Here is a 143,096-nt window from a genome sequence, read left to right as displayed (position 1 = left end):
GCTGCTTCCATCTTCACAATGGCACGTGGAGACCTTTCACTTTTGGTGGCTACCTTTAGACCAGGGGTCCCCAAACTTTTTACACAGGGGGCCAGTTCACTGTTCCTCAGACCGTTGGAGGGCCGGACTATAAAAAAAACTATGAACAAATCCCTATGCACACTGCACATATCTTATTTTAAAGTAAAAAAACAAAACGGGAACAAATACAATATTTAAAATAAAGAACAAGTAAATTTAAATCAACAAACTGACCAGTATTTCAATGGGAACTATGGGTTTGCTTTTGGCTAATGAGATGGTCAATGTGCTCCTCTCAATGACCACCAATGAAAGAGGTGCTTCTTCCAGAAGTGCGGCGGGGGGCCGGATAAATGGCCTCAGGGGGCCGCATGCGGCCCAGAGGCCGTAGTTTGGGGACCCCTGCTTTAGACCTTGTGGTAATCCTGTGATTCTCATGCTGCTTAGGAGCAAGAGATAGCTGGGGTCCTTAACAGGTACAGCCTGGAGTCAGGCTCACCAGGGTTTATATCTTCATACTTCTGTCTCTCCCTAGCTCTGTGACTTTGGGCAGGTCATCTAACTTCTCTGAGCCTCATTTATCTGATCTGTAATAATACCTCAGAGTTTTATCCTGAGGATCAGGTGAGGCAATCTGTGTATACAAACAAGCCTTACAGTTGTATCTCAACAAATGTTAATTTTCTTTCTTTTACTCATTCCCTCTGATTGGCAGGATGTCTTTAATTAATAGACAGTGGAAAAACACATTTCTGTTCTGGGTTTAAACACTGAAAACGTGATAAGAAAAAAAAAACTTAAAACATGAAGGCCTTTAAAAAAGGGTGAGGGGGCTGAGCCAGGTAGCTCAACTGTTTAGAGCATCATCCCAATACGCCAAGGTTGCGGGTTCGATCTCTGGTCAGAGTACATGCAAGAATCAACCAATGAATGCATAAGTAAGTGGAATAACAAATCAATACTTCTCTCTCTCTCCGTCACTCTCAAATTAATAAATAAAAAATTTTAAATTTATTGATTTTAGAGAGACAGAAAGGGAAGGAAGGAAGGAAGGAGAGAGAGAGAGAGAGAGAAAGAGAGAGGAAAGGAAGAATTCATTTGTTGTTCCACTTAGTTGTGCATTCATTGATTGCTTCCCGTATGTGCCCTGACTGGGGATTGAACCCTCAACCTTGTCATTTTGGGATGACACTCTAACAGACTGAGCTAACAGGCCAGGGCCAATACACATTTTTTAAATGTTTAAATAAATAAATAAAAGATACTTGGTGAAGGTTGCCTTGTCAGTGTGTTCACTGAGCCAACCTTGGGCCTACCCAGCAACACAGAGATGAATAAGTCATGGGTGATCTTTTCCTTTGAGGAGGTCACATCAAAATGTGGAGACAAACATAAGCAGAATGAGTTACAAAATAATGTGGCAAAGACCTAAGGGAGATTTGAGAATATTAGATTTTTTTTTGAGGGGTGAAAGTCTTCGCAGAGGAGGTGATGATGGAGCTGAACCCTGAAGAATGAGTAAGAGTTCCCGAGACACGGAAGGGCATGCCAGGCAAAGGGAACACCACAGACATGGAAGTGTGATGGAGAATGGTGAGCACACAAGGAATTAGCAGCTTGGGCAGTCTGGGCATTTGCTCGCAGTTGCTGTCATCCTCAGACCGTCACTGTATTTCTCCTGGACTGTTGCAGCAATGCCCTACCTGGTGGCCACTGCTCCAATTCCAGCAACAGGCAAATATTTTTATTTTATTTTTTTTTAATTTATTATTCATTTTTAGAGAAGAGAGAGAGGGAGAGAGAGGAGAGAGAGAGAGACAGAGAGAGAGAAGGGGGAGGAGCTGGAAGCATCAACTCCCATATGTGCCTTGACCAGGCAAGCCCAGGGTTTTGAACCGGTGACCTCAGCATTTCCAGGTTGACGCTTTATCCACTGCGCCACCACAGGTCAGGCTCAGGCAAATATTTTTAAAAAACAAATCTGATCATTTAATCACCTTGCTTAAAGTTTACCTATTATATGTGTTCAATAAGTGTTTGATGAATGAGGGGGCTTTCTGTAATACCTCCTTCCTCTATGTCAGTGGTCCCCAACTCCCGGGCTGCAGACCGGTACTGGTCCGTGGGCCATTTGGTACCAGTCCGCAGAGAAAGAATAAATAACTTACATTATTTCCATTTTATTTATATTTAAGTCTGAATGATGTTTTATTTTTAAAAAATGACCAGATTCCCTTTGTTACATCTGTCTAAGACTCACTCTTGATGCTTGTCTTCGTCACGTGATACATTTATCTGTCCCACCCTAAAGGCTGGTCCATGAAAATATTTTCTGACATTAAACCGGTCTGTGGCCCAAATAAGGTTGGGGACCACTGCTCTATGTAGGCCATGCTTTGCCTAGTATCTGAATCTCCAGGATGGACCCTACAGACCAGGGCTAGGAGGACCACAGAACAGTCTCCCTGCCCTGCTATACATACAAATAATAAACTCCTTTTTACCTCCAGCCAGAAGTAAGGTTGAGATCTGGAATTCCTCCTCCTCCTCAGCTTGCAGCCTTGATCTCTCTTTTTTTTTTTCAGCGAGAGGAGGGAAGGCAGAGACAGACCCCTGCATGTACCTCAACCAGGATCCACCTGGCAAGCCCACTAGGAGACAATGCTCTGCCCATTGCTCAGAAACCGAGTTCTTAGCACCTAAGGCTGAGGCCATGGAGCCATCTTCACAACCCAGGGCTAATTGAGCCATGGCTGCAGGAGGATGGGGGGAGAGAGAGAGAAGAGAGAGAAGTGAGGGGAATGGGTATGCTGCGAATCAGCAGGGCTAGTAATTCCAGGTCCTGAGGGAGAATAATGCAGAAGTAAGAAGTAAAATTAAAGAAAAAAAGGATGGGATCGGGAGGCCTTTGCAAGATGATGGCAAGTCAGAGTGAGAGAGCCCCTGGTCTGCTTTATTATAGAGTGTAGAGAATTAAAGCCTTTAAGCCATATGCAAGTAAGGAAGTCTCTGATACAAAGTCACTCATCTGAGCATAAACGGGAATCCTCAAAAGAGTGCACCACCCCCCACCATGCAACAGTTAGGATGTGGGGAAAAGCTTAGTCTTAAAAAGGTTTTTGATGCCTGACCAGGCGGTGACGCAATGGATAGAGCGTCTGACTGGGATGCCGTGGACCCACATTCGAGACCCCGAGGTCGCCAGTTTGAGCGTGGGCTCATCTGGTTTGAGCAAAGCTCACCAGCTTGGACCCAAGGTCGCTGGCTTGAGCGAGGGGTTACTCTGCTGAAGGCCCACGGTCAAGGCACATATGAGAAAGCAATCAATGAACAACTAAGGTGTCAAAACGAAAAACTGATGATTGATGCTTCTCATCTCTCTCCGTTCCTGACTGTCCCTATCTATCCCTCTCTCTCTGTCTCTGAAAAAAAAAAAAAAAAAAAAAAGGGTGTGTGGAAGATCTTAGTATTAGAAGGGTGGGGAAGAGCTTAGTCTTAAACTAAGCCCTAGGTATAAGGACTTTGTCAGCTTACAGCCTGACAGATGGTCACTTCTCCTGTGTGCCCTGACTGGGAATTGAACCCGGGACATCCACATGCCGGGCCAACCGGCCAAGGCCCTGATACCTCCTTTTGCGGCTTGATACCTCCTTTTGCGGCTGCACCTAAGAGGAGCATCAAGGATCTGCTAGGCTCTGGGCTGAGTATGGAGTTCTAGACCATCCTAATTATGAGACTGAACTTGGGTTCTAGAGCTAGAATGGGTCTATGCTAGGTTGTAGGCTTTTGGCTAGATAGGTTCTAAACTGAACTCTGGGCTGCTCTGGGCTCTAGATTTTGGGTTTAGCTTTGGGCCTTCTGGCTTTGGATTCTAGCCTATGAGCTAGGAGATAGGCCCAGGGCTTGGCTCTAAGTTCTAAGCCCTGGTCTTTTGGCTCAGGCTAGTGTTTGGGCCTGGACTGGGTTGTACTCTAGGCTCTGCCATTTAGATTCTGGGTTCCTGGCTTTAGGTCTGGATTCTGAGCTGGACTTTGGACAAGAGCTGGGCTTGTTTGAACTCTAGGTTCTAGGCTATGGGCTGGACTCGAGTTGAGCTGGGCTGGGTTCTAAACCTTAGGCAGTAAGCTGTGGACTCCAGGCTCTGGAGTGGTTGGGTGGGAGTAGAGGGTCACAGGAGGGAGTGTAGCAAATTCTTGAGCCTCTCCTCTCATTCCAGACCTCTTCCTGACTCCCCGCTCATGGTGAAGAAAGCCAAGTTGAAAGAGGTAGTAGCTTTCCTTGAGCTTCTCAAGGACTTTCTTGACCACCAGGAAGAAATGACAGGTGAAGAGAAGGGCAGGTGGTATGTGGAGGTATCTTCAAGTGACCAGAACCCATCCTGCTTGTTATCCAGGACCTCCCCCCAGATCAGAGCTTGAGGACGCATGGGCACAGTCCACAGCCTGAGTCCCTGAGGGGAGAAAGGCATGGGAAGCAGCCTGCAACAGGGGCTGAGACTGAGACTGACGGGCTCCCTCCCCCACCTTTCCTACCTCATTCCCTGAGACTTCACATCCCACCCTCTGTTCCAGCCAGAAGTTGATCTTATTCTCTGTCCCCAGCAAAGGAAATTCCCAGGATTCCCCTAAGCCTTTGCTCAGATTCTGCCTTTTACCTTCACTGCCTTCTCCATACAATAGACTGCTGTGTATTTTCTTCCCTTTCAATGAAAGTTTTCTTTCTCCCTCATCTGCTCCAGAGCCTAATGCTCCAGCAGACTTCTCCCCAGCCCGGCTGCGAGACATGCGCATTCCACAGTGCTGCCACGAACACGAGACCCACGTACATGTGGCGACTTCACAAAAGGGGCAGGAATTCCTGTAGGGAGATACAACTAGAAGAAATAATTTAAAATTGTATATGTCATGTGACTGCTTAAGGGAAAAAGAACCAAAACCTATGAACAGGATATCCCCTCATGAGTACACTCAGTTCCAAACTTTATTCTCCTGTCTCAGGTCTTCCTTCCCTCACACCCATGGAAAAAGAACACCTTCTCAGTTCTGCACAAGCAAAATCTCCATCATACTCTGGGTAGGAAGCCCCCTAAACCACATGAACAGGATCAACAGGATAAGAAACACTTAGCAGAACACTTTCCAAAATTGGAGTTATTCAAGGCCCTGGCTGGTTGACTCAGTGGTAGAGCATCGGCCTGGTGTGCAGGAGTCCCGGGTTCGATTCCCGGCCAGGGCACACAGGAGAAGCGCCCATCTGCTTCTCCACCCCTCCCCCTCTCCTTCCTCTCTGTCTCTTCCCCTCTCGCAGCCAAGGCTCCACTGGAGCAAAGTTGGCCCGGGAGCTGAGGACGGCTCCATGGCCTCTGCCTCAGGCACTAGAATGGCTCTGGTTGCAACAGAGCAACGCCCCAGATGGGTGGAGCATCGCCCCCTGGTGGGCATGCTGGGTGGATCCCAGTCGGGCGCATGCGGAAGTCTGTCTGACTGCCTCCCGTTTCCAACCTCAGAAAAATACAAAAAAAAAAATAAATAAATAAAATAAAATAAAATTGGAGTTATTCAGTCTAGAAGAATGTCACAGCAGGAGGATGGAAGTGTACAAGAAGTGGGCTTTAGCCAAATAACCTAGCGTGGGCTTGGCAATTTTTACTCTCAGAGTCCTGTCCTTTTAAAGTCTCTTCACCAACGAGAAGTGAGGAGTTTTGCTTCTGCCGCGTTTTTTCAAACTTGGCTTTTTGGGGCAAGCGGGGATGAAAGGGACACGGTTAAATGTAGATCAATTACACATACACACACACACACACACACACACACCCCTACAAAAGACAAGTGTTTATTTTCAGGAAGACTGTTGTCTAAATCCATATTGAGAAAGGAAAACACTTTCCTAAGAGCCCCATAATTTGATCTCTGCTCAGAATGGGAATAAAGCCTGACCTGTGGTGGCGCAGTGGATAAAGCATCGACCTGGAAATGCTGAGGTCGCTGGTTCAAAACCCTGGGCTTGTCTGGTCAAGGCACATATGGGAGTTGATGCTTCCAGCTCCTCCCCACCTTCTCTCTCTGTCTCCTTCTCTCTCCTCTCTAAAATGAATAAATAAAATAAAATACAAAAAGTTTACTCAATAAAAAAAAAAAAAAAAAAAAAAAAGAATGGGAATAACTCAAATGATCTTTTCAGAGCATTGTTAGCTGCTCTGGGCACATCCTCTTGCTTCAAGTTATGTCCAGCCTATCATGCATGAAGAAAATGGGCCTGGCAAAGAGCATCACTCTATGATGATCCCTCTTGAATATATAATATCCTTGTAAGAGCTTTGAAAAGATTACCTCCTTCACTTTGGCCCAGATGAAAGGCCTACTACTTCCCACTCCTGAGTAGAGCAATCCAAAGTGTAGAGCATCAGGTTTTCCAAGTGCAAACTCATTCTTTTTTTTTATATATTTTATTTATTGATTTTTTTTAACTCCATTTCTCCTTTTTTTTAAAAAAAAAAATTTTTTTTAATTCATTTTAGAGAGGAGAGAGAGAGAGAGAGAGAGAGAGAGGAGAGACAGAGAGAGAGAAGGGGGGAGGAGCTGGAAGCATCAACTCCCATATGTGCCTTGACCAGGCAAGCCCAGGGTTTCTAACTGGCGACCTCAGCATTTCCAGGCCGACGCTTTATCCACTGCGCCACCACAGGTCAGGCTTTATTGATTTTTTAGAGAGAGAGGAGTGAGAGAGAGAGACAGAGAGAGAGAGAGAAGGGGGAGGAGCAGGAAGCATCAACTCCCATATGTGCCTTGACCAGGCAAGCCCAAGGTTTCGAACCGGCGACCTCAGTGTTCCAGGTCAACGCTTTATCCCACTGCGCCACCACAGGTCAGGCCTCATTCTTTTTTTTAAACTGATTTTAATTTATTGTGTTTACATAGATTCTAGTGTCCCCCCGAATGCACCCCCCCCCCCAAAAACTCATTTTTTATGTCTCCGCTCCAGTCCCTTGCTCTGACCATCGCATCCTCCCTTACTATTTGTCAGTCCTAGAAAAGCCTTAGTCTAAAACACACAGGGCTATGAACTTTCTGGTCATGTTTTATGTTTGTTCATTCTGTCTCCCCAGCCAAACTGGGAGCCCCAAAATACAGGAACTCATCCAGGATCCCTTCATTCAGATGAGCATTCTCTGAGCTCTGACACTGTGTCAGTCAGAGTCCTCAAGGAGTTCAGAGTCTAAAGCTAGAGACCAACAGGTAAACAAATCATTATAGTAAGTGCTTGATAAAAATTATGATAGACGGACACAGAAGAGAGATATGGCCAACCTTGCCACGTTGCAAAACTCTAAGAGGTCTATATGACTGCCCCCCACCCCCGCCGGAATTGTGCAATGAGATAGCCCTGATCATGTGCAAGGCCAGAAGAGGTATCTGACCCAGCCTGGAAAGTCTTGGCAGATCCTTTAAAAAAGTACTAGGTATTCTGAGGAGTGAAAGGCAATCCAGGCACAGCATACAGTGTGTGCGTGCAAAGCCATAGCAGGGTAAGGGAACATGTTAAATATTGGGAAGTATCAGGAAATACATTTTGGCAGAAGCACTGGGCACATGTGGGGGAATGCTTATAGTTTACTTGTTAAATGAATTAATGAGTGTAAGAAGGACTATACAGTTGACCCTTGAACAACACAGAGGTTAGGGGTGCCGATCCCCTCCCTGTGTAGTCAAAAATCTGCATTTAACTTTACAATCCCCCCAAACTACAGTTGTCCCTTATTCACAGCAAATTGGTTTCAGGACCCCCTGCAAATACCAAAAGTTTGTGGATTCTCAAGTTCCTTATATAAAATGGCATAGAACAGTGTATACAATCAGCCCTCTGCATCCAGGCGTCCCCAAACTGCGGCCCCCTGAGGCCATTTATCCAGCCCGCGCCGCTTCCGGAAGGGGCACCTCTTTCATTGGTGGTCAGTGAGAGGAGCACTGTATGTGGCGGCCCTCCAACAGTCTGAGGGACAGTGAACTGGCCCCCTGTGTAAAAGGTTTGGGGACCCCTGATATACATTCCCAACTGCCGATGGGAAACCCTGGGAGGGGCGGGGAATATAGAGGGCTGGCTATATATTTATTGAAAATAAAAATCCAAAAAAAGTGGACCTGTGCAGTTCAAATGTGTTGTTCAAGGGTCAACTGTTAATAACAAAAGTCATAATTGCCAACATTTATTAACCAGTAACTATACCAGGCATTGTGCTAAGCGGTTTACATGAATTTTCTCTTTTTTCTTTGAGTGGAGGGGAGATGGTGAGACAGACTCCTGCATGAGCCCTGACTGGGGTCCACCCTGTTTAGGGCTGATGCTCGAATCAAACGAGCTATTATTTTAATGCCTGAGGTTGACACACTCAACCAATGACCAAGGGAGCCATCCTCAGCCCCCAGGGCTGTGCTCAAACCAATCAAGCCAGCCACTGGCTGCGGGAGGGGAAGAGGGAGAAAAGGGTCAGAGGGCGGGTTGGGGAAGCACATGGTCACTTCTCATGTTTGCCCTGATAAGAAATTGAACCCAAGACATTCATATGCCCGGCGGATGCTATATTCACTGAGCCAACCAGCCAGGGCCAAATTTTCTCATTTTAACTTCACAATTCTGTGAGTTATTGGTAGGTTCTTATCCTCCCTTCTGCAGATAAGGAAACCAGCTCAGAGGAATTAGTCAACTTGCTCAGAATCACAGAGCTAGTGAATGACAGAGCCAGGATGAGAACCCAGATGAATCCTCAGACTTTGACCATCGCTTTCCTCAAAACTGGTGCCCTTAACTTTGGTCAGGGGTAGACTCAGTGCAGAATCAGGTGGACACCAGCAGTCACATCAGCCCCCTTTGAGCTTCACCAGTAGCAGTGACTTCATTGGGCTTCTCTTGAGCAGGAGATAGGGGAAACGGGGAGGAACCTCATGAACAAACTCTTGGTGTATATGAAAAGCCCCTGGGGGCCTAGGTTGGTTGGCTCAGCAGTTGAGTGTCATCCTGGCATGTGGATGTCCTGGGTTCGATTCCCAGTCAGGGCACACAGGAGAAGCGACCATCTGCTTCTCCACTCCTCCCTCTCTTTCTTCTGTCTCTCTATCTCTCTCTTCCCCTCCTACAGCCATGGTTCAGTTGGAGCAAGTTGGCCCCAGGTTCTGAGGATGGCTCCATGGCCTTACCTCAAGTGCTAAAGTAGCTAGGTTACTGAGCAACAGAGCAATGACCCCACATGGGCAGAGCATCACCCGGTAGGGGGCTTGCCAGGTAGATCCTGGTCAGGATGCATGTGGGAGTCTGTCTCTCTGCCTCCCCGCTTCTCACATAAGGAAATTAAAAAAAAGAAGAAGAAGAAAAAGAAAAAAAAGAAAGAAAAGCCCTCTGGTACTCCTAGAACTCTCCAGGAAGATTTTGAAGAAGGCTGAGGTCCTACAGGACCAGAAAAACTATTTGCTAACCTTGTTTTTACTCATGGCCTGGCCTGTTTATACTATGAAGAAAAGTAAAGAGCTCTTCAGCTCTCTCGTGTCTGCATGTCCACATCACCAGTTTTTCAACCCCACCAGGACCTCCCTCCCTCTACCCTTCCATCCTCACCCAGCCTAACAGCCCTTCCTAGTTTTACTTTGTCTTTCCTCCTTTAGGGCTGGCATTTCTTTTGCCAGCACTTTCCCCTGCCTTCATCCTGGGTCAGATCCAGCTGATTTCTTTCTCTGCTCCTATCTCAGGTTACTGGGAGCTGCTGGAGGAACCACACAATGACATGCCCTCTCTGAGTTCAGCTGCTCCAAAGCCCTTTGCCCAGTCCTTGCGAACTTACTGGCTTTTCTCAGCCTCATTCTAGGTCTTTTCCTCCTCACAGACAGACAGACAGACAGGAAGGGAGAGAGATGAGAAGCATCAATTCTTTGTGGTAACTTAGTTGTTCATTGATTGCTTTCTCATATATGCCTTGACCAGGGGGCTCCAGCTGAGCCAATGACCCCTTGCACAAGCCAGCGACCATTTGGGCTTAAGCCAGTGACCATGGGGTCCTGTCTATGACCCCACACTCAAGCCAGCAGCCTAGTGCTCAAGCTGGTGAGCCCACACTCAAGCCTGCAATCTCTGGCCTGCAATCTCTGGCTTTCGAACCTGGGTCTTCGGCATCCCAGGCTGACACTCTATCCACTATGCCACCACCTGGTCAGGCTCCTCACATTACTTTAAATGCTAGAGCTCTACAGACTTCTTTCTTTACCCCCCTTTCCTCTTTACCCCATTCTCTCCCACCCCTTTAGATCATAGTTCTACTTACAACTCCCCAATCTACAGCTCCACCCAAATCTGGATGCCTGGATGTGTATTTCACATAGCTGTGAATACAACTGACATTTTTTTTTAGTTTGTTAGACACAGTGCTTGGTGAATGAATCTGCTATCGTGAGCTCACAGTCTTGTCAGCGGATAAACTTAGGCGATTAGAATGGAATGTGTTGGTAGAGAGCTGAGGGGATAAGGGAAGAAACAGCTAATCCAATGAAAATATGTAATTTAGGCTTAGGTTGGTGGTAGGTAACAGAAAACCCCAAATCACTGTCATTACAACCAGTTAAAAGTCAGGAAATAACTATTCCAGAGCATATTCTAGGCCTCTGGCCATCAGAGCCCTGGTGTTATGTTGCTCTACCGCCATCTGCCATCACACGATGCTTCTACCTCATTTTCCAGTACTGCTGCTCAAGCTCTAGTCATTACATCTGAAGGAGGAAGGTGTGAAAACAGCACATTCTTTCTTTAAAAGTAGCTTCTAGGCCTTGGCCAGATAGCTCTGTTGGTTAGAGCATCATCCCAATATGCAGAGGTTGCTGGTTCAATCTCCAGTTAGGACACATACTGGAACAGATTGATGTTTCTGTCTGTCTGTCTGTCTCTCTCCCCCTCTCCCTTCCTCTTTCTAAAATCAACAAGTAAAGCCTGACCAGGCAGTGGTGCAGTAGATAGAGCGTTGGACTGGGATGTGGAGGACCCAGGTTTGAGAGCCCAAGGTCGCCAGCTTGAGTACGGGCACATCTGGTTTGAGCAAAAGCCCACCAGCTTGGACCCAAGGTCACTCGCCTGAGCAAGGGGTTACTCGGTCTGCTGAAGGCCCGCGGTCAAAGCACATATGAGAAAGCAATCAATGAACAACTAAGGTGTCGCAACACACAACAAAAAACTAATGATTGATGCTTTTCATCTCTCACCATTCCTATCTGTCTGTCCCTGTCTATCCCTCTCTCTGACTCTCTCTCTGTCTCAGAAAAAAAAAAATTTAAAAAATATTAAAATCAACAAGTAAAAATTAAAATAAATAAATAAATAAATAAATAAATAAATAAATAAATAAATAAAAGTTGTTTCTGGAAGTTAAACAAAACATTTCTGCTCACAACTTCTGTTGACCAATACTAGAGCCATGCCTAGCTGCAAGGAATCCTAGGAAATAGAGATTTTACTCTAGGCAACTTTGAAAACCCGCTAAAAAGCAGGGTTTTTTTTTTCTTTTTTTCTTTATTCATTTATAGAGAGGGGAGAGAGAGGGAGAGAGAGAGAGACAGAGAGAGAGAAGGGAGGAGGAGCTGGAAGCATCAACTCCCATATGTGCCTTGACCAGGCAAGCCCAGGGTTTCGAACCGGCAACTTCAGCATTTCCAGGTCCATGCTTTATCCACTGCGCCACCACAGGTCAGGCTAAAAGCAGGCTTTTATGACTAAGGACAAGCAGAATCACAGATGTTAGGAGACAACAAGTAGTTTCAGCCTCAGAAGGCATCTGCCAGTTAACCTGAATTTTGAGGGATGAATCAGAGCTAGCAGGGCAGAGTCGGCTGCAGAGTGCCTTCTTGAAAGGGTAAGTGCCCTGGCCGGTTGGCTCAGCGGTAGAGCGTCGGCCTGGCGTGCGGGGGACCCGGGTTCGATTCCCGGCCAGGGCACACAGGAGAAGCGCCCATTTGCTTCTCCACCCCTCCCCCTCTCCTTCCTCTCTGTCTCTCTCTTCCCCTCCCGCAGCCAAGGCTCCATTGGAGCAAAGATGGCCCGGGCGCTGGGGATGGCTCTGTGGCCTCTGCCTCAGGCGCTAGAGTGGCTCTGGTCGCAACATGGCGACGCCCAGGATGGGCAGAGCATCGCCCCCTGGTGGGCAGAGCGTCCGCCCCTGGTGGGCGTGCCGGGTGGATCCCGGTCGGGCGCATGCGGGAGTCTGTCTGACTGTCTCTCCCTGTTTCCAGCTTCAGAAAAATGCAAAAAAAAAAAAAAAGATTTCTCCAGCCTGACCTTGGTGGCGCAGTGAGATAAAGTATTGACCTGGAACACTGAGGTCACTGGTTCGAAACCCTGGGCTTGCCTGGTCAAGGCACATATGGGAGTTGATGCTTCCTGCTCCTCTCCCTCGTCTCTCTCCTCTCTGAAAATTGAACAAATAAAGTCTTTTAAAAAAGAAAATTAGATTCCTCCACAGATCAGCAGCCTGGGTGTGGCTTGGCCTTAAAAGTCCTTAAACTTTCCTTCTTGGGCCTGAGAGTATCTAGAGATACCAATCAGCAAGGACACTCGAAGCTCTGAAGCAGGGCTGTACTGAGGCAATCATAGGACCTATTAGTGGCAGCAAGGCCATTGGCCTCACTGGCCTCGACCGAGGGTCAAAGGCAGGGCATTGCCCACATGAACTACCAGCTGGAGCATTCTCCCAGACACATCATCAGAGGTTGACTTCCAAAGGTTGTATTTATTTCCCTGGGGCTTTTACAGACATCAGGGCAGTCAGCTTGATATGGAGGAGCTTGGCTCTTTAGAGGATAGACCCAACACCGTCACTCTGCCCCTACTACCCTTCTCTGCTCCTGTAACGAATGGCTAATGACCTGTCAGAGAGTTCAGCAGGAAATCCCAAACACATTAACGCCTTCCCACTGCCAAACACAGCTCTCCAGCTCACACTCTCCCCAGTCCTAGTTCATATGAGACACATATTACATACAGATACACCAACACGCATTGCTTATACCACATACCCAAGTCTACATCTGTCTCCACTTATACAATTATTAACACATAAAAGTCACATATACACATCACACCTATACCACATATAGGTACAGTCTGCCAACTACCCACATCACTTACAGACATACACATATAACATACAGATGTATACATACTACACATGATATTCTAACATGATTATACTTGCCATACACCATGCCACACATACATCTCCACCTACACATTCTCTCACCTCCACATCACTTCCAGACCCTCACTGTTGTTGATTCCTGTGTTTGGAAAGCAGGGTCCCCGGGTTTCCTTATCCATAGAAACCCTTGCCTTCTGAACTTTGATGAGACACAGATTCCGTGAGATAATCGGAGGTGAGAAGGAAGCACCTGTACTTCCCAAGTCCAAATACATGTACTTAACTAACAACAAGGGACACCCACAGAAGGAAGACTGGCATTTCCTCCAGTCACCTCTGGATCTTTGTTAGCTCCAGACTTTAGGGACATGAAGTTCTGGACAGGGAATCCAGTATGGAGCCTTGGCTTTGCTCCCACTGCCCAAGAGGCCCTAGGGATAACAGTCCAAGCTAGAAGCTTGGAAGCAAGGCTGTGCCAGGCCCACCAATGTCATAGTTATGCAATGGGCTCTGGAATGTGCAGAACTCCTACAGGAGCTGACCCAATGTACCCAGGGACGGGGTAAAGAGAAAAGGCCCTTACGGTTATTGACATCAACTCTGTGCTTGGCGTCATAGCCAGACCTCCATAGCATTGTCTCCTGTCATTTTTACATAATCTGTCATTCCATTTTATAGAGATGAGAATGGAGGCCCAAAGAGCTGCTTAAATCCTCACAGTCACCCTGGCCGGTTTGCTCAGTGGAGAGAGCATCAGCCCAGCATGTGGTAGTCCCAGGTTCGATCTCCGGTCAGGGCAGACATGAGAAGCGACCATCTGCTTCTCTTCGTCTCCCTCTCCTCCTTCTCTCTCTCTTCTCCTCTCACAACCACTGGCTTGACTGGTTCTAGTGTTGGCCCCAAAGCACTGAGGATAGCTCAGTTGTTTCAAGCATCAGCCAAATGGAGGTTGCCAGGTGAATCCCATTTGGGGTGTATGCAGGAGCCTGCCCCTCTATCTCCTCTCCTTTCACTTAAAAAAAAAAATTTCTCACAGCCAGTACATGGTCTCGCTTTGAACCTGGGACTATTTGTCCTCATAACACTGGCCAGGGCCCTGAGACTGGGGCCAGGATGCTGCAGCAAGGTGTGTCTAAGTTTGGGGTTATCCCAGAAGTGGGGAGGCTGCCTGGGGCCCTGTTCCTTCTCCCTGCTCTCCCTCCTAACCAGAGAGGAAGGAAACCTCAGTCCAGGAAAGTGGAGCTGGGGATCAGGACAGTGGGAAACAGTTAGATGGGTAGTAAGGTTAGACCCAATGTCATAGGCTAAACAATTATTAGTCTTGGATATTGAGCCAAAGCTGGTGTCAGGCCAGGAATTGGAGTTTGCAGTAAAGCTTGCAGTATATTGATCAGAACTGGAATCAGAGTTGGAGCTGAGCCAAGAGCCTGACCTGGAATGCTACCTCACTGGAGTGAATCCAGGCCAGGGCAAGGTGCTGAACTAGGAGCTAGAGGCCAGGATGGAGAGGATAGGAAATGGAGGCCAAGGTGTGTTCATCCCACAATTACAGAACCTCCCCAGTATCTCAGGTGCTATATTGGCCAGGGAGGGAGGGACACACAGGAACTCATGCTGCTCAGTAGGAAAGAAAGATAGGAACACAAAGAAATTTATTATTTTGGGGTTTCTTTTTCTATAGTTAAAAATTTTTTTTAATTTATTGATTCATTTTTATTTTTATTTATTGATTTTTAGAGAAAGAAACATTGATTTGTTGCTCCACTTATTTATGCATTCATTGCTTGATTCCTGTATGTGCCCTGACCAGGGATTGAACCAGCAACCTTGGAGTATTGGGACACACTCTAACCAACCTGAGCTGCCCGGCCAGGGCAATCTCAAAGAACTTAAATTCAAGGCCCACTCAACTCTGGCAAAAGGGCCCTCTACAAAGCTGGCCAGACTTCAGTTGGCAGAGATGAATGAGGGAGATTGTGGTAGGCAGAGTCGGCAGTGGAGCAAAGGTCTAGAGATGAGAAAGTCCAGTCCAGGGCTTGTTCAGAGGAGGGTGAGCTAGCATCATATCTTGCTGAAGCAGGCCAGGGGAGCAGTGAGCATGAGGCTTCTAAGGCTGGTGATCAGAGCCCACCTGCTCAGGAATTTGGATTTTATCAAAGGGCAATAGAACATCCATAGCAGGTGTTAAGGACAGTGACATGGTCAGACTTGTGTTTAGAAGAGCCCTCTGGTTGCTGATGTGGAAAAGGGACTGGGGTAGGGGTGGAAGGCAGGGAGCCAAGGAGGAAGCTGATGTAATAGCCAGAGCAGATAGATCACGAGGCCCAAACTGGGGCAGTGACTCCAGGAATGGACAGAAGGGGACAGATGAAAGATCTGTAGAGGGAATAGGATTTACAGGAGCTGGTGATCATCTGACTGAGGGTGAGGGAGAGAATGAAGGCTGGGAGGACACCCAGGGTAGAGCCTAAGTGTCTAGGTGGCTTAGAGGTGCTTGCAGAAGTGAGGCTACCTCGAGAGAAACCATAAGAACAGAGCCTGAGCTCCGGTCTTTCCTTCCAACTCTGCCTCTCACCAGCTGCATGTCCTTGAAATGTTACTTATTCACGCTGAGCCTCAGTTTCCTCCTCTGTAGAATGGAGGAAATTTTGTTTCCTTTTCTCATGAAGATTAGACAAAACCTGTGTTGTGTCTGGCACATGGAAAGAGTCAATGCATGTTTCAAAGCTCAGCCCTGTCCCAGCCCAAATCTCTGGCTCTCAAGCAAGATCACTGGCCTATATCAATGACAATCACAATACCTCCTGGTCACAAGGGGTGGGCTCCCTAGCCTGATCTGCAGGTATCCTACCCTGTGGCAGCTATAGGCACCCCAGCCGCCCAACTTCTCCGCAGCTGAGAAGACGGTCATCGATGCCCTGTTTGCTCTCTCTCCAGCCAGTGAGACCCAGCTGGGCCCTTCCACCAAGTTTCCCCTCCCAATAGCGTCCCAGAAGCCTACCAAGTTATTTGTGGGCCAGGAAGGAGCCTCAGAAGGGCACTGAGGTGTCCTGAACTTGATTGGGGTCTTGACCCACCTGCCGCTTCACTTGGGTTGCAGCAAGCTCTAGTCAGAATCCCTTCTGCCCACCTATTCCTCAGTCTGCCTCTGCAGTGAGGTACTGGGGAGTGCAGCCCTGCAGGATGAAGGTCTAGGCCATCTGGGGAGGCAGCTGGATAATGCAGAGACTTCTAAACTCCTCTCCCCCTCCTTTAATATCCTTGCAGTCCCTTAAAGCCCTTCTTTTAAATTTTTTTATTGATTGATTTTTCCTTTTTTTTTTTTTTTTTCTGAAGCTGGAAACGGGGAGAGACAGTCAGACAGACTCCCGCATGCGCCCGACCAGGATCCACCCGGCACGCCCACCAGGGGCAACGCTCTGCCCACCAGGGGGCGATGCTCTGCCTCGACCAGAGCCACTCTAGCGGCTGGGGCAGAGGCCAAGGAGCCATCCCCAGCGCCCGGGCCATCTTTGCTCCAATGGAGCCTTGGCTGCGGGAGGGGAAGAGAGAGACAGAGAGGAAGGAGGGGGGGGGGTGGAGAAGCAAATGGGCGCTTCTCCTATGTGCCCTGGCCGGGAATCAAACCCGGCTCCCCCGCACACCAGGCCGACGCTCTACTGCTGAGCCAACCGGCCAGGGCCTTATTGATTGATTTTAGTGAGAGAAGCCCAAACTGGGGCAGTAACTCCAGGAATGGACAGAAGGGAGAGAAAGACAGGAACATTGATCCTGACCAAGGATTGAACCAACAACCTCTTTGCCCTAGGGTATTTTACCCACTCTCCTGGCCTCCTGTTTCCCGAAGGAACATCTTAAACCAGTGGTTCTCAAACTTTTTGAAGTTGGGGCACATTTAAAATCCTACAAATAATTGTAGGTGCACCATATACAAATTTCTGAGAAATATGTTATAATAATTAAGTCAAATATTAAAGAAAAAATATATAAACTCCAAGCATGCTTTTATGGTAAGTAAACAAAATAAATACGACAAAATTAAATTTATTCTGACATTAAAATACATTTTTATGTTACATTTTTTAGTTATGTTTTTTATTTTACTTTATTTATTTATTTTTTTTTTTTACCGAGACAGAGAGACCATCAGAGAGAGGGATAGATAGGGGAAAGACAGACAGGAATGGAGAGAGAGATGAGAAGCATCAATCATCAGTTTTTTGTTGCGGCATCTTAGTTATTCATTGATTGCTTTCTCATATGTGCCTTGACCGTGGGACTTCAGCAGACTGAGTAACCCCTTGCTCGAGCCAGCGACCTTGGGTCCACGCTGGTGAGCTTTGCTCAAACCAGATGAGCCTGTGCCCAAGCTGGCGACCTCGGTGTCTCGAACGTGGGTCCTCTACATCCCAGTCCAATGCTCTATCCACTGCGCCACCGCCTAGTCAGACGAGTTATGCTTTTTAGAATTCGTAAAAAAGAGGGGTTAAAAAATTAAAAAACGACAAAAAGTTATCTTTTTATATATATAAATACATTCTTAGTAAGATTTAGTAAATTCAGTGGTCCCAGCGCAAATGTGTTAAGTTTTTCATTCTTGTGTTTATGAGAAATATGAGCCTGATGTGTCCTAGTGATTTCTTCAATGTTCCACCCCATTTCCTTGTCAATACATTGAAGAATTCCTCTCTTTTAACTCTTTTTTTTTTTTAATCTTTTTTTTTTGTTTTTGTTTTTAGATTTTATTTATTCATTATAGAGAAGAGAGAGAGAGAGAGAGAGAGAGAGAGAGAGAAGGGGGGAGGAGCAGGAAGCATCAACTCCCATATGTGCCTTGACCAGGCAAGCCCAGGGTTTTGAACCGACAACCTCAGTGTTTCCAGGTTGACGCTTTATCCACTGCGCCACCACAGGTCAGGCTCTTTTAACTCTTAATTGTGTTGAGGGTAGAAAATACTAATTCACATAAATAGGATGCTGAAAATTGTGGTAAAATGTTCAAAGCTTTTTTTAGATATTGCCACATATTCTTCTTTTATAGAAATCCAAAAGTCTTCAAGACAATTCCTTATGTTTGATCATCAATCCACGATCGGTGGATATAGCTGCCAGTTCTTCTTCTGTTAATGTTAAACCAAAATCACTTGAAGCTTCCATGAATGGGTTTCTAATCCAATTGTATTGTTCAGTGTTTAGTGATGGAAAATGCTATAAATTATTTTCTGCCCGTCAGCCTTCAAGTTTTATTTACACTTGACTATTGCTCACTTCTGGAATCAGATTCTTCAATATCATGTTTCCTTTTGAGAAATCTATCCATTTTATTTGGGTGTATTTATCTAAAAATAATATAATGATGTGTTAATAATAAATATAATAATGATGCATTAACAAAAAGAGCAGTATTTTCATAATAAAATGGTATAATAGAGTAACTATATTTATTTTTATATTTGGGCATATGCCATGAACCACAGCAGCTAGTAATTCCAGGTCCCAAGTGGGAACAGTGTGGAATTAAGAAAATATGAGGAGGCCCTGGCCGGTTGGCTCGGTGGTAGAGCGTTGGCCTGGCGTGCGGAAGTCCCGGGTTCGATTCCCGGCCAGGGCACACAGGAGAGGCGCCCATCTGCTTCTCCACCCCTCCCCCTCTCCTTCCTCTCTGTCTCTCTTTTCCCCTCCCGCAGCCGAGGCTCCATTGGAGCAAAAGATGGCCCTGGCGCTGGGGATGGCTCCTTGGCCTCTGCCCCAGGTGCTAGAATGGCTCTGGTCGCGACAGAGCAACGCCCCGGATGGGCAGAGCATCACCCCCTGGTGGGCGTGCTGGGTGGATCTCGGTAGGGCGCATGCGGGAGTCTGTCTGACTGCCTCCCTGTTTCCAGCTTCAGAAAAATACAAAAAAAAAAAAAAATGAGGAATTAAGAAAACATGGGGTCGGGAGGGCCCTGTAATTGCTGCCGGCAAGAACAAAGCACGCCCAAAAACCGCATCTTGCTTTACTTATAGGGCAAAGTGAGACCATTAGAAAATATTAACTTTACACCAAACAAAGGATAGAATAAACTTGCCTCCAGTCTTTCTGGGGAGCATGGGGGTAGTGTAAACAATCCAGCACACAGCTTAACAGCCTTTTGCAACCTAATCAGGCAAGTGAGGTGGGGGGGTTGGGCAGACTGTTGGCTTACAGCCAATTCCCCACACCTCTGTCCCCCAAAAATCTAAACTCCAAAAACACTTTTGGTTTTTTGGTCCCCAACCAGCACATATTTCTCTGGAATACCATAGGGCACACCTGGAAATCTAGGGCACACCAGTGTGCCCTGGAGCACACTTTGAGAACCACTGTCTTAAACCCAACTTTCTCCCCTAAGCACCAGACCCCTGACATCCCACTGATCTCCTCATGGCAGACCCAGGCCCTCAGAACCACCCACAGCTAAAAGCAAACTCATTCATTTCCTCTGGACCCTGAGGTCAGTGAATAGGTCTACCTCCCACCCACTGTTCCAGGCCAGAAACCTAAGAGTCAGCCTTGCCTCCTCTTATTCCCCGAGACCGCACACCCTGTCAATTCTATTAAGTACCTGTCACCTGTCTGTTCCTTCGCTCCAGCTCCATGCCACTTCCCAGTCAGGTCTCCATATCTTCCACCTAACTACTAACTTCTGGCTTCTGGCCTAGCTGTGAAAATTCAACAGCAGACAGATCTATTCTTTGATTCAGGGGATTCCAATGGCACAAACTGCCCCATTCTGACATATATGAGAAATCTTTTATTAGATGTCCCAGAAGGCAACATTTTAAAATCAAGCAATCAATAATCACAAGAATATTTGCCTTTCAAAATACACTTGCCTTGCAGACTCTTACAACAGCAGAATTGCCCAAGAGTTTTTTTCTGGTACAATTAACACCACTTTTCAAAAGGCATACAAAAACACACTGTAAAAAAAAAGAGACTGCCTCTAGCGTAATACCCAATTGCAGCTTATGAAACACAAGCTTCCCAGACCTTCGATCTTTTTTAACAGAAGCCAAAATCTCAGTTTTAGATGAAATTTCATAACTGTTAAATGCTGGCAGTTAGCTTTTAAAAATCTTTAAATCGACTGTTCAGATCTTCAGTATGCAACTTTAGGCCCCTCTAAGTGCATCTTCCATAGCACTCTTTTTATTGATTTATTTATGGATTTTAGAGAGAGAAGGGAGGGAGGGAGAGAGAGAGAAACATCCATCTGTTTCTGTATGTGCCCTGTGCTTTGACTGGGCTTCAAACTGGCAACCTTTGCATATTGGTAGGGCTCTCTAACCAGTTGAGCGGCTTCTATAGCATTCTTGTTTTTTTTTGTATTTTTCCGAAGTGAGAAGCGGGGAGGCAGAAAGACAGACTCCTGCATGTGCCCAACTAGGATCCACCCAACATGCCCACCAGTGGGCGATGCTCTGCTTATCTGGGGCATTGCTCTGCTGCAATCTGAGCCATTCTAGCGCCTGAGGTGGAGGCCATGGAGCCATCCTCAGCACCGCCAACTTTGCTCCAATAGAGCTTTGGCTGCGGGAGGGAAAGAGAGAGATAGAGAGAAAGGAGAGAGGGAAGGGTGGAGAAGCTGATGGGCGCTTCTCCTGTGTGCCCTAACTGGGAATCGAACCAGGGACTTCCACATGCCGGGTCAACGCTCTACCACTGAGCCAACCGGCCAGGCCCCCCATTTTTTTTTTTAAGTGAGAGGAAGGGAGATAGACAGACTCTGCATGAGTCCTGACCAGAATCCACCTGGCAACCCCCATCAGGGGCCGATGCTCAAACCAATCACGCCACTGGCTCTGAGAGAGGAAGAGAGAGAGGGGAAAAGAATAGATGGTGGCTTCTCATGTGTGCACTGAGTGGGCATCAAACCCAGGACATCTGCATGACCAGGTGGTGGCACAGTGAATAGAGCATTGGACTGGGACGCAGAAAACCCAGGTTCAAAACCCCGAGGTCACCGGCTTGATTACGGACTCATCCAGCTTGAGCATGGGCTCAATGGCTTGAGTGTGGGGTCACTGACTTGAATGAACTACTAAGGTGCTGCAACAAAGAATTGATGCTTCTTATCTCTCTCATTTCCTGTCAGTCTGCCCCTATCTGTCCCTCTTTCTGGCTCGCGCTAAAAAAAAAGAACTCAGAATGTTCACACATCATGGCAATGTTCTATTCACTGAGTTTGTCAAGGCTTCTATAGCACTCTTAAAATGGTCTTTTGCAATAATAAAAATTATTTTTTTCATTCTTTTTTTTCTTTTTCTTTTCTGAGAGGAGAGGAAATAGAAAAACAGACTCCCACATGTGCCCCCATCAGGATCCACCCGGCAACCCCCATCTGGGGCCAAGTCTCTGCCTATTTAGGGCCATGCTCCCAACCAAGCTATTTTTAGCACCCGAGGTGGAGTCTCCACAGAGTCATCCTCAGCGCCAGTAGCCCATGTGTGAACCAATTGAGCCATGGCTACTGGAGAAGAAGAGAGAAAAACAGAAAAGGGGTAGGGGAAGAGGTGGAGAAGCAGATGGTTACTTCTCCTGTGTGCCCTGACCAGGAATTGACCCAGGACATCCACACGCCAGGCAGACGCTCTACCACTGAGCCAACCAGCTGGGGTCAATAAAAATATATATATATATTTTTAAAGTCCTACACTTAATGCATGCTTAGTAGTTGCAGACATGGTTCCTAATGCTTCACTTGGAATTCATTTAATCCAACACTCCACCGGCTGAGGCCCCAGAAGGGTTAAGTAATTTGCCTAAATTACACAGCTAGTAAGTGGGGAAGCCTGAATTCCAACCCAGCCATCTGACCACGAACTGTGAAGGTCCTTACGATCATGGATTGCTTTGCTTACCAGCTCCTATAACAGCTGGATAACTGTTGGGTGTATGAATGAGTGAATGTAGGAATAAAGGGACAAAGTGAAGATGTAGTCAATCTTCTTTGCCCAGTTGCTACCTGCCTGAAAACCGTGGGACTTGCCGGAGCCAAGAACTCGCGCCAGAGGTCTGCGGCGACTCAGTGGGGAGCCGGGCTTGCACAATGCAGGTGCGGGCTGCTCCCTCCCATCCGCAGCTTTGATGCTCCTGGACAGCCCCAGCCCCGGCTTCCTGCGCACAGCTTCGGGCCTGCGACGTCCGGCTGCCCCCACTCCCAGCCCCAAAGCCGACCCGCCCGCGTCCCAGCCCTGGTGTTGAGGAGGAGGTTACCAAGAGGCCTGGCACTCAGCGTTTGCGAAGCCTGGCTAGAGGTCTGGTTCCCCGACCCAATTCTACTCCTTAGTTGTGTGTTTGGGAGAAGTCTGCCAGCGGTGCCACCACATATTTGTTGCCTCCTGGTCCTTCCCATCCTGCCCCCACCTCCTTGACACACAGTGTAAAGGGTGGTCAGGCACTCAGAGCCAATTTAAATTCAGCACCCAGCCCACCCTGCCACAAGTATGAAAACAAAAGTTTCTACATCTTGGAACACCTTCTAAGTGATGGAATGACCAGCTGAGAACTTTACATGAGTAATCTTATTTCATCTCCACAACAGCTATGCATGATGAGTCTTCTCATTCCTATCTGACAAGTTAGGAGACTGAAGACCAAATTAGTTTAAGCGCCTTTCTTGGATCATGCAGCTAGGAGTGGCGGAACCCAGATCTGTTTGACTCCAATGTCTTGCTTGTTCCTGATCAGTGTTCTGTGTAGCCACTCCAACATTGCCACCCCGGGGGACATGAGCCAGGCCTGGGGATACAGATCCAGGTGGGCACTTTCCTTCTCCTCAGGCAGCACCCCTTCTGATGAGGAAATGCCTTCTAATGCTGGATGATCTAGGAACTTGCCTCATTGCCTGGCGGACAGAATGGCATGCCTTAGCACAGTGGTCCCCAACCTTTTTTGGGCCATGGACCAGTTTAATGTCAGAAAATATTTTCATGGACCGGCCTTTAGGGTGGGATGAATAAATGTATCACGTGACTGAGACAAAGTGTCAAGAGTGAGTCTTAGATGGGTGTAACAGAGGGAATCTGGTCATTTTTAAAAAATAAAACATCGCTCAGACTTAAATATAAATGAAACAGAAATAATGTAAGTTATTTATTCTTTCTCTGCGGACTGGTACCAAATGGCCCACGGACCGGTACCGGTCCGCGGCCCTGGGGTTGGGGACCACTGCCTTAGCACTTAAGCACAGAGAGATTTCAGGTAGAGGAGCAGCTTGCACAAAGCCTGAGACTGGGTGAGGACCTCTGGATCAAGCTCCTGCAACAATACAACAATGCTCCCCCCACTGTACCTGCCTACAGCCTCTGCCTTCTGAATTGAGTGTTCTATCCATGGGGACATCTTTAAGTGTGTCTGTGTTGGCAAGACCTCTGGAAAACTTATCTCCTCCCACAAGACCTAATGTGGGAAAGGCCTCGGTAGTGATCTAACAGCTTTCACAGGATGAGGGGAAACCCTGATATGTAGCATTTGTGGTTTCCATGAAATATATGTTCCACCAGGGCCAATTTCAAGCTATCAAAGTTAGACAGTAGCACATCATTATATAGTACTTCTACTGTAGCTGATACAATAGATAATAGTAAGATATACATAGTAAAATAAGTAAGTAGTGATGAGTTTAGAGACTTTACTATCTTGGTTTTTAAAATATTTTTAAATGGTTAAAAAAATTTTTTATTGATTGATTTTAGTAAGAGAGAAAGAGAGAGAGAGAGACAGGAACATAGATCTGTCCCTGTATGTGCCCTGACCAGGGATCGAACTGGCAACCTCTGCACTTCAGGGTGACACTCTAACCAACCAAGCTATCCAGCCAAGGCATAATTTAATTTTTCATTAATTTTTTCCCCTTTTCTTCTTTTTCCAAGTGAGAGGAGAAGAGATAGAGAGACAGATTCTTGCATGCGCCCTGACTGGCATCTACCTGGCAACCCCAATCTGGGGCCAATGCTTTGCCTATCTGGGGCCATACTTGCAACCAACTGAGCTGTTTTTAGCGCCTAAGGTGGAGGCTCCATGGAGCCACCCTCAGCACCCAGGACCAATGTGCTCTAACCAATCGAGCCATGGCTGCGGGAGAGGAAGATAAAGAGAAAAAGAGAGAAGGGGAGGGGGATGGGTGGAGAAGAAGATGATTGCTTCTCCTGTGTGCCCTGACCAGGAACCAAACCCAGGACATCCACATGCCAGGCCGACGCTCTACCACTGAGCCCACCAACCAGGGCCTTTTGTTTTTTAAAGAGAGATGAAGGGAGAGAAATATCTATTTGTTGTTCCATTTATTTATGCATTCATTAGTTGATTCTTTTTTTTAATTGACTTTAGAGAGAGTGGAAGAGAGAGAGAGAGACATTGAATCATTGTTCCACTTATTCATGCATTCATTGGGGTTGATTCTTGTATGTGCCCTGAGCGACGATCCAACCTACACACTTGGTATACCAGGACAACACTCTAACCAACTGAGCTATCGGGCCAGAGATATATAATTGAATTTTTAATAACTGTGTTTAATAACCAGCTCCCATAATTCCTGAAGATACAACAATCAGCTCTCACCAAGCTAGTACAAGTACTGAGCCTAAGTCACTCAGGTCCAAGGGCTGACAGCTCCTCTGCTTCCTCTAGCCTCTGGGCTCTAACATGGGATTCACCATCTCTTTAGCCTGGGTTTCCCTCTAGTGGACAGAAGACCTAATCCAAGGTGATTCTCTCACTGCACCAGAGCTCAGAACCCAAAGTAGGTTGTGGATGAGGTTTGTCATACTCATGAGAAAATTTTCTTAAGGGGGATCCATATGGTTTCACAATTGTCCTAAAGCACTAGACACTTGGTATTCCCCTTCCCTGAGACAGCAGTGCCTGAAGGGCCCCCTTGCCCTCAGCCATTATAACAATTTCCAGAGTTTCTCTAATATCCCATCTCATTCCCCAGGCTGGCTACATCCGACCTTCAAATAAGGAAATCTCTTTCCATTAGATCTATCTCTAAGATGTCAAACTCAAAGACACTGTCTGTGTTAAGGATTAAGTGTTTACATTAACTCTTAGCCCACTGAGGAAACACTGATGAGGACCATTTATATGTGTTGGGCACATATAAGAAAATGGAATTTAAAAAAATGGAATCAATTAGATGCAGAGTTGGGGCTCAGGACTCTCCCTTCTGTATTATGCTTGGACTCTTCCAGAAGTGATCTTTCCGAAGCACAGATATACCTGTGTCACTCCTCTACCCACAAACGTCCTATAATTCTCCATTGCTTTCAGCATCACTCTTTAGCCAGGTATTCAAGGCCCTGGTTGAGACTGCACTCATACTGTTTACCCTAAATCTCCAAAAAAAGAAAGAGAAGAAAACTGAGGTTTTGAAATTCTTTTCTGGGCTGGGCTCTGTACTAAATACTTTGCAAAAGTATCTTATTCTCCAATAATGCTGCTAGGATAAACATTTTACAGATGCAAAAACTGCGTCAGTATAAGCTAGCTAAGGGACACACAATTTGTAAACAGATGAGTTTATTGGGTTTTAAAAAGATTTTATTTATTGATTTTAAAGAGAGGAGAGAGAGAAAGGAGGGGGAGGAGCGAGAAGCATCAGCTCACAGCAGTCGCTTCGCACATGCTTTGACCGGGCAAGCCCAGGGTCCAGTACCAGTAATCTCAGCATTCCAGGTTGACACCCCATTCACTGCACCATCACAGGTCAGACTACAAACAGACGTGTCTCCAGAACTCCTTCCTCACAGAGCTCAAGGCAAGGGCACATTCCTTAGGGTTCTAAGGGAAGGAGTGCTTTTCAGTGAAACTCAAGCAGAGGTAACAGAGCCACAGACATTGGATAAGAAAGCAACTTTAATCTGATTAAATTCTTCTGGTGCTGTTGCCAAAGACCTTTCTCTCCCTTCTTTCCCCCTTTCGCCTCCCTAACTCTCTCTTCTCATCTTCTCCCACCTTCATCTCCTTAACTTCCACTGGAATCCTAGGCACCTTTAAGGCTCAGATCAAATTTCCCTCCTCCAGAAAGCCCTCTCAGACAACCTGGCACAGGAATCTGCCTAATGAAAGTGCGAATTGTTGTAGTTTGAAAGGAAGAGCAGTTTCTGGCTAAATGTGAGGATTGATCACATGTGTTTATCTCCACTCACTCCTGAAATTCCATTAAAATGACAGTAAATGGATTAAGAAAAAATAACTCACAAGGGAAGGGAATGAATGCTTAATGGATATGGGGTATCTTTTTTTTTTTTTTTTTTTTTTTTTTAGCAAGAGACAGACAGGAAGAGAGAGATGAGAAGCATCAACTCATAGTTGCAGCACTTTAGTTGTTCACTGATTGCTTCTTATATGTCCCTTGATCAGGGGACTCAAGATGAGCCAATTACTCCTTGCTCAAGCTAGCAACCTAGGGCTCAAACCAATGACCTTGGGCCTCAAGCCAGCAGCCTTGGGCTTAAGCCAATGACCTTGAGCCTCAAGCCACTGACCTTTGGGTTCAAGCCAGTGACCATGAGATCATGTTGACCATCCCATGCTCAAGCCTGTGACTCTGTCCTCAAGCTGGTGAGCCAGTGCTCAAGCTGGTGACCTCAGGATTTCAAACCTGGGACTTCAGTGTCCCAGTTAGACGTTCTATACACTTCATCACCACTGGTCAAGCTGGATATGGGATTTCTTTTTAGGGTGATAAAATGTTCTGGAATTAGTGGTGAAGGCTGCAAAAGATTGTGTGTGTGTGTGTGTGTGTGTGTGTAATTTTTTTTTTTTTTTAGAGAGAAAGGAAAGAGAGAAGAGAGGTGGGAAGGATCAAGAAGCATTAACTCATAGTAGTTGCTTCTCATATGTGCCTTGACCAGGCAAACCCAGTGTTTTGAACTGGTGACCTCAGTATTCCAGGTCAACACTTTATCCAATGCACCACCAAAGGTCAGGTCCCATATATATATATTTTAAAAAAAGAAATGGAGGCCCTGGCCGGTTGGCTCAGCAGTGGAGCGTCGGCCTGGTGTGCGGGAGTCCCGGGTTCGATTCCCGGCCAGGGCACACAGGAGAGGCGCCCATTTGCTTCTCTGCCCCTCCCCCTCTCCTTCCTCTCTGTCTCTCTCTTCCCCTCCCGCAGCGCGAGGCTCCATTGGAGCCGGGATGGCCCGGGTGCTGGGGATGGCTCTGTGGCCTCTGCCTCGGGCGCTAGAGTGGCTCTGGACGTGGCAGAGCGATGTCCCGGAGGGGCGGGGCGTCGCCCCTGGTGGGCGTGCCGGTGGATCCTGGTGGGGCACATGCTGGAGTCTGTCTGGCTGCCTCCCCGTTTCCAGCTTCGGAAAAAAGAAAAAAAAAAAAAAAAAAAAGAAAGAAATGGAAGAACTTAGACCCCTAGGAGCACATAGTTGTGTAATAATACACATACAGTATTGTTAACCAAGAAAGCTTATCTGAGCTTCAGTGTCCAGGGTTTATTGGGGTTTCATTATGTAGGCATGATTGATTGAATCATTGTCTACTCAATCTCCAGCCCCTTTCCCTTTCCAAGAAGTCAGGCTGATATCACATGGCTCAAAACCTTAACCCTGTAGCCTGACCAGGCGGTGGCGCAGTGGACAGAGCGTTGGACTGGGATGCGGAGGACCCAGGTTTGAGACCTTGAGGTAGCCAGCTTGGGCGCAGGCTCATCTGGTTTGAGCAAAGCTCACCAGCTTGGACCCAAGGTCACTGGCTCTAGCAAGGGGTTACTCGGTCTGCTGAAAGCCCGTGGTCAAGGCACATATGAGAAAGCAATCAATGAACAACTAAGGTGTCACAATGAAAAACTGATGACTGATGCTTCTCATCTCTCTCCATTCCTGTCTGTCTGTCCCTATCTATCCCTCTCTCTGACTCTCTCTCTGTCTCTGAAGAAAAAAAACCCAAAAAACCTTAACCCTGTAATCACATAATTGGCCTTTATGGTTTGGCCAACACTTATCCTAAATCATCTTAAAATAATACCTAGGCACCCACCATGAGAACCTTCTTTCGCATAAACTATTAGGGCCAACCATGAATAACAAAGACTGTCTTATTACTCAGGAAAGTCTAAGGATTTGAGGCTACCTTTTAGGGAAGGGGGTGGCGAGGCATGGAAACACATATAAGGGCCAGTCAAATTCTTCATTATACAACAGATCCACACCAAGCCATATCACTGAAAAAGTTCAGAATGCCAAGACAAAGAGCACATCCTAAAAGCTTCTAGAGACAGCCTGACCAGGCAGTGGCGCAGTGGATAGACCGTCGGACTGGGATCAGAGGACCCAGGTTAGAGACCCCATGGTCACCAGCTTGAGCACAGGCTCATCTGGTTTGAGCAAGGCTCACCAGCTTAGACCCAGGGTCGCTGGCTCGAGCAAGGGGTTACTCGGTCTGCTGTAGCCCCACAGTCAAGGCATATATGAGAAAGCAATCAATGAACAACTAAGGTGTCGCAATGAAAAACTAATGATTCTCATCTCTCTCCGTTCCTGTCTGTCTGTCCCTATCTATCCCTCTCTCTGACTCTCTCTCTCTGTCTCTGAAAAAAAAAAAAAAAAGCTTCTAGAGACAAACAGGTCACATACAAATGTTTAGAAATTAAATGACATATCACCTGAACTGTGGTGGTGCAGTGGATAGAGGGTCAACCCAGAATACTGAGGTCCCTGGTTCAAAACCCTGAGGTCACCAGCTTGAGTGTGGGCTTGTTGGCTTGAGCGCAGGATCGCCAACTTGAGCATGAGATCATCAACATGATCTCAAGGTCACTGGCTTGAGTAAGGGGTCACTGGTTCATCTTGAGCCTCTCCCCCATCAAGGCACACATGAAAAACAATCAGTGAACAACTAAAGTGAAACAACTATGAGTTGATGCTTCTCATCTCTCTCCTCCCTCTCTCTCTCCTTTCCTGTCTCTCTCTTTTTTTTTTTTTTTTTTTTTTTTTTTTTTATTTATTCATTTCTTTTTAGAGAGGAGAGAGAGCGGGAGAGAGAGAAACAGAGAGAGAGAAGAGGGGAGAGCTGGAAGCATGAACTTCCATATGTGCCTTGACCAGGCAAGCCCAGGGTTTCGAACCGGCGACCTCAGCATTTCCAGGTCGACGCTTTATCCACTGCGCCACCACAGGTCAGGCTCCTGTCTCTCTCTTAATAAAAAAAGAAATTAAATTATATTAATCTTCTCAATAGCAACACTGGTTACTAAGAAACAGGAAGCCCTGTCTGGTTGGCTCAGCAGTAGAGCATCGGACTAGCGTGTAAAAGTCCTGGGTTCGATTCCTGGTCAGGGCACACAGGAGAAGCACCCATCTGCTTCTCCACCCTTCTCCCTCTCCTTCCTCCTCTCTATCTCTCTCTTCCCCTCCTGCAGCCAAGGCTCCATTGAAGCAAAGTTGGCCCAGGCACTGAGGATGGCTGCATGGCCTTTGACTCAGGCACTAGAATGGCTCCAGTTGCAGCAGAGCAACGCCCCAGATGGGCAGAGCATCACCCCCTGGTGGGCATGCCGAGTGGATCCCGGTTGGACAAATGCAGGAGTCGGTCTAATTGCCTTCTTGCTTCTAACTTCAGAAAAATACCCCAAAAAAAAGAAGAAAAAAAAAAAAGAAAGAAAGAAACAGGAAAGCAATACTTCTAAAATTCTGAGGGAAAATGATTTCTAATCTAGTACTCTATACCCAGTCGAACTATCAACCAGTAATAAAGACAATTTAAGAAATTCAAGGTTTCAAAAATTTTACTTCTCAAGTACCCTTCCTCAGGCAGCTGCTGGAGGATGTGCTACACCAATGGGAGGAAGTAAATTAAGAAAGAAGAAATAAGCTCAAGAAAACAGGGGAGCCAACACAGGAGAGAGGTAAAGGGAATTTCCAGGATGATGGTGAAGGGAAGTTGCAGAATGACAATTGTGAAGAGGGCCTAGAGACCAATAAGTTCAAACTGGAATAGAAAGACAAATAAAATGTTTGTTTTCTTCATGTTTCCAAGGAAAAAATGGAACCTGACATGTTTGCCCATATGAAGTGATCTTTGTAGCTCTAGTGGGAATGTGTAGGATTAAATTTATAATATATACCAATACATAGAAATCTAAGCAAAAGAAAAGATAGACAATTTAACTCTGAAAAAAATGTATAAGAAGCCTTGGCCGGTTGGCTCAGTAGTAGAGCGTCGGCCCAGAGTGTGGAAGTCCTGGGTTCGATTCCCAGTCAGGGCACACAGGAGAAGCGACCATCTACTTCTCCACCCCTCCCTTTTCCCTTTCTCCCTCTCTTTCTCTTCCCCTCCTGCAGCCATGGCTTGAATGAGTGAGTTGGCCTCAGGCGCTGAGGATGGCTCCATGGCCTTGCCTCAGGAACTAAAATAGCTCAGTTGCTAAGCAATGGAGCAGCAGACCCAAATGGGCAGAGAGCATCACCCGGTAGGGGCTTGCCGGGTAGAATCTGGTTGGGGTGTATGTGGGAGTCTGTCTCACTGTCTCCCCACCTCTCACTTAATAATAATAATAATAATAATAAAAGTATAAGAAATAAAATGTAGTTAGAGTATTCCATACTCATATAGTTAAAGTACTATATTTTATTCTTTTAAATTTTTTATTTATTTTAGTGAGAAAAGAAAGGAGGAAGAGAGAGCAAGAACATCAGTCTGTTCCGGTACATGCCCTGACAAGGGATTGAACCCACAGCCTTTCCATATCAGGTAGATGTTCCAACCAACCAAGCCATCTGGCCAGGACTCTAGTCAAAATACGTACTATAAATATTGAATATTTTAAATTTGAATAAGGGAAGACCAAGTATGTGGGTGTGGAAAGGGAAATATAAGAGCTACATCATCTCCTTCTATTTCAAAATGTCAATAAGAATTTTTAAATCAGGAAAAAAATAGATTATCTGATTGGTCAAGATACAAAAGTAAATACTAACGGCAAGAAACAGCTAAAAGACTAGTTAGTTGCCTTTGGGGAGTGAGAATCAGGTCAGAAGGCAGGTCAGAAGACTTTTTTTTTTTTTAACCTTGTTATACATTTAGTTGATTAAAAAAAACAACTATGTATATATTCCCCCCCCCCCTTGTGGCACTTTAGTTGTTCATTGATTGCTTTCTCATATGTGCCTTGACTGTGGGGCTACAGCAGACCGAGTAACCCCTTGCTGGAGCCAGCAACCTTGGGTCCAAGCTAATGAGCTTTGCTCAAACCAGATGAACCCACGCTCAAGCTGGCGACCTCGGGGTCTTGAACCTGGGTCCTCCACATCACAGTCCAACACTCTATCCACTGCGCCACCGCCTGGTCAGGCTCTTTTCTTTTCTTTCTTTCTTATCTTTTTTTTTTTTTTTTTTTTTTTTTGAGAGAGAGAAAGAGACAGACAGACAAGAATGGAGAGAGATGAGAAGCATCAACTCATAGTTGTGGCGCTTTAGTTGTTCACTGATTGCTTTCTCACATGTGCTTTGACTGGGGGGCTACAGCTGAGCCAGTGACCCCTTGCTCAAGCCAGAGATCTAGGGCTCAAGCCAGAGACCATGGCATCATGTCTATGATCCCATGCTCAAGCTGGTGAGCCTATGCTCAAGCCAGTGACCTTGGGGCCTCAAACCTGGGTCCTTAGTGTCCCAGGCCGATGCTCTATCCACTGCACGGCTGTCTTGTCAGGCATATACATTACTTTGATTAAAAATATGTTTTAGGCCCTGGCTCAGTGGTAGAGCGTCGGCCTGGCGTGCAGAGATCCCAGGTTCGATTCCCGGCCAGGGCACACAGGAGAAGCGCCCATCTGCTTCTCCACCCTTCCCCCTCTCCTTCCTCTCTGTCTCTCTCTTCCCCTCCAGCAGCCAAGGCTCCATTAGAGCAAAGATGGCCTGGGCGCTGGGGATGGCTCCTTGGCCTCTGCCCCAGGCGCTAGAGTGGCTCTGGTTGCGGCAGAGAGACGCCCCGGAGGGGCAGAGCGTCGCCCCCTGGTGGGCAGAGCGTCGCCCCCTGGTGGGCGTGCCGGGTGGATCCCGGTCGGGCGCATGCGGGAGTCTGACTGTCTCTCCCCGTTTCCAGCTTCAGGAAAAAAAAAAAAAAAAAAATATATATATATATATATATATATATATATATATATACACACATATATATATATATATATATATATATATATATATATATATATATGTTTTAATGCCTGACCAGGCGGTGGCACAGTGGATAGAGCATCGGACTGGGATGTGGAAGGACTCAGGTTCGAGACCCCGAGGTTGCCAGCTTGAGCGCAGGCTCATTTGGCTTGAGCAAAAAAGCTCACCAGCTTGGACCCAAGGTCGCTGGTTCGAGCAGGGGATGACTCGGTCTGCTGAAGGCCTGCGGTCAAGGTACATATGAGAAAGCAGTCAATGAACAACTAAGGTGTCACAACGAAAAACTGATAATTGATGCTTCTCATCTCTCTTTGTTCCTATCTGTCTGTCCCTATCTATCCCTCTCTCTGACTCTCTCTCTGTCCCTGTAAAAAAAAAAAAATATATATATATATATATATATATATATTTATGTTTTAAGAAAAATAAAAATTGCAGAGAAATTGAGTGTCTCTAGAGTAGCATTTGTTACCTTGGTAAATTACTTCATTTTTTTTTTTTCCCCAGAGACAGAGAGAGAGTCAGAGAGAGGGATAGACAGGGACAGACAGACAGGAACAGAGAGATGAGAAGCATCAATCATTAGTTTTTCATTGCATATTGCAACACCTTAATTGTTCATTGATTGCTTTCTCATATGTGCCTTGACTGCGGGCCTTCAGCAGACCAAATAACCCCTTGCTGGAGCCAGCGACCTTGGGTTCAAGCTGGTGAGCTTTTGCTCAAACCAGATGAGCCCATGCTCAAGCTGGCGACCTCGGGATCTCGAACCTGGGTCCTCAGCATCCCAGTTTGACACTCTATTCACTGAGCCACCAGCCTGGTCAAGCTACCTTGGTAAATTCATCTCCGTCTTGGGTCGGGACATCTCTGCAGAAACCAGAGCTGTAAGCCCTAAAAGCAGCAGCATGTCTATGAACAGATACACATTAACCAGGCTCATGAGATTGATACTTCAAATCAAATACCAATTTATTAATTTATAAAGGGAAGCAAAGCTTTGAAGCTGACTGGATCTTTTTGTTTGCTGATGACTGCCTTCTTTCCCTGGGGGCAATCTACATAGGGAACACAGTTGTTTTCAGCATGTTGTTTGGTGAATCCAGAGCACCAGTGAAGTGGGAGGTTGAACTGGGTCGTTTCAAAGAATGATGCCTCCACCTCCCATATTCCTGGACCAGCATCTTTGTCCCCAGGCAGTGCTAGGATAGACACTCTGGTGATTGCCTTGACACCTCTTCAGGATCTCTGTCCAGACTCCTCCTGACTGGCACCTTCTTTTCTTTAGCTGCATTAATACCTTATTCAGGTTACAGTTTAGACTGGCCCTAACAGTTATTCTGTCTCTATCTCTAAAGCTGACATTTCTCTATTAACTTTATTTTCAAATGAGTTGCTTTAGTTCCAGGTGGAACAGAATTTGGGATAGAACAAAGACTAAAGAACACACTGACAGGATCCTGGGCTGTGTGTATTATGACCTCACAGCTAAGGTTGAAATGGCAGAGTAAGAAGAACTAAAGAGATGAGCCACTGCATGATTATTGTTATTAGTAGTAGTAGTATTTTACAAAAGTTGACTCTTTTTTTTTTTTTTTTTTTTTTGTATTTTTCTGAAGCTGGAAACGGGGAGAGACAGTCAGACAGACTCCCGCATGTGCCCGACCGGGATCCACCCAGCACGCCCACCAGGGGGCGATGCTCTGCCCCTCCGGGGCATCTCTCTGCCTCGACCAGAGCCACTCTAGTGCCTGGGGCAAAGGCCAAGGAGCCATCCCCAGCGCCCGGGCCATCTTTGCTCCAATGGAACCTTGGCTGCGGGAGGGGAAGAGAGAGACAGAGAGGAAGGGGGAGGGGTGGAGAAGCAAATGGGCGCTTCTCCTATGTGCCCTGGCCGGGAATCAAACCCGGGACTTCTGCACGCCAGGCCTACGCTCTACCGCTGAACCAACCGGCCAGGGCCCAAAAGTTGACTTTTAAATGTACAACAGGCTCCTCGACACTTCATTCTAGCTATAGGTAGCAAGAGATGCTATGACAGGGAATCCAGATGTTAAAACAAGAATAAAATTAAAGATCGCCATTGCCGGCCTGACCTGTGGTGGCGCAGTGGATAAAGCGTCGACCTGGAAATGCTGAGGTTGCCGGTTCGAAACCCTGGGCTTGCCTGGTCAAGGCACAAGTGGGAGTTGATGCTTCCAGCTCCTCCCTCTTCTCTCTCTCTGTCTCTCCTCTCTCTCTGTCTCTCCTCTCTCTCTGTCTTTCCCTCTCCTGTCTAAAATGAATAAATAAAAAATAAAAAATAAATTTAAAAAAAAAAAAGGAAAAAAGTTTAAAAAAAAAAAAAAGATCGCCGTTGCCCCAGACACCAAGAACAGCTCACTTTTTCCAAATTTCCTTTTTTTTTTCCTTTAAGAGAGAGGAAGGGAGAGAGGGAGGGGGAGAGAGAGAGAGAGAGAGAGAGAGAGAGAGAGAAGTATTAACTTGTTCCACTTAGTTCTACACCCATTGATTGTTTCTCATAGGTTCCTTGACTGGAGCTGAAGCTGGTGCCCTCTGATTGAACCAGCAACCTTGGCGCTCCAAGACAATGCTCTATCCTCGGTGCTGCCAGTCAGGCCAAATTACTTAATTCTAGGAGGCCCTTCCCCATTGCCTTTGCTTTCAGCTCCTCAAGTTTCTTCTGCTCCTCTTTTCGCTTCTGCTTGAATGCCTTATCTTCCTCGTCCATCTCCTTAGCCTGCTTCTTGGGCAGCTTCAGAGGCTACTTCTTGCCACCTTTGGGGCCAGACATGGCACCTGCCACCCCTTCCCCAGACCCTGACACTGGAAGCTGAACATCTCTATTTTAAAGCATTAAAGGCTTATGTCTAGTCAAACAGGCAACACATTTACAAAACACTTATGATGTGCCAGGCTCTGTTCTAAGACCTGAAGTTACAGCAGTCAACAAAACATATTTGTCCTGACCACACTGAGCTGATAGTCTGATGAGGAAAACCGACATTTAACAAAGTACAAAATAAAAGAGCAGCCTAACTCTCAGACAACTTAGTTTACTTTGTTCTATTTCTTGAGGTGGAGTCACCTCCTGGTTGCCTCCAAATATCACCTACTACACAATAAACCACAGGAGGCACTGTTGAATAAAGACTCTAGTCTAGATAGAGAAAGAAGACCCATTTTCCAAGCATAGATTCCCAGCTTCCCATGGATTCTAAACCCCAAATCCTTCCAATAAAGTGATTTTCTGCTTAAATTTATCTAGAATTGGTGTCTGTCATTTGCAACCAATAACTCTGGTACAGCAACCATTTCAGACATTTGTAGACCATAGAACAAGTCACCAAAAGGCATTTCTAATCTCTCTACCTCAGGGCTGCAACCTGAAATCTTTCTGATCTGTGCTTTCTGTTCAGCACAAAGCAAGGCACACAAGCTGTCTCAATAAAATGCGGTTGGTTAAGTCGCTCATTACGTTAAAAAAAATACCTACCATAATCCATTCTAGGTACTGAGGTTACAAAGCTAGTATGACCTGGCTGCTGCTTTCAAAGATGTCCCACATAGCCTGACCTGTGGTGGCGCAGTGGATAAAGCGTCGACCTGGAAATGCTGAGGTCGCCGGTTCGAAACCCTGGGCTTGCCTGGTCAAGGCACATATGGGAGTTGATGCTTCCAGCTCCTCCCCCCCTTCTCTCTCTCTGTCTCTCACTCTCCTCTCTAAAATGAATATATTAAAAAAAAAAAAAAAAAAAGATGTCCCACAGAAACCTTAGACCCAACACATCCAAAACTGAGGATATGATCCTTTCTGCCTTCTCCCAACCCAGGTATCAACTCGCACCGCTTAGTGTGAACGTGTCCCATGTTCCAACAACACTGAACTGTTTGCACTTCTCCCTTCCCTCTGCTGGGATACATAGTCAATAGCTGGTGTTCTTAAGACTCTGGGGGAGCCCTGGCCGGTTGGCTCAGCGGAAGAGCGTCGGCCTAGCGTGCAGAGGACCTGGGTTCGATTCCTGGCCAGGGCACACAGGAGAAGCTCCCATTTGCTTCTCCACCCCTCCACCACACTTTCCTCTCTGTCTCTCTCTTCCCCTCCCGCAGCCAAGGTTCCATTGGAGCAAAGATGGCCCGGGCCGCCTCAGGCGCTAGAGTGGCTCTGGTCGCAACATGGCGACCCCAGGATGGGCAGAGCATCGCCCCCTGGTGGGCAGAGCGTCGCCCCTGGTGGGCGTGCCGGGTGGATCCCGGTCGGGCGCATGCGGGAGTCTGTCTGACTGTCTCTCCCTGTTTCCAGCTTCAGAAAAATGAAAGAAAAAAAAAAAAAGACTCTGGGGGTGGGAGGGAAAGAGATAGACAGCAGGTAATCAGGCTACTGCTTGTAGACAGGGACAAAACCTTAAATGCCAGGTAAAGCATTCCAGATTAATTGACAGCAATTCCAAGTTACTTTTCTTGACCTGAATAGAATAACCGTGCCTGACCTGTGGTGGCGCAGAGGATAAAACATCGACCTGGAGCACTGATGTTGCCCATTTGAAAGCCTGGGCTTGCCTGGTCAAGGCACATATGGGAGTTGATGCTTCCTGCTCCTCCCCCCTTCTCTCTCTCTCCTCTCTCTATAAAAATGAATAAATAAAATCTAAAAAAAAAAGTAAATACAATAATTGTATAGTTTAGCTTTTCCTTTGTTACTGAAGGTAGTCTACATGGAAGATAACATAAAGGTCTTTTTTTCTCTTTTTTTTTTCTTGTATTTTTCTGAAGTTAGAAACAGGGAGGCAGTCCAACAGACTCCCGCATGCCCACCAGGGGGTGATGCTCTGCCCATCTGGGGCATCACTCTGTTGCAACCAGAGCCATTCTAGTGCCTGAGGCAGAGGCCACAGAGCCATCCTCAGCGCCCTGGCCAACTTTGCTCCAATGGAGCCTTGGCTGCAAGAGGGGAAGAGAGAGACAGAGAGGAAGGAGAGGGGGAGGGGTGGAGAAGCAGATGGGTGCTTCTCCTGTGTGCCCTGGCCAGGAATCGAACCTGGGACTCCTGCATGCCAGGCCGACGCTCTACCACTGAGCCAACCGGCCAGGGCCGACATAAAGGTCTTTACATGTCCATCATCTTGGCCAGAAATGCAGCTGCAAGCAATGTTCCCATTTTACAAGTAAGAAGACAGAGGCCTCAAATGTCTTGGCTCTACAGCTACCAAATAGGAAAGCAAAAGCTTGAACAGTTTCCAAACTTCAAATCCCTATTCTTTCCTTTACTAGTACAGCTCCTACAATGTTATGTGTATGGTGGAAGAGAGAGGCGCCTCAGCAGTGGCCTGGCACCGGGGGAAAATTCTCCTCCTCACTACCACACCAAGGGCTAAGTCTGTTCTGCTGACCTCTCCTCCTCGCCTAATTCCCTTCTCTGGATACTCTTATCTTTTTAATCCTCACAACAATTCTGTGAGGTATTACCATCCCTTCGATTTATAGGTGAAACTATAATTTCACAGAGGAATGAAGTGTCAGGCTTCGAAGTCCGGAATCTTCAACCACCTCACTTCGCTGGGGTCCAGGTTTGGAACACCTAGCTAAAAAAAACAGTCAACGGGTGATGAAGCGGAGGCTGGGGACCGACCCCAACTCGGGATGAGGGCCGCCAGGTGGCGCGGTGGAGGTGCGACTCACCCCCGGCCGGCCAGGCGCACCTGAACTAAGACAGGCGAAGCCAGGGAAGTAAGCTCGCGCGGCTGGGCAGGGCGGGGCGGGGAGTAGTCCTCGTACCTAGCACAGAGTGGGCAAGGATCGCGGTTCTGTCGGCTTGGGCCACCCAGATCTTAATAAAGAGTCACGACCCCGCTAGGAGACAGCCCTGCTGCATCAGTTTGCCGCCTTTCTTACGCTCCCCAGTATGCAATTTATTTGGGGGATATACCGTATATATAGGGACTAAAATAGAGCGGGAGAGAGCAGCCAGCAAGGGTGGGGTGGAGACTCCACCGTTCCCACCTGTCGACTTCAGGGAGGGGGTGGGTAGGGGGAGGGGCTTGTCCCGTAGGGCCCGCCCCCGGGTCCCAGGGCCCAGGGCGCGCGACGAGATATAAGGCAGCTGGGAAACAATGCGCCTGCATCTCGCGCTTCCGCGACTATCCCGGTAGCTGCGGGTCCTCCGTGCACGAGCGAGGAAGGAAGGGCGCGCGCGCGGGAGGCGCGCTCTTGAATGCGGGCCGCGCGCTCGGTGGCGCGCATGTGCTTGTGTGCGGGCTGCCGGGCTGCCCCTAGCCGGCCCGGAGCGGGTCTGCTCCTGGTGGCGGGCGGCCGGAGTGAGGTGAGGCTAGGGGCGGCCGGGGGACGGGCACAGGTCCGGGGGGGCGGGCTGCAGGCTGCCTTCTGGACACAGCGCGTCCCCGCCTGGCACGGCAGGGCCCTGGGAGCTGCGCTCCGGGCGGCGCTGGCAAAGTTTGCTTTGAACTCGCTCCCCGCAGCCTTGTCCGCACGCTGTGAGCGGCTTCCCTGGGCACACTGACCCAGGACCGGGCTTCCCGGGACGCGAGGGAAGGGCGTAGGTTCCAAGCACAGAGGTTCGGGTGGGACAAGAGCCTTGCAGCCGACTGTGCGGGAGGACCCAGGAACGCCTCCCGTACCCAAGTCAGCACGTCCCCCTTCCCTCTCGTAGGGAGCGGACATGGACTTCGATTCGTACCAGCACTATTTCTACGACTATGACTGCGGGGAGGATTTCTACCGCTCCACGGCGCCCAGCGAGGACATCTGGAAGAAATTCGAGCTGGTGCCGTCGCCCCCCACGTCGCCGCCCTGGGGCTCGGGGCTCGGCGCCGGGGACCCGGCCCCTGGAATTGGTCCCCCGGAGCCGTGGCCCGGAGGAGGCGCCGTGGATGAGGCAGAATCCCGGGGCCACTCAAAAGCTTGGGGCAGGAACTATGCCTCAATCATCCGCCGTGACTGCATGTGGAGCGGCTTCTCGGCCCGGGAACGGCTGGAGAGAGCGGTGAGCGACCGGCTCGCCACTGGTGCGCCCCGGGGGAACCCGCCCAAGGTGCCCACCGCCGCGGACTGCGCCCCCAGCCTCGAAGTCGGCAACCCGGTGCCCGCTGCCCCCTGTCCGCTGGGCGAGCCCAAGACCCAGGCCTGTTCGGGGTCCGAGAGCCCTAGCGACTCGGGTAAGGACCGCCCCGGGCCAACCAAGAGGGGGGCACCCCATGGGTGGCCAGAATTACCGCTGAGTTCAGACACCGAGTCTTAGCTAGCCCTTCGGCCACCTCCCCCTTTCTCTGGCTGAAGCTTCTGGTGTAGCCCCCAGCTGTGTCTGTCTGGCACGTGGGTGTGTTAGTAAACAGTTTGAAGAAGTGGCGTGGGAGCCAGCATTTCTTTGATGATGATTGGAGCCCCAGGGGACGAGGGAGACTGGGTGAGGCTTGGCGCTTAGAGAGGACAATACTGGGATTGGACTGTAGGGGATTTCTGTCGTCCGGAGGCTGGAAGGGGGTCCCTTAAGGGTCACTCCAGGCTTGAAGTTTTTTGTTGCTGCCTCTTTTCCTGGAAAACTCACACTCCCCTAGGGAGAGAAGAAGCTGAGGAGCCTTTTGTGCAAAGCCAAAGCCTTCATCCTTTTAAAAATCTAGTCTCCTGTCTGCTTTACTTTAAAATGTGCTCACCCCTTACCATTTGTGCATCCACTCCATTACCCATGAGACAGGAGGGGAAGAAATGAACTCTCCCCTTGAACAGATGGAAGAACTGAGGCTTAGAAATAGGAAATCTCTCTAAGTGAACCCCAGCTTCCAGCCATCTAGCCAGCCTCTTTGACCAACCCTCCATTGAAGCCAGGCACTTCTTCCTTGATGTTTAGAATAAACAAACTAACCTAAAAATATTTACAAATAAACTGTAGTTTATTTGAGAAGGGCTACACTTTGCCTTCTTGCTTTGACCGAAGTGGAAAGGTGTCCCTTTAACTCCCTCCCAGTCCATCTGAGAGCTTTAGCTGCCTCCTTGCATTCAAAAAATGTTCACTGGCCCCTACTATGTGCCATGCCAGACTCTGGGCTAGATACTGGGATCAAGGATATGGAGCTCCAGACCCCTTCCCCAATGCTTGAATAAAAGTGTAAACCTCACTGAGGGCAGACCAGCATCATGTGCCACCAGACAGACTACAACGTTCTTAACCTAACCTCTTCTCTGACCTCTGTGCCCATGAGAATAGCAGAGAGGGTGTTTTTATAGGGTGCAGACTGAGGCTAGCATCAGGTAAATCAGGACAGAGAAAACTCCTTGTCACTTTTAAGACTAACTTTTACATTACCATTTGGAACTGGGGAATGGGGTATGAAAGTCATCATGCACTTGAAGGGAAAAATAAGGATAACAAGAAAAATTAAAAGGTAGTTTTTTCAGTCCACTGTATTTAAGGTCATTTTTAACCTGCTTACTCTCTACACCAAGAGCTTGTGTTTGTTTAATGGCTGGAATGGGAATTTTGAGATCAAGAAACCAATAAAGTTGTACCTCTACAAAGGCTGATGGAGTGGTATAGTGGGAAGAGCACCATTTCGGAAGTTTGGAGATCTTAGTTTAAAGGTCCAGAACGTTACAAAGGTGATGTGTGGACTTGACTGATCTAGCTCTGTTTCTCCATTGGTGCATGAGGGGGTTGGCCTTATTGTGCAGCTGAGGTATTTCAGAGAGTTGAGTTAGACAATACTCTCTGAAAAGGAGAACAGTGGTATTACATTATTTCTTCTTTAGGCAGAACCTTAAACATTGAAATATTAAAGGTTTGGGATGTGGGGGAGCTTCCTGAATCATTTTCTGACCTGCCCTTTAACCTGAACCTGTTTGCAAGCTCCTGGTTCACAGGCCACATGGCCCAGAACAAAATGCAACAGATTGCAAACAATGAGGGGGGTGGGGAGAGTGACTGATGGCAAAGCTCAGCCAATAGGGGGTAGGGGCTGGGTGAAACAGCATTCCAAACACGGCTTAGCCAGCCAATCACAGGCCTTGGGGCCAGGCGGCCTGAATGGTCAGGTTTTATTAATGGAGAAGTAATGCGATTGTCCACACAATGGAAGCCTTCCTGACAAAGGGGCTCTAGCATCCTGATATGCAAAAGAGACAGAGAACTGAGCTCTTCTGTTGTCAGGCTGAAAAGCATTAAGGTGGTCTTCTATGTGGGGTGCTGAAAAACGTGGAGCAGGAAGGTTTTACTACCTTAAAATGCCCCTCTTCTGGTTGGGGTAACCTAAGAGACATTCAAGCTAGGGAATGATGGGGACATGTCCAGGTGCCTCCGGATCCCTGGTGTTTCTGCCCTTGTATAGGGATATTCTCCTGCTCAATTCCTGCCCTTGGCACAGGTAGCTTGGAAATGGTCGCTTGTACCTTTGTGAAGTTCCTGCAGCTTTTGCCGCCCTGTGATTACAAATCCAACACTGTCTGGTCCAGGGAAGGGGGTGGGGCAGGCAACCTATAAATGATGGATGACTTTAGAAACCCACTGAACCCAGGAGCAAAATGCCCCTAAGGGAAACCTCTCCCTCCCCTCTGAGAGTGAGGAGGGATGCGTACTAGCCCTCCCTTCTCTGAATCTTCCACTGAAAGGGATAGTAGAATAGAGAGGTGGGGGAATAATAGGATTTATAACTTGTGAAAAGTAACAATTCCCCAAGTGCAGGCTGTGCTGGGCAGGAACAAAGGGCAACTCTGCCCACAGACCCCTCATTTACAATTCTGATGGGGCATGAAAGAGCCCGACAGGAGAAGATCTTTATAGCTAAACTTTGTCCCAGGCCGATAGCTCTTTCTCTCCATCCTCTCAGTGGGGGAGGGGAGAGCCTCTGCAGACTGGGGGCTGTTGGCTTGGGTCTGCCTTTTGTTCTTATCTAAGCCTTGCTGTGCAAAAGGAAATTGGAGAATATTTTCCTTCTTGCTTATTTCCCCTCCTTTCTTTCACTCTGCCCTTACCCGGTTACAAATGTATCAGCTGTCTTTCCCCTCACTTCAATTTGTTTATATCTAAATTGGGGAAATGTCACCTCCTTCCCAAAGCCTTAGTATAGGTAGGGTCTTTGCATGTGTTTCTCATGGGGTGTGTTCCTTCTCTTGATCTCTCTTCTTGGACAGAGGGTGAAGAAATTGATGTGGTGACAGTAGAGAAGAGACAGTCCCTGGATGTACGGAAGCCGGTCACCATCACTGTGCGAGCAGACCCTTTGGATCCCTGCATGAAACACTTCCACATCTCCATCCATCAGCAACAACACAACTATGCTGCCCGTTTTCCTCCAGAAAGCTGCTCCCAAGGAGGGGCTCCAGAAAGAAGTCCCCAAGAAGAGGCTCTGGAGAGAGATGCTCCAGAGGAGAAGGAAGATGAGGTACATGAAGAGGTTGTGAGCCCCTCACCTATAAAAAGTGAAGCTTCCCAGTCCTGCCACCCCAAACCTGTCAGTTCTGACACTGAGGATGTGACCAAGAGGAAGAACCACAACTTCCTGGAGCGCAAAAGGCGGAATGACCTCCGTTCGAGGTTCTTGGCCCTGAGGGACCAGGTACCCACCCTGGCCAGCTGCTCCAAGGCCCCCAAAGTGGTGATCCTGAGCAAGGCCTTGGAATACTTGCAAGCCCTGGTGGGGGCCGAGAAGAGGATGGCTACAGAGAAAAGGCAGCTCCGATGCCGGCAGCAGCAACTGCAGAAAAGAATTGCGTACCTCAGTGGGTACTAACTGACCAAAAAGCCTGACTGCTCTGTCTTACAAAGTCCCGAATTTATTTTTTAACCTGCCCTCTCCCCCTTAGTAATTTGCACATTTTGGTTATGGTGGGACAGTCTGGACAGTAGATCCCAGGATGTTTTGCAGCCGGTGCACACAATAAGGGCTTGCATTCTTAGAAACCTGGAAACCCAGCTCTCCCTCTTCCCTGACTCACTTGAGCGCTGTCTTCTCTGGAGCCTTTGGCTTCGCAGGCAGGCGGCTGACTGAGGAGCCTTGTGGTCCGCCGAGCTCTCTAGCTCTGAAGAAAAGCCTGACAGATGCTATGCAACAGGTGGTGGGCGTTGTCGGGGTCTCCAGCCTGCATGAAATCTCACACTCCGGATGAGCTTCAGGCTGGGAAAGGATGCTCCCACTGGTGTCTCTGGGGTGATGCTAGGACAGCTGGGGCTGGACGCCATCCCTGAGGCTCCTTTTTCCAGGAGACACACGAGCTATCTTGGGTTAAGACAAGCTCACAGACTTGATCAACAAGTACCATTACCTCACTGTCAGACACTTTACGGTAGCTGAGAAGTTGGAAACCTTTAAGATATACATATATATTATAACGTTAGATGACACCCCTCCTCCCACTCTCAATGCTGCGACCTTGAGGACATTTAAAGAGCTTGGCCTCTAGATTCTTTGTCTCAAAGCCCTCGGGGCCCTTCCCTCTGAGGGAGAGACTGTTCTATCCTCACAAGGGACTGTTTTGTTTCCTTCTGCCTTCGTTATGCAATGGGCTGTGCAGCACCCCTTTCCCACAGGTCAGGACTATTTCCCCAAGACACAGGGAGACGGATCCGGGCCTGGGGAAGGCTCGAGTCCTGGCTGCGAATTTGTCCCCTAGCCCAGGTGTCTTCCATCTTGGAATCTTTTCTCCAAGGAGAAAAGGCACCCACCTCAGGAGTGAGGACTGTACTGCTTCCTCTTTCCCGGCTCCCTCTCATCTCAATGCCTGACTGATAAGTTTGAAATTCTCCTAGAACCATGCAAACCTGTCCTCATGCAACTCCAGGGAGCTGCTGGCTCTGCAGCCACCCTGGGGCAGCCCGCCAGCCTGACATGAGTCAAGTCCCTTTCCCAGAATCTGGGCCTTACTACAGTTCTTCCTGGGACAGCTGCTGGGACTCATCCAGTGCTCCAGAATATGGCCTACCTTCCTGGTGGGGGCTCTGTTTCATGGAACGTAATGGATTTTGCCCCAGCAGGACTTGGCACCTCCAGCTGAGCCTCTAGTCTGCAAAAGGCATGCAACCCCATAGTGTCTTGTGGGCAACCTCAGGAGCCCCTAGGCATAGCCTGGAAGAAGGATCAACACCCCTCCAGAACTCTGCCCAGAGCAGCCAGTGTCTGCCGGTTGTGGGTCTGAAAGTGGGGGAGGGGAGGATGGTGGAGGGCTGTACATGGCTCTGGAAAGCGACCTGCTACTTCCAAACCTATTATGCACGATAGTCTATTTCTGAGGTTGCTTCCTGGCCCCACAGAACCCCAGTAGAAGTTTGGGGGAAAAAAACCCTCTACCTTTTGGAGCATGGTTTTTGGGAGCCAACTGACTTCTGGAACTGTGTTTGGAGAACAGGTGGGAAGTAGGTTTCTGATGTCTTGCCTGAATAGCTTGTGTTTTATAAGCTGCTGTTGGGTATTATGCTGGGAGCAGTCTTTTTTTTTTTTTTTTTTTTTAATACTGTATTTTTGTATATGCCTTTTGCAAAGTGGTGGTGTTTTTGTACAAGAAAAACCTCTTGGGCAATTCTCCTGTCGCAAGAGTCTGATTTATTTTGAAAGGCAAGTTTACCTGAAATTTTGTATTTAGTTGTGATTATTGGTCTCCTGATTTTAAAATGTTGCCTTCTGGGACATCTAATAAAAGATTTCTCAAACATGTCAGAGTGGAGGCAACTTATGCCAACTAAGTCTCCCTGAACCAAGGAAGACTATTTCAGGGTAGCCACAAGGGAGCCAGAGGGTTGCATTTCTCTAACCACGTTGCTAACCTGGTCATTCCACTTTGGGTTCCTGAAATGCCATTTCAGACATGTCTAAACAATGTAGGCTCAGCACTTGGTGAACACGAAATTCTCTTGTGAATTGCGAAGAGTGCTGCATTTGTACTTTGGAAGGCTTGAAATCCTGGTTCCACCACTTGTTCTGTGCCTTTTACCTTTATCTTTCTGAGTCCTAGTTTCCTTATCTGTAAAATGGGGATAAATGCTACCTCACAGGGGTTTGGCAGGTATTAAATGAAAAAGTAGATGATAAACCACTTTCTAAACTGTAAAGCCTTGTATTCTTTAGGGTAGTACTGTTCTTACTCTAGTGGTATAATGACCCTTTGCAGGGTATCTTTTTAAAAATTCTCAAGAGAATTGTGATATAATGATTTTTTTCTTTCTTTTCCTCTGGCTTTAATGAAAGAAAATTAAGGCTCCCTGTCCCTCCCATAGTTCTCATAAACATACTGTAAATGCAAGAGGAGGAATTTAATAATAGCTCTTCCTGATATAGTGCTGCTTATATCTAAGCTGACTTCTCCATATTATGCCACACCTGTCACATGCCAGGGCTACAGAAGAGGAAACTGAGGTTCTAAGAGTAAAACGAACTGCCCAAAGTTAGACAGCTAGTAAATGAATGAGTTAGAATTTGAAATCAGCTCTGCCTATCTCCACAGCCAGAAGTCTTAACCACTGCATAGTAATGAGCAGCTTGTTTTGCTAGCATGGGGTGTATGGAGAAGAGAAACATGGAATTCCATTAATTAACTGCTTCTTGGAACTCTCTCTCCATGGGGCCATTGTGCCTGCCACTTACTGGGATGAAGTGGAGCAAATGTTCATGACCATCCCCTCTGCCCATTTGTGGGCTGGGAGGGTCAATTTTGCCCTGGAGAGGCCCCTTCTGGGACTGAAAGAGAAATGGCTGCTGTTCAGAAAGGCTATGAGCATCATGGCAGGAGAAGGCCACTTCACCTCAAGTACTCCAGCCTTACAGCTGAAGCCAATACGGCTGCCTACACTCCTATGGAGCTTGAGAAGAGTCAGAAAGCTGCTCTGATTTCCTCATGTTTGCCAAGTGACCATCCTCACAACATGGTAAGTAAGCAAAATCTGTCCCATGGTACTGGAGCCCAGAGAGGTTTCTTGCTCAAAGGCACATAACAAAATCAGAATCCCAAACCCAGTCTCCTGTCAGCTAAACTTTCCACTCTACCCCCACTGCCCCTGCATCACCAAACCCAGTCCATAAGCAGCTGTTTGATAAAAACAGGCTTGAATTACTGGGACTCTTATTAAAACTCCATTTCTGAACTTGGCGGCTGCTCTTGATTGGGGGCCACCCTGCACCTAAGGCAGGAAGATGGCAGCCACAAGAAAGACAACAAAGTTGCTGGAGGCAATCAACTCTAGGCTCCAACTTGTTATGAAAAGTACAAAGTATGTGCTGGGGTACAAACAGACTCTGAAGATAATCTGACAAGGCAAAGCTAAACTTGTCATCCTCTCCAACAACTGTCTGGCCTTGAGGAAATCTGAAATAGAATACCATGGCCCTGGCCAGTTGGCTCAGCAGTAGAGCATCGGCCCAGCGTGTGGAATTCCCAGGTTTGGTTTCTGGTCAGGGCACGCAGGAGAAGTGACTATCTGCTTCTCTCCCCCCTCACCCCCAATCTCTGTTTCTCCCTTCCCCTCCCACAGCCATGGCTTAAATGGTTCAAGCAAAGTTGGTTCTGGGTGCTGAGGATGGCTCCATGGCCTTGGCCTTAGGTGCTAAAATAGCTCAGTTACTGAGCAACGGAGCTGCAGCCCAGCCTGGCAGAGCATCACCTGGTAGGGGCTTGCTGGGTGGATCCCAGTCAGGGTGCATGCATGCAGAAGTCTGTCTCTGCCTCCCCGCCTCTCACTTAATAACAACAAAAGAATACTGTGCCGCCTGACCAGGCGGTGGTGCAGTGGATAGAGTGTCAGACTGGGATATGGAGGGCCCAGGTTCAAGACTCTGAGGTCGCCAGCTTGAGCGCGGGCTCATCTGGTTTGAGCAAGGCTCACCAGCTTGAGCCCAAGTTCGCTGGCTCAAACAAGGGGTCACTCAGTCTGCTGTAGCCCCCCCCCACCCCCCGGTCAAGGCACATGTGTGAGAAATCAATCGATGAATAACTAAGAAGCCGCAATGAAGAATTGATGTTTCTCATCTCTCTCCCTTCCTGTCTGTCCCTACCTGTTCCTCTCTGACTCTCTATGTCTCTGCCACAAAAAATAAAAATAAATAAAAAGTTAAAAAAGTTAAAAAAACAACAAAACAAACAAAAAGAATACTATGCCATGTTGGCCAAGACTGATTGATGTTCGTCACTACAGTGGCAATCATATTGAATTGGGCACAGCATATGGGAAGTGCCAGAGAGTGTGCACACTGGCTATCAATGATCCAGGTGATTCTGGTGTCATTGGAAGCATGCCAAAACAGTCTTGTAGAAAGTAAATCATGCAAAAAAAAGAAAAAAAAAAACTTTAATAAAACTGGTCAGTGCTTGGTTAAAAAAAGAAGACAAAAAACTCCATTTCCCTTTTAGTTGTTATCAACTCTGTTTCCATTCTTTTTTGAGGATATTTATCAAGAGACTAATTTGTAGGACTTCTCTTCCTTCACTAGACCTTGAAAAAAATTCCTGGGCCCTCAATAAGATAGAAGGGACTTTCGGTACAGGCACTGATGCTAGTTGTTTTATATATCTTAATCCTCACAATAACCTGGAGAACAGGATGGTGGCACCCCATTTTACAGATAAGCAAACTGAAGCTCAGAGACATTTAAATCATTTATCTAAGCCCACACAGCTAGCACCAGCCTCAAGACTCCAAGCTTCAGCAACTTTGAATCTTATGCTGCTAAGAAGGGAGTGGGAATAAAGCCATCTCCTGGGGGGCAGGGAGGTAGTTTCTGGAATGTGAAGTATTTTAAGCTCCTTCCTAGCTCATTTCTAGACTCCTACTTCTATCTTTGTCTGAAAATAGCCAGGACTTTATTCCTGGATTTCGGAGAATACATGCCCAACTTGATGTGGACATAGACAATAAGGGGCAGCAGAGAAGCCACCCTTGGTGTAGAAAACAAAAGTCATCTTGTTAGACAAAAAGTTAATGCATGTGCTTAACTCCTGCCCCTATTGGCAGCTATTCTGGGGGGACTGAGACAGGTAGCTATCTTAAACATGCTGAATTTGTCTTAAGTGCCTCTAGTGTCAAGATATTGCAGAATATTTACTTAAGAAAGAAAGGGGGGATGGGGATGCCTTTGTAGATCTAGAAGTGATAGGAGGGAGTGAGAGGAAAGAGAGGTTCCTTTCTAAAGATAAGATAACCATTTGGGAGATGATGGATGACTGACTGGATGAGTGGGGAGGGGTGAAGGGGAGGTATCTAAATGTGTCAGCTTAAGTTCCGTTGGGGTGTGGGCATTTCTACTTTCAGCCCAGTGGGCAGCTCTTGTTAAAGTCTTTATTTAGAACTGCTGCCAAAGGAGTCAACTGTATTAATGTTACCATTCTTTTGCCAAGGAAATGTAAATAAGTTCTTAAAGTCTCTAATCAGGTGAGTTATTAAGAACAATGAGACTCGATGCCAGGGGTCCAGTAGGTGCCCTGGAAGTGATGGATCACCTTTAAATTTATGAGGAGCATTATGGGTAAGTGGTCTTTCCCACCCAACAGATTTCAGTTCTAAATCTGGCTCTGCATTTTCCAGCTACGTGACCATGGGCAAATTATTAACTTCTCCTAGCCCCATTATCTGTAAAACATGTATAAATAATAACAGCTGCTTCATTGGATTGTTGTAAGCAATAGTAAGTGCTCAGTAAAGGATTAGTGTGTTTTTTTTTTGAGTGAGTATCACATGTGGAGTGTTTAGGCCAGTGCCTGCCTCATGGTAAGCATTCTATTAGGATGTTTTAGCTATTATCTTTTTTTTCCTAATTATTTTTATTGTAGTAAAATACACATAACTTAAATTTACCATCTTAACCATTTTTTGGTTTGGGGTTTTTTTTTAGAGAGGAAGGGAGAGAGATGAGAAGCGTCAACTCGTAGTTGCAACACTTGAGTTGTTCACTGGTTGCTTCTCATATGTGTCTTGACCAGGGGATTCCAGCCAAGCCAGTGAGCCCTTGCTCATGCAGCAACCCCACACTCAAGCTAGTGAGTCTGACCTGTGGTGGCGCAGTGGATAAAGCGTCGACCTGGAAGTGCTGAGGTCACTGGTTCGAAACCCTGGGCTTGCCTGGTCAAGGCACATATGGGAGTTGATGCTTCCAGCTCCTCCCCCCCTTCTCTCTCTCTCCTCTCTCTCTCTCTCTGTCTCTCCCCTTCCTCTCTAAAATGAATAGTAATAAAAAAAAAAAGCTAGTGAGCCCATGCTTAAAATAGCGGCCTTGGGGTTTTGAGCCTGGGACCTTAGCATCCCAAGTTGACGCTCTATCCATAACGCCACCACTGGTCAGGCCCATCTTAACCATTTTTAAGTATTCAGTTCAGTGGTATTAAATACATTCATAATGTTATGTAACTGTCATCACCACCATCTCCATAACTCTTCATCTTTTTTTTTTCTTTTTTTTTTTGTATTTTTCTGAAGCTGGAAACGCGGAGAGACAGTCAGACAGACTCCCGCATGCTCCCGACCGGGATCCACCCGGCACGCCCACCATGGGCAACGCTCTGCCCACCGGGGGCGATGCTCTGCCCCTCCGGGCGTCGCTCTGCCGCGACCAGAGCCACTCTAGCGCCTGGGGCAGCGGCCAAGGAACCATCCCCAGCGCCCGGGCCATCTTTGCTCCAATGGAGCCTTGGCTGCGGGAGGGGAAGAGAGAGACAGAGAGGAAGGAGGGGGGGCGTGGAGAAGCAAATGGGCACTTCTCCTATGTGCCCTGGCCGGGAATCGAACCCGGGTCCCCCGCACGCCAGGCCGACGCTCTACCGCTGAGCCAACCCGCCAGGGCCTCATCTTGTAAAACTAAAACTCTATCCCTACTAAACAATAACTTCCTACTGCCCCCACCCCCCCATCCCAGCTCCTGGCAACCACCACTCTCCATTCTGTCTCTCTGATTTTGACTAAGTAGCTCACATAAGTGGAATCATACACTTTGTCTTTTTGTGACTGGATTTCTTCATTTAGCATAATATCCTCAAGGTTCATCCACGTTGTAGCATATGTCAGACTTTCCTTTTTTTATTTTTAAGTGAGAGGAGGGGAGATTGTGAGACAAACTCCCGAACCCCACTGGGATGCCCCTGGCTATCCCTGTCTGGGGCTGCTGCTCAAATCAATCGAGCTATTTTTAGCACCTGAGGCTGATACTCTTGGACCAACTGAGCTATCTTTAGTGCCTGGTGTAAATGCTCAAACCAATTTAGCCATGGCTGCAGGAGAGAAGAGGGAGAGAAGGGGTAGGGAGGAGAGAAGCAGATGGTTGCTTCTCCTATGTGCCCTGACCAGGAATTGAACCTAAGATGTCCATATGCTGGGCTGACACTCTATCCACTGAGCAAACCGGCCAGGGCCCAGACTTTCCTTTTAAGGTTGAATAATATTGCATTTATGCATATACCATATTTTGCTTATCTATACATCTGTTAATGGCCATCTGAATGGCACATTTTAGCTATTGTGAATACTGCTGCTGTGAATATGGGTGTACAAATACCTCTTCAAAACCTTGCTTTCAGTTATTTAGTATGTATACTTAGTACTGGAATTACTGAATCATATGGCAATTGCATTTTTAATTAATTAATTTATTTTTTTATTTTTTTACAGGAACAGAGAGAGAGGGATAGATAGGGACAGACAGGAACAGAGAGAGATGAGAAGCATCAATCATCAGTTTCTCATTGCGACACCTTAGTTGTTCATTGATTGCTTTCTCATATGTGCCTTGACCGTGGGCCTTCAGCAGACCGAGTGACTCCTTGCTCAGTGACCTCAGGTCTGAGCTGGTGAGCTTTTTTTTTGCTCAACCCAGATGAGCTCATGTTCAAGGTGGCAACCTCGGGGTCTCGAACCTGGGTCTTCCGCATCCCAGTCCAACGCTCTATCCACTGCACCACCGCCTGATCAGGCAGCATTTTTAATTTTTTGAGAAAACCATGTCGCTTCCTCACAGCAGCTCTACCATCTTATGTTCCCACCAAAATGCACAAGGGTTCCAATTTATCCACATCCTCTCAAACACTTTCTTTTTCTTTTCTTTTCTTTTTTTTTTTGTGTGGCAGAGACAGAGTCAGAGAGAAAGGGACAGACAGACAGGAAGGGACAGAGATGAGAAACATCAATTCTTCGTTGCGGCTCCTTAATTGTTCATTGATTGATTTCTCATATGTGCCTTGACTGGGGGGCTATAGCAGACCGAATGACCCCTTGCTCGAGCCAGCGACCTTTGGCTCAAGCTGGTGAGCTTTGCTCAAACCAGATGAGCCCACGCTCAAGCTGGTGACCTCAGGGTCTCGAACCTGGGTCCTCCATATCCCAGTCCAACGCTCTATCCACTGTGCCACTGCCTGGTCAGGCAACACTTTCTTTTTTTTAATAACAGCCATCCTAATAGATGTGAAGTAGCTCATTGTGATTTTGATTTGTATTTACCTAATGATTAGTAATGTTGAGCATCTTTTCATGTGCTTATTGGCCATTTGTGTTTCTTCTTTGGAGAAATGACTATTCAAGTTCTTTGCCCATTTTTGAATTGGATTTTTTTTAAGTTTTAGGAATTCTCTATATATTCTGGATATTGCCTGACCAGACGGTGGCGCAGTGGATAGAGCGTTGGACTGGGATGTGGAGGACCCAGGTTCGAGACCCCGAGGTCACCAGCTTGAGCGTGGGCTCATTGGGTTTGAGCAAAACTCACCAGCTTGGACCCAAGGTCGCTGGCTCGAGCAAGGGGTTACTCAGTCTGTTGAAGGCCCACGGTCAAGGCACATATGAGAAAGCAATCAATGAACAACTAAGGTGTCACAATGAAAAACTGATGATTGATGCTTCTTATCTCTCCGTTCCTGTCTGTCTGTCCCTATCTGTCCCTCTCTCTAACTCTCTCTATGTCTCTGTAGGAAAAAAAAAAAGTTGCTATATATTCTGGATATTAATCCATTATCGAATATATAATTTTCAAGTATTTTCTCCCCAAATGATTAGTGTTATTTAAATCATTTAACAAGCCATACCTAGAATAAAGATTCATCCTATTGAAAGATGATAGACAGGAGGAATTGGTAAAATAAGAAAGCTTCCTAGAAGGAGCACTTTAAAGTAATCTGGAGTACATATATTGATGCCTCAAGAAGCGGCAAATCGCCTCACCTGTGGTGCTGCAGTGGCTAGAGTGCTGACCTGGAATGCTGAGGTCGCTGGTTCAAAACCCTGGGCTTGCCTGATCAAGGCACATATGAGAAGCAACTACTATGAGTTGGTGCTTCCATCTCTTACTCTCCTTCTCTCTCTCTCTCAAATCAATAAATAAAATCTAAAAAAAAAAAAAAAAAAAGAAGCCATAAACGTACCCCTGGCCATATAGCTCAGTTGGTTATTTATTAGAGCGTCATCCCCATATGACAAAGTTTCAGGTTTTATTACTGGTCAGGGCACATACAAGAATCAACCAATGCATGCATAAATAAGTGGAACAACAAATTGATGTTTCTTTCCCTCTCCCTTTCTCTATAAAATCAATCAATGAATTTTTTTAAAAAGAATAAATTTGGGGGGAAGGAGTTTGGGGAGACTGAGGTAGGCAAAAGAGGAAAGGAGGGCAAAGATGTGAGTCTGACCAGTTCACAGGACCCCGTGACCCATGGCAGGCAGGAGCCGCTAGTCTGTGATGCTATTGCAAATATGTGTCCTCCATTTGTTCCTACTTGGCACCGCAGTGCCTTCGATCTGAGCTGGAGTCAACTGATTCCATTCAGTTTTTAAGTCCTCGAGTGCCTATTTTATTCAGGCAGGAATTTTCAAACATCAGTGTGGTTTTAGAATCTAACCACCTCCCAGACCCCTATGCAGTAGTTCAGGGCCAGAAATCGACATTGCTGATAAGCAAGCAGGGAGGTAGAATCCTGAGGTCACATTTAGAAAGACATTGGAGAAAGGGGTTAGAGCCAAGTCCTGCAGAGATAAAAGAAATACTCACATAAGGTGGTATAGATGGCATAGTGCAGGGTTGGGCAAAAATAGGTTTATAGTGTGAGTACACAAAACGCAGTTTATTTTTGAATTATTATCTATTAATCCATATGAACAACTATAAACCTCCTTTTGCCCCACTCTGTATAATGGTTAAGAACAGGGAGTTAGGCTTACTGCTTGTGTAATGTTGGGCAAATCATTCACCTCCTTGAATGAGTTTCCTTCTTCTCTAAAATGGATATAATAGTAATACCTACCTCATGGAACTGTTGTAAAAGAGTAAATGAATTATTATATGTAAGTAAGTGTCTAAAATAGTTTCTCCCACATAGTTAACAGCAAGGAAGTTGAAGCTATAGTTCCTTACGGAAGTTTATGAGCATGCAATCATGATTACAAAATAAGGCAAAATGTGTCTCAGACAAGGGTTACAAGCCTCGGAAGGGGAAGAGAGCACTTTGTTGGAGTCATTAAGAAAGTTCTTGTTGGGGATATTGTGACTTTGGAACTAGAAGTACCAGTAGTATTTGGCTAAGTGAAGAGGAAACAGTGTTCTAGACTCAGGGAATTGCTTTGGGGAAGGGGATTGGGAAGGTTGTATGGAACCTGAGGAAAGGGGAGAAATCTGTAAAAATGAGTGGTCTCATTTTTACAAATCGAGGGATCGCACTAGATTTCTAAGAGGATCTTTTCAATAGCACACATCCTCTGTGAGTCTTTGAAATAGGGAAGTCAGAGAAAGAAACTGATTGTGGTTTGGGACACAGAGTGAAGTGATGGAGTCATCCAAAACAGAGGAAGTGGGAAATGTGACACTGAAGCTTTAGAAAAGGGTTTGAAATGAAGATACAGGCTTGAAATGCATCAGGATATAAAGATGGTGATGGCCCAATATGCCAAGCCATGAGAAAGAGAAGGGGTCGGAGGAGTACAGAAGAAAGCTTAAGAGTCCTGAAGTGCTTGCTTCGGCAGCACATACCCTAAAACAAATGATACAAAAAAAAAAAAAAAAGGAAATAAAATAAAATTGGAATGATACAGAGAAGATTAGCATGGTCCTTATGCAAGGATGACGCATCTGTTCCCCTCCCCTTTTGCGCCTCCCCACTCTGATTCTGTGGCCTTAACTGATGCCCTTGTGTATGCAGGCTCTCTCAGAGAGCTGAGAAGGCCCACAGTGAGCAACAGTCTGGTGTGCTCTGAAGCAAACCCTGGAAGTCAACTTTGGGTGCAACATAAACCCTACAACATGGTGAGCTCTACCCTTCTTCCCCTTGCTTGTGTTGAGCAATTCTGATGCTCCCAAATTTGAATTAAGCAATCACCAATAGAAACAAGCAATTCACCAAACCAATGGCAGGTATTGTGATTACTCACTGTACTGGGTTGTATAATATCCCCAGCCAAATTCAGGTTTATCCAGAACCTACAAGTGTGACCTTATTTAGAAATAGAATCTTTGCCGATGTAAACAAATTAAAATGAAGTCATACTGGATTAGGCTGGGCTCTAATCCAAAGACTGGTGTCCTAAATAGAGGGAAATTTGGACAGAGACATACAGAGAAGACGGCCATGTGAAGACAGAAGCAGGACTGGAGTCATGCTGCCATAGACCAAGAAATGACAAGGATTGTCAGCAACTACCAGAAGCTAGAGATGCAAGGAACGTTTCTTCCATAGAGGGAAGCATGAGAGCATGGCTTTGTCCACACCTTGATTCTGGACTTCTGGCCTCCAGAACTGTGACAGAATGTAGTTCTATTGTTTTAAGCCACCCAGTTTGTAATAGTTTGTTATAGCAGCCCTAGAAAACTAATACAGGAACCAAGTTCATTATGAAATAGCCTTGCAGGAAATATTTTTTATTTAGGATACCTAATTAGTATGGGGTTAGGTTGCAAAGGCATCTTGCATTGTACCAAAAACCCAGTGTTGGTCTTTGACCCAACTTTCTTTTACCTTGGAAATAGATGTTTCAGTCCTCCTATGGCACATTCCTCCTTCTATCTCAACTATCACAGCATCCTCCAGAATTCCATCCTGAATGTTGGAGTTTTCTGGGTGCTTCATGTTGAATGGGTCTTCCACTCTAATGGATGGTTTCACCTTTCATCTTCTTCTTATGTTTCTTTGTATTTCTAAAAAAATTTTTTTAAATAAATTATTTAAAATATACAGAAGATAGAAAGTAATATAATAAACACTAATGGGACATCACCCAGATTTCCCTTCTACCTTTCTGTACTTCTCCCTTTCTCCTTTTCTTCCATGTTCCCATGTGCATCCAACCCAATGTACTGCTCTCAATTTCCTAAAGAAGAGGTACATGCAGAGGGGCCCAGCCCGACTTTACATCTGTCCCTAGGATATAACACTCACACACTGTGGGTGACAATTAGGTAGCTGGCTGTGGACTTTCAGATGAGCAAGCAAGGAATTATTACCCTCTAAGTAATTTGAGCATCGCTAGTACCTCATTCCTACATTTTATTTATTTATTTTTGTTTTTGTTTTTTTGTGGGTTTTTTTTTTTACAGAGACAGAGAGAGTCAGAGAGAGGGATAGATAGGGACAGACAGACAGGAACAGAGAGAAATGAAAAGCATCAATTATCAGTTTGTCATTGCAACCAACACCTTAGTTGTTCATTGATTGCTTTCTCATATGTGCCTTGACCGTGGGGCTACAGCAGACCAAGTAACCCCTTGCTCAAGCCAGCGACCTTGGGTCCAAGCTGGTGAGCTTTGCTCAAACCAGATGAGCCCGCGCTTAAGCTGGCGACCTCGGGGTCTCGAACCTGGGTCCTCCGCATCCCAGTCCGACTCTCCATCCACTGCGCCACTGCCTGGTCAGGCTCATTCCTACATTTTAGATAATGCTCTTCCAGACTGATTTGATCCCAACATTTTTGCCTTTTAAACTAAAATTTCTTTACCCAACAGAATATCTAAGCAATGGAGTATGTTGAAGCTTCTGCACCCTTCACCTCTACATATACGCATATATATACTTTATTTTATTTTATTTTTTTTTAAATTTTTTATTTATTCATTTTAGAGAGGAGAGGGAAAGACAGAGAGAGAGAGAGAGAGAGAGGAGAGACAGAGAGAGAGAAAGGGGGAGGAGCTGGAAGCATCAACTCCTATATGTGCCTTGACCAGGCAAGCCCAGGGTTTCGAACTGGCGACCTCAGCATTTCCAGGTCGATGCTTTATCCACTGCACCACCACAGGTCAGGCCGCATATATATACTTTATGTTACAGAGTTCCTTTCTCCCTGAGCTATCTTTTAGAATAGATTGAACTACATCCCACTTGACTTTATAAAAGGTAGAGAGGGAGTCAAAGCTAATACCTGGGCATGAGTACAAATAGCTTCCCTGACTCCCTTTTGTCACCTTTTGTCTCCTTATTACCTTGTAAAGCTTTACATTAGAGGGTTTTATGTTGTGTTTTTTTTAGAAATACTTATTAACTCTTGGTCATAGACTTCAATTTCCCAAATTTCCCTTGAACTTAAACTCTCCAATTATGATTTCAAGTTACAGATTATCTTGCAGGAACTATTCTTAGTATAATTTAGACTTCAGAGGATTAGTAGGGAGATAGCGGTACAAATAAAATACCATAAAGGCATTACAAAATATGTTCCCATTTTCCTTTGGTAGGACTGGTAGAATTACAATGAATGGAAATGGTACGATGTTTTTCTCATTTCTCGTTTGTTTTGGACAACGGGCTCCATTCTGATTTAGGAGTCTTTCCTGCTCAGCATTTTAGTGATAATTCTCCCCATGGTCTGCAGGATCCCGGTCTCTTTGTTTCTATAGCAACAGTCCTGTGTTGCTTGGCTAGAAGCAATTTTCTGCTGCTGTGGTAAAGCCCCGTTTTTTCATTCCTTTCTCCTCAGTTGCCTTGGCAACCAGCTTCTCCCTCTTCTGGTCTCTCAGTGGTAAATTCCACCCCCCACCCCTTTTCCTCTCTCATAACAGTCACCTGGTCATGACTTGGACAGTGCTTTCCCATCTGTGAGTGAGCGTACTCTGTCATGGTCAGATTGTCATCATGAAATTAGCCTCCCTTTTGCTTATTTGCATCCTTTCTCCAGCCTGCCATCTTTCTGTTGGTTGTCATGGTAACTGTACCCTCTGAAAGTCTCCAGGCAGAGGCTCTACAGTTAACAACCATCGTGTTGAGAGTGTCTGCCAATATGTGGCCACACATCTCGATTTTAAAACTAGCCCCAGGCAGGTACCACAAATTGGAGAGAATAAGGCTTTTGATCAAAGCAGAGTGGACTGAGAAAAGGAGGTATGGGGACCCTGGGATCTGGTGTTCTCCAAATAATACATGTGGCTACAAGAGTGGCCATTATGCCAATGGTGATCCGAGTGAATGAGAAATGTATTCGCAGTTATTCCAGGCAGGCCACATATTGGCAAACACTCTCACATATGCTCTAAACATTCCGGAGTAATTCCTCTGGCCCAAGGGATCCTGCTGATGTGACCTGAGAGCTAGGCAGAGACAAGTAATCTCAGGGAGAAAGCAATTAAATCTTAAATTGGATGAGAAGGAGTTAGTACAATAGGTATTTAGACACTTTTACACATTATTGCAAATTTCTTGGCCTTTAGGCTGCTGTTGTTACTTCTTTAGTGAGGCAGATGGGGTGTTACTATAATAATAATAGAAAGTGTTCAACAGATACTGGTTGTTATGTGCCAGGGCATTGTAGCAGACACTTTTTGACATTACTTCGTTATCTCCCTATGATAATCCTGAGAGGTATCTAGTGATATGAAAATTGAAACTAAGAGTTAAAGTTAATTGTGTGAGGCCACACAACTGATAAGTGAAAGAGCAAGGATTTGACCCCAGTTCCACCTGATTCCAAAGCCCTTTCTTTTTTTAAAATTATTATTATTATTTTTTTAATTTTTTATTTTATTTATTCATTTTAGAGAGGAGAGAGAGACAGAGAGAGAGAAGGGGGGAGGAGCTGGAAGCATCAACTCCCACATGTGCCTTGGCCAGGCAAGCCCAGGGTTTCGAACCGGCGACCTCAGCATTTCCAGGTCGACGCTTTATCCACTGAGCCACAACAGGTCAGGCAAAATTATTATTATTTTTTAATTCATATCAGAGAATAGAGAGAGAGAGAGAGAGAGAAAAGGTGGGAGGAGCAGGAAGCATCAACTCCCATATGTGCCTTGACCAGGCAAGGTCAGGGTTTCAAACCGGCGACTTCAGCATTCTAGGTTGAAGCTTTATCCACTGCGCCATCACAGGTCAGGCCCAAAACCCTTTCTTAAAGGTTGTAGAGTCCCCTGGATTTCGGTCCTTTATATTCTTTAGATTGTTTTTTTTAACTTATTGATTTTTTGGCCCTGGCCAGTTAGCTCAGTGCTAGAGCATTGGCCCAGTATATGGACATCCCAGGTCTGATTCTCGGTCAGGGCACACAGGAGAAACGACTGTTTCTTTCTACCCTCCATTCCCCTTCTCTCCCTCTTCCCTTCTCACAGCCAGAGTGGCTTGATTGGTTCGAGCATGGCCCCAGGATGCTGAGGATAGCTTTGCTGGTCCCATGTCAGCCTCAGGCATTAAAAATAGCTTGGTTTTCAAGCATTGGCCCCAGCTGGGGTTGCCAGGTGGATCCTGGTTGAGGCCCATGTGGGAGTCTGCCTCACTGTCTCCTCTCCTCTCACCAAAAAAAAAAAAAAAAAAAAATTATTGATTTTTGAGAGAGAGAGAGAGACATTGATATGTCCCTATATGTGCCCTGATCGGGGAATGGAACCGTGACCTTTGTGCATCCCACTATCTTGCCAGGGCACTTTTTTTTCAATTGATTTTTTAGAGAGACAGGAAGGGAGGGAGGGAGAGACAGAGAAGCATTTGTTGTACCACATAGTGGTGCCCTAGTTGTGCATTCATCCATTGGTCACTTCCTGTATGTGCCAACCAAGAATTGAACGTGCAACCTTGGTGTTTTGGTAGAACACTTGAACTCACTAAGCTAACCAGTCAGGGCTCTCCTCACCCCCCACTTATAATCTGAGGATTGCTACTACTTTATCTTTTCTGACTTCTTTATTTTTCCTCTTCATATTTTTATTTATTTATTTTTTACAGAGACAGAGAGTGAGTCAGAGAGAGGGATAGACAGTGACAGACAGACAGGAATGGAGAGAGATGAGAAGCATCAATCATTAGTTTTTCATTGTGTGTTGCAACACCCTAGTTGTTCATTGATTGCTTTCTCATATGTGCCTTGACCGCGGGCCTTCAGCAGACCGAGTAACCCCTTGCTGGAGCCAGCGACCTTGGGTTCAAGCTGGTGGGATTTTGCTCAAACCAGATGAGCCCGCGCTCAAGCTGGCGACCTCAGGGTCTTGAATCTGGGTCCTCTGCATCTCAGTCTGACGCTCTATCCACTGCGCCACCGCCTGGTCAGGCCCTCTTCATATTTTATGGGTTGTTTGTTTTTCTCTGTCCTCACCCTATCTTGTACATCTTTTCCCCAAAGAGATGGAAAGTTTTGCCGTACTTTCTGATTGTGTCTGAGTTTGCATTGTGGGATAAAAACATTAGAGCTCCACCCTTGCCTGATAACAGGGCAGATCTGATCCTGGAGAATGCCATACCTCTGACTGGATCCAGCACTAGATAGGCAAGCCATTCTCCTCTTCATTTAATAACAATATTGGGTGCCTATTCCATAGCAGGTACTGTGCTAGGTACTAGAGATGCAGCAATGACCTAGGCAGGATCTGCTCCTTTTTAAAAAATAATTTACTGCACTGGCTGGGCACCTCAGTTGATCAGAGCCTCCTCTCAAAGCTCAGAGATTGCCGGTTCCATCCCCATCAGGGCACATACAGGAACAGATTGATGTTCCTCTCTCTCTTTCTGCCTTCCTCTCTAAAATCAATAAATAAAAAAAATTTTTTTTTTTTTTTTTCATTTTTCTGAAGCTGGAAACAGGGAGAGACAGTCAGACAGACTCCCACGTGCGCCAGACCGGGATCCACCCGGCACGCCCACCATGGGGTGACGCTCTGCCCACCAGGGGGTGATGCTCTGCCCATCCTGGGGTCGCCATGTTGCGACCAGAGCCACTCTAGCGCCTGAGGCAGAGGCCACAGAGCCATCCCCAGCGCCCGGGCCATGTTTGCTCCAATGGAGCCTTGGCTGCAGGAGGGGAAGAGAGAGACAGAGAGGAAAGCGCGGCGGAGGGGTGGAGAAGCAAATGGGCGCTTCTCCTGTGTGCCCTGGCCGGGAATCGAACCCGGGTCCTCCGCACGCTAGGCCGACGCTCTACCGCTGAGCCAACCGGCCAGGGCAATAAATAAAAATTTTTTAAAAATTATTATTTTTGTCTGACTTTGGGCGAGGGGTTTGCAACATAATTTAATGACAAAATAACCTAGACATGTTTTCTTTGAATATATGTACCCTGATTTATTAATGTCATCCCATTACCATTAATAAAAATTTATTATAAAAAAAAAATTATTATTTTTTTTTTACAGAGACAGAGAGTCAGAGAAAGGGATAGACAGGGACAGACAGACAGGAACGGAGAGATGAGAAGCATCAATCATTATTTTTTCATTGCATGTTGCGACACCTTAATTGTTCATTGATTGTTTTCTCATATGTGCCTTGACTGTGGGGCTACAGCAGACCAAGTAACCCCTTGCTCGAGCCAGCGACCTTGGGTCCAAGCTGATGAGCTTTGCTCAAACCAGATGAGCCTGAGCTCAAGCTGGCGACCTCGGGGTCTCGAACCTGGGTCCTCTGCATCCCAGTCTGATGCTCTATCCACTGTGCCACAGCCTGGTCAGGCAAAAAATTTAAAAATTTTATTGTTTAAAAATTTTTTTTTAAGATTTTATTTATTGATTTTACAGAGATAGGATGAGAAATAGTTACTTCACTCTAGCTGTTCATTGGTTGCTTTTAGCTTGTACCTTGACTGGGCAAGTCCAAGGTTTTAAACCAGCAACCTCAGCGCTCCAGGTTGGAGCTCTATCCACTATGCCACCACAGGCCATGCAATTTTTTAAATTTATTGGTTCTAGAGAAGAGAAGGGATAGAGGGAGAGACAGAAACATGGATCTGTTCCTGTATGCACCCTGATCAGAAATGGAATGTGCAACCTCTGCATATTGGGACCATGCTCTAACCAACTGAACCATCTGCCAGGGCTATTGATTTTAGAAAGAGAGCGAGAGTGGTCTTGGCCGGTTTGCTCAGTGGTAGAGTGTCAGCCTAGTGTGTGGATGTCCTGGGTTCAATTTCTGGTCAGGGCACACAGGAGAAGCAACCATCTGCTTCTCCACTACTCACTCTCCTCTCTCTCACTCTCTCTCTTTCTCTCCCACAGCCATGACTTGATTGGTTCAAGTGCATCACCTGGGCGCTGAGGATGGCTCTATGGAGCCTCTGCCTCAGGCACTAAAAATAGCTCAGTTGCGAGCATGTCCCCAAGTGGGCAAAGCATCTGTCCCAGATGGGGGTTTCCAGGTGGATCTCGGTAGGGGTGCATGTGAGAGAGAGAGAGGAACATTGATTTGTTGTTCCACTTATTTATGCATTCATTGGATGCTTTTTTAATTTTAGTGAGAGAGACAGAGACAGAGTGAGGGACAGATAGGGACAGACAGACAAAAAGGGAGAAAGATGAGAAGCGTCAATTCTTCCCTGTGGCATCTTAGTTGTTCATTGATTGCTTTCTCATATGTGCCTTTAAGGGATGGGATGAGGGGGCGCTCCAGCTTAGCCAGTGACCCCTTGCTCAAGCTGGATGAGCCTGCACTGAAACCGGCGATGTTGGGATTTCAAACCTGGGTCCTCTGCGTCCCAGGCTGACTGGTCAGGCCACTGGATGTACCCTGACCAGGAATCAAACCCATAATCCTGGCACATTAAGACGATGTTCCAACCAACTGAACTACCTGGTTTGAGCCTGTTTCTTGCTTTTATGGAATGAACATCCTGGAGTGGAAAGTCAGACAATAGGCAAGAGGTCAATTTATAACTTTATATTGTAACCAGTGCTATGGAGAAAAATAAGTGGGCCCTGGTGGGATAGCTCAGTTGGTTTGACGTCCTCCCAATATGCAGAAGTTCCTGGTTCCATCCCTAGTCAGGGCATATACAGAAAACAGATGGATGTTTCTCTCCCTCTTCCTAAATTCAATCAATAAATAAAAGAAGAAAGAACAATAATTGGGTGCTGTGAAAGAATAATAGGGATAGCTAGGATTGCCATCCCGTCACGTTGGTAGTTCAAGCTCTGACACCAGCTAGTTGATGGCAGTCACGTTAGGAGTCTCTCAAGCTTGGGGATCTTGGATCCGCGGCTCCCTCCTCCCTTCTCACCCTCGCTACTGAGCCCTAGGTCTGCACAGGCGCACTGACGGTTGTCATGGGGACAGGTGCTCCCGCGCAAGCGCAGAATTGTTCAAGATGGCGGCGTTGGCGGCTGCACGAGCAGTTTCTGTGGGTCCTGGGCTCCGGGGCCTGCAACGGACACTGCCTCTTGTAGTGATTCTTGGGGCCACGGGCACCGGGAAATCCACCCTGGCTTTGCAGCTAGGCCAGCGGCTCGGTGGCGAGATCGTCAGTGCTGACTCCATGCAGGTATGACAGTGCGGCTGGCCCCTTCTTGTGGAACCCGGTGGCCGCGTGCAGGCCTCTGGCCAGAGTTGATACCCTGTGGCATGGTGGTAGTGAATGAACCCCAAAGCTTGTGAGGCGCAGAAGGTAGGTGAAGGGAACCCGTAATTACTAAGCGCCCACCATTTGTCGGACAGTGCCAGGCGTTTCACTTTCATCATTTCATTTATTTCTCACATAATTGTTTGCTGTGTACTATTTATCTATCTCCATTTACGGAAGAGGAAATCCACCTAAGGAGGTGAAACAGTCGCATAGCGATCAGGTAGAGGAGGTAATATTTGTACCTACAAGGTTGACATATAGGAATCCAGTAAATACCTTTTGAATGAAATTATTCTAGAGCTTTTGCTATTTACAGTTCTCAGCGATACCAAGATAAATCGGTTATCATCTATGAGTTTCTGCTGAGGGAATGGAACAGGGTGCATAGTAATGAGACCTGGATTCTAGCCTCGAATCGGCTGTGGCCACCTGACATTAACAATGTTGGGTGTTTTTTGTTTGGTTGTTTTTTGGGTTCGTTTTGGTTTTTGACGTTGTTTATCTGTAAAGTGGAAAAATAGTATCTACCTCACAGTGCAGTGGTGATTAATAACTGAGATCATGAGGGTTAGAATGAAAAGCAGGGTGTTCTGAAGAAGGCCAGGCACTTGGTAAATGCTTTTTTAAAAAAGCTGAGATTTTTATTTTTTTTTTGACCTCCTGGCTACTGGAAAGCAGGAGCCTTTTTTTTTTTTTTTTTTAAATATTTTATTTTATTTTTATTTTTTTTTTTAGAAAGGAGAGAGAGGGAGAGAGACAGAGAGAGAGAAGGAGGAGGAGCAGAAAGCATCAACTCCCATATGTGCCTTGACCAGGCAAGCCCAGGGTTTCGAACAGGCAACCTCAGCATTTCCAGGTTGACGTTTTATCCACTGCGCCATCTCTAAGAAAGCAGGAGGCTTTGTCCTCTTCCTTGAGTCAGAGGGAGGCCCAGGAACGAGTGTAGCACACATGGCACCTGGGAGCGTTTGTGTTTGGATTGAGAGGTGACATTTTGGATAAATCTATAACGGAGGAATTACAGGTGCTATTTGTCAAAGAGAATTTAGTTATGAGTTTATTTTATAGAGTAAATGAGATGCTTGATGTGAAATGCAGGTGCTGAGCCTAGCACCTATTCCGCAAGGAGGGGCAGCCCTCCCCACTCTCTACCTCATAAACCTCTGGGTGCTGTTTCTCCTCCCACTCATTGGAGTGAGAAAACCAACACCGCACATGAAATGATCCCGATAATTTAGCAAATACTTGTTTGCAGTTTTTACTTTGTGACAACTTCGAGAAACTGACTTTAGCCCAAATACCCCTATCTTTTCTAAAATATGTGATTTCAGCCTAACTTCTTCATACCCTTTTTTCTTCTTTTGTAAAATAGGAAGAATAAAAAAAATAGGAAGAATAATATCAATAACAACATTATTGTGATGATTAAAGGAGATAAAATATGTAAAGCACTTAATACAATATATGGCACGCAGTAAGTGGTAAAAATATGGTAGGTGCTATTTTTCTGAAAGGCCCTTTTGTAGAGAGAAAATCATAATCCCTATCCTCAAGAATTATTAGTCCAGCCCTGGCAGGATAGCTTGGTGGGTTGGAGTTTAGTCCTGAAGCACAGAGGTGCCGTTTTGGTCCCTGGTCAGGGAACATGCAGGAACAAATTGATGTTCCTCTCTGTCTGCCTGTCTCTCTTTCTCTTCCCCCTTCCTCTCTCTAAAATCAATAAATTAAAAATTAGCCTGGCCTGTGGTGGCGCAGTGGATGGGGCGCTGACCTGGAACACTGAGGTCGCCGGTTCGGAGCCCTGGGCTTGCCTGGTCAAGGCACATATGGGAGTTGATGCTTCCTACTCCTCTCCTCTCTCTCTCTGTCTTCTTTCTAAAATGAATAAATAAAATCTTTTTTAAAAATAAGTAAATAAATAAAAAATAAAAAATTAGGAAAAAAAAAAGCCTGACTTGTGGTGGCGCAGTGGATAAAGCGTCAACCTGGAATGCTGAGGTCGCTGGTTCAAAACCCTGGGCTTGCCTGGTCAAGACACATATGGGAGTTGATGCTTCCTGCTCCTCCCCCTGTTCTCTCTCTATCCCTCTCTCTCTCTCTTCCCTCTCTCTCTAATAAAAATGAATAAATAAAATCTAAAAAAAAAATTAGAAAAAAAGAACAAGTTTTAGTCCAGCTGAACATGAAACAAAACAGTTATTCAGTGTTTGAACTGAGATATTAATGCTGCTTTGCAAGGTGGATAGGGTAGGGAAAAAAGAGGCTATAGTGTTAGGTTTTATGATAAACCATGGAATTCCTGAAAAGGGAGAAATCAATGAAGGGTAACATAGTCATGGAAAGCTCTCTGAAAGGGGACTTGAAAAGTAGGTGAAGTTTGGATAGATAGATAAGAAAGAAGAAAATATTTGTTGACCTGCTCTATTAAAATGGTCTGTCTTGGCCCAAATTTGTGGTTATAAGCAATTAGAATATGAGAATTAAATTTCTTTCTTCTTTAGGATGCCAGAAAATTAATGTATGAAAAATATTTTGATGGTTATTGAGCTCTCTGAATTGGCTATAGATTCTATTTCATTTTGATTGTATCTTGGATCTTTGTAACATTTCTTCTTGGTCCCCATTGGAAAACTTTGACCTTTGGTTTTACTTTTCAGTCCAAATAATGGAATAAAGTATCTCTGCCCTATTCACTGTGAATATGCCCTTGTTCATTTCTAACTCTGCTTACAACATGCCCTTGTTAGGGTAGTGTTGCTTTGCCTGTTTTTTTTTTTTTTTAATTGATTTTAGACATTGATTTGTTGTTCTACTTATTTATGCATTTGTTGGTTGAGTTTTTGTTTTTTAAAATTTACTTATTGACTTTAGAGAGAGAGGGAGAGGGAGAAAGAAACATTTATCTGTTCCTGTATGTGTCCTGACTGAGAATCAAACTGGCAACCTCTGCACATTGTGATGATGCTTTAACCAATGGAGCTAATTCGCCAGGGCTCCTGTGCTTGTTTTTTAGCTAATGGAAAGAGGTGATGCTTTTTAGTGACTTAGTTTGACTCAAAATATTTGATAGGCATGTGGACAAAATGACATTCTTTTTTTTTTTCCTTTTTTTTTTTTTACAGAGACAGAGTCAGAGAGAAGGATAGACAGGGACAGACAGACAGGAACAGAGATATGAGAAGCATCAATCATTAGTTTTTCATTGCGTGTTGCAACACCTTAATTGTTCATTGATTTCTTTCTCATATATGCCTTGACCGCGGGCCTTCAGCAGACTGAGTAACCCCTTGCTCGAACCAGCCACCCTGGGCTCAAGCTGGTGAGCTTTTGCTCAAAAATGACATTCTTAATGTTGGATCACCAGCTCCTTGAAAGAACATTTTAAATTTTGGATAAGTCAACAGGCGTAATAATAGTAACAATAACTTAAACTTGTATAGCACTGTTTTTTCTCACAATAACCTTGTAAAGTAGATGCTAGTATTTCACAGATAAGAAAAGTGGCTCAAGGTGTTTCGGTAAGTAGTAGCAGACCTGGAGTTGAATAGAGGTCTGTACTTGGCAAGCCCAATGCTTTATCCACACAAAGCCATCCACTTTTTTTTTTTTTTTTGCAAGAGAGACAGGGACAGATAGGGACAGACAGACAGGAAGGGAGAGAGATGAAAAGTATCAGTTCTTAGTTGAGTTCTCATATGTGCCTAAAGCCATCTGTTTTTTGTTTTTGTTTTTAAGGTTTTATTTATTGATTTTACAGAGTGGAGGGGGTAGGGGACGAGTAGTATCAATTCATAGTTGCTTCACTTTAGCTGTTCATTTATTACTACTCATATGTACCATAACCAGGCAAGCCCAGGGTTTTGAACTGGTGACCTACGTTCCAGGTCGATGCTCTAGCCACTGCACCACCACAGGTCAGGCTAAAGCCATCCGCTTTAAATGAGGCAGGAACTGTAGGGTTAGATCACTAGAGAGTATTTTTAAAAATTATTATTTGTTGATTTTAGAGAGGAAGGGAGAGAGAAACATTGATTGTTTCACTTATTTATGCACTCACTGGTTGATTCTTATATGTGCCCTGACTGAAATTGAACCTACAACCTTGGCATATCAGGAGGACACTGATCAACTCGCTAGGGGATAGTATTTCTTACTTTTTTAAGATTTTATTTACTGATTTTTTTTGGGGGGGGGGAGTGTGAAAGGAGGCGGTGTGTTGGGGGGAGTGGGAAGGATCAACTTGTAGTTGCTTCTTGTATGTACCTTGATCTGGGCAAGCCGGGGGTTTTGAACTGAGCGCCTCAGGTCCATGCTTTATCCACTGTGCCACCATAGGTCAGGCTATAGTATTTCTTAACTTATATGCCATTTTTTTTAAAATTCCACTTTTCTTTCACAAGGGTTTGCTGCACTTTTATCAGGATATACAGTAAAATGTATTTTAGGGCCCCAACCAGTTGGCTCAGTGGATAGAGCATTGACCCAGGGTATGGACAGCTTTCGGTTCAACCCCCTCCCCCTCCCCGCCCCTGGTCAGGGCAAACATGAGAAGTGACCATCTGCTTCTCTTCCTCTCCCTATCCCCCTTCTCTCTCTTCCCCTCTTGCAGCCAGTGGCTGGTAGGCCCTCAGTGCGGAGGATACTCAGTTGGAGAGAGTTGGCCTCAGGCGCTAAGGATAGCTGGGTTGAGGAGAGCTCCATTGATTTGGAGCATCATCCCAGAAGGGGGTTGCTGGGTGGATCCCCATCACGGTGCATGTGGAGTCTGTCTCACTATCTCTCCTCTCATTTTAAAAAAAGTGTATTTTAAGATTCATATTGTGAACCATACATAGTGTGAATTCATAGTGATATCTGTCAAGTGAAGTGTTGAGCTGAGTATCAACCACATGATGCACTCACTGCTTAGGGGGATAAACTGTACTGCAAACCAAATAGAGATATAATTTGATATCAATAATTCTTTTTTAATTAAAAAATTTTTTAATCTAGAAATTAAATTTAATGGGGTGCCACTGATCGATAAGAGTACACAGGTTTCAGGTGAATATCTCCATAGCATTTTTTTTTTTTTTTTTTTTTTTTTTTACAGAGACAGAGAGAGAGTCAGAGATAGGGACAGACAGACAGGAATGGAGAGAGATGAGAAGCATCAATCATCAGTTTTTTGTTGCGACACCTTAGTTGTTCATTGATTGCTTTCTCAAATGTGCCTTGACCATGGGCCTTCAGCAGACTGAGTAACCCCTTGCTCAAGCCAGCGACCTTGGGTCTAAGCTGGTGAGCTTTGCTCAAACCAGATGAGCCCGCGCTCAAGCTGGTGACCTCGGGGTCTTGAACCTGGGTCCTCCACATCTCAGTCCGACACTCTATCCACTGCGCCACCGCCTGGTCAGGCCTCCATAGCATTTGAACTGTTGTGTACTCATCACCCAAAGTCAAATCATTTTCTATCACCATATATTTTGTCCCTCTTTACTCCTCTCCCCACCATCCTTCTCCTGGTAACCAGTTCACTTTTATATGTGTCCATGAGTCTCAGTCTTTATTTGTTTGTTTTGAGAGAGAGAGACAAACAAATAGGAAGGGAGAGAGAGAAGAAGCATCAGTTCTTCATTGCAGCACCTTAGTTATTCATTGATTGCTTTCTCATATGTGCCTTGACCAGGGAGGGGGGGTGGCTACAACCACATCAGTGTCCCCTTGCTCAAGCCAGCTACCTTGGGCCCAAGCCAGCACAGTAACCTTGGGCTTCAAGCAAGCAACCTTTGGGCTCACGCCAGCGACCATGGGGTCATGTTTATGATCCCACACTCAGGCCAGCAACCCCATGCTTAAGCTGGTGAGTCTGTACTTGAGGCGGATGAACCCATACTTGAGCCAGTGACCTTGGGGTTTAGAACCTGGGTGCTCAGTGTCCCAGGTCAACATTCTTATCCATTGTACCACCACCTGGTCAGGTGAGTCTCAGTTTTATATCCCACCTATGTGGGGTATATATTTGTCCCTCTATTCCCCTTCCTAATGTCAATAATTCAGTGATCACAAAGAGAGTGTTCACTGGAACAAAGGGGAAACTTGGCCTTGTGGATAGCTTAGATAGAGCAGTAAACTTCTTTGTTGTAATAGCTGTACAGACCAAAGGGTGATAGAAAGTTTTTTCAAGTTTGCAAGTTGATCTTTTTATTTATTTTTAAAGATATTATTTTATTCATTTTAGAGAGGAGAGAGAGAGAAGGGGGGGGAGCAGGAAGCATCAACTCCCATATGTGCCTTGACCAGGCAAACCAAGCCCAGGGTTTTGAACTGGTGACCTCAGCATTCCAGGTAGATGCTTTATCTACTGTGACACCAAAGGCCAAGCCCAAGTTGATCTTTTTTTTTTAATGTGTAATGAAGTTGATCATTTTAGAAGCCAATGTTTGCATTTTAATAATTCCTTTTGGAGTGCTGTCCAGAATTTTGTATTTCAGAAGTGTGCTAGTTACTCAAAAAGGATTGTAAAATACCATCTTTTTTTTTTTTTTTTTGTATTTTTCCGAAGCCGGAAATGGGGAGGCAGTCCAACAGACTCCCGCATGTGCCCGACCGGGATCCACCCGGCATGCCCACCAGGGGGCGATGCTCTGCCCATCCGGGGCATCGCTCTGTTGCAACCGGAGCCACTCTAGCGCCTGAGGCAGAGGCCACAGAGCCATCCTCAGCGCCTGGACCATCTTTGCTCCAATGGAGCCTTGGCTGCGGGAGGGGAAGAGAGAGACAGAGAGGAAGGAGAGGGGGAGGGGTGGAGAAGCTGATGGGCGCTTCTCCTGTGTTTCCTGGCCGGGAATCAAACCTGGGACTCCTGCACGCCAGGCCAAAGCTCTACCACTGAGCCAATTGGCCAGGGCCAAAATACCATCTTAAATTGTTGCCTGACCTGTGGTGGCACAGTAGATAAAGCGTCAACTTGGAATGCTGAGGTCACCAGTTCGAAACCCTGGGTTTGCCTGATCAAGGCACATATGGGAGTTGATGCTTCCTGCTCCTCTCTCCCTTACTGCTTTCTCTCTCTTTCTCCCCTCTTTCAAATAAATAAATAAGATTTAAAAATATATATTTAAAAAAATCTTAAATTGTCTTGCACCTCTTACTTGGGGTGTCATCCCTTTTTCCTACTTTAACTTTTTACCCCGAGGCAACCGCTACCAGGACAGTTTCCATCCAGGGAAAGGGCTTATTTTTGATAAACATTGAATAAGTTAGTTAGTGCTTTAAGTATCGAGGTAGCATTTTTGAGGTAAAATTACAATGGAATGTTAAGGGTAGTATGTCTAGGATGATAATATTGTTGTGGAGCCCAATATATAATGACTTGTTTCTCTAGCTAGCCATGTAGCATCAGAAGGTCCTGCCTGGCCTCTTGCTTCCCATTTTTATGTGTTTCTTGTTGACACATAAAACTTTCTTAGAGCTGCTCTCTGAGGGATTACTTTGCTTAGGGACTTCTGCTAGGTTCTACTGTGGATTCTGCATGGAAGGTCTGACAAAAGTGAGAAACATTTGTGCTTAATTTTCTTTTTTAATATTTTATTTATTGCCTGACCTGTGGTGGCGCAGTGGATAAAGCGTCGACCTGGAAATGCTGAGGTCGCCGGTTCGAAACCCTGGGCTTGCCTGGTCAAGGCACATATGGGAGTTGATGCTTCCAGCTCCTCCCCCCTTCTCTCTCTCTGTCTCTCTCCTCTCTCTCCTCTCTCCTCTCTCTGTCTCTCTCCTCTCTAAAAAATGAATAAATAAAATTTAAAAAAAAAATATTTTATTTATTTATTCATTTTAAAGAGAGGGGGGGGGAAGGAGCAGGAAGCATCAACTCCCATATGTGCCTTGACCAGGCAAGCCCAGGGTTTTGTTTTTTGGGTTTTTTTAATTAATTTTTTTAGAGAGGAGAGAGAGAGAGAGAGAGAAGGGGGAGGAGCAGGAAGCATCAACTCCCATATGTGCCTTGACTAGGCAAGCCCAGGGTTTTGAACCAGTGACCTCAGCATTTCCAGGTCGACGCTTTATCCCCTGCGCCACCACAGGTCAGGCTGTGCTTAATTTTCTGAGTGTTTCCAAACCCCAGTCTCACAAATGACAGAAACATAAATATTCTCAGTTAGCAGTAAGAGTCTAAATTCAGGGAGGGGCAGGTAATACAATCCCTGTTTTCCTGAATGGAAAAACTGAGGTGCAGAGAGATTAAAGAGCAGACTGGACGGAGATCATGCTTCAAGACACTTGCACACCTGGGAACTGGATCTGGGCCTTCTAACTTGTGTAGTGTCTCATATATTGCAGGAAGGTGATACTGAAGGTCTTCTTTTTCAGTCTGAGTTTTTTTCTTGGCATGTAAATTCAAGGTACAATGCATGGCCTTCAGCGACTGGATGAAACATTGTACTGAGAAACTCGAAGGCCCTTGCCAAGAGATGTACAATGACTGCCTGGAAATACAGGCTGCTAACTATATGCCAAGATAAAATAAACTAAGTGTTCTATTTGGGTTTATAGAGAGGAAGTATCTCTAAAGCCTTAGTTCTTCAAGTCCTGTGGAGAAGCAGTAGTCATACATAGGAGCACAGTTCCCTTTGTGTTTGTGTTTCTCTAAACCTACAAGAGGAGAAGCAAATGATTTTTGGCAGTCTGACTAGTAAGCAGGCTCTGTGTCCTTTAATAGATGTGGAGTTCTTTTTGTCTGCTTTGGGACAGAATTTAGGAGCAGTGTTTTTTACCAAAGGACTATTGTCTGATAGTGCTCAAGGGAGTTCTGGTATGCATGGGGGAGAGACATTAAAGGAGAAATGGTATAGTGGATCACAGTGGCTTACTAAGATATGAAATAAAAATCATGAAACCCTGCTAACCAGAATAGATGGGGGCTGTCTGGAGGCAATTTTTTTTTTTTGGTGACAGAGATAGAGAGGGACAGATAGGAACAGACAGACAGGAAGGGAGAGAAATGAGAAGCATCAATTCTTTGTTGCGGCACCTTAGTTGTTTATTGATTGCTCTCCCATATGTGCCTTGACCAGGGGGCTCCAGCAGAGTGAGTGACTCCTTGCTCAGCCTTGGGCTCAAGGCAGCAACCTTGGGCTCAAGCTGGTGAGCTTTGCTCAAACCAGATGATCTCGTGCTCAAGCCGGTGACCTCAAGGTTTCGAACCTGGGTCCTCCGCGTACCAGTCCGACTCTCTATCCACTGTGCCGCTGCCTGGTCAGGCTGGAGGCAATCTTTTAAAAGGACTGGGCCTGCCTGGCCAGATATCTTGATTAGTTGGAGCGCCCTCCCGATGCTTAAAGGTTGCTAGTTCGATCTCCAGTCAGGGCACATACAGGAACAGATGAATGTTCTGTGTTTCTCTCCCCCCCAAATCAATAAATAAAATGTAAAAAATATATAAAAAAATAAAAGGACTGAGCCTGGCTAGATTTGGGGTGGTGAACGTGTGGTGCAGTGTACACATAGATGATGGATTGTGGAATGGCACACCTGGAACCTATGTAATTTTATTAACCAATGTCACCCCAATAAAGTCAGTGTAAAAAAAATTTTTTTTAAAGGGTTTTTTTATTTTTTTATTTTTTTTTTTTTTATTTTTTTATTTTTTACAGAGACAGAGAGTGAGTCAGAGAGAGGGATAGACAGGGACAGACAGACAGGAATGGAGAGAGATGAGAAGCATCAATCATTAGTTTTTCATTGCACGTTGCAACACCTTAGTTGTTCATTGATTGCTTTCTCATATGTGCCTTGACCGTAGGCCTTCAGCAGACCGAGTAACTCCTTGCTTGAGCCAGCGACCTTGGGTCCAAGTTGGTGAGCTTTGCTCAAACCAGATGAGTCTGCACTCAAGCTGGTGACCTCGGGGTCTCGAACCTGGGTCCTTCCGCATCCCAGTCCGACGCTCTATCCACTGCGCCACCTCTTGGTCAGGCAAAAATTTTTTGACTCATCTAAAATTTCTAAGGTCCCTTGATTCACCTCTATTGTGAGTGAATTTAATTTTCCTTTGGCCACAGTATTTAGAGGATGGGTTGTACATATATATATATATATATATATATATTCACCTTTTTTCAGCTATGGGAAGAACTTTGTACTCAAACCTCCCTTGTTAGTAAGGAAAGAGAAGTGACTACTGGCTGGGTAGCCATAGGGGAGCAAAAATGGGACTTATAGATTCACATTTGTGAGCATGTGCTGTCCTGATGTTTTACCTGAAATAGCTCCACTTCAAAAAAATATATTTTTGAGAGGTAAAACTTATTTTGGGTATATAGGAATTCATCTATGCTCTGTATGTACTCTAGTATGGCTTAACCTAGTTGGTTTTGGTTTCATGTGTAGTTTGTTGAATAAATTGAGTCAGACGAGGGTTTCTTTGCTTACCTCTGGAGCCCTGCTGGACCTCACTGCTCTTTCCTCATTGTGGCAACTGGAGTTGAAGTTCAGCACTGTACCATGAATAATAATAATAATAATACTGAAAATAACAATTGGAATATATTGTATATACTGGACACTGTTCTAAATGTTTGGCGTATTATCTCATTTAATATCCTCACCACAACCTAATGAGGTGTAGGCTCTATAATTATCTCACTTTTACCAAAAATTACTTTTTATTAAATTGATTTTAGAGAGAGGAAGGGAGAGAGAGAGAGAAACATCGATCTATTCCTGTATATGCCCTGATTGGGGATCCAATCAGCAACCTGCATATCAGGACAACGCTCTAACCAACTAAGCTATCTGGCCAGGGCAAAAAATTACTTTCTTGCCTGGCCTGTGGTGGTGCAGTAAGTAGAGCCTAGACCTGGAACGCTGAGGTTGCCAGTTGGAATCCCCGGGCTTGCCTGGTCAAGGCACATATGACAAACAACCAATGAACAGCTAGAGTGAAGCAGCTACTTCTTGTCCCCCCAATCCTCTCACTGTAAAATCAATAAATAAAATATTAAAAAAAGTTACTTTCTTTTTTTTTTTTTTTTTTTTCATTTTTCCGAAGCTGGAAACGGGGAGGTGGTCAGACAGACTCCTGCATATGCCTGACCGGGATCCACCCGGCATGCCCACCAGGGGGTGATGTTCTGCCCCTCTGGGGTGTCGCTTTGTTGCATCCAGAGCCATTCTAGCGCCTGAGGCAGAGGCCACAGAGCCATCCCCAGCGCCTGGGCCATCTTTGCTCCAATGGAGCCTCGGCTGTGGGAGGGAAAGAGAGAGACAGAGAGGAAGGAGAGGGGGAGGAGTGGAGAAGCAAATGGGCGCCTCTCCTGTGTGCCCTGGCCGGGAATCGAACCCGGGACTCCCGCACGCCAGGCTGATGCTCTACCGCTGAGCCAACCGGCCAGGGCCAAAAAAAGTTACTTTCTTGACTGGTCATCTTCATGCTATTCTATGTTTTTTTCTCCACCTCCTCCTACTTAATTTTCAATTCATCCTCCATCCTGTTCTTTTTTTTGTATATATTTCATTAGGTAAAGAAGGAATAAAAAAGTTTTTTAATTTATTGATTTTAATGAGAGAGAGTAACATGAGAGGAGAGAGAGAGAGAGGAACATCAATTTGTTGTTCCACTTATTTATGCATTCACTGATTGATTTTTGTATGTGCCCTCACCGATGATAGAATCTGCAACCTTGTATATGGAGACAGCATTCTAACCATCTGAGCTACAGGGCCAGGGCAAGAAGAATATTCTTTTGTTTTTTCTTTTTAAGAGAGATAAGAAACATCAACTCATAGTTGCAGCACTTTAATTGTTCATTGACTGCTTTCGCAAAAGTGCCTTATGGGGGTGGGGGGCTTCAGTCAAGCCAGGGACTCCTTCCTCAAGTCAGCGACCTTGGGGTCATGTCTGATCCCATGCTCAAGCAGGTGACCTTGTGCTCAAATAGACAAGCCCATATTTAAGCTGGATGAGCCCACTCTCAAGCTGGTGACCTTAGGGTTTTGAACCTGGGTCCTCAGCATCTCAGGTTGATGCTCTATCCACTGTGTTACCGCCTGGTCAGGCAAGAAGAATATTCTTTTTCTCTCTTTTTTTTCTTTTTAGTGAGAGGAGAGGAGGCAGAGACAGATTCCCACATGTGCCCCTACCAGGATCCACCTGGCAAGCCCACTAGGGGGCAATGCTCTGCCCATCTGCAGCCCTTGCTCTGTTGCAACCTGAGCCATTTTTTGGTGCCTGAGGTAGAGGCCATGGAGCCATCCTCAGCGTCTGGGGCCAGCTCACTCTAATTGAGCCATGGCTGCAGGAGAGGAGGAAAAGAGAGCGATAGAGAGAGAGAGAGAGAGAAGTGAGAGGAGGAGGGGTAGAGAAGCAAATGGGCGCTCTCCTGTGTGCCCTGACTGGGAATCGAACCTGGGACTTCCACACACCAGGCCGACGCTCTACCTCTGAGCCAACTGGCCAGGGCCCAAGAAGAATATTCTTGACAAAAGAACAGCATGAGCAAAGCAAGGAAAGAGTAAAAGAGTGCATGGTATGTTTTCAAGTCAGCAGCTATCTGCCATCTAGGATACTTGAGAGACAGTTGTAGGAGGTGAAACTAAAAATACAAACTCTGGTAACAAATTTTAGAAGCCATTGAAAGGCATGCTATGAATCTTTATTTTTATTTATTTATTTTTATGTTTGGGGTTTTAAATAGGGAAGTGATAGTAAAATTGTTTCATAATGTAACTTTGATGGCAGGGTGGAGTATGGGTTAGGGAGGGATAAACAGTTTAGGATTCTCTTACATTAGCCTGGGTGAAAGATGCTGGAATTATTGGGCCGTGGCTGAGGATAACAGGTAACCATTTTGATATTTTGGAGACAGATTAGTTGGATTTTGGTTATTGAAATGGGAGTACTGTGAAACAAAATGATGGAGAACAAAGCCTTTTTATATTTGACAAAAGGGTACATGTTTATTGAAAAAAATCCAAATAACACTGAAAAATACAAAGAAAATATCAACATTAGTCTTTGCAACTAGAGATAACCATTTTAACATTTTGGTGCATATCCTTCCGGACATGTGTCTGTTTTTATGCACGTGTGTATGTGGGTTTTTTCCAGGTTTTTTTATTGTGGTAAAATACACATAACAAAATTTATTATCTTAATTATTATTATTATTATTTTTTTTTTACAGGGACAGAGAGTCAGAGAGAGGGATAGATAGGGATAGACAGACAGGAACGGAGAGAGATGAGAAGCATCAATCATCAGTTTTTTGTTGTGACACCTTAGTTGTTCATTGATTGCTTTCTCATATGTGCCTTGACTGCGGGGCCTTCAGCAGACCAAGTAACCTCTTGCTCGAGCCAGTGACCTTGGGTCCAAGCTGGTGAGCTTTTTGCTTAAGCCAGATGAGCCCGCGCTCAAGCTGGCGACCTCAGGCCTCGAACCTGGGTCCTCTGTATCCCAGTCTGACGCTCTATTCACTGCGCCACCACCTGGTCAGGCTATCTTAATTATTTTAAGTGTACAGGTCACTGACCTGTAAGTGGTGCAGTGGATAAAGCATCGACCTGGAGCACTGAGATCGCCGGTTCAAACCCCTGCACTTGTCTGGTCAAGGCACACATGGGAATTGATGCTTCCTGCTCCTCTCCCTTTCTCTCTCTCACTCTCCTCTCTACAATGAATAAAAAAAATTTTTAACTAAAAAAAGTGTACAGGTCAGTGGTATTAAATACATTTATAATATGTGACTGTCACCACCATCCATCTTCATAACTCTTTACATATTGTAAAACTGAAACTCGATAGTTCTTTTTGTATTTTTCCGAAGCTGGAAACGGGAGAGATCGGGATCCACCCGGCATGCCCACCAGGGGCCATGCTCTGCCCACCAGAAGGCGATGTTCTGCCCCTCCGGGGCGTAGCTCTGTTGCGACCAGAGCCACTCTAGCGCCTGGGGTAGAGGCCAAGGAGCCATCCCCAGCGCCCGGGCTATCTTTGCTCCAATGGAGCCTCGGCTGCGGGAGGGGAAGAGAGAGACAGAGAGGAAGGAGAGGGGAAGGGGTGGAGAAGCAGATGGGCGCTTCTCCTGTGTGCCCTGGCCGGGAATCGAACCCAGGACTTCTGCACGCCAGGCCGATGCTCTACCACTGAGCCAACCGGCCAGGGCCTCGATAGTTCTTAAACAAGAACTCCTCATTCCTCCTTTCTTCCAGCCCTTGGCAACCACCATTCAACTTTCTATGTCTATGATTTTCACTACTCTTAAGTGCTTCATATAAGTGGAATGGTACAGTATTTGTCTTTTGTGTGACTGCTTTATTTCACTTAGCATAATGTCCTCAAGTTTCATTCATGTCTATCTGTTTTTACTTACGTTAATGCATACATTTCATGCTGTTCTGTGTCCTGCTTTTTTCTCCCTTTAACAGTATGTTATGGATATCTTTACATGTTAATGTATACAACTTTGCATTCGCGGTCTCAACCTGAGGGAATTTTGCCAGGGGACATTGGACAATCTGGAAACTGTTTTGTTATAACAACCAGGGTGGTGGGTTCCTGGCATTCTAATTGTAGAAGCCAGTATATGCTATTCATAAAATAAGCCCTCACAACAAAGAATTATCTGGCCCAAGATATCAATATATTGCACTGATGTTGAGAAAGCCTGTTCTATGTTATTGTTGTTTTTAAATTTTTTTTAAATTAAAGCAGAAATTTATTAAAATCCATTTATGTAGTGTTTTACAGACCACAAAAATGTACAGAATCCTCAACATTCTGGCAATGAACTCTATTCTCAGAAGTGTTTTGCGAGAAGACCAAATTCTTTTCCCTCCCTCCAAAAAGATACTTCTGTTTATACTCCTGAAAATGATGCATTTATTACACCATCTCAGGAACAATCCTGTTGAGATCCCCAAAGTTCTGCCAAGAGAACCTCTCCGGGATGCAAAGCCTCATCACAGAGGTGTAGTGCAAGAGATACATGACGGAGTGCCATTTGAGTGGAGTAGGCGCACAGCGGGTGGACAGGCCATGGAAGAGCCGGAGGGCCTGGCTGGTGGCCTCTAGCTGCGGAGCGTGGCCAGCCGGGACTGCATGGCTTCCTCCTCCTCCTCTTCCTCTGAGGTGGCCATCGCTTCTGGAGGTTCAGGCTCTGGAAGGGCATCAGTCACTTTACTAGGTGCTTTGCCCAAGGGCCCTGCTGTAATTTCAAAGAGAATTTTGTCTATTTCCATTTCTGCTGCTTCTTTCATTTCTTCCTAGTCATCCATGCTTTCAAAAGTGTCCTCTAACATCTCTTCTATGATTCCAGCCTTCATCATCTCTTTGGACAGCTCCCGCATGGTGGCCTGGATTTCTGGGATCTTCACAAGACTCTGCATGGCCTTCATCACTTGGGTGCTCTTCTGCAGGGAACCAGCCACTTGTAAAACCGCCAGCTGGTGGTTCATCCCCATGAGCACAGAGTTCATGTGAGCTTTGGATGCATAGAGCTTGCTGACAGCCTTCTTTGACCTGATCATCTCCTTGGCCAGAACCACACAGACTTCTTTCTGACCCTTCTTGGCAGCATCTTTCACAGATCGTTTCATTTTTTCTTCTTCTCTTTGAATATCTCTTATTTGCCTGTCAACAACTCTCATTTCCTTTCTTATCTTCAGTGACCACTCATTGACCAGCTCTTTGGGCAGCTTCTCCTGGGTTTTCCCAAACAGGCCCATAGCTTATTGAACTCGTCTTGCTCCTTCCGGTTTTCATTCCCTGCGCCCCTGTTTTTAAATTTTGAAGTAATTATAGATTTACACAAGAGTTTTCAATGAACCTGGCCAGGCGGTGGCGCAGTGGATAGAGCGTTGGACTGGGATGCAGAGGACCCAGGTTCGAGACCCCGAGGTCGCCAGCTTGAGTGCGGGCTCATCTGGTTTAAGCAAAAGCTCACCAGCTTGGACCCAAGGTCGCTGGCTCGAGCAAGGGGTTACTCGGTCTGCTGAAAGCCCACGGTCAAGGCACATATGAGAAAGCAATCAGTGAACAACTAAAATGTTGCAACGAAAAACTAATGATTGATGCTTCTTATCTTTCTTCGTTCCTGTCTGTCCCTATCTATCTCTCTTTCTTTGACTTTCTCTCTGTCTCTGTAAAAAAAAAAAGTTTTCAACAAGTCCAGAGTTCTTGTATACCTTTCAACCACCTTCTCCTAAAATTAACTTCTTATGTCATAATGGCACATTTATCAAAACTAAGAAATTGACATAGGTACAATACTGTTAACTGTCAACTTTATTTAGATTTCAGACTTTATTTTGGATTTCAGCTTTCTACTTAATGTCTTTTCTGTTTTAGAATCCAATCTAGGATACCATACTGTTTGTAGGCATCATGTCTTCCTTAGTCTCCTCCAATCTGTGACAGTTTCTCAGTCTTTGTCTTTCATGACTTTTTTTTTTTTTTTTTTTTGCCAAATCTGAGGTCATGCAGGTTTTTTTCCTTTTTTTTGGTTGTCAAATGATCTTTAATTGAATATTTTTCTTTGTAGTTTTAACTAGCCGGGCATTCCACTGCACCACTGTTGTCATCTGTGATTTCATGCAGGTGGCACCCATCACCATTGCAACCCATAGGATCTCTAATGGTTTCAGAGAGTTCTCTGGCTAAAGATTGGTGTGGCATCTGTCGGGCAGTGTTGACAGTCCCATCAAAAGTGATATTTCCACTGTGCTAATTTTTTTCTTTTTTTTCAGTCTTGTGGCAGTTCTTTGAAGGCTTTGATGATCGAGGCAGAGGTGGAAGGCACTACCTCAATCTGGGCCTGTCTAAATGGTCAATTTCACCATAATACTCTGGTCCTTCCAATACTGGTTGCTTTGGCAATGTCATTACCTATTTTTTTTTTGGAGAGAAACCCAGGAGACCCGATCTGGGGGGATAGGGCAGACATGGCACAACTTCCCCACCAGTGCTGTTCAGGTATACGACTTTGATCTCCTTGGGGTCGGCCTTCAGCGGCACTGTGGAGGCTGCTGGTGTTGGGTAAACCTGGATTCAGGATGACTGAAGGAAAGTTGCACCTAAACCTCTGAAGTGAAATTTGAAAGACCTACTTTTTTTTTTTATGTGAAAGGAGGGGAGGTAGTGAAGCAGACTCCCACATGTACCCAGACCAGGATCTACTTGGCAACCTTGTCTGGAGCAAATGCTATTTTTAGCACCTGAGGCTGATATACTCGGACCAACCCAGCTATCCTCAGCCCCAGGGACCACGCTTGAACCAGCTGAGCCACTGACTATGGGAGGGCAGGAAGGAGAGAAGGGGGAGAGGGAGAGAAGCAGATGGTTGCTTTTCCTGGGTACCCTGACCAAGAATTGAACCGATGACATAGATACGCTGAGCTGATGCTCTATCCACCGAGCCACTGGCCAGGGCCAGTTGTGTTTTTTAAAAAAATTTTGTAGCTTTGAGTTTTATGTTTAGGTCTGTGATCTATCTGTTTTTTTGTTTGCTTTTGTGGCAGAGACAGAGAGAGTCAGAGAGGGACAGATAGGGACAGACAGACAGGAACAGAGAGAGATAAGAAACATCAATTCTTCATTGCGGCTCCTTAGTTGTTCATTGATTGATTTCTCATATGTGCCTTGACAGGGGAGGGGGTGTTACAGCAGACTGAGTGACCCCTTGCCTGAGCTAGCGATCATGGGCTCAAGCTGGTGAGCTCTACTCAAACCAGATGAGCCCGCGCTCAAGCTGGCGACCTCAGGGTCTTGATCCTGGGTCCTCCACACCCCAGTCTGACGCTCTATCCACTACGCCACCGCCTGGTCAGGCTAATCTATCTGTTTTGAGTGAATTTTTGCATAAAGTATGGATGTATATTGACATCTAGTTGTACCCGCACTGTTTTTTGAAAGGCTACCCTTTTTCTATTGAATTAATTACCTTTGCACCTTTGTCAAAAACTAATTGACTGTATTTGTGTGGGGACTATTTTCTTTTTTTCCCATTGATCTATATGTTCTTTTGCCAATATCACATTGTCTTGATTACCATAGCTTTATATAAGTCTTGAAATTGGATAGCATAAGCTCTCTGTCTATATTATTATTATCATTAATTTATTGATTTTAGAGAGAGATAGGAAGAGAGAAACAGAAAACATCAATCTGTTTTTGTATGTGCCCTGAATGGGGATCAAACTGGCAACCTCTGTGTATTGGGAGGGTGCTGTAACCAACTGAGCTATCCAGCCAGCAGGGTTCTGTCTACATTATTTTTAACTTTTGTGTAGAATTCCACGAGTGTATCATAATTCACTTAACCAGATTTCTACTGAAGGTCATTTAGAAGGTTCAGGTTTTTTTCTATAATAAATGATGCTAATGTGAACATCTTTGTATATATATCTTTTTGTACTTGGATGATTCTCTTCAGAGTAAATTTCTAGAATGGGGTTGATGGATGACAGGATGTACACATTTTATTTTCTTTTTCCAACCTTCTAAGACCTTTATTAGAGGCTATACTTATTTTTTCTTATTGAGGTGAAATTCACATAACTAGCCATTTTTATTTATTTATTTATTTATTAGAATTAAAAAATATTTTCAATTTTTATTCATAAAATGAATCAAAAAAGCAACAATGGATTTACAAAGCCACATATCAGTAACAACACAAGAAGGAAATATTTCAGAGACATTTTGAAAGGTTTTAGAGGAATATATACCAGGCTAAAAATCTATCAAACCATGGTTATACAACATTTTATTTATTCCTGCATTTTCTCATTTAGTTCTTCCTTATATTTGCCTTTCTATTTTCCAGTTTGTCAGGATTTTGCTTTGTGTTCAAGAATTTTTTTTCTGAGCCTGACCAGGCGGTTGCGCAGTGGATAGAGCATTGGACTGGGATGCTGAGGACCCAGGTTCAAGACCCCGAGGTCGCCAGCTTGAGCGCGGGCTCATCTGGTTTGAGCAAAAGCTCACCGGCATGGACTCAAGGTCGCTGGCTCCAGCAAGGGGTTACTCGGTCTGCTGAAGGCCCGCGGTCAAGGCACATATGAGAGGGCAATCAATGAACAACTAAGGTGTTGCAATGCGCAATGAAAAACTAATGATTGATGCTTCTCATCTCTCCGTTCCTGTCTGTCTGCCCCTGTCTATCCCTCTCTCTGTCTCTGGAAGAAAAAAAAAAAAAAAAGAATTTTTTTTCTGGACTCTGGCCAGGTAGCTCGGTTGGTTAGAGCATCATTTCAGTACACCAATATTGTGGATTCCACACTGTCAGCGCATATAGGAATCAACCAATGAATGCATAAATAAGTGCAACAACAAATCAATGTTTCTCTCTATTGAACCAATAAATTTTAATTTTTAAAAGGTTATTGATTTGAGAGAGAGAGAGAAAGGAATATCAATCTGTTCCTGTATGTGCCCTGATCAGGGATTGAACTGGCAACCTTTTGTGCTCAACTGACACTCTTATCAACTAAGCAATCTATCTGGCCAGGGCAGTCAAAGCAATAAATTTTTTTTTTTTTTTTGTATTTTTCTGAAGCTGGAAACGGGGAGAGACAGTCAGACAGACTCCCGCATGCGCCCCACCGGGATCCACCCGGGGCAGAGGCCAAGGAGCCATCCCCAGCGCCCGGGCCATCTTTGCTCCAATGGAGCCTTGGCTGCGGGAGGGGAAGAGAGAGACAGAGAGGAAGGAGGGGGGGGGGTGGAGAAGCAAATGGGCGCTTCTCCTATGTGCCCTGGCCGGGAATCGAACCTGGGTCCCCTGCACGCCAGGCCGACGCTCTACCGCTGAGCCAACCGGCCAGGGCCAAAGCAATAAATTTTAAAAATTGAAAAAAAATTTTTCTTGATTCTTGTCCAGTTTTAGCCTGGTTATAACTACCTTGCTCAGGTGAATGTCCACTTGAACAATTGTGCCATTAGCCTTCTCAAGCTACACCCATTCATTATAGATGATATTTTTTCTGTACACCCATACTACCTTGCTGTTTTGCTGACCTTTGTAGTACCTCGGGCCACCTGTACCTTGTCCTTGTGAATGGGCACGGAGCAGATGTTGTACTTCTGCTGCAGCTCCTTGGATAGTAGGGGTGACATGATCTTCAGGCGCACACATGAAGGGACATTGAAGTGGTTTTTACGGTTTTAGCTATGTATGGTCCAGAGTCATGAAAGGGTTGAATTTAAAGGTGACCATCTACCTAGCACCCTCCACATAACCATTTTAAAATGAACAATTCAGTGGCATTTAGTGCATTCACAATGTTGTATACCAATACCTCAGATCTCTTATCTAGTTCCAGAACATTTCCATTACCCCAAAAGAAAATCCCATACCTACTAAACAGTCTCCATATTTTCCCTTCCCCTCAGCCCATGACAACTGCCAGTCTGCTTTCTGTTTTTATAGATTGTACCCATTCTGGACATTTCATATAAATAGGATCATATAATATACAACCTTTTATGTTGGGCTTTTTAATTTATATCAGTTGTAGCATTTCTGGCACATAGGGGTTTTTTTGTTTATTTTTTTTCAATTCAGTGAGAGGAGGGGAGGCAGAGACAGACTCCCACGTGCCCTGACTGGGATCCACCTGGCAAGCCCACTAGGGGGTGATGCTATGCCCATCTGGGGCATTGCTCCATTGTTCAGCAACCAAGCTCTTCTTAGTGCCTGAAGCGGAGGCCATGGAGCCATCCTCAGTGCCCGGGGCCAATTCGCTCCAAACGAGCCATGGCTGCAGGAGAGGAAGAGAGAGAAAAGTGAGAGGAGGAGGGGTAGAGAAGCAGATGGGTGCTTCTCCTGTGTGCCCTGACCTGGAATCGAACCTGGGACATCCACATGCCAGGCCAACGTTCTAGGTACATGTTCTTTTTTATGGTTGAATAATATTCCATTGTAGTATAGATTACAATTTGTCCACCTGATGGATATTAGCACTTTTAGGCTGTTGTGAATAGTGCTGCTATGAACATGTTTGTACATGCATTTGTTTTTTAGTTATTTTGGGCATGTGCCAAGGAGTGGAATTGCTGGGTGATATGGTAATTCTGTGTTTAACTTTCTGAGAAACTGCCAAACTTTTTAACACAGTGGCTATACTGTTTTACACCCCCCACCAACAGTATATGAGGATACCATCTTCTCCAGCACTTATTTTCCTTTTCTTTTTAAAAAATTTTTATTAATTTTAGCAAGAGAGGAAGGCAGGGGTGGGGGGTGGAGGGAGAGAGGAACATTGATCTATTCCTGTATGTGTCCTGACTAGGGATTGAATTGGCAACCTCAGTGCTTTGGGATGATGCTCTAACCAACTGAGCTTCCAGCCAGGGCTTATTTTCTGTTCTTTTTATTTATTTTTTATTTTTTAATTATTGTCATCCTGGTGAGTGTGAAAGTGGTGTCTTATTGTGATTTTGATTTACATTTCTCTAATGACTAATGATGTTGGGCATCTTTTTATGTATTTGTTGGCCATTTGTATATTTTCTTTAGGTCCTTTGCTCATTTTTAACATTTATTTATTTATTTATTTAAATTAAGTAAGAGGCGGGGAGGCAGAGACAGACTCCTGCATGTGCCTGACCGGGATCCACCCTGCAAGCCCCCTACCTGGCGATGTTCTGCCTGTCTGTGCTGCTGCTCTGTTGAAGCCAGTGAGCTATTTTATTTTATTTTGTTTCTTTTTTTTTTTAATGTTTTTACTTATTTATTTATTTACAGAGACAGAGAGAGCGTCAGACAGAGAGAGAGTCAGAGACAGAGATAGAGAGGGACAGACAGACAGGAATGGAGAGAGATGAGAAGCATCAATCATCAGTTTTTCGTTGCGACACCTTAGTTCATTGATTGCTTTCTCATGTGTGCCTTGACCGTGGGGCTACAGCAGACCAAGTAACCCTTTGCTCAAGCCAGAGACCTTGGGTCCAAGCTGGTGAGCTTTGCTCAAACCAGATGAGCCCACATTCAAGCTGGTGACCTCGAGGTCTTGAACCTGGGTCCTCCACATCCCAGTCCAATGCTCTATCCACTGCGCCACCGCCTGGTCAGGCAAGCTATTTTATTTTATGCCAGAGGCAAAGCCATGGAGCTGTCTTAGCTCCCGGAGTCTTTGATGGTGCCATGGCTACAGGAGGGGAAGAAAGAGAGAGAGATAGGAGATAGAGAGAGGGGAGAACCTCCTGTGTGCCCTGGTTGATAATGGAACCCAGGACTTCCACCAACAGGGCCAGGGCCCCTTTGTTTATTTTTAAATTGGGTTGGTTATCTGTGTTGTTGAATTGAACACACATTACATTTTGATACATATTGCCAGACTGCTTTTAAGAAGGTTTGTGTCAGTGATATGTCTCTTTCCCCTCACCCTTTCAATTTGTGTATTACCTTTCTTTTTCATTGTTGTCAGTCTGGTAAAGAAGAAATGGGTTTCATTTCTTAGGTTGTTTTTTGAGAATACACTCACTGACCCTTTGTGTTTTGAATTTTCTGTTTTGAATTGCCTGTTCATACTTGATATGTTGTCTACTTCTGTATAATGGTTTTCATTTATTTTTTTGTAAGAGCTTTTTGTGTATTTCAAGTTTTTTTAAAGATTTTATTAATTAATTGTAGAGGGGGGGGGAGAGAAAGAGAGGCAGGAGTGGGGAAAGGAATGAGAAGCATCAAACTTGTTGCTTCTGTGGGTTCCTTGACCCGGCAAGCCTAGGGTTTCGAACCCACAACCTCCGCATTCCAGGTCTCCACTTTATCCACTGCACACAGGTCAGGCTTTGTGTTTCAAGTTTTTTTTGGTTTTTTTGTTTTGTTTTTGTATTTTTTTGAAGTTGGAAACGGGGAGAGACAGTCAGACAGACTCCCGCATGTGCCCGACCGGGATCCACCCGGCACGCCCACCAGGGGCGATGCTCTGCCCACCAGGGGGCGATGCTCTGCCTCTCCGGGGTGTCGCTCTGCCGCGACCAGAGCCACTCTAGCGCCTGGGGCAAAGGCCAAGGAGCCATCCCCAGTGCCTGGGCCATCTTTGCTCCAATGGAGCCTTGGCTGTGGGAGGGGAAGAGAGAGAGAGGAAGGGGGGGGGGTGGAGAAGCAAATGGGCGCTTCTCCTGTGTGCCCTGGCTGGGAATCAAACCCAGGTCCCCCGCATGCCAGGCCGACGCTCTACCGCTGAGCCAACCGGCCAGGGCCGTGTTTCAAGTTTGTACAGTCTCATGTATTGGGAGTATTTTTCCAGTTGATCATTTGTCTTGAGTTTTATGATTTTTTTCTTTTGCTATGTAAAAATTTTTTATTTATTAATTTTTCTTTTGAGAGATAGGGGAAGAGAGAGGAGCATCAACTCATTGTTACATTTAGTTGTTCCATTTACTTGTGTACTTACTGATTACTTCTACTACATGCCCTGACCAGGGGTCAAACCCATGATCTCTGGTGTTCCAGGTGGTGGCTTTATCCACTGTGCTATCTGACCAGGGCCTAAAAGTTTTAAATTTAGCATACTTTTGTACACTTTTTAGGAGTATAAATTAATTTTAACATTTTTTTAAAGATTTTATTTATTGATCTTAGAGAGAGGGGAAAGAGAAAAAGGAGTATAAGAGCTGGAAGTGTCAACTTATAGCAGTTGCCTCTCTCATGTGCCTTGACTGGACAAGCCTGGAGTTTCGAACCTGCGACATCAGCATTTCAGGGCAATGATCTATTCACTGAGCCACCACAGGCCTGGCTATTCTAACATCCTTTTAGAAAGAGTTCTTACCCTGGAGTTAGAGGGACATCCAGATATGCAAAGATTGTGGGATTTGATCCCTTGTCAAGGCACATACAAAAACAGATCAATGTGTCTTTCTCCCCCTTCCTCTCTCTCTAAAAAGAAAGAAATAAAAAAGTTCTTGTTTGAAGTTTTAATCCATTTAACTGTTGGAACTTAAAGATGTAAATAAAAAATGGTGTTGATTCTTTAGTGTAAAAGAAGAGATACCCAGGGCTTCTTTATTTTTACTGCACAATACTGTTCCTCCGGTGGAGTTCCTTACACATACATATGTGCAGGAAATTGCAGGTGTCATAGGGGATTCTGCATTGTCCGGGTTTAAGTAGATCTGGGTGCCTTTGCTTAGCTACCTAGTCAGTTTCCTTGCTCTTTTTTTTTGCAGAAGGATTAGTTTACATCTTGTAGCATAGCACAATAATTGTAACAGTGGTTCTCACCCCCAGCTGCACATGGGAGTCACCTGGAGAACATTAAAAGATACTGATGCCTAGGCTTATAGTATTCAGTACATAGCTATTGATTAGAATTAGATGACTTGCTTAACTCTTCAGGTACCACTATTCTCTGCTAATTTATAGTTAATCTTTATTCTTACTGGGTTTTAGTATCCGCTTTGCCACTAAGTCACTGCATATGTAACTTTGGATAGGTTACTGCTTTTCTCTGGGCTTTAGTTCCCTCTTCAGATATATTAGGGAGTAGAGACTAATTGGATTAGGTAGAGATCAGCAGACATTTTCTGTTAAGGTCCAGGTAGTAAATAATTTAGGCTTTCTGGCCCATACAGTGTCTGTGTCTAAAGCTCCTTTTAGCTCTGGTATTTTGTGCTTCTCTTATAAACCCTAGGCAGGGGTCTCACCATAAAGGGCCAAGGAAAATCTTGTTTAACCTCCACCAGTTAAATATAGATAATACCAAGCAGTTATGTAGTGCTTACCATCTGCCTGGCACTATTCCAAACACTTTACATATAAAGGGTGGAACAAAATTAGGTTTACAGTTGTTTGTACCATAATTAATAAATAACAGTGCAAGAATACAGAATAAACTGTGTTTTGTGTACTTACAACTATAAACCTACTTTTGTCCCACTCTTTATTAAGCCTAATTCTCAGAATAACCCAGTGAAGAGCATAGGTTCTATTATTACTTTCATTTTCAGATGAGAAAACTTTAGGCAAAGAAAAATTAGATACTTAAATAACCTGCCAAATAAAGGCTATATAGCCGGGTAGTAGAGTCCGAATTTGAACCCAGACATTCTGTCTATATTGATTTGAGGGGGGGGGGGAGGGAGAGAGAGAGAGACATTTATTTGTTGCTCCACTTAGTTGTGTACTCATTGGTCACTTCCCATGTGTGCCCTGACCAGGGGTTGAACCTGCAACCTTGTTTTGGGATGATGATCTAACCAACTGAACTAACTAATTGGTCAGGGCCTGGAAACTTTATTATTAATTTTATTTTCTCACAAGAACCCTTTTGTGCCCTGGATGGTTTAGCTTAGTTGGTTAGAAAAGACAACATTGCGTTTCAATCCTGGTCAGGGCACGCAAGGGAAGCAACCAATGAATGCACAACTAAGTGGAATAACAAATGAATGCTTTCCTTTCCCCTCCGCCCTCCCTTCCTCTGTCTTTCTAAAAATCAATAATTTTTTTTCTAAATAAAAAAAATTAAGTCCTGGCCAGATAGCTTGGTTTGTTGGAGCATCAAGGTTGCCGGTTCAACCCCTGGTCAGGACACACAGGAACTGCTCTATGTTCCTGTCTTTCTGTCTCTCTTTCCCTGCCTTTCTCTTAAAACAAAACAACAACAAAAAAACCCCTTTGTGTCAGTCTTAGTATTATAGTCACATGTTATTGTCTGTATAAATTTTCATCTTTCTATTACTCTTTTAAAATTAAATTTATTGTTTTTTTTGTTTTTGGGTGTTTTTTTGTGGCAGAGAGGGAGAGTCAGAGAGAGGGACAGACAGACAGGAAGGGAGAGAGATGAGAAACATCAATTCTTCGTTGCAGTTCCTTAGTTGTTCGTTGATTGATTTCTCATATGTGCTTTGACCGTGGGGCTACAGCAGACCGAGTGACCCCTTGCTCGAGCCAGCGACCTTGGGCTCAAGCCGGTGAGCCTTGCTCAAACCAGATGAGCCCGCGTTCAAGGCTGGTGACTTCGAACCTGGATCCTCCACAACACAGTCCAACTCTCTATCTACTGCGCCACTGCCTGGTCAGGCTAAAATTAAATTTATTGGGGTGGCCTTGATTAATAAAATTACAAAGGTTTCAAGTGTACAGTTCTGTGATATATCATCTGTATATTGCATTGTGTGCCTACCACTCAAAAGTCAGATCTTCTTCCATCACTGTATATTTGACCCCCTTTACAAACCCTAACCTTGCCTGACCTGTGGTGGCGCAGTGGATAAAGCATTGACCTGGAATGCTGAGGTCGCCAGTTCAAAACCCTGCACTTGTCTGGTCAAGGCACATATGGGAGTTGTTACTTCTAGCTCCCCCTCCTCCTATAAAAAAGAAATAAAAAAAATAAAAAACAAACCCTAACCTTTTTCCTCTGGTAACTGCCATACTATTGCCTATGTCAGTGAGGTTTTGTTTGCCTCCTGTCACTTATTCTTGGGAACTTTGAAGGGGTTCAGTGTATGGTAACTGTCTTCTCGGGTTTTGGAATTTAATTTCATCTTAGTTGAAATTCAGAACTTGAAGCAAGCAAACAGACCAGAGTCAAATGGGGATAAAAATTCTGATAAGAAGCAGCAGAAACAGTTTGTGTTATAGACAGAGCTTCTAGACTTGAATCCTGTCTCTACTTCCAGCCAGTATATGGGCAGGGGAGCTGTCTGAGCCTCAGTGTTCTCAAGTATAAAATTTCAGGTGATTGGACTGGATGGATGATTTCTGAATTTCCTTATATCCCTGCATTGCAGATGGACTGCTAAGCAGCCCTGCTGCAGAGTTCTGCATTGCAAAGTTTTTTATTTTTTAACTTAAAAGTATATGCCAGTTTTGCATTCTCTGCCCTAATCTGTCCATATTAATTTAGATGTAAAAATATTGTAAATTGGATGTGAGGGCGATCTGGCTGCAACATCTGTCACCCCATTGGTCACCAGGGTTGATTCGGCTGATCTGGCTGGCTAGGTGGGTGTCCCCTTCCTCTCTCACCGCTCCACGTGCGTCCCTTCCGAAGCTGCGCGCTCGGTCGAAGAGGACGAACTTCCCCGCTAGAGGAGAGGACCTTTCTTCGGTCAAGGGTGTATGAGTAGCAGCGATCCCCTGCTAGAACCTCTAAACAAAATGTTGTCAATTCCTTTTACCATTTAATAGAATTGATGCTCAGGAAGAATGCATCATATGCATATTATGTATTATGTATGTACATCTCAATTTGAAAAGTATGGTCTTTTCTTTTTTCTTTTACAGAGTCAGAGAGAGAGTCAGATAGAGGGACAGACAGACAGGAACGGAGAGAGATGAGAATCATCAGTTTTTCATTGCGACACCTTTGTTGTTCATTGATTGCTTTCTCATATGTGCCTTGACCGTGGGGCTACAGCAGACCGAGTAACCCCTTGCTTAAGCCAGCAACCTTGGGTTCAAGCTGGTGAGCTTTGCTCAAACCAGATGAGCCTGCGCTCAAGCTGGCGACCTCGGGGTCTCGAACCTCGGTCCTCCACATCCCAGTCCAACACTCTATCCACTGTGCCACCGCCTGGTCAGGCTGGTCTCTTTTTTTTTTTTTTTTGTATTTTTCTGAAGCTGGAAACGGGGAGAGACAGTCAGACTCCCGCGTGCGCCCGACCAGGATCCACCCGGCGCGCCCGACCAAGATCCACCCGGCACGCCCACCAGGGGGCGATGCTCTGCCCCTCTGGGGCGTCGCTCTGTCGCGAACAGAGCCACTCTAGCGCCTGGGGCAGAGGCCAAGGAGCCATCCCCAGTGCCCGGGCCATCTTTGCTCCAATGGAGCCTTGGCTGCGGGAGGGGAAGAGAGAGACAGAGAGGAAGGAGTGGGGGGGTGGAGAAGCAAGTGGGCGCTTCTCCTATGTGCCCTGGCCAGGAATCGAACCCGGGTCCCCCACACGCCAGGCCGATGCTCTACCGCTGAGCCAACTGGCCAGGGCCTCTTTTTTTTTTTTTTTTTTTTAATTTTTTAAAAAATTTTTTATTTATGTATTTTTCACAGAGACAGAGAGTGATCAGAGAGAGGGATAGACAGGGACAGACAGACAGGAACGGAGATAGATGAGGAGTATCAATCATTAGTTTTTCATTGCGCGTTGCAACACCTTAGTTGTTCATTGATTGCCCTCTCATATGTGCCTTGACCGCAGGCCTTCAGCAGACCGAGTAACCCCTTGTTGGACCCAGCGACCTTGGGTTCAAGCTGGTAGGCTTTTGCTCAAACCAGATGAGTCCGCGCTCAAGCTGACATCCTCGGGGTCTCGAACCTGGGTCCTCTGCATCAAAGTCCGACACTCTATCCACTGCGCCACCGCCTGGTCAGGCTGGTCTCTTTTTTAAATTATTTTTTTTATTCATTTTTTTTAGAGAGGAGAGACAGAGAGAGAAGGAGGGAGGAACAGGAAGCATCAACTCCCATATGTGCCTTGACCAGGCAAGCCCAGAGTTTCGGTTTCAAACTGGCAACCTCAGCATTTGAAGTTGACGCTTTATCCACTGTGCCACCACAGGTCAGGCGGAAGTATGGTCTTATGTTATGATTGTAGTCCCTTTTACCTTAAAGAGAGATAGGCACAGGAGGAATAAAAGCTATGATCTGCACTAGAAATTCCAAACCACTCCTCTCACCAGACTGAGCAAGCAAGTCAGGCACAGGCTATCCCACTCACAGAGCATCTTCACTGTCTGATTTATTCAGCATGTCTGCAGTTGAATTGTTGCCAAAGCTAAAAGTCGTTGCTTGCCATGATGTTTCTGCAGCTAATTCATTCTTTCTAACCCAGTAAAGTGTAAATTTTTAAAAACTCATCCTTTTGTCAAAAAAGAAAAATTAGCCAAGGGACTGACCTTTTCCCTACTCTTCAGTTTAGTAATCAAATTCATATTCCTTCAATCAGAAAGGTTTCTGGTGAGTGCCAACAGCCTTTGAACAAATATATTTTTCTTTCACCCCCTATACCAAAACCATTTTTCTGAATCTCAGACTGTTAGAATTAGAAAGGGATGTTAGATGTGAGGACATTGAGTTTTAAGGAGAGAAAGTTGACTTCTCAAAGTCACAAAGCTGATTTGAACAGAACAGAGATTAGCAACATAGTGTAAGAACACTGACTCTGAAGTCAGAAAACATGGATTCAAAATTTGTCTGTCACTAACTAGCTGTGTGACTTTGGGCAGGTTACCTACTGTGTCTAAATTTGTTTCCTCATTGATAAAGTGAGGGCAAAATAACTTCACAGGGTATGAAACTCTTAGCATAGGATATAGCAGTGTGTACCCCAGATACCCAGTATTCACTGAGTATATTCTATATACCAGACACTGTGCTAGGTGCTGGGACTAGAGGTAAAATACACAGTTTCTTCCTTCAGAACTTGTAGCCTATGTGGGAGATTTAGAGATATATACAATAGATTCTGTGATACAGGTAATGCAGGCTACTGTAGGAGCACAGAGGACAAGCACAGATAGGGAGCATTGGGGGGTCTCAAGATAGGCTGTCGTTGGGACACAATGCTGAAGTGTGTGGGCTGGATGAAATCAGGTTTTCATTTCAGAAAGATCACTGACTGCAGTGTGGACATGAATTGGAGGGCTTATACTCTAAAAGTAAGATCAATGAGGAAGCTGATGGAATAGTGTAGTTGAGAAATCGTGAAGCTTTCAGTTGATGTAATGGCAGTGGGAAATGTAATGGTGATGAGCTTTGAAATCATTTTGGAAACTAGTATGGATAGAAGTTGAGACAGATTGGAAATGGGGTGGGGATAGACAGAGATACTAGGATCACTTCAAGGTATTTGGATTGATGTTCTAGGTGGTTCACTCAAATATGGCTGGGAATATAAGGAATTCAGTTTTGGACATAACATCAGGTTTCAGGTGTCTGAAGTGAACATGATGATGCTTGCTAGCTAACATTTATTGACTGCTTCTTATAGGGCAGGCCTTATTCCATATGCTTTGCATGTATTAGTTATTTAATTCCCACAACTAACTTTGAGGTTAGATTTAAGATTATCCTCATTTTATAAATAAGAAATCTGAGGCACAGAGATTAAATAACTTGTCAGTGTACATAGCCAATGGGTGGTAGAGCCAGGACTTAAATCCAGGTAACCTGGGCCCTGAGTCCCACTGTTAACTATTTCACAATATTATATTGCTTCTCATTGATAATGGGAATGTTCTAGGCTCTTAAATATCCAGGTCTGGCATTATGAGAGAGAGAGAGAGCACTGTCCTGCAGCTGTCATCACCCTCGTGTCTTTTTCATCTTCCCAAACTTTTTTCACCTTCCCAAACTGAAATTCTGTATTTGTTATACACTAAATTCCCCTTCCTCTGCTCCAATCACTGGCAACCACTCTTCTGCTTTGTCTCTGAATTTGACTCCTCTAGATAACGTCATATCAGTGTAATCATACAATACTTGTTCTTTTGTGATTGGCTTCACTTAACATAATGTTTTCAAGGTTCATCTATGTTATAGTGTATCTTAGAATTTCATTCCCTTTTAAGGCTGAAAAATAATTTCATTGTATATACAGTGTGTCTGTAAAGTCATGGTGCACTTTTGACCGGTCACAGGAAAGCAACAAAAGATGATAGAAATGTGAAATCTACACCAAATAAAAGGAAAACCCTCCCAGTTTCTGTAAGATGATGTGGCAGCATGTGCGCATGCGTAGATGATGACATAACACTGTGTATACAGCGGAGCAGCCCACGGCCATGCCAGTCGAGATGTGGACGGTACAGAGGAAAGTTCATTGTGTTCTGTGGCTCGCTAAATTAGAATCCATGACCAAAGCGCAACATGAATATCGGCCCATTTATAAGGAAGCGCCACCACATAGGAGTAACATTACTAGGTGGGATAAGCAGTTGAAGGAAACTGGCAGTTTGGTGGAGAAACCCCATTTGGTACAGTGATGAGTCTGTAGAGGCTATATGGGATAGCTACCTAAGGAGCCCTAAAAAATCTGTGCGTGAGCCCACATTGAACTGCACTGAATAAGTATGAAACTGGGAGAGTTTTCCTTTTATCGTCTTTTGTTGCTTTCCTGTGACTGGTCAAAAGTGTACCATGACTTGACGGACACACTGTATATAACACATTTTGTTTATCTATTCATCCATGATAGGTACTTGGTGGCTTCCACCTTCTGGCTGTTGTAAATAATGCTGCTGTAAACATGGGTGTATAAATATCTGTTTGACTCCCTGCTTCCAGTTCTTTCGGGTAGTTACTACCCAGAAGTGGAATTGCTGGATCATATAGTAATTCTGTGTTGTTGTTTTTTATTTTGAGGGAAACACAATATTGTTTTTTATAACTATATCATTTTACATCTCCACCAACAGTTACACAGGTGTTTCAATTTCTCTACATCCTCATGAACTTTTTTTTATGGTTTTATTTATTAATTTTACAGAGAAAGAGAGAGAGAGAGGCGGGGTAGAACGAGAACTATCAACTCATAGTGCTTCACTTTTCATTGCTTGCTTGTCGTATGTACCTCAACCAGGCAAGCTCAGGATTTCAAACCAGAGACCTCACCATTCCAGGTCTACAGTCTATCCACTGTACCACCACGGACCAGGCATGTTGTTATTATTTTTTTATTATTATTATTATTTATTTTTCTGAAGTTAAAAGCAGGGAGGCAATCAGACAGACTCCCACAAGCACCCAACCAGGATCCACCCAGCATGCTCATGAGGGGGTGATGCTCAGCCCATCTGGGGCATTGCTCCGTTGCCACCGGAGCCATTCTAGTGCCTGAGGTGGAGGCCATGGAACCTTCCTCAGCGCCTGGGCCAACTTGCTCCCATGGAGTCTTGGCTGAAGGAGGGGAAGAGAGAGATAGAGAGGAAAGAGGGGGGGAAGGGTGGAGAAGCAGATGGGCGCTTCTCTGTGTGCCCTGACTGGGAATCAAACCTGGACTTCCACACGCCGGGCCGACACTCTACTGCTGAGTTAACCAGCCGGGACCATCATATACTTTTTAAAAATAGATGTTGAGAGAGAGAGAGAGGGGAAGGGTGGGAGGAAGGAAGGAAGGAGGGAGGGAGGGAGGGTGAGAAGCAACAACTAATGCAAGTAGTTGCATTACTTTAGTTGTTCATTGATTACTTCTCATACATGCCTTGCCTGAAAGGCTCAAGCCGAACCAGTGACCCCTTGTTCAAGCGAGTGCAACCTTGGGATCATTTCCATGATCCTGCACTCAAGCTGTTGACCTTGTCCTCAAGCTGAGGAGCCCACGCTCAAACTGGTGACCTCAGTCAGGACTTTGAACCCGAGTCCTCAGCGTTCCAGGTGGACGCTCTATCTACTGCACTACCACCAGTCAGGCATTATACTTTCTTTTTTTTTTCCTATTGTTAAAAACAAAATAAAATAATATTTTTATGTTAATATTATGAATAATGTTACTGCAAATTTTACTTGTGTCATTATTAACAGATAGCTTCTCAGCATTGTTCTTGCTCTCATGCCATGCAGATATAGATGTGGTTTACATATTCCCTTCATCTACGCATGCCCTCTTGCTTGTTAAAAATTTATTCAGGCTGACCAGTCGGTGGCGCAGTGGATAGAGCGTTGGACTGGGATGCGGAGGACCCAGGTTTGAGACCCCGAGGTCACCAGCTTGAACCCAAGGTCGCTGGCTCAAGCAAGGGGTTACTCAGTCTGCTGAAGGCCTACGGTCAAGGCACATATGAGAAAGCAATCAATGAACAAATAAGGTGTCACAATGCGCAACAAAAAACTAATGATTGATGCTTCTCAATCTCTCCGTTCCTGTCTGTCTGTCCCTGTCTTTCCCTCACTCTGACTCTGTCTCTGTAAAAAAAAAAAAAAAAAAAAAAAAAAAAAAATTATTCATGCGGCCTGACCTGTGGTGGCGCAGTGGATAAGTGTTGACCTGAAATGCTGAGGTTACTGGTTCAAAACCCTGGGCTTGCCTGGTCAAGGCACATACAGGAGTTGACGCTTCCTGCTTCTCCTCCCCTTCTCTCTCTCTCTCTCCTCACTCTAGAATGAATAAATAAAAATCTTATAAAAAAATTATTCATGGGGATCCTGACCTGTGGTGGCGCAGTGGATAGTGTCGAGGTCACCAGTTCACAAGACACATATGGGAGTTGATGCTTCCTGCTCTTCCCCCCTCCTCTCTCTCTCTCTCTCTCTATCTGTTTCTCTCTTTTTCTCCCCCCCCCACTAAAATGAATAATTAAAAATATTTTTTAATTCATGGGTAAAATTTAAAAATATATAGCTATGATTGCAAGTTGCACAGTCATTTGTAAGCACAACTATAACAGCACATCAGTGATTATCAAAAGTCAGATTACAATGGAAAAGAGTGAAGCAACATCATTATAAATATAATTTTGAATCAGCTCTAATTTCTTTAAAAAAAGACATTCTTTCATTGATATGTAGTTCAATATATTGTATATCTCAGTTAACTTTTATTTTTTAAATTTTCCATTGATTTGAGAGAGAGAAAAGCATCAACTTGTTCCATTAATTTATTCCATTTAGTTGTATACTCATTGGTTGCTTCTCCTGTGTTCCCTGACCAGGGATTGAACCTGCGACCTCAGCACTCTAGGACAGCACTCTGTCCGCCTAGGCACCTGGCCAGGGCAGGACTCTTAAAAAAAACACATAAGACCATATTTACCTTAAAATTAACAATAATTTTTTACTATCAGATTTGTAGTTAGTGCCTGACCTGTGGTGGCGCAGTGGTTAAAGTGTCAACCTGGAATACTGAGTTCACCGGTTTGAAACCCTGGGTTTGCCTGATCAAGTCCCACATATGGGACTTGATGCTTCCTGCTCCTTCCTCTTCTCTCTCTCCTCTCTAAAATGAAAAAAAAAAAAAGGGTTTGTGGTTAGTGTAACCCATATCTTTATGCCTAGTTTCTTTTATGTTTTTTTGGGTTTTTTTTTTTTGTCTTTTTCTGAAGTTGGAAACGGGGAAGCAGTCAGACAGACTCCCGCATGCACCTGACTGGGATCCACCCGGCATGCCCACCAGGGGGCGTCGCTCTGTTGCGACCAGAGCCACTCTAGCGCCTGAGGCAGAGGCCACAGAGCCATCCTCAGCGCCCAGGCCAACTTTGCTCCAATGGAGCCTTGGCTGCGGGAGGGGAAGAGAGAGACAGACAGGAAGGAGAGGGGGAAGGGTAGAGAAGCAGATGGGCGCTTCTCCTGTGTGCCCTGGCCGGGAATCGAACCCGGGACTCCTGCATGCCAGGCCAACGCTCTAGCACTGAGCCAACCGGCCAGGGCCTATGCCTAGTTTCTTTTAATCTGATGGTGTAGGAAACAAAAGGTTAACAAATCACTCAGAGATGGCAATTTTCATTGGTAACCATGATGTAGTATTTTTATATGAGTTACAGTTTTTAGTTTAACTTTATGAGCAAGAACTCTGCTTTCTTTAAACTATTCTCTTTTTCCTTTCTGATATTTGTTGGCATTTGTAGATACCATAAACAGTGCAATAAACCACTTCCTTTAGTAGATAAGGTGAGCCTAGATCTGGGGTTACCTCCTGTTTGATTTATGTTTATGTGGTTTTTTTAAATTGCCATTTTGCCTGACCTGTGATGGTGAAGTAGATAAAACATTGACCTGAAATGCTGAGGTTGCCAGTTCGAAACCCTGGGCTTGCCTGGTCAAGGTACAAATGGGAGTTGATGCTTCCTGCTCCTCCCTCACTTCTCTCTCTCTCTCCTCTCTAAAAGGAATTAAGTAAATAAAATTACCATTTTAAGGAGCTCTTGAAGATACACCTGAAGTCAGGACACAGGACAAAAATGTATCTACATATCTGATAGAATGTGCTGGTCTCTGAGATGTTTACATTTTGGCATTTTGGGACGTCGGGGCTGGTTATTGTACATTTGCAACTATTCATTTCCTTAACATTAATCTCAGTATTAGAAAATGAGATTCTAATTATAGAGTTAAGAAATCTGGCAAAATCGAGTTGTTGCTATATAAATTCTTTAATATTGGGACATTGGAACTTAAAGCTACAGCCAAAAGCATGGGCAAAGGGGGAGAGGAGCACACAGTTGTAACTTCTTGCCCGCCTTTGGTTGTTTTAATTGCACAGAAGACCCCAGTGTACCAGTATACCTTATGGCCACTTGAAAATATCAGAAGGAAGTTTTGTTCAAGATGCACAGAAAAGAACACTATGATATAAGATTCCATCAGTATTCAGGTGTAAGAATGAAAGTCTTTTGACAGGTGCAGATTAAATGAGTTAAAGGCAGAATTGGTTCTTTCCGTATGATCTGTATTTTTTTGTGTGTACTGTTTTACTAATAAACAGTTTTCTTTTACTTGAAGATAGCTTATATCCTTGTTGGCCAAATAACTTCAGCATCTAAGAACACAGGCTTTAGAATGATAAATAGTGACACTAAAGTTATTTCTTATGTTTTGATTGTAGTAAGTGGTAGTGATTGTAAAGTAGTTATATAATGATTCTTATGTAGCATTTACAGTGTGCCAATGGAAAACGAAGTCCTTTTAACATGTATTAACTCATTTAATCTGCACAAGAACCCTGTAAGATAGGTATTATCATCATCATTTTACTGATGAGATTAGTAACTGACTACTCCAAGTACAAGTAACTAGTAAGTGGCAGGGTTAGGAATTGGTCTGAGGCAGCCTGGTGTCAATGTCCTTCCTCCTAACCATCATACTGTACTGAACTTATTTGACACCCATATAAATAAGGGGAAATGTGAGTTAAAAATACTTTTAACGTCTTTGTGGGCTCTATGGAACTTATTATTTGTTCATTCAACACTCCCCGTAGAATCAGTGATTACAGAGAGAACATTTTATCTCAAAGTATCCATCCCTACTTTCAAACTAGTATTTTCAGATCTGTTCTCCATCTGTGACCTTGCATTTAGCAAAAATACACTTGAACTTTTTAGATGAATTGGCAGATCAAGCTTACAGATAGGATATTGCCTTTGAGTATTTAGACCAGGGGTCCCCAAACTGCGGTCCCCTGAGGCCATTTATCTGGCCCCCGCCGCACTTCCGGAAGGGACACCTCTTTCATTGGTGGTCAGTGAGAGGAGCATAGTTCCCATTGAAATACTGGTCAGTTTGTTGATTTAAATTTACTTGTTCTTTATTTTAAATATTGTATTTGTTCCCTTTTTGTTTTTACTTTAAAATAAGATATGGGCCTGACCTGTGGTGGCGCAGTGGCTAAAGCGTCGACCTGGAAATGCTGAGGTTGCCAGTTCGAAACCCTGGGCTTGCCTGGTCAAGGCACATATGGGAGTTGATGCTTCCAGCTCCTCCCCCCTTCTCTCTCTTGTAGATAGGCCACTTCTCCACAAATGGGGCCAATCTAATACAAATTCTAAAAACCTTTCAGAGCCACATAAATCCCAAGATATGTAAGCATTTGAAGTAGAACCATGAGAAATGCAAAATGTTACCTTTCTGGAGACTTGTGATAAATAGAATTAAATAAAACAGTCTGTCCATTTTTTTTTTCCTTTTAATTTTTTATTTTATTTATTCATTTTAGAGAGGAGAGAGAGAGAGACAGAGAGAGGAGAGAGAGACAGGGGAAAGGAGCTGGAAGCATCAGCTCCCATATATGCCTTGACCAGGCAAGCCCAGAGTTTCGAACTGGCGACCTCAGCATTTCCAGGTCGACGCTTTATCCACTGCGCCACCACAGGTCAGGCAGTCTGTCCATTTTTAAATGCTTGAATTTCAGGCTAAAGAACCTCTGGTTAATCTTGTACAATTAATTCTCATTTGGGCACTGATTTACATACCCTTTTAATCTTTAAGTCTGAACTAGTAGCCACTATACAGGTATTTCCACTTTTCAAAAGTTCATGTTAAAGCTACTTTACTGCTGTGTAAGATCTATTACATTAATATGTTTTCACTAACCAGAAGAAATCTGAAGAGGATTTTAAATTAATTAATTAAGAGGTTTTTTAATTGATGGTAATTGCTTCTTTGCCTTACACCATTTTGTTTTATAAAAGTTTCTTTTTTTCTTTCTTTCTTTTTTTTTAAGTGAGAGGAGGGCAGAAAGTGAGAGAGACTCCCTTTGACCTGGATCCACCTAGCAACCCCTGTCCTTTGCGCCTGGGCCACACTGGAAGCAGTCAAGCCACTGGCTACAGGAGGGGAAGAGAGAAACAAAGAGGAGGGAGAGGGAAAGATAAACATTTGGTTGCTTCTCGTGTGTGCCCTCACCTGGTTTGGGATGTCCACATGCTGGGCCAATGCTCTATCCACTGAGCCAGCTGGCCAGGGCCTATTAAAGTTTCATAGAAATGCTCTCCTTTTCATAGTCAGGGAAACTTGTACTGTTTCTGTGAACTGAAAGAAATCAAAAGAGAATTTTTGCTTTTATGAAAAAAGAGGAAAAGCAAAAATAGCATTCAGCATTTGTTTTGCTGCAAGTTGTTACAAAGGCAGTGCCAAGCTCCTTCCCTGGGAACTACACCCTCCATCTCAGCATCAAGCCATCATAGCTTTGAGCCGTGTCTGTGAGCATCTGTGCTTTATCTCGATTTGCTTTGTGCATCCATTAGCAAGATATGTCCTAAGGCAGTGGTCCCCAACCCCCGGGCTGCGGACCACTACCGGTCTGCGGGCCATTTGGTGCCAGTCCGGTCTGCAGAGAAAGAATAAATAACTTACATTATTTTTTTTTGTTTTTTTTTTTTGTTTGTTTTTTTGTTGTTGTTGTTTTTTTGTATTTTTCTGAAGCTGGAAACGGGGAAGCAGTCAGACAGACTCACGCATGCACCCGACCGGGATCCACCTGGCATGCCGACCAGGGGGCAATGCTCTGCCCATCCGGGGTGTCGCGACCAGAGCATTCTAGCACCTGGGGCAGAGGCCAAGGAGCTATCCCCAGCGCCCAGGCCATCTTTTGCTCCAGTGGAGCCTCGGCTGCGGGAGGGGAAGAGAGAAACAGAGAGGAAGGAGAGGGGGAGAGGTGGAGAAGCAGTTGGGCGCCTCTCCTGTGTGCCCTGGCCGGGAATCGAACCCGGGACTCCTGCATACCAGGCTGACGCTCTACTGCTGAGCCAACCGGCCAGGGCAACTTACATTATTTTCATTTTATTTATATTTAAGTCTGAACAGTGTTTTATTTTTTAAAAATGACCAGATTCCCTCTGTTACATCCGTCTAAGACTCACTCTTGACGCTTGTCTCGGTTACATGATACATTTATCCGTCCCACCCTAAAGGCCAGTCCGTGAAAATATTTTCTGACATTAAACCCGTCTGTGGCCCAAAAAAGGTTGGGGACCACAGTCCTAAGGTATCAGCAAAGCCTAACAGAGCTTGTAAAGGTGTTATGCTTAGTGTAAAACTGGATGTAATTAAGCGTTTCCATCATGGTGAACAAAATAAAGACATTGTATTGTATGCATTGAATTTGGGGTCTGGGAAAGATCAAAATTTCCTCATATAAATTAATGATAATAGCTTCTTTGCTTTACCTCATTTTATCTTATATGGAAAGTTTTGTAGGAATGCTCTACTTGGGGATGGAGAGAAAACCTGTATTTGATAAGAAAGCCAAAATTTTATATTCTATATTCTTTTGCTTCCTTTGTCCTGCGTTTTGTGGATCTGGTTGTGCTCTGGTGTTTTGGGTCAGTCAAATGTTTAGTGAGAGGGAGGAACAGATCCCCATTTCTACCCATCAGGTGTACATTTAATGGAGGCCGATGACTTTCTCATGTTAATTTTTTTCCTCTAGGTTTATGAAGGCTTAGACATCATCACCAACAAGGTTTCTACCGAAGAGCAGAGAATGTGTCAGCACCACATGATCAGCTTTGTGGATCCTCTTGTGACAAATTACACAGTGGTGGAGTTCAGGAACAAGGCAACTGCTCTGATATCCTTTGGAAAGACAGCAACTACACTTGGTGGATGGCAAGGCAGCCCAAACCAAGAAAGAAGTTTTCTTTCTAGTAACAGTTTCTTCTAAGCAGGGGCACACAAGACCTAACTACCAATAGGCAGTATATGGATTGAAAGATATAGTGTCCTGGCTACTCTAAAGTCTTGTCCTCAGAATTCAAAATCAGCATCCCTTGGGAGCTTGTTAGAAGTGCTGAATTTGCCTCACTTCCTACCTACTGAATCCGAATCTGCATTTAACAAGGGCCCCACGTTATTTATATGCACATTAAAATTTGAGAAGCACTGTTTTAATGGCAAGGAGATTGATTAGGAACCAGAAAATATGTTCTAGCCTCAGTGCCACCTCTTTTGACCATATGAGTTTTATTAAGTATTTGCCTTACTAAGCTTGAGTTTTCCACCTTCAAGTAATTTATAAATATAATGGAGTTTCTGTTAGAATTTCAAAGGGATTATTGGGGTAGAGTGGGGTATGGACTGGGAAATACAGTAATTGTTTTGGTTTACACCAGAAAACTTTTTTTTCCCAAACTATAAGAGTTTATTTAGAAGGTCGCAAAGGTAGAAGAAATGGACTTTAGAAAACAAGTTACAGAGTCAGAAGAAGGATTCCTTGGAGCTTAGGAGAGGGAAGTGGAAAGGTAACGCACCTGGGGGGCGGTAAGGTGCAGATGTGCTCCCGGGAGAGTGCGTTGGGTCCTCCAACCTAAGGACTTTTAAGGCTGAAAAAAGAATAATAGAAGGAGGACTGCCCTGATATCTTAATGTCCAGACTACCTTTAATAGCTGAACTGCCAGGTATTAAGACATTGAAAATTCATAATATTTTATAATAGCATGGAAATTATGATATATACTAGTCAAACTTAGAGCACAGAATAGAAAATCCAAGTATAAATTCAAATGGATGTATATATTTAGTTTATTAAGATAGCATTCAGCCTGACCAGGCGGTGGCACAGTGGATAGAGCGTTGGACTGGGATGCAGAGAACCCAGGTTCGAGACCCCGAGGTCGCCAGCTTGAGTGCGGGCTCATCTGGTTTAAGCAAAAGCTCACCAGCTTGGACCCAAGGTCTCTCACTTGAGCAATGGGTTACTCAGTCTGCTGAAGGCCCGCGGTCAAGGCACATATGAGAAAGCAATCAATGAACAACTAAGGTGTCGCAACGAAAAACTGATGATTGATGCTTCTCATCTCTCTCCATTCCTGTCTGCCTGTTCCTGTCTATCCCTCTCTCTGACTCTCTCTCTGTCCCTGTTAAAAAAAAAAGGGGGGGGGGGCATTTAAAAACAATGAAGAGCCTGACCTGTGGTGGCGCAGTAGATAAAGCGTTGACTTGGAATGCTGAGGTTGCCGGTTCAAAACCCTGGGCTTGCCTAGTCAAGGCACATATGGGAGTTGAAGCTTCCTGCTCCTCCCCCCCTTCTGTCTCTCTCTCTCTCTCTCTCTCTCTCAATCTCTCTCTCCTCTAAAATGAATAAATAAATAAAAATAATTAAAAAGTTCTTAAAAATAAAAACAATGGAGAGTGCTCACTTCAGTAGCACATATACTAAAATTGCAACAGTACAGAGATTAGCATGGCCCCTGTGTAAGGATGACATGCATGTTTGTTAATCATTTCATATTTTTCAAAATAAAAAACAGTGAAGCCCTGGCTGGGTGGTACAGTGGATAAGCATAATCCTGGTGTGCTGAGATTGCAGAATTGATCCCTGGTCAGAGCACATAGGAGAAGCAACCATGAGTACATAACTAAATGGAACAACTAAGTGGAATGGCAAGTTGATGCTTCTGTCTCCCCCTCTTCCCCTTTCCCCCTCTCTACTTCTCCCCCTCACCCCCTTCCTTTCTCTCAAGTCAATGAAATTTTTTTTTAAAAAGTGAAGAAAATACAACAAAAAAATAAGAAAATACAGGACTAGTAATTATTCCTGACACAGTTCATAAGTAACAACTCATAGTTGATTCACTTGAGTTTATTGGTTGCTTGTTGTATGCTCCTTGACCCTGGTAAGCCCTGGGTTTTGAATTGGCGACCTCAGAATCCCAGGTTGACTCTTTTTTTATTTTTATAGAGAGAGAGACAGACAGACAGACAAAAAGGGAGAGAGATGAGAAGCATCAACTCATAGTTGCATCACTGTAGTTGTTCCTTGATTGTTTCTCATATGTGCCTTGATACGGGAGCTGCAGCCAAGCCAGCGACCTTGGGCTTCAAGCCAGTGATCTTTGGGCTCAAGCCAGCAACCATGCAGTCGTGTCTATGAGCCAACATTTAAGCTGGTAAGCCTATACTCAAGCCAGTGACCTTGAGGTTTTGAACCTGGGACCTCAGTGTCCCAGGTAGATGCTCTATCTGCTGCACCACTACAGGCCAGGCTAAATATATATATTTTTGAAACTTTAAAACAAATGGGATATTATGTAATTGAGTACTTATGTGATTTTAGAGCAGGTGGGGCTTTGTAAATATTCTTCTATAATTTTTATTTTTTTTATTTTTCCGGAGTTAGAAGTGAGGAGGCAGTCAGACTCTTGCATGCACCCGACCGGGATCCACCTGGCATGCCCACTAGGGGCGATGTTCTGCCCATCTGGGGCATTGTTCCATTGAGGCCGGAGCCATTCTAGTGCCTGAGGCGGAGGCCATGGAGCTGTCCTCAGCGCCTGGGCCAACTTTGCTCCAGTGGAGCCTCGGCTGTGGGAGGGGAAGAGAGAGACAGAGAGGAAGGAGAGGGGGAGGGGTGGAGAAGCAGATGGGCGCTTCTCCTGTGTGCTCTGACTGGGCATTGCACCCAGGACTTCCACACGCCAGGCCGACGCTCTACCACTGAGCCAACCGCCAGAGCCTTCACTAGTTTTTGAAAAATACATTTATTGATTTTAGAACGAGAAAGGGAGAGAGAAAGAGAGACAGAAACACTGATCTGTTTCTATCTGTGCCCTGATTGTGGACTGAACCCACAGCCTTTGCATTTTGGAACCAAGCTCTTACCCACCAAGCTATCTGGCCAGGGCTATCTTAACCATTTTTTTTAAAGGGTTTTTATTTTTTTAAATTAAAAAAAAATTTTTTATTCATTTCAGAGAGGAGAGAGAGAGAGAGAGAGAGAGAGAGAAAGGGGGAGAAGCAGGAAGCATCAACTCCCATATGTGCCTTGACCAGGCAAGCCTGGAGTTTCAAACTGGCAACCTCAGCATTTCCAGGTCGACGCTTTATTCACTGTGCCACCACACGTCAGGCACGGTTTTTATTTTTAATTGATTTTATTTATTTAAGATTTTTCTTTTTATTTTGTCAAAATGTTTATTGATTTTAGAGAGGAAGGTAGAGAACAAGAGAAAAGCAGAATGTTGGTTCCTGTATGTGCCCTGACTGGGAATCAAACTGGCAACCTCTGTGCTTAGGGACAATGCTACCCAACCAAGCTATCCAGCCTGGGCTATATTTAAGATTTTATTTCTTGATTTTGGGAGAGAGGAGAGAGAGAGAAGGGCGAGGGGAGTAGGAAGCATCAACTAATAGTTGCTTCTTGCATGTGCCTTGACCAGGCAAACCCAGGGTTTTGAATCTGCAACCTCAGCGTTGTAGGTTGACGCTTTATCTACTGTGCCACCACAGGTCAGGCTGATTGATTTTAGAGAGACAGAGAGAGAAATGGGGAGAAAGAGAGGAAAGCATTCATCTGGTGTTCTACTTAGTTGTGCATTCATTGGTTGCTTCCTGTATGTGCCCTGACCAGGCATGGAACCACTACCTTGGTGTTTTGGGACAGTGCTCTAACAGGCCAGGACTTAACCATTTCTAAGTGTACAAGTTCATTGGTATTAAATAAATTCCCATTGTGCAGCCCTTACCACCATCTATGCCCATAACAGTGATTATTAAATTAAATTAAATATTTAAAAAAGGAAAATAACAAGTTGAATATGTAAGAATTAAGAATTTGTATTGGGAAGAATGTTTATCAACCAGAACTCCTCAGTTTCTACCTTAAAGAAACTTTGCCACAAGCATACCAGGAGGTATGTGGTCGAGATCATTCTAGGACAGTATTACTACTCTTAGCAGCAAAACCAGATAAACACTGAAATTCCTGCTTACAGAAGAATGTTTAAAATTTGCTTTGTTCATAGGTTTACTTTGTCAACAGTGAAAATAAATAAATTATAGTTACATGCATCAATGTAGAAGAATCTCAGAAACATAAAATTTGAGAAATTATAGAAGGGTACATACATGTTTATACCATTTATTGTAAAGGTTAAAAAGGCAAGCAGAACTAACCATATGATAATATATGTTTATGTATTGCTTATATACTCTATATTAATATATTCTTTAGGAGTATATACATATCAGTAATAATGTAAATAAAAGAAAGGGAATGACAAAAAACAAAAAAAAGCCAAAATAACTAAGGATAGTGGTTCCTTCAGACAGAGGATAAGTTGGGGGTTAGGATGGGAATGAATACACAGAAACTTCAACGGAATTACCGTGTTTTTCGCTCCATAAGATGCACCTGACCATAAGACACACCTAGGGCTTTGAGGAGGAAAATAAGAAAAAAATATTCTGAACCAAATAGTGTGTTAAAATATTTAATAAAATACCGTATATTTCGCTCCATAATATGCATGGGCATTTCCCCCCTCCACTTTTGGGGGGGGGAAACATACGTCTTATGGAGCAAAAAATACGGTAATAATATTCTTTTTCTTAACATTGGGTTCATGAATATTTGTTTTATTACTGGGCTTTATAATTTTCATATATTACAGTGCTCTTGTATATATATTGGATATTTGACAATTAAAATTAAAAGGAAGCCCTGGCCGGCTGGCTGTGTGGTAGTGTGTCAGCCTGGTGTGTGGAAGTACAGGGTTTGATTCCCGGCCAGGGCACACAGGAGAAGCACCCATCTGCTTCTCTACCTTTCCCCTTCTCCTTCCTCTCTATCTCTCTATTCCCCTCCTGCAGCCAAGACTACACTGGAGCAAAGTTGGCCCAGGCGCTGAGGATGGCTCCATGGCCTCCACCTCAGGCTCTAGAATGACTCTGGTTGCAACAGAGCAAGGCCCCAGATGGGCAGAGCATCACCCCCTAGTGGGCATGCCAGGTGGATCCCGGTTGGGTGCATGCGGAGTCTGTCTCCCTGTTTCTCACTGTAGAGAAAAACAAACAAATAAATAAATAAAAAGGAAAACAGCCCACTATAAACAAAATAAGAAAAACAGATTACAAACCAAGGGGAAAATATTTGTAACATAAGAAAGGCAGAGTATTAATATACTTAATATATGAAGAACTGTTATGAATCAATACAAAAACTGAAGGTCATAAGTAGTAATTCACAAAGGAAGAAATATAAATGGTGATAAACACGAGAAAGGGTTTATTGTTGTTGTTAATAAGGGCCATGCAAATCAGAATAATGAGATAGTATTTTTTTGCCTATCACTTGGCCAGAGATTTAAATGTGGATAGTAATTCTTGCAGTACTGGCTTTACAAGGCAGTTGTATCAGATAAGATAATGTATATGAAAGCCCTTTGCAAATTAAAATATATCACCAAAGTACATTCTTGCTTTAGGACAGTGGTTCAGGGACAACTTATAGAAAATGGAGAGCTAATTAAAAGGGCAGCAGCAATAAGGGATGATTTAATCAGATCACTATAGGATTGGCAATTTAATGAATTTAGGTAAGAATTGCAATCAGAGTGTCAAAACAAAGTACCTTAAGGAGTATCCAGTCAGCCTTCTTGAGACAATAAAGATACCAGTTGAGGCCCAAAGAAAGGATTTACCCAGGATCACAGTTGCTTCTTGGCTTGTACAAACAAGTTCAACTTCCCTCCATGGCTCCTACCCATTTCCCTCCCTCTTTTACTCTCCCCACTCTGGTGTCTCATCGTTTATAACCTTTTTTTATTTTCATTGTTCCCTTACCCTTTGTTAATTATATGTTTGAAGTTTTATTACAACTGCTGTGTAATTGTATACTTCCTGTACTTTATTTATTTTTTTTACAGAGACAGAGAGTCAGAGAGAAGGATAGATAGGGACAGACAGACAGGAATGGAGAGAGAGAGAAGCATCAATCATCAGTTTTTCATTGCGACACCTTAGTTGTTCATTGATTGCTTTCTCATATGTGCCTTGACCGCGGGCCTTCAGCAGACCGAGTAACCCCCTGTTCGAGCCAGCGACCTTGCGTCCGAGTTGGTGAGAGCTTTTTGCTCAAGCCAGATGAGCCTGTGCTCAAGTTGGTGACCTCGGGGTCTCGAACCTGGGTCCTCCACATCCCAGTCTAATGCCCTATCCACTGCCCACCGCCTGGTCAGGCTGTATATTTCCTGTACTTAATTTAAGGAGGGTAATATAAAAGTTATTCCTCTTTTTAAAAAACAAATATATGATGTTTCTTCTATATGATCCTTGATTGCTAACATCTTTCCACCCCACCCCACATTATTAAAGGTTAGTGGGCTTCTGATAAAGAGGTCATCTGTGTCTGTGCCCACGCACTGGTTGGCAAGGGGAAGAAGTGTGTAAATGAATCTTTGTTTGGGTTGAAAGACTCTTTTTATTAATTATCCTCAGAAGCAAAGCCCTTCTTAAAGCAGATAATTATCTGTTCAACAGAGTTCTGAAGAGAAGAATTCAAAGTAGCAGAGATATAAAAACAATAGTTACTAAAGTAAATTGTAAATCAGACGCTTACGCAATTGAAAAAATATTTCAGGCATTATGGTTGGGGATTTATTTGCATTGTCACATTTAATGCTCATAAGAACTCATGAGGATTTTACAAGCGAGAAAACTGAAGCTCAAATAGGTTGAATAACATGCCCAAGAATTGGAGCTGGTAATTGAAATCTATTTGTCTTCAGAACCAGTGCTTCTCAGTTTATCTAGTGGAGTCTCAAGTGGCTGAAATGTGCACTACTGACACATAATGGAGACTGAGTCTAAGAACCATAGCTTAGAGAACCAGCTTGTATTTTTGCTTTAGAAAGCAAAGTCAGACCTGGCCTGTGGTGGCACAGTGGAAAAAGCATCGGCCTGTAATGCTGACGTCGTTCGAAACCCTGGGCTTGTCTGGTTAAGGCACATACAACAAGCAATTAGTGAACAACTAAAGTGAAGCAACTGTGAATGGATACTACTCACCCCACCCCCTGTAAAATTAATAAATAAAATCTTTATTTAAAAAATTGTAAGCCTTGCCTGACCAGGCAGTGGCACAGTGGATAGAGCGTTAGACTGGGATGCAGAGGACCCAGGTTCAAGACCCCAAGGTTGCCAGCTTGAGCGCAGGCTCATCTGGTTTGAGCAAAGCTCACTAGCTTGGACCTAAGGTCGCTGGCTTGAGCAAGGGGTTACTCGGTCTGCTGTAGTCCCATGGTCAAGGCACATATGAGAAAGCAATCAATGAACAACTAAGGTGTTGCAATGAAAAACTAATGATTGATGCTTCTCATCTCTCTCTGTTCCTGTCTGTCCCTATCTATCCCTCTCTCTGACTCTCTGTCTCTGTTAAAAAAGAAAAAAATTGTAAGCCTTGGCCCATTGGCTTAGTGGTAGAGTGTCAGCCCAGCATGTGGAAGTCTCGAGTTCAATTCTGGTCAGAGCACACAGGAGAAGTGACTATCTGTTTCTCCACCCCTCTCCTCGCTCTCTGTCTCTGTCTCTCTTCCTCTCCCACAGCCATGGCTCCATTGGTTCGAGCAAGTTGGCCTTGGGTGCTGAGGATGGCTCCATGGCCTCTCCTCTGGTGCTATAATAGCTCTGTTACCCAACAACAGCACATCAGCCCCAGTTGGGGAGAGCATCATCCAGTAGGGGGCTTGCCAGGTAAATGGGTGCATGTGGAAGTCTGTCTCTCTGCGTGCCCACCTCTCACTTAATTAAAAAAAAAAGGTACCTACCAACCTAAAGAAAATAAGAAAGCAAAGTCAGACAGTGGATGTCACTTTGGTGGCTTCCTAAATAGCTGACACTTGGTTCTTTGAGAGTCAGTAGGCTTGTGCTCATTAAGCAAGCCTTGGATTTTAGTAGCAAGTTCTAGAACTGGAAGTAATTACTTTTCTCTAGTTTATGTAAGTCCCTCCAGAACTGATAGGAAATTATTCTGAGAGCTGATGGGAAACAGTGAAGACTAGTATCAATTCATCTTTGTTTCTACCCTTTCTCTTCTGCTATCCAGACAAGTAAATGTGATTTCTTGCTAATACCCTCATTTCTGAGGGAGTTGGGATTCTCTTCTGATATTAAATATTGTGATGTCTTTCTTAATATTCACATTGAAGATATATTTTCCCGAGACAAAATTCCTATTGTCGTGGGAGGAACCAATTATTACATTGAATCTCTGCTCTGGAAAGTTCTTATCAATGCTAAGGTATGTTTAGTTCACTTGTAACCTGAGGAAATGGGTTCTTTCTTCTTGCCAGCTAATTTTAATAGGAGGAAAGTTGACTCTTGCCTATTTCTTACAGTCAGCAACTGTAATTTTCCTACTTAATATTCTGAAGCAAATTCTACCTCCATATGTGAAGTGTGTTCCTCCAGTCAGGCCTAAGGGCAGGGGCTGTGTGTGGGAAAAATGCTCCTCTGTGAATTAATTAGCATCTCCATGTAAATTAGCAGTACACTAGTCTGATTCAGCATTTCTTGGGCTGTAACAATCTATGTGTCAGGGAGATGTCTAATACTAACCTTTCTTACAGAGATGCTATTGCATAGGGTGGGTCTTTGCAAACTAGAATGTACTGGCTCTACTGATTCACTCTTTGGTCACACTTGCTGAGAACACTAGACTCCTGGATGTGTTAATATAGACATCCTGGTACCTGTTTGTACTTCTGACAAGGAAGCAGGGTACCTGAGTATTTCCCTAGGTAGTAGTGCTGTGGCCTCAGCATTACCATGGTGTAATGGAATTTTCTGTTTACGATCTGTCCCTTACTAAATGTTTGGAAAACCTCCTGATTCCTCTGTATGCTATATTCCTAACAATTAACCAAATGCCTAGCACATACAGTGTCTTGGTGTTTGTTGAATGATTGAATTATATTTATTTCTAAACCTTTACTTGATAACCCCAGGAGACAGGCACTGATAAAGTGAATGACCAGAAAGCAGAACTTGAAAAGGAAGATGGCCATGTACTCTACAGACGCCTACGCCAGGTGGACCCAGAAATGGCTGCCAAGCTGCACCCACATGACAAGCGCAAAGTGGCCAGGTAAGAAAACCTAGGCCCAGCCCTGGCCGGTTGGCTCAGCGGTAGAGCGTCGGCCTGGTGTGCAGGAGTCCCGAGTTTGATTCCCGGCCAGGGCACACAGGAGAAGCGCCTATCTGCTTCTCCACCCCTCCCCCTCTCCTTCTTCTCTGTCTCTCTCTTCCCCTCCCGCAGCCGAGGCTCCATTGGAGCAAAGATGGCCCGGGCGCTGGGGATGGCTCTGTGGCCTCTGCCTCAGGCGCTAGAATGGCTCTGGATGCAACAGAGTGACTCCCCAGAGGGGCAGAACATCGCCCCCTGGTGGGCATGCCGGGTGGATCCCGGTCTGGCGCATGCGGGAGTCTGTCTGACTGCCTCCCAGTTTCCAGCTTCGGAAAAATGAAAAAAAGAAAAGAAAAGAAAGCGTAGGCCCACTGACCTAGAGTTCCTTTAGAGCAGGGGTCTCAAACTCGCAGCCCGCGAGCCGCATGCAGCCCGCTGAACAATTTTGTGCGGCCCGCAGACTAATCCACGAAGTTCAAAATATTTTGGATAAAATTAAGTAAGCCTAGGGGCCTACTTGTATTTTTCATTTCTCTAGCATCCTAGCTAGATATTAGCTTAGTTAACAGCAGTTGTGATGCGAACTACAGTTTCTGGTCGTTTTGTGACACTGAGTAAACTGCATGTACGATTGTGCTTGTTGTACTGATTTTTTTTTGTTTTCAACTGCAGTGAGAAAAGTGTTGCGTAACAGTTGCCTTTTGTAGACCTAGTGCGGCCCGCCGATCGGCTGTGATTTTGCTCTGCGGCCCACATGCTGAATTGAGTTTGAGACCCCTGCTTTAGAGTTAGAGGGCAGTCAGTTCTTCAGTGTGCCTGGGTGATGGGCAAGAGGTTTGGTGATAGTTAGTGGAGACTGATGTATCTTATAGCTTAGAAGGTTAGGAGGCCCTGAATTACTGCCGAAGTCCAACTCCCTCAGTAAATAATTGCACCCTACTTCATTGTTATCTTTTAAAATGCATAATACAATATGGTTTTTTCCTAGGATCTGTGTAATCTTGCTTCATTTTCTATTGATCTTTGCTTGTATAACAGTTTTCATATAAATTTTTCTGGCATGCAGTCGGTTTACATTGTGATTTGGGTTTCATAATTGATTGTGCAATACAGAGTTCTACCCTAGCAGCTTTCCCAGTGGGAGGTAGGTTCATAAGCTGCCTCATAGATCAGCTCACCTTTACACATGGAGATTTTCTTGAAGGGAAGAGAAAAGTGGTGAATGAACTAATAAGGTCATGTTTTCTTAGGTTTTAATATTGCAGCCTCATGTGCTAAATGTATTTTTCTGTGTTGGGAGTAGTACTATATCTGGCAGACTATAGGATCTAACGAAGTAACTACTATGTTCATGTTATACAGATTAAATATTGTAGCAACATCTGGTATTGATAGGGATTATGAAGTATTGAGTCAAGTGAATGTTCTAGATCATATTACCAAATTCTTATTTCATTATTGCCTCCCACCCCACCCAGAAACCTTTTTAGAAATATTTTTCCACCTGACCAAGTGGTTACACAGTGAATAGAGCATCAGCCTGGGACACAGAGGAACCAGGTTTGAAACCCTGAGGTCCTTGGCTTGAACACAGTCTCATTGGCTGGAGTGCAGGCTCACCAGCTTGAGCACAGGGTCGCTGGCTTGAGCATGATATAGACATGACTCATGGTCACTGGCTTGAGCCCAAAGGTCACTGGCTCAGCTGGAGGTCCCCCCATCCCCGCCCCATCAAGGCACATATGAGAAAGCAATCAATGAACAACTAAGGTGCTACAACAAAGAATTTAGGCTTTTCATCTCTCTCCCTTCCTGCCTGTCTCTGTCTCTGTTTTGTTTTTGTGGGGTTTTTTGCCTCCTTGAGGGCAGTATTGCCCTGGTGATAATGCCTCTTCTGGATAAATGAAGTTTATACTTTCCAGTATCCAAACATTTTATTCAGACATTTTATTTATTTATTTATTTTTTTTTTTTCTGAAGCTGGAAACGGGGAGAGACAGTCAGACAAACTCCTGCATGCGCCCGACAGGGATCCAACCGGCACGCCCACCAGGGGGCGACACTCTGCTCACCAGGGGGCGATGCTCTGCCCCTCCGGGGCATCGCTCTGTTGCGACCAGAGCCACTCTAGCGCCTGGGGCAGAGGCCAAGGAGCCATCCCCAGCGCCCGGGCCATCCTTGCTCCAATGGAGCCTCAGCTGCGGGAGGGGAAGAGAGAGACAGAGAGGAAGGAGAGGGGGAGGGGTGGAGAAGCAGATGGGCGCTTCTCCTGTGTGCCCTGGCCGGGAATCAAACCCGGGACTTCTGCACGCTAGGCCGACGCTCTACCACCGAGCCAACCGGCCAGGGCTTATTCAGACATTTTAATAGACATATTTCAAAAAATTTTGGATAATTCAGGACCATTATAGTGAACATTCATTTTTATATTGTTTTATGATATGATTCTGTACCTTGGTGTTTGTTTTTTTTTATTGATGATTTTAGAGAGATGGAGGAAGGAAGAAAGTGGGAGAGAGGAAAGCATTCATTTGTTGTTCCACTTAGTTGCATTCATTGTTTGCTTCCTATATCTGCCATGATGGGGGATCGAACCTGCAACCTTTGTGTTTTGGGGGCCAAGCTCGGTCTTTATTATCCACTCTTTATCAAGTAGTCCTTTCTTATCATCTCTCTTCATTGTCTACTTCTAAACTAGTAATGAGTTGAGAATTGAGAATTGTGTCTTTGTAAGAGTCAATCCGTTCTAAGCAAGAGCTCTAGAGTCTCTCTTTTAGAGAAAATTGGAAGACTCTTCATCTTTCTTTTAGTTTGAGCCTGTATTCTAACTTCTATAAAGTAAGGTAACTATCACTATACATTTTTTCCTCATAGGTCCTCTTTGCATGACTAATGATACGGAATGAGAGGGGGTCTCTAGTCTTGTGTTAGAGTTTCAGGAAGTAGAATTGGGTCAGGAAGGGAAAGATCACTTTCAAGCTGATAAGTTGTAATCACCCAGAGTGGTAGAGTATAGATTTGGGAGTTAAATTACCTGGTGCTGTATAACATAATAGATACCGACAGAGTGAATGGTGGCTTAAGAGTATGTGAATTCTTTCTTCAGTGATCTTTGTGCTAGCAGAGTACAGAATTAGTCAGAATTTTAGACATATTTAAAAAGAAAGTTGATGAGCTGGCTATACAACATACTTTTGTACTGTGGGAAAGGAATTCCAGCGAGACTAGACTTGTTGGCTTGTAACAAAGTGTCCCAAACAAGTTCTTTTACTGCTTACCTGAAATAAGTTCCATTCTATGTATGTAGAAGAAACCTGTTGTTCTGAACCTGTTTAACTGATTTCAGAAAAAACCTGATATTTATTTAAGAAATTTTTATTGATTGATTTGAGAGAGAGAGAGAGAGAAACATCAATTTGTTCCACTTATTTATGCATTCATTGGTTGATTCTTGTATGTGCTCTGACCAGGAATCAAACGTGCAACCTTGGTGTATCAGGTGGATGCTCTAACCAACTGAGCTACCCAGCCAGGACCAATTGGTGTGTGTTTAGAGGAATATTATTATTTCTTACTTTACTTAAAGGTTTTTTTAGGACCCTTTTCTGAGTAGGTATAGAATTGCAGTAACCTGGACTTTCATGCCTTCAGGGGCTTATGCTGTAAAAATGAGAATAAGATGTTTTATAATAAAAATAGCCTCTCCTTGAGAATGAATATTTCCTAATAGTTTTTATAGGTGTACCTCTCTCCTCCCAAATTACTTAGGAGCTTGCAAGTGTTTGACGAAACAGGAATCTCTCATAGTGAATTTCTTCATCGTCAACATGCAGAGGAAGGTGGTGGTCCCCTTGGAGGCCCTCTGAAGTTCCCTAACCCTTGCATCCTCTGGCTTCATGCTGACCAGAAAGGTAAAAGTTCATTTGAGATAGATCTTATGGTATTGCATACTATATATAAAATGCTTGAATTCATGAGTGGCTCGTAATAAACACTGAACAAGTATTAGCTATTAATTTTACTTTCATTATCATTATTTATTGACTTAGTAAGGCACAGTGCCATTCCCCTAAGTGTCTATCTGGAAAGGGAGTAAAGGCAGCCCTGGCACTAGGATAAGATACCAAGGGTGGGATAAGATGTGACGGGTGGGATGGAAAAAGAAGGCTATCCAGGGAAGACACAAAGGAGAAAGCTCAGAGAAGGAAGGCTCCTGTGGAAGAGGTTGATGCATCAAATATTCTCCACGGTACTTGGATTTCAGAGATGGACAGAGACAATGCCTGCTCTTAATAAGCTCCCCGTCTGGTGAGGCAACAAATAATGAGGCAGTGCTACATTGTGATACACGTGGGGCTAGAAAGTGCTGTGGGGCCACAGAGAAGGGAGGAGGAGCATTTTCTGTGGGGGAGTGAGGGACCACTTTCTAGAGGTAACCATGAGCTAGGTCTGGAAAGATGAGTTTATTATGAGAATAGGCAGTGTAGTGTAGTTGTTTTTTTAAAAAATCTTTCCAGGCATGACCTGTGGTGGCGCAGTGGATAAAGCATCAACCTGGAATGCTGAGGTTGCTGGTTCAAAACCCTGGGCTTGCCTGGTCAAGGCACATATGGGAGTTGATGCTTCTTGCTCCTCCTCCCTCTTCTCACTGTCTCTCTCTCCTCTCTAAAAAATGAATAAAATCTTTAAAAAAAAGATAAAAAAATCTTTTCATTGATAGAGAAAGGGGGGGGGGAATGAGAGAGAGAGAGAGAGAAGCATCAACTCGTTCCACTTTGTTCCATTTAGCTGTGCACTCATGGTTACTTCTCATATGTGCCCTGATAGGGGATCAAACCTACAACCTCAGCACGCAGGGACAACACTCTCCCCTGTGCAGCCTGGCTAAGGTAATATAGCATAGCTTTTAAGAGCGCAGTCTCTGGCCCAGACTGACTGGGATGCAGATTCTGGCTCCATCATCATCTAGCTATGTGAGTTTTAAGGCAAGGTAGTTTACCTTTCTGTGCCCTGAATTGCTCTCCTGTAAAATGGAGATAATGTTAGTACATCTCTCTCAGCTTCATTGAGGATTAGTTGAGTAATAATACAAAACACTTAGAATGTGCCTGACACATCTAGAGTCTTTAGTAAATGGAAACTTTTCAGGATGATAGTGACAATGGTTTAGTATCATTGTAGGCCAAGAAATAGCAGTGGCAGAGATACAGAAAATCATGACTGTGAAATGGTGCGATTTTGTTATTATTTTAGTTATACATTTATAGGAAAAGGTAATGTTTAATTTTTCTACTGATTTGAGAGAAAGAAGAAAGGGGAGAAATAGAGGAAGAAAGAGAAAAAGAGAGAAATGTAAACTTTGCTCTACTTAGTTGTTCCACTTAGTTGTGCACTCATTTGTTGCTTCTTGTACGTGCCCTGACTGGGGATCAAACCCATGACCTCAGCATGGGACAATGCTTGATCCACTGAGCCACCTGGCCAGGGCAGTAATGTTTTAATAATGAAATTTTTATAAATTAAAACATGTCCTACAGTTCAGCATAAAAGAACAGCATCTGATTTATAATAAAGCTGTGTTTGACCACTGCATCTGAATGATTATGACCTCTTTGTTCCTTTGTCTGGTGCACTAGTTCAAGACATACCTAGGGAGGGCTTTTTTTTTTCTTTTCTTTCTGAAGCTGGAAACGGGGAGAGACAGACAGACTCCCGCATGCGCCCGACCGGGATCCACCCGGCACGCCCACCAGAGGAGATGCTCTGCCCCTCTGGGGCGTCGCTCTGCCAGAGCCACCCTAGCGCCTGGGGCAGAGGCCAAGGAGCCATCCCCAGCACCCGGGCCATCTTTGCTCCAATGGAGCCTTGGCTGCGGGAGGGGAAGAGAGAGACAGAGAGGAAGGAAGGGGGGGGGTGGAGAAGCAAATGGGCGCTTCTCCTGTGTGCCCTGGCCGGGAATCGAACCCGGGTCCCCCGCACGCCAGGCCGACGCTCTACCGCTGAGCCAACCGGCCAGGGCCAAGGCCTAGGGAGGGCTTTGAACTAAAGTTCCTGGTTCCTATTCAGGGTGTCATCTGAGAGTCCTTAAATGTAAAATAATACAAAGTTAGAGTAACAAATACGATGAAGAAAAAGTGAGAAGGATAAACCAGGGGGCTCTCTGCTGCCTCTGAAATGAACAGTGGATATATGCTCCATATGGGAATAAAATACTTGTCCTCCCTAAAGGCTGCAATTGTATGTATGCTTTCCTCTTTATATTTTAAGAATACATGTGTTTCATTCTGGCTGTTTTTATTGGAGTTACAGAGTCATAAGTGTGACTAAATATAATACGAGTTATTATATTATCTTTGGACTCTGAACCCTTTCTTCCATTTGAACGAATTCTCTTTGTGCAGCCTGTCCATTCATCATGTAAGTATATAGTACACACCTACAGCAGGCTTGCTGGTGATGGGCTAATTTGATTCAAGTTCTAGATGAGCGCTTGGATAAGAGGGTGGATGACATGCTTGCTGCTGGGCTCTTGGATGAACTAAGGAATTTTCACAGACGCTATAATCAGAAGAAAGTTGCAGAAAATAGGTGAGGACTTAACTTATTACTTTAACCTACTCTCTCTATCACTTGCTTATGGTCAAAAGACCATGAACACAATACTGGCTTTGGGTTTCCTTGTTTAATAGCCTTTGTCCTTGGCATTGGTATACCTTGTTGGAGGGAGGTTTGGTATACTTGTTACAGTTGTAGTTTTCTAATCTGTCAAGCATTCCCAGGAGTTAATTTTCAAGGGAAGTACCTGGCAGTTTGTGGGGGTGGTGGAGGAAGGAGTTCAGAGAGGCAGTAAGTGCTAAGGATCTCAATTTCCTCATCTAAGGGATGAAGTGGCTCAGCTAGATCCTCTCCAAGCTCCCTGCTAGCTCTCAGATGTAAGGGCTCATCTGCTGATGCTCTCCTGTTCCCAGCCAGGACTATCAACGTGGTATCTTCCAATCAATTGGCTTCAAGGAATTTCACGAGTTCCTGATCACTGAGGGAAAATGTACACCAGAGACTAGCAACCAGCTCCTAAAGAAAGGTGTGAATGTCTCCATTTAACCTAGCCTTGGACACACATCCTTGGGTGACAGAGTTTCCTGCTGGTGTGGTCTGAGAAAGCTGAGGCTAGAAGAGTCCCAAATGGCCTGCAGCTCAGAATTGAGATTTTTTCTATCAAGCGTCCACCAGTGTACTGCTGTGGCTAGTTTTCTCTACTGCTGGGCTGGTTGGGCCTGCCTTTTGGCTGGGGTGAAAAGTGCTTAGAGGTTCTTATATATACTTTGTTTTTCAGGAATTGAGGCTCTGAAACAAGTGACTAAGAGATATGCCCGGAAGCAAAACCGATGGGTTAAAAACCGTTTTTTGAACAGTAAGTCTATGTTTTTCCTTATCCTCAGGGTCTGTTTTCAATAGAATATAGGTGTCCTCAGCCCACCCAGAAAATGGACCTGGTCTAAAATTGGAAACCTGACCTGGGTGGGTGTCTGTTGCATAAATGATCGTCCAGGAGTATTTTCTTGTGATGGCTCAGAAAGCAAATCTTTCCACTGAGGAGTCTGCCTTATGCTTTGAAAATGTGTGTGCTGGCTACAAATAGGTAAGAGCAAAATAGCAACTTCTTAGTAGAGTTGGTGCTCAGTATTAATTTTAGCTTCTAATTTTGAAAAGCAATCAAATTTCTGTAGGTATGCTTTCCTAATTAAAATGGTTCTTGAGCCACATGAGCAGTGTAAAAAGACAAAACTTTTACCAGTAGCACTTTTTTTTTTTTTCTTTTCTGAAGCTGGAAACGGGGAGAGACAGTCAGACAGACTCCCGCATGCGCCCAACCAGGATCCACCCGGCACGCTCACCAGGGGTTGATGCTCTGCCCCTCCGGGGCATTGCTCTGTCGCGACCAGAGCCACTCTAGCGCCTGGGGCAGAGGCCAAGGAGCCATCCCCAGCGCCCGGGCCATCTCTGCTCCAATGGAGCCTGGGCTGCGGGAGGGGAAGAGAAGAGAGAGAGACAGAGAGGAAGGAGAGGGGGAGGGGTGGAGAAGCAGATGGGCGCTTCTCCTGTGTGCCCTGGCCGGGAATCGAACCCCGGACTTCTGCACGCCAGGCCGATGCTCTACCACTGAGCCAACCGGCCAGGGCCACCAGTAACCCTTTTGTGTTCAAATATGTGGTGCTTCAAACTGCTTCAACTTTGGCCCTGGCGGTTTGCTGAGTGGATAGAGCGTTGGCCCAATATACAGACATCCCAGATTTGATCCCTGGTCAGGGCACACAGCAAAAGCGACCATCTGCTTCTCTTCCTCTGCCTCTCCCTCTTCTCTCATGCTTCCCTTCTCCCAGCCAGTAGGTTGATTGGTTCGAGCATCGGCCCCAGGTGCTGAGGATAGCTCGGTTGATTTCCGAGTATTGACCGACTCCAGACATGGGCCACTGGGGCGCATGCGGGAGTCTGTCTATCTCCCCTCCTCTCAGTTAAAAAAAAAACAAAAAACTGCAACTTTTAGTTGAATAGCACTTTTAAGGAAAATCTCAGTCATTGATCCTTAGCATTAAGTTTGGTGCTGTATGTAAATTATTGAGCCTTAAAGGTAGGTGTTATTCTTTTCTTTTTGCAGATGTGGAAATGGAGGCATAGACAGGTTAAATTACTTGCCAAAAAACCCGTAGCCAATAAGAGCTAGACTATTGAGTGGCGGGCCTGACTCTGCTTTCCATTGGTCTTAATTCCTTTAGCTATAATTACAGCTAGACAGCATTAGTATTGGCCTTGGGTAAGAAACTGTGCTTATTAAGAGATTAAGCATAAGTGAATCCCAGTTTTATCTTGTGACACTTTAAAATATGCTTCTCAGTCATCCATTTACCTTTGACTTCTGCTTTTAGTTACAGATGAGGACAGCTGAGGCCCTCCCCTCTCTCAGTGCTTCCGAACATGAACACCTTGACTCATGTTGTTGACTACCGATGGAAGTCTCTCCGGCTCTCACTTTCTGACAGAGCTCTCCTTTGTCCTTCTGGTGCCAAAAGGCTCTTTACACTTTCTTCTACTTATCCTGCTTTCTCTGCATGTCCTCATAGAAGAAGTCTGAGTCAGCTGAAATGAAGTTCACTCTGAATTTCTAATGCAGCTTCTCTTCTCCCCAGGGCTACAATTAGTCTGTAACAAAAGATGTTTTTTGTAATGATTTGGAACTTCCTCCTGTGGTAGAGCCACAATAACTCCCCCGTCTCCGAATCAGGAGGGGCTGATGGCACAGTGCATCATACGCCCATTCCTCATTCATGCGTGTGCCGGCCCAGTCCTGGTGCTGGTGTGAAAGGCACAGCTGCCCTGCAAATCAGGAGCTGTGTGTGATTGGCCAGGGCTGGCCTGCTGGGATATGGTTCTGGCAGGAAGCCAGAGGGACTTCCCCACCCCAGCTTGGCTTTGGACTCAAGCCAGGAATAGCAGCTGGGAGCCGAGAACTTGTTGAAAGGTGCTTAGACAGGGCACAGAAGCCCAACAAAGGACTTAGAGGGGAAAGGAAAATATAGAGTGGCCTGGAAACAGGTGCAGAGCTTAGCCAAGGCCAGGTGTGCTGTGGATGCTGCCTGCGCCCTCCCAGTCTCACCTTTCCATGTGGTGGCAGGTGCAGCCCAGTCCACTTTAAGAAGAATCTTATTTGTGGTTGGCACAATCAAAAGGCTAGCACCTGCCAGCCGTTGGCATCCTGAAGACTTTGATGTTTTTGTCCATGGGGCAATGCTCTTTGTCTTTAGGCAACTCACTTAACCTAGCTGTGGAAGGCAATTTAGTATGTCCACAGACTGGGGAAGCTACCAGCAGAGACTAAACATGGTTGGCTCATTGGATGAAATGCCAATAGCTGTACTCTTGGCTGCCTCCAGTCTAATTTCCACTTAGAAGTACTTCAAGCTATTAGTTTATTCCCTCCTATGGTGTGCTGTCTTTATATTGTAGCCCAAACAGTGGTCATTAGAGCTGTTATTCTGTGTTGTGTTCATGACTGATTTGGAAGATCCTACACTCGAGACTCTGGATTATATAGCTAGACTTGTTGGCTACAGACCAGTCAACCTTCTAAGTCGTTCTTGGATTGTATGTTGCTCTCTGGTTTGTTTTTCTGGTTAGAATGAATGGCATGGTCAGAATGTTAATTGCTTTGGCCTCCATGTTTCCCTTGAGGGTTTTGAAGTCCTGGCAGCAGAATAGATTAGGTCTTGGAGGCTGACCTCTCACAACTTTTGTTTCTCATCATTAGGACCTGGTCCCAGTGTCCCCCCAGTATATGGCTTAGAAGTATCTGATGTGTCAAAATGGGAGGAGTCTGTTCTTGAACCTGCTCTTGAAATTGTGCGAAGTTTCATCCAGGTGATTATTAATCATGGTACTGTCTATTGTCTGGTTTTCAGACAGCTTTCCTTACCTTACACCTTTCTTGCTATGTCAGAAACCAAGCCTTCTTTTCTATGGAGTAGCGCAGAAGGGCTGGCTGCTTTTAGATCCCTGGAGGCTGCGTTTCTACTTTCATATTCAGAAAGGTTGTTGCTAAAATCTGTTCACAGCCCACCTGCTCTCTGGGATGAGGAAAGGGATCATGGGACAATCCTACTCTCCTCAATATCAGAGAATGATATCCACGTCTCTTTGAATTGAATGCTTCTCCCCATCCTCCCCTTTTTCTGGCAGGGCCATAAGCCTGCTGCTGCTCCAGTGAAGATGCCATGCAATGAAACTGAGAACAAGAGAAGTTATCACATATGTGACCTCTGTGATCGAATCATCATTGGGGACCGAGAATGGACAGGTAGAGTCTGGGGAAGGGCACAGAGAAATCTCATGGGTGGGTCACACTGACTCATGAAATGTGAGGTCTTTGCTAGGTTGAATGTTGGCGTCTGCTTATTTATAAAGGGGGGGCCAGACTCCCCTGAGAGCCTGTACTCAAATTTCATGGGTGCCTTCCCGAATAGGACAGTTAGCTCTGTATTCTGAATTTCAGAGGAAGATCATATGCTCTTTAGCTTCAGAGTAGATATTTTTATACTGAAAGGTCTACAGTTTAATTTCCAGAACTTTTTTGACTCTTGTGACCTGCCTTATTATAGGAGTTCCTTCACTTGTCACGTTTAGACTTCAGTGGGGTGAGTTGGACTGTAAGGGAAGCCAGGCAGCTCACCCAAGAAACCACAGAAGCACAAACAGCCAGGAGGGAGCAGGCAGTGCAGTTGCTCTTCCTGCATACATGCTTCAGAAGTGGTGTCTCCTCAGTAATATTTAAGGTGATATGTTGAAATGGTGGTGGTTGCTAAAACTGATGAAAAGTGTTGTTTCACTTAACAACTAGCAAAGTGTGAAAGCAAGGCTGTCAGTCATGTATAAAGAAGGTAGTTACAGATAATAACTTCTTTATAAGATACTTCTGACCAATCAAGGTTTGTCCGGCACGAAGTTCTGTCCCTGTTTTAGAGGCTGGATCTGCCTCTGCCACAGTCACACTGTGCTCCCTCTGGATTTCTGTAGTCGCCCGGTCGAAGCCCAAAAGCCCTTAGTCTCCAGGCCTTGAATTTACATTGCATTTAGAGACTTGTTTAAGACTCATTTGTTTTATGCATAGTCGGACTACCTAGTGCCTGGAATCCTTCTGTTCAGGGCGCTGCTTGACATGGGATTCTCTTAGAAGTAGATTTTTCTCTCCACACCAACCAGTAGAATGATTAGTTCTGTTAACTGGTAACTCTGGCAAAATGAACTCCATTGTCAGAGACTGGGGACGGCTGTGATTGCCCAAGCAGCAGCAGAAGCCTCGATTGTCGTTGGTTTATAATGATGAAAGGGGAAGAGAGAGAGAGTGTCTGATTGTTTTTTCTAAAGGAAACTTAGTGGTTCGATTTCTCCAGTGTGCTTCAGGGATAGCCTTAGAGAAGCAACATTTGTGAGCCTTTGTGAGCTTAGCTTGTCTAAGCCCTTCTATAGTGCCATCTGTCAAGTCCTTGCTCCTATCTCCTGCTGCCATGGAGAGCCAGTCTAGAAACGCTTTTTTTTTTTTTTTTTTTTTTTTTTTTGCCTTAGGCTCTAATTGGAGAACAAAGCTGACTTTTTCTTTAAAGTAAACTCTTCTTTGACCTCCCATACTTATTTGTGCTTCTAAATCCTTAAAAATTATGATTTAAATATGTAGAAAACAGAATTTAATCTAGTTGTCTATTTTGGGGCGTCTTCCCAAGTAATTTTCTTGAAAAAGAACAGGACAGTGAAAAGGAGCTTGTGTGAGGTAGGCAGAGGGTGGGAATTGTCTTTGGAGTGAGAGGTCAGAAATTGATATCAGGCAACAGGAGCTTCACTGCTACTGTGGACCCTCCAAAGGGATCTCAGAAAAGAATGTTTCTCGTTTCTCGTTATCTGCCCGGAGCATTGTGTGTTTGGATAATGTGAGCCTTGTGGGTTAGTCATTCAAACGGCTTATCTGACCCAGGCAGAGAGATATGGGGGGGGGGGGGGGCAACTTATGTGTGCAGGAAGAAGTGGGAAGTGGGGAGGCATCTCTGGGTGCCGCAGACCCATGACAGGACCGGCAAGTGTCCTGCAATACAGACAAGGATTTGGATTTGTAACTTTTTATGGTGTGAGTTGAAATGTATCTGTAACAGGAAGCCCCATACTGAAAAGTTGAATCGGGAGTCCTGGTTCTGGAAAATTGGAGCTATAGATGAGCTGAGAAACTCATCTGCTGTGTACCTTGGAGAGAATGTAAGACCTTTGTGAACTTCAGTTTCCTCCTGTGTAAAATGAGCCAAATAGTACTGTCTGCAAGATTATTGGGAGGATTAGTGCTGTAAAGTGCCCAGCAGGGTACACTTGCTCTGGCAGCTTGCTGTAGTTTGCTTGCTAGCTGGCCATATGACTTATTCTTCCTGTAAAATTGTTAAGCAGCTACACCAATATACGTGCTGATCCTGTTATGTTAAAGAGAAAAGTTGCATAGTTTTATGTGCTTCTAGGATTAATTGTCGAAAATTCTAACGAGTTTTTGTTGTTGTTTCAGCACATATAAAATCCAAATCCCACTTGCACCAACTGAAGAAAAGAAGAAGATTGGACTCGGATGCCATCACCACTGTGGAAAGTCAGAGCTTTTCCCCAGACCGTGTCAAAGAGCTTAAAGAGAGTGGATCCTCAGGCCAGAATGATGAAGAGCTGAAATCTAGTGTTTAAGAGACATGTCCGGTGGCCTTTGCGGAGGTGGCGGGGATCCAGTTCCAGCGGGAGGGTTATGTCTGCCCCAGTCTGGGCGGAGGAGTGCTGTGCAGAATGCTCCCACCATTTTCTTTCAGTCAGTGGGGTGTCTCCAAAGTGTCACTTTCTCTGTCATGGAAATAGCAGGTCTTTTTCTTTTCTTTTTTTTTTTTTTTCTTCATTTTTCCGAAGCTGGAAACAGGGAGGCAGTCAGACAGACTCCCGCATGTGCCCGGCCGGGATCCACCCGACACGCCCACCAGGGAGCGATGCTCTGCCCATCTGGGGCGTCGCTCTGTCGCGACCAGAGCCACTCTAGTGCCTGAGGCAGAGGCCACAGAGCCATCCTCAGCGCCCGGGCCAACTTTGCTCCAATGGAGCTTTGGCTGTGGGAGGGGAAGAGAGAGACAGAGAGGAAGGAGAGGGGGAGGGGTGGAGAAGCAGATGGGCGCCTCTCCTGTGTGCCCTGGCCGGGAATCGAACCTGGGACTTCCACACGCCAGGCCGACGCTCTACTGCTGAGCCAACCAGCCAGGGCGAAACAGCAGGTCTTGACAGGTCTTGTGTGGCTGATGTGTCTGGCAAAGATGAGTTCAGGAAGTAATTTTTTTCTTTCAACCTTCTAGGTTCTATTTTTGAAAGAGGCACAAATTGTCCTTTTTTACACTTGAGGATTTTTTTGGTAATGAATACCAGGATTCACTATATCCCTTTAAAGAGAAGTTTTATGTCCCTGACTTTGGCTAAAAATATCTATAATTTCAAGACATATTATATAGATGACTGAATTATTGTGAGCCTGACATATCAGAGAGTTCTGAATTTGTGTGAGTGGCAAGAAAGGACTGGCCCCAATGAGATGATTAAGTGAACCAAACCAGTTCTTGGAATTCCGTAGAGAAGGAGAGTCCAATCAAGGTGGCTGTGACATTGGATTTGACAAACTAGACTTTGACATTTGTTGATGTCCTCGTGTGTGATAGTTACTATCACTATTGTCTTTCTATAGAGTTATCTATATTTTTAATGAGAAGTAAAGAAAAAGTTTGCAAGAGCCTCTTTAGTCTTTAAAAAGATATGTATGCTCAAGTCTAGTTTGTACTCAGTATGCTTTGTTATCAGCAGATGGCTTTTTCTCACATTTGACATTCTTTATATGATCATGCTGTTTGTTCATTTATTTAGCAAATGTTTATTGGAAGACATCTGGAGAAGGTCTTTTATTAGAGACTTAAGTTATTTCCCATTGATGCTCTCTTTCTGGAATGACTTGACCTGCAAACAGTGTTAAGTATATGTAAGTATATGTATGCATATAGCATGACCAGGCAGTGGCGCAGTGGATAGAGCATCAGACTGGGATGCAGAGGACCCAGGTTCGAGACCCAAGGTCGCCAGCTTGAGCGCGGGCTCATCTGGTTTGAGCAAGGGGTTACTCGGTCTGCTGAAGGCCCACGGTCAAGGCACATATGAGAAAGCAATCAATGAACAACTAAGGTGTCGCAACGAAAAACTGATGATTGATGTTTCTCATCTCTCTTTGTTCCTGTCTGTCTGTCCCTATCTATCCTTCTCTCTGACTCTCTCTCTGTCTCTGTAAAAAATAATAATAATAAAAGATAGACTTGCATTCACTTAAAAAAAGTATATATATGCATATTAGAGTTAAGCAGTTTTAAGTTTATAATTCAGCAGTATTAATTACATTCTCAATGTTGTGCAATTATCAGTGCTATTTGCAAAACTTTTTCATCACCCCCAACAGAAACTCTGTACCCATTAAGCAATAACTCCCCTCTCAAGCAATATTCTATTTGTTCAGAGTCTACAGTATGAGAGGCCCTGAACTAGGCAAGAGGGAATACAGAGATAAAGGAGATGTGGCTCTTGCTTGCAGGGAGCTTATAAATATCGTATATATACACAGACACCCAGCCTAGGTAAGAGAATATCAGAGGCCATAAGAACTGTGTAGAATTTCACTTTGGAGGGGATGGAGGGGAGGGGAAGGGATCTTGGAAGGAGCATTTCTGCTGGACCTTGAAAAGCAGTTCTTGGTAAATGTATTGTAATGGGTAAAGGGAAAGACTGTCATACTTCACTGGACCTTTTAAACAGTGCTGCATTCCGTAGCCTTGCTCTCTCTTTTATCCCTAACATTTTTTTAAAGTTTTATTTTTTTACCAGATTTATTTACATAGTTCAGAAATCAGGATGATATAAAAAGATTTATTGAGAAATTTTGCTCCCAGCTCCATGTCCTCTCTCCTCCCCTATATAGATAATCACTTGCCAGTTTTTATGTGTCTCAAGTTTTTAAGCGAAACCAAATACAGATATTTATTTATTTATTCCCTTGCCCAAAAGAATATAGCATATACTGTCTTCAACTGTCACCTTACCTATTGGCAGTACCTGGGTATGCATGAATTTTTTCTGCCATCTCTGTCAGGTCTCCTGTTTTTGTCCCTGACCATCACCCTAGGGTCCCCCGTATACTCACCTTCATATACTGATTGCAAGGGTTTAAGCCTAAACCAGCCCCTGAGGAATTCTCAAACTATGGCCAGCCCATTCATTCAGCCGGCAAATATTTTAGAGCACATTATGTGCTGTGAGCTATGCTAGACTCTGGGAACACAATGGTGATCACAGAAGTTCACATTGATCAAATAATTACAGAATCATAGCTGTGATAAGGGCTGCAAAGAAAGGACACTTGCTGTAAGAGCAGGTAATGTGAGGCTCTGCCTTGCCTTGTGTGGGAGTGTGTGTGTGTGTATGGGGAGGTGTGTTGAGGCACCTCACGTGGCACAGCATGATGCTGGGGCAAGAGTCGGGCTGGGATGCAGGTTTCAGTGACCTGGAGAGCTGGCTTTCTCAGCTTGACTTCAGTGGCTTCTCTTCCCCCTCTCTCCCCAGCCTATAGGATGTCCTTGGCCCCTTGAGTTTTTATTGAGCTTTATAACTGATTTGAATCTCAAAAATAAATATTTTTCTGGTCAAAGAATAAATTAGCATTGTATCTACCCAGTGTTGTTCTTTTTTTTTTTTTAAAGACTTTATTTATTCATTTTAGAGGAGAGAGAAGGGGGGAAGGAGCAGGAAGTATCAACTCCCACATGTGCCCCGACCGTGCATGCCTAGGGCTTCAAATCAGGGACCCCAGCGCTCCAGGGTCAATGCTCAATCAACTGCGCCACCACAGGTCAGGCCCCAGTGTTGTTCTTTACAATTAAGCATGGTATAATTTTCCCAGTCCGTTTATTATCTACTTCAGGAGCTAACGGGGTGGAAAGCCACACCTTCCCACTGGAAGTGGGGAATGAAACTTCCTGTGAGTCAGGCAGGACCAACACTTTATATACATTATCTTCTCACAGAGCCGTGGGAGGGAGATGCTTTTCTATTCCTGTTGCCCAGTGGGGGAAACAGGCTTGCAGAGGGTACAGCTGGTAATGGCGAGGCTGGTACTGAGGTACAGCTGGCAGACTCTAGAGCTCAGGCTGTTAAGCACTGTGTTAAGCTGGCTGTTTTCAGGGAGGAAACTTAGTCTTTCTGAAATGCTCTTCACTCGAGTTGCTAAATGTGTTTTAAAGCTTTTTAAAAGTTTCAGTGGACAAGCAGGAAAAACTAGTTTTAATAATTCTACCTCGGAAAGCCTTTAATCCTTCCATCTGAAATACCTGGGGCAGCAGCTTCCCAGTGAACTCACCGCTGTCTCTCTGACTGCCATTGTCAACCCTTTTCATCTCCTGGCACACAAACTAATCACTAAAATTCTGCACACCCAAATATACGTTTTTTGTCAGTCTGACAAAAAAAATAGTAGGTATAATATTGATTCATTCACAGTGGGTGGCTATTGTGCTGGCTGTAGTCATTTTTTAATTTGATAGTCTAAGGGAAAAGAGGTCAGTGCCCCTGACCAAATAGTCAGGTATTGCATGTTTTAAAAATTCTTGCGGAACATCAGTTGAAAAGCACAGCTCCTGGCATTGGAAATCAGGACTTTCTTGAAAGAAAAAAACGAAGTGTGCCTAATCCTAATGCTAAGGAAGCACCGTCAGAGTTGAAGGCACTGTGGTTGTGCCCAGTGCCTCTGTTCTTCCGCAAGATGGAACTTCTTCCCCAGCAGTTGAGAGCCTGGGAAGTCTGCATGGTCCCCTGACCTGAGGCATTGCCCTGGGGTAAGTTTTCCCTTCTCTGCCTGTTGTCCTCTGAATGACTTTGTTGCTGAGTATGGAGGAGGAAAGTATTTCTTTCTAGCTGAAAGGAGCCCTATCTTGTGCACAGGGGAGACTGAGGCCCAAAATACGAATGTTCCGCAGTCAGAGCAAGTTACAGCAAAGCCAGGACAAACCTCTCATTCAACAACTAAACCTCATAGCAGTCTCTTTTGAGAGTGGGGAAGGACAGAGAGACTACCGTGGGCTGTTTGTTCAGCCTGGAGTGTGGACCAGGAATGCCCTCTCTTACCGTCCATCTGGCCTTAGCTAATCCCTGGATAAGGCCGTGTGCCCAGAGTCTGAGCAGTAGCAGTACTGTCTGAATGGCTTTGGTAATTAATTCCAGCATTCAGCAAGCGATTAGGTCCATCTAAAATCTCTTCCCAGTTTTATTGAGATGTAATTGACATGATAAAATAAAAATCTTGACTATGCTTTGAACACTTCTTACTGTTCAGAAAATATTCTAAGGTTAGGAAATACTTTGAAAAGAAAGCGGGATTCTTAGTCTTTAAAATATTTTGCTTGATTTTTAGAGCTAAACAAGAGAACAGTTGATCTATAGGCACACGATTTGATCCTTTGTAACTCTTAGTAATTATTTATGTTCTTAGCCTCAGTTCCACATTCTACAAAGAGGATTTTTCAGCTTAAAACAAAACAGCACATTAAAAGCAGCACTCACTAGAAAGCAAGCTCTTAAAAATGTAGGAACCTGCCTGTATATTCCCAGCATTTAGAAATCAAAAAATATTGGTTGAATTAATTGCATGCCAGCATAAAAGTTAAGCGGTCTCTCCATAAGAGATCTGTTTTAATTATTAAGTAGCCTTTAACCAGACAAAGACATCTTGGGACAGAAGCTACAGGAAGGAATTTCTTTATTTGATTATCACATTCTTGGGACGTTAAGGCATTTTCTTTAAAAAAAAAAAAAAAAGGTTAATTGAACATTTGTAAAGTTTTTCTGAATACGCACAAAGGAAGTTACATGGTTTTATTTAGGTAAAAAGCTAAGCTGCTGTAACGGACTCAACAATACAGCAGTTTAAAGAACAAAAGTTTGTTTCTCACATAACAAACTCTGAGGGGAGTTAGCATTTCTGTGAAGTGAGCAGTCTGGGTCAGTGGGGCAGCTTTGCTCCAAGCGGTCACTCAGGGACACAGGTCCCTTATATCATGTTGCTCTCTAGTTTCGCGCAGGGGCATTGTCATCACCTGCGTGGTTGAAGCTGGGCCATCACTGGTTCTAGCCGGTGGGAAGGGGCCAAAGCATGGAGGAGGCGCACCTGATGCCTTATGGGCAGGCCCTGCAGTGGTGCGGGAACGTCTGCTCTCTTTCCATTGGCAAGAATGTGGTCAAATGGCCACAGCTAAGCTACCTGCAAAAGAGCCTGAGAAATGTAGTCTAGCCATGTGCCAAGAAAGAATGGGAGAACAGATTTTGGTGGGCAACTTGCAGTCTCCACTAAATTAGTAACATGGAAAGAGCACCAAATTCCAGGCTGGTCTGACTAATTAGCTCTGAAAGCTTGCTAGGGGCAAGTCTCTCCATTTCCCCATCTGTGAGATCAGTGAGTTGTATGACCTGACCTCTGAAATATTTCAGAAAGTAAAGCTTGACAAAATCTTGGCTGGTAAGCTTTTAAGACGAGAATTTTAAAAGCATATGGAACGTGAGACTGAAGGAGAATTAGGGCCAATGCTAACACTAGAGAGGGTGGGGAGGCCAGATAGGCGCTGGTGTCAGGGCATTGTGGAATCACTGAACAAAGGGCTGTAACTGCCTGCCACCAGACTTCTTTTTATGTGGGAAAAAAACTATTTGTACTTGCAGCTGAACACTTTAATATTCTATCTGCTTGACCTTGGGAAAAGTGCTCAGGCAGCCTGAGTTTCCTCATATATAAAATGGAGTTACTATCTCCATTTTGGGGGGGCATTGTAAGGGTTAAATGAAGACATCCTTTTGAAAACAGCATAGTGTTTGGCACTGCGTGCCGAGTAAATCATAGCTATAAATTAGAGTTGCCTTGTTGGGGGAAAATGATTAATGCTACTAAAGTGTTGGTTTATGGTATGGTGCCAGTTCCCAAAGTTATCAGGACACGCTCAGACTAGTTTGTCCGTCCACAGCACTAATGGCCAAAAACGGTGCCTCAGGCTTTATCTGCCACCCAACTAAGTTTCAGCTATTTGTTATTATTTTAATGCATATGCGTTTTTCATGGTTGCTTCAACTGTTTTCTTCACCTGAAATGCCCTTTACCCTATTCTTCACCTGGTAAACTCCTGCTCATCTTTCAAGGCCCCCAAGTCTGATGTCCTCTCTTTAGACAAGTCTTGGCTCCTCTAGAGAGTGTTGGTTTCTCCTTCTTATGTGTTCCCATAGCAGTTTATATATAATATTAGCAAGTCCGCATAGATACTACATGCCAATCATGTTCTAAGTACTTTACACATAACTCATTTAGTTCTCAACAGTCCAATGAGGTGATATTGTTGTTATTGGCTCTATTTTTTATTTTATTTATTTTTGCGGAGAGAGAAACACACACACACACATACAGGAAGGGAGAGAGATGGGAAGAGGGAGAGATGAGAAGCATCAATTTGTAGTTGCATCACTTTATTTATTCACTAATTGTTTCTCATATGTGCCTTGACCTGGTGGCTCAAGCCAAGCCAGTGACCTTGGGATCATGTTGATCCTGCACCCAAGCCAGCAACCTGCACTCAAGCTACAAGCCAGTGACCTCAGGGTTTCGAACCTGAAACTTCAGTATCCCAGGTCAACGCTCTATCCACTGCACCACCACCAGTCAGGCAGTAAAAAAAGATTTCTGAAGAAACTCTTTCACTAAGATGTTTATGTTAAGACTCATGATCACAAATGAAACAAGCCAAACCCAAACTAACTTAAGCAAAAAGGTGAATGTATGATGGGGATACAGTATTGGCAATGGTGGGATTCAGCTGATTCACACCAGTTCGGTAGAACTGATACCTAATCTTTTGTTGAGTTTGGTGAACTGGTTGTTAAAATGGCACTTTTAATCAGGGTTTGCCCTAAGGTGGGCACCTGGGCAACCACCCAATGTGGAAATCACAAAGTTATATCCCTTACTGTTATTTTTTGTTTGATTTTATTCTTCTGAAGTGAGAAGCAGGCCGGCAGAGAGATAGACTCCTGCATGCGCCCAACCGGGATCCACCCAGCATGCCCACTAGGGGGCGATGCTCTGCCCATCTGGGGTGTTGCTCCTTTGCAACTGGAGCCATTCTAGCGCCTGAGGCAGAGGCCATGGAGCCATCCTCAGCGCCCGGGCCAACTTTTGCTTCAGTGGAGCCTTGGCTGTGGGAGGGGAAGAGAGAGATAGAAAGGCGAGGGGGAAGGGTGGAGAAGCAGATGGGCACTTCTTCTATGTACCTGGCTGGGAATCGAACCTGGGACTTCCACATGCCAGGCCGATGCTCTACCACTGAGCCAACTGGCCAGGGCCTCCCTTACTGTTTTTTAATGTTCGTCTGCACAACAGTGTATTCTAAGTGCCCATACTAATGTTCATTCCATCCATAGGTGAAAAAAATTTAATGAAACTATGCTTGTATATTGATTCATTTCATAAAACTCATTATACCTTTGATGAAATACTACATTTTAATTCCCTCACGTTTGTTACTTCAGTAAACAAACGTAATGTAAAGAGGAAAAGTGCTAAACAACCAGGGGGTAACAAGCTGTCATTGGAAATAAATAATAGTTTTATTGTGTTTTTTTTTTGGTCAGGTATTTAATATTTATTCATTGATATTTTAAAACTCTTCCTTATAACAGAATCTAGTTTTGTATACCTCTAAGAATTAAATAAATGAAATAAACTACCTTTCAGTGTATCATTTTTTATAGTTAAAACGGTCATTAGGGCAGAGAATCGGTTGTTAAATTATTTGAATCCCACCACTGCTCCCTCTCTGCCTTCTCTCAAACACTTTCTCTAGAAGGGAGACAGGGCTGCCAGTAGCACCAATTTTCACCTCTTAGAACTTTTACATCTGAGAGGTTGTGCTGATACTTTCTCTGATTCTAAGTTCAAAAGTGCTAGGAGGCCCTGGCCGGTTGGCTCAGCGGTAGAGTGTCGGCCTAGCGTGCGGAGGACCCCGGTTCGATTCCCGGCCAGGGCACATAGGAGAAGCGCCCATTTGCTTCTCCACCCCTCCGCCGCGCTTTCCTCTCTGTCTCTCTCTTCCCCTCCCGCAGCCGAGGCTCCATTGGAGCAAAGATGGCCCGGGCGCTGGGGATGGCTCTGTGGCCTCCGCCTCAGGCGCTAGAGTGGCTCTGGTCGCAATATGGCGACGCCCAGGATGGGCAGAGCATCGCCCCCTGGTGGGCAGAGCGTCGCCCCATGGTGGGCGTGCCGGGTGGATCCCGGTCGGGCGCATGCGGGAGTCTGTCTGACTGTCTCTCCCTGTTTCCAGCTTCAGAAAAAAGAAAAAAAAAAAAAAAAAAAGTGCTAGGACATCTCAAACCTGTTAGAATGGCTTCTGCCTATCAAGAAACCATGAAATAGCCTGACCTGTGGTGGCGCAGTGGATGGAGCGTCGACCTGGAAATGCTGAGGTCGCCAGTTCGAAACCCTGGGCTTGCCTGGTCAGGGCACATATGGGAGTTGATGCTTCCAGCTCCTCCCCCCCTTCTCTCTCTCTCTCCCTTTCCTCTCTAAAATGAATGAATAAAAAAAAATGCGAAAAAAAAGAAACCATGAAATAGCACCTGACCTGTCGTGGCGCAGTGGATAAAGCGTCGACCTGAAAATGCTGAGGTCGCCGGTTCAAAACCCTGGGCTTGCCTGGTCAAGGCACATATGGGAGTTGATGCTTCCAGCTCCTCCCCCCCTTCTCTCTCTCTGTCTCTCTCTCCCTCTCTAAAAAAATGAATAAATAAATTTTTTTAAAAAAGTCTCAGCGCGCAACAAAAAACTAATGATTGATGCTTCTCATCTGTCTCCATTCCTGTCTGTCTGTCAGTCCCTGTCTATCCCTCTGTCTCTGTAAAAAAAAAGAAAAGAAAAAGAAAAAGAAACCATGAAATAGCCTGACCTGTGGTGGCGCAATGGATAAAGCGTTGACCTAGGAATGGTGAGGTCACCAGTTCAAAACCCAGGGCTTGCCTGGTCAAGACACATAGGAGTTGATGCTTCATGCTCCTCCCCCTTCTCTCTGTCTCTCTCCCTTGTTCTCTCTCCTCTCTAAAAATGAATAAATATAAATCTAAAAAACAAACAAACCGCCTGACCAGGCGGTGGCGCAGTGGATAGAGCGTTGGACTGGGATGCCAAGGACCCAGGTTCGAGACCTCGAGGTCCCCAGCTTGAGCGTGGGCTCATCTGGTTTGAGCAAAAAGCTCACCAGCTTGGACCCAAGGTCGCTGGCTCGAGCAAGGGGTTACTCGGTCTGCTGTAGTCCCATGGTCAAGGCACATATGAGAAAGCAATCAATGAACAACTAAGGTGTCGCAATACGCAATGAGAAACTGATGATTGACTGCTTCTCATCTCTCCATTCCTGTCTGTCTGTCCCTGTCTATCCCTCTCTCTGACTCTATCTCTGTAAATAAATAAATAAATAAATCAAACAAACCATGAAATAAATGTTGATTAGGATGCAGAGAAATTGGAATGCTTGTGCATTCCAATGTAAAATGGTACAGCCACTGTGGAAAACAGTATGGAGAGTCCTCAAAAGATTAAAATAGAACTGCCTTATGATCCAGTAATTTCACTTCTAGGAATAGCCAAGAGAACTAAAAGGGTCTTAGAGACATTTTTGTACACCCATGTTCACAGCAATATTCACAGTAGCCAAAGGTAGAAATAACCAGGTGTCCTTTAACAGATGAGTGGGTAAATAAAATGTGGCCGTACAGCCTGACCAGTTGGTGGCGCAGTGGATAGAGCGTTGGACTGGGATGCCAAGGACCCAGGTTCAAGACCCTGAGGTCACCAGCTTGAGCGCAGGCTCATCTGGTTTGAGCAAAAGCTCACCAGCTTGGACTCAAGGTCTCTGGCTCGAGCAAGGGGTTACTCGGTCTGCTGAAGGTCCGCAGTCAAGGCACATATGAGAAAGCAATCAATGAACAACTAGGGTGTTGCAACGAAAAACTGATGATTGATGCTTCTCATCTGTCTCCATTCCTGTCTGTCTGTCCCTGTCTATCCCTCTCTCTGACTCTCTCTCTGTCTCCATAAAAAATAAAATAAAAAATGTGGCCGTATATACAGTGCAGTATTATTCAGCCTTGAGAAGAAAGATTGACACATCCTATAACTTGAATGAACCTTGAGGATATGCTAAATAAGCCAGTCAAAAAAAAAAACCAAATACTATATAATTCCACTTTTTTTAAGTTGCCAAATGCATGTTTGTGGTGGCTCAGTGGGTAGAGCATCAACCTGGAACACTGAGGTCGCTGCTTTAAAACCCCACACTCGCCCAGTCAAGGCCCGTTCAAGAAGCAATCACCATCTAAAGTGAAGCAATTACGAGTTGATAATTTTCATTCTCTCTCCTCTCTGTTTCTCTAAAAGTCAATCAATATATCAATATTTTATATATACATAATGTGTGTGTATATATATATATATTTTTAATTTTTATTTTTATTTTTTTACAAAGAGAGAGAGAGGGATAGATAGGAACAGACAGAAATGGAGAGAAATGAGAAGCATCAATCATTAGTTTTTCATTGCGACACCTTAGTTGTTCATTGATTGCTTTCTCATATATGCCTTGACTGTGGGGCTCCAGCTGACTGAGTAACCCCTTTCTCGAGCCAGCGACCTTGGGTCCAAGCTGGTGAGCTTTGCTCAAACCAGATGAGCCCGCGCTCAAGCTGGCGACCTCGGGGTCTCGAACCTAGGTCCTCCGCATCCCAGTCTGATGCTCTATCCACTGCGCCACCGCCTCGTCAGGCTATATAGTTTTTTTTAATTCCCAAATTCATAGAGGCAGGAAGTAAAATAGAAGTTGTCAGGGCCTGGAAAGAGGAGGAAATGGGGAGTTGTCCACTGAGTATAGTGTTTCAATTTTGCAAGACGAAAAGTTCTGGGGATGGGTTGCACAACACTGCAATGTTAACACTGCTGAACTTTACACTTAAAAATAGTTAAGATAATAAATTTCATGTTACATCTATTGTACCACAATTTAAAAAAAGAAAAGAGTCCCAGGAAAGATATAGGAACTCAACTTGGGTCTAGTGCTCACACTAAGGCCCATCAACCAGGCCAGGGGTGGAGTCTTGAAATGGGAGCAGTTCCCATGGAAACTGAGTTGATGGAGATGGAGTGATTTCCAGAAGCAGGGTGTGTGGGTTGGTAGGAGTGAAGGGAAGCTGGACAGACAGAACTGGGCATCAGCAAGACAGTTGTTTTCCTGCAGCAGGGTCATCTTACACAAGGCCAAGCCCCACCTAGGTAGCACTTGCCATTATCTTCATCAGCAGACGTCTGTCATAGTCACTCCTTACATACTGATAGTCAGTGTGGTGTCAGTAAAGTTAGCTATCTCAGCTTAGTCCTTGCCAAAAATCTTTGAAGTAGTTTCTACAAATGAGGAAACAATGACAATGTAAGGTTGGTATCAATTCAGTTGTACGGACTAACCGCCAATTTGAATTGATTGATTTAGGTTATAAAGAAGGATCTTTTGGCTCATGAAATTCAATGTTGAGTTGAATAACCGATGTCCTTCCGAAAGGCAGGGCAGGTGCAGTGGGGCATCAGGGACGGCTCAGACACTCCCAGCACGGTCTCTGTCCTTCCTCTCTTCCCTGCATGCTCACTCCACTTTTTTCTCCATGCAAACCAGTTTTCTTCTAACCTGGTCATTGGAAGTTTCCATACCTCACTTCTCATAGCTTTTCCCCACTGCTTAGAAGTGGACCTGTATCCCAAGTTTAAAAATCTCAAGGAAGGACTCCAAGCAGAGCTGAATTCTCTTGTCTCCTCCTGGATTAAGCAGGAAAGTTAGTTACCTAAGAATGTGGCAGCTCCCTATAGAACCATATGACTAGAAAGGGACTGGGGGAACAAAACCACTTTCAGAAAGGGTGGGCCTTTGATTGATGCTGGATAGACTAAACAATAGATGTCCACAACAGTGACAGATCCATTAAATGGCAGATTTAGAGAGAAGCCCACGTCTTCTGACTACATCCCTCAGTGGCATATGGTAACTACTGAGTATTCCCCACACTCAAGGAAGGTCGTGTCTATGCAAGGCCCCTGGGACAGTACATTCTCAGGTGTGACCCCATTCAGGCCTTGAGTCACCAGATATGGGTTGATGAGCCACCTGAAATGAGACTTAAAATCATTTAGGCCTGCCCTGGCTGGGTTGCTCAGCTGGTTAGAGTATTGTTCTGACACACCAAGGCTGAGGGTTCGATACCCAGTCAGGACACACACAAGAATCAACCAATGAATGCATACATAAGTGGGACAACCAGGGTTTTTCTCTTCTCTACCCCTTCCTCTGTAAACTCAGTAAATAAAAATAAAATCTAAAATCATTTAGGTCTATTTCTTTTGCCTAAGCTTCCTTGTTAATATCAAAGGGGTCAAGACCTTTATATGAATGTTATTTGTGGATTCAAAGGCGTCTCTGTGCCCCACTAGGTCTGCATACTGGGGTAGAATCCCATGAAAACCAGTGGGTTCCTGATGGCAGATGGAAGTGCCAGCCCACCTTTAAACCTTCACAATCAGACCTTTATATGCTTTTTGGGAATTACCTTCTTGATAGTGGCACTCATGGCTTTCAATTGTTTTAAATGTCAGCATGTAAAGGGCACAGGGAATTCAATGATCATCTGGTTCAGCTGTTTTCTAACTTGTTTCAGCTGTGGATCCTTTTCTTTTTCTTTCTCCAGGTAAAATCTTACTGAACTCCAATATAAAGTATATAGATTGAAGCAGAATAGCTTGGGATCTGGGTGGGTCACAGGAGCCTCTGGACCTAATTGTCTCCTCCCCTGAGGAACACACTTTGAAAGTCACTGATGTGGGTAAGCCATTTTTTTCCCCCACAGAGAAATAGCGGCCAGAGAGGTTGAGTGGGTTGCCCATACCGGCACAAATGGCAGAGCTATGATTGGAGCCCTGGTCTCCTGGCTTAGGAGCTGTATTCTTTCTATTATATCAGTAGCTTCTGGCTATCTGCTCCCCACCCCCAACTATTTTGGATGATCACTCCAAGAAAGTAGTCGTTGCCTGACCAGGCAGTGGCGCAGTGGGTAGAGCATGGGACTGGATTGTGGGGGACCCAAGTTCAAGATTCCGAGGTCGCCAGCTTGAGCATGGGCTCATCTGGTTTGAGCAAGGATCACCAGCTTGAGCCTAAGGCTCACTGGCTCAAGCAAGGGATCACTCCCCCTGCTGTAGCCCCACGGTCAAGGCACATATGAGAAAGCAATCAATGAGCAACTAAGGAGCCACTACGAAGAATTGATGTTTCTCATCTCTCTCCCTTCCTGTCTGTCTGTCCCTATCTGTCCCTCTGTGTCTGTCACAAAAAAGAAAAAAAGAAAGTAGTGGTCTTTTTCTTCAGGTCCACGATAACTTGAACTGGGCTAACGTGAAGGCAAGTAGTGGACTTTGGGAGCCTAACTTAATAAACAGATAAGAACTTTATAATTAGGAATGCCTGTTAAGTAAGCAGACTTAATGAGTGCTTACTATTCACCATGCTAGGTGCTAGAGATATATATCAGAGAACAAGACAATTCTTGTCTTGTCTTCCAAGGGTTCTAAGTCTTCTGTGCTATGTCAGTGGATATACAGAGATGTACCCCAGTTCAGTAAAGTCTGGAAAGGCTTTCTGAGCAAATGGCATCTAAGAAAACACTAGAGAAAACAAGTGAGTCAGGTAAGGGAGTGTTGGGAGAATGGCTGGAGAGGTCCTCAGGAAGTAGAATATATGGTCCTGTAAACTGTTAACCCCATATAACAACATCAGATGTGTTATTGGAGAGATCACTGGTACAAGGTAGAGAATGAATTGGCTGGAACAGCCTAGAGGCAGGGGGACAGTGGTTATAGTATTTGGCACACTTGGTGATTGGTTAAATATTGGTGGAGAGGGAGAGAAGAGGTCAAGAACAAGGCTCAGGTTTCTCACTTGAGTGATTGATGATGGTTTCTTTGGCCAGGATGGGGAGCACTGGACAAATAGCAGAAGTGGGCTGAGAGCAGAAGGTGAGTTCAGTTTGGAAGTTGTTGAACTTGAAGTGTCTGTGGAGAATCCTAAAAGAAAGTACAGTGAGGAACTGGGTATTCCGGTTGAACCCAGAGAGAATTCTGGGCTAGAGATAGGGATCTCTAAGTCATCAGTGTGGATGGCATTTGAAGCTGTGAAGGATGAGGTCACTCGAGCAGGGTGTGTAGTGAGAAGAGAAAAAGTCTAGAACAGGACTTGAGGAACATCCAACAGGTATGGAAGAGGAGCTTGCATCAGAAACAGGATGCGAGAGGGGTGCAATTAGGAGGCTGGGGTCACAGAAGCAGAGTGGAAGGAGCTTTAGTAAGCGGCAGGGAAGACTGAAGAGAGGCCATATCCAATAAGGAATGAGGCACATTCTGTGGATTTTAGTGATGAGAGCATTGAGGTAATCTTGGAAAGAGAAGGCTGTGTTGACGGTTAGCAAGTGGAAGCCACTTCTCAGTGGTGTGAGCTTGTGTGGGAGGAAGGAGGGCCGTCATAGCCAGTGTGTTCTGCTCTTTAAGTTTCAAAAGGAAGGAGACACGGTGACTGCCAAAGAGAAGCAATGGGTTGAAGGAAGTTGTTTCCTTTTATTTCTGAGAGATTTGCACATGTTTCTGTGCCACTTGGAAGGGTGAGTAGTGCTAAATTCTAGAAGATGCTTTCCTCCTTTTGTGACAGATCTGGAGGAATGTTTGTGCAATATGACAGAGCTCCTCCTTGATGTTGTCTACCACTGGATGTAGGGTGACCAACTCGTCTGGTTTGTCTGGAACTTTCCTCATTCTAGCACTCACAGTCCCATGACATTGGCAGCCCTGCAGTCTAGGCAAGCCCGGATGGTTGGTGCACATCCTGGGGTGTACATTTCCTCCATTAGGATAAGTAAGAAATACTTCCTGTTGCAGAAAGGGATTGATCATTCCCTGAAGATGGGGAGGAGCTGCCTGCCTCAGACAAAGACCTACTGCGAGGAACAGGAAAGTGTAGGCAATACCTGATAGATGTGGCAATATGCTTCAAAAAGATGGTACACAAGGCCCTGGCTGGTTAGCTCGGTGGTAGAGCGTCAGCCTGGCGTGCGGAAGTCCCGGGTTCGATTCCTGGCCAGGGCACACAGGAGAGGCGCCCATCTGCTTCTCCACCCCTCCCCCTCTCCTTCCTCTCTGTCTCTCTCTCTTCCCCTCCCGCAGCTGAGGCTCCATTGGAGCAAAAGATGGCCCGGGTGCTGGGGATGGCTCCTTGGCCTCTGCCCCAGGCGCTAGAATGGCTCTGGTTGCGGCAGAGCGACATCCCAAGATAGGCAGAGCATCGCCCCCTGGTGGGCATGCCGGGTGGATCCCGGTCGGGCGCATGCGGGGAGTCTGTCTGACTGCCTCCCCGTTTCCAACTTCGGAAAAATACAAAAATACAAAAAATACAAAAAAAAAAAAGATGGTACACAACTTTCAACCAGCAGTCCTGCAAATGGAATAATCAGAGATAAGGAAATGTGGAGGAGATTAAAATGTGGCTGTTAAATTAAAAAGTGCATGGAAGCAGCGAATGCCCGGGTGAGCACAGTGGGTCAATTTTGCAAAGGAAACAAGCTTCAGGTGGACTCTCCGAACACAGAGGAAAGTGATAACGGTATGAAAATGAAAGAGGAGCTAGAGAGGGCAGAAGAGTGGAAGATGAATTTTAAGAATTCAGATGAATGGACTAACGATTAATAATGAATAATAAGTGGAAACCTGTTGAGTGCTTTCTCTGTGACAAGCATTTTGTAAGCCCTTTACACGGGTGTGAACTCGTTTAATCCTCCAACAATATCATGGATGCGGTTCTCTCCATTTTGCACATAGGGAGATCGAAACACATAATTTAAACAACTTGTGCAAGTTTACACTGATAGGAAGTGAGGAGGTGAGTCCAGGGGTCCTAGCTGCAGAACCTTTGCCCCAAGATGTCTCATAGTATATTATTGAAACCAAATTATTCAGGTTTTGGTTCAAATATTTTTGGTGTTTCCTATGTGCCAGACTCAGTTATGCTGCTGGGAAAATATCAAAGAGTGAGACAGTCCCTGCTCAAATGGAGCTTACATTCTAATATGGAGGAAAAGAAAATATACTAGTGTAAAGCCAGTAACCACGGCCACCATCACAGCCACCTGGCCCGTGCAGGTTCGAATTGGATTCGGACAGACGGTAATGAAACAACGGAGCCAAGAACTGGTGGGCCATTACCTTTTAATCCTAGCTTGCACCCGGTGGGCAAGAAATACACACAGTAGGAAAACACTTCTTTTTCTATTCAGAGCTCCCAAGGACACTGACTTATCTGAGTTTCCTAGAATCAAAGGTTTCTACCTCACCAGCCTTATTCATTTCTGTTCCCCATCTCCTTCTCTCTACACAAACTCTGCTCAAACTGGCTTCTCCTTCAGCACTCTGCCATCTTGGCTGCTTCTCCTCTCCTCCACGTGGTCTTTCTCTGCTTTTACTCCAGCATGGGCTTTTCTGCCCCATTTTATAGTGTAGAAATCAAAACCTTTAATCCAATATACAAACAAGGAAGTCTCTGATACAAAGTCATTTATCTGAGGTATAATGGGATTCCTCATCAGAGTGCACTACCCCCTATCATGCAACAGTAAGGGTGTGGGGAAAAGCTTAGTCTTAAAACTAAGTCTTAGGTGCCCTGGCCAGATAGCTCAATTGGTTAGAGCATCGTCTAGAAGCACAGAGGTTGCTGGTTCAATTCCCAGGTCAGGGCACATACAGGAACAGCTTGATGTTCCTGTCTCTCTCTCGCTCGCTCTCAACTCAATAAAATAAACATTAAAGTATAAATTAAAAAGAAATGCCAGGGAAGAAAGCTGAATTAAAAAACAAAAAAACAAAACTAAGTCTTAGGCTATACTGACCCTTCCTGCTTACAGCCTGTCCCCCACACCCAATGCAAACTATAAGCGAGGAAACATGTATCATATTTACAAACTTATTTGACCAACAACTAGTAAATAGGTAAGCCTGTTTCAACAAGTATTAAGTCCTATACAGTTAAAACTGAACAATGGGGTAGAAAATGACTAGCGTGTGTGTGTGTGTGTGTGTGTGTGTGTGCGTGCGTGTGCGCGCGCGCGCTCGCGCGCGCTCTGCGGTGGTGGCATATAGATAGGATGATCAGGGAATACCCCTCTGAAGAGATGACTTCACCTGAGTCTGGCATGATGTGGAGTCAGCCATGAAAAAAACTAGGGGGCGCAGAAAGCAGCAAGTGCAAAAGGTCCTGAGATGAGAATAAACTTGGCATATTTGAGGACTAGCAAGAAGACAGGTGTGGCTTCAGCCCAGTGAATGAGGGGTAGATTTGTAAAAGATAAAGTCAGAGCCCTGGCCCAGGTGGCTCAGTTGGTTAGTGTTATTCAGAATGCAGAGGTTGCTGGACCACATGTGCCCAGTTATTCCTGTCTCTCTTCCTCTCTCTCTAAAAATCAATAAATAAAAATTAAAGAAAAGATAAAGTCAGAAACAGCCTTGGGCTAGATTAGGTAGGGCTGATAGGCCATGGTAAAGATCTTGGACTTTATTCTAATTGCAACAGGAAGGAGTCCAAGAGGGTTTTTTTTTAATGTTGTTTTGTTTTTTGTCTGTTTGTTTTTAGCAGGGAATACAGTCCGACTTACATTTAGAGATAAGTCTGGTTGCTAGGAAGGCATAATCAGGTTGTGGAATGTGGAAGCAGGAAAAGTTTAACGGATGTTCTGGCTGGACACAGGGCCTGGACCTCAGAAGTTCTGGGTAGGTTAATGATCTCTGATCTCTGCCCTGAGGCACTTCCTCCTGTTTATCTAATCACATTCACTAATTTACATAGAGATGAAGGATCCTCCAGTGGGAAAAAGGATTAGAGATTCCAACCCCCTCAGAGATAAGAGCCTTGCCTGGGTCCTTGCTGAGGAGACCAGTGGAGGACCCAGTATGCGCCAATTTGACTCCTCAGAATTTCAAACCCAGTCTTTGCTGGCATACTTGAACATGGAATGGAACCGCTGTGT

General features: G+C 44.8%; 2 protein-coding genes, 2 non-coding genes and 3 pseudogenes across 5 annotated transcripts; 5 read left to right on the top strand and 2 right to left on the bottom strand.

Annotated features, from left to right (window-relative positions):
- The first annotated feature begins 30,356 nt into the window (after nucleotides 1-30,356).
- Nucleotides 30,357-30,432, top strand: TRNAS-AGA (transfer RNA serine (anticodon AGA)). The gene has a single exon. It is a non-coding gene; the product is annotated as a tRNA-Ser (tRNA).
- A 7,982-nt stretch (nucleotides 30,433-38,414) lies between these two features.
- Nucleotides 38,415-44,993, top strand: MYCL (MYCL proto-oncogene, bHLH transcription factor). Its single transcript, XM_066375947.1, has 3 exons — nucleotides 38,415-38,661; nucleotides 39,010-39,514; nucleotides 42,480-44,993. Exons 1-3 carry the CDS (start codon nucleotides 38,554-38,556, stop codon nucleotides 43,076-43,078), a joined length of 1,212 nt encoding a protein of 403 aa, XP_066232044.1. The 5' UTR covers nucleotides 38,415-38,553; the 3' UTR covers nucleotides 43,079-44,993.
- A 9,305-nt stretch (nucleotides 44,994-54,298) lies between these two features.
- On the top strand, nucleotides 54,299-54,385 carry LOC136402030 (U6 spliceosomal RNA; annotated as a pseudogene).
- Nucleotides 54,386-62,772: 8,387 nt separating this feature from the next.
- Nucleotides 62,773-127,594, top strand: TRIT1 (tRNA isopentenyltransferase 1). Of its 2 annotated transcripts, none has more exons than XM_066375946.1 (11): nucleotides 62,773-62,946; nucleotides 101,816-101,958; nucleotides 110,306-110,402; nucleotides 111,109-111,248; nucleotides 115,056-115,198; nucleotides 117,770-117,875; nucleotides 118,256-118,368; nucleotides 118,621-118,698; nucleotides 121,591-121,700; nucleotides 122,019-122,136; nucleotides 124,375-127,594. In XM_066375946.1, exons 1-11 carry the CDS (start codon nucleotides 62,773-62,775, stop codon nucleotides 124,542-124,544), a joined length of 1,392 nt encoding a protein of 463 aa, XP_066232043.1. In that variant the 3' UTR covers nucleotides 124,545-127,594. The 2 variants fall into 2 exon arrangements, with proteins under 2 accessions (XP_066232043.1, XP_066232042.1); XM_066375945.1 differs by having other exon boundaries at nucleotides 117,764-117,875.
- On the bottom strand, nucleotides 78,076-78,774 carry LOC136397613 (charged multivesicular body protein 3 pseudogene; annotated as a pseudogene).
- Nucleotides 81,775-83,222, bottom strand: LOC136397247 (ribosomal protein uL24-like pseudogene; annotated as a pseudogene).
- On the top strand, nucleotides 103,517-103,620 carry LOC136401957 (U6 spliceosomal RNA). The gene has a single exon (XR_010750878.1). It is a non-coding gene; the product is annotated as a U6 spliceosomal RNA (small nuclear RNA).
- Nucleotides 127,595-143,096: the final 15,502 nt, after the last annotated feature.

The sequence above is a fragment of the Saccopteryx leptura genome, chromosome 3 (genome assembly GCF_036850995.1).
Source record: "Saccopteryx leptura isolate mSacLep1 chromosome 3, mSacLep1_pri_phased_curated, whole genome shotgun sequence".
NCBI classification, from domain to species: domain Eukaryota; kingdom Metazoa; phylum Chordata; class Mammalia; order Chiroptera; family Emballonuridae; genus Saccopteryx; species Saccopteryx leptura.
This window is presented reverse-complemented; position numbering and strand designations above follow the sequence as displayed.

What these genes read in the sequence shown, in the direction of transcription:
- MYCL (XM_066375947.1), top strand. Translation starts at nt 38,554, where the DNA reads ATGCGGGCCGCGCGCTCGGTGGCGCGCATGTGCTTGTGTGCGGGCTGC. An exon ending in TGGCGGGCGGCCGGAGTGAG is followed by an intron (nt 38,662 to 39,009) that starts GTGAGGCTAGGG and finishes TCCCTCTCGTAG; the next exon opens with GGAGCGGACATGGACTTCGA. An exon ending in CGAGAGCCCTAGCGACTCGG is followed by an intron (nt 39,515 to 42,479) that starts GTAAGGACCGCC and finishes CTTCTTGGACAG; the next exon opens with AGGGTGAAGAAATTGATGTG.
- TRIT1 (XM_066375945.1), top strand. Translation starts at nt 62,773, where the DNA reads ATGGCGGCGTTGGCGGCTGCACGAGCAGTTTCTGTGGGTCCTGGGCTC. An exon ending in AACAAGGCAACTGCTCTGAT is followed by an intron (nt 101,959 to 110,305) that starts ATCCTTTGGAAA and finishes TAATATTCACAT; the next exon opens with TGAAGATATATTTTCCCGAG. An exon ending in TTGTGCGAAGTTTCATCCAG is followed by an intron (nt 121,701 to 122,018) that starts GTGATTATTAAT and finishes TTTTTCTGGCAG; the next exon opens with GGCCATAAGCCTGCTGCTGC.